Source organism: Saimiri boliviensis, chromosome 12 (genome assembly GCF_048565385.1).
Source record: "Saimiri boliviensis isolate mSaiBol1 chromosome 12, mSaiBol1.pri, whole genome shotgun sequence".
Lineage (NCBI taxonomy): Eukaryota > Metazoa > Chordata > Mammalia > Primates > Cebidae > Saimiri > Saimiri boliviensis.
The window spans coordinates 106,963,981-107,099,466 of NC_133460.1; the positions used below are offsets into that span (position 1 = coordinate 106,963,981).

General features: G+C 42.2%; 4 protein-coding genes across 17 annotated transcripts; 2 read left to right on the plus strand and 2 right to left on the minus strand.

Annotated features, from left to right (window-relative positions):
- Positions 1 to 30,738: 30,738 nt before the first annotated feature.
- On the plus strand, positions 30,739 to 87,961 carry DMBT1L1 (scavenger receptor cysteine-rich domain-containing protein DMBT1). 14 transcript variants are annotated; one of them, XM_074383029.1, is made up of 41 exons: positions 30,739 to 31,115; positions 31,264 to 31,293; positions 32,560 to 32,598; positions 33,871 to 34,018; positions 34,339 to 34,529; positions 35,720 to 35,749; positions 36,392 to 36,433; positions 37,309 to 37,626; positions 38,086 to 38,118; positions 40,191 to 40,223; positions 41,525 to 41,678; positions 43,182 to 43,399; positions 45,792 to 45,833; positions 48,634 to 48,663; positions 49,172 to 49,325; positions 52,124 to 52,341; positions 53,376 to 53,687; positions 55,255 to 55,287; positions 55,799 to 55,825; positions 56,359 to 56,512; positions 57,322 to 57,539; positions 60,144 to 60,248; positions 61,394 to 61,432; positions 62,281 to 62,592; positions 63,168 to 63,191; positions 63,922 to 63,966; positions 64,861 to 64,905; positions 67,397 to 67,426; positions 68,090 to 68,131; positions 71,217 to 71,255; positions 71,820 to 71,852; positions 73,400 to 73,432; positions 73,588 to 73,626; positions 73,805 to 73,843; positions 76,661 to 76,753; positions 76,970 to 77,008; positions 78,556 to 78,867; positions 80,315 to 80,347; positions 80,857 to 81,032; positions 84,057 to 84,439; positions 86,826 to 87,961. In XM_074383029.1, exons 4-41 carry the CDS (start codon positions 33,939 to 33,941, stop codon positions 87,115 to 87,117), a joined length of 4,440 nt encoding a protein of 1,479 aa, XP_074239130.1. In that variant the 5' UTR covers positions 30,739 to 31,115; positions 31,264 to 31,293; positions 32,560 to 32,598; positions 33,871 to 33,938; the 3' UTR covers positions 87,118 to 87,961. The 14 variants fall into 14 exon arrangements, with proteins under 14 accessions (XP_074239130.1, XP_074239139.1, XP_074239129.1 ...); XM_074383038.1 differs by lacking the exon at positions 33,871 to 34,018; XM_074383030.1 differs by lacking the exon at positions 31,264 to 31,293 and having other exon boundaries at positions 31,080 to 31,115.
- A 4,610-nt stretch (positions 87,962 to 92,571) lies between these two features.
- CUZD1 (CUB and zona pellucida like domains 1) lies at positions 92,572 to 104,350 on the minus strand. Its single transcript, XM_010332109.2, has 9 exons — positions 103,891 to 104,350; positions 102,038 to 102,188; positions 100,251 to 100,465; positions 98,644 to 98,794; positions 98,069 to 98,286; positions 97,412 to 97,584; positions 95,928 to 96,319; positions 94,876 to 95,144; positions 92,572 to 92,951 (listed from the first exon to the last, which is right to left on the minus strand). Exons 1-9 carry the CDS (start codon positions 103,970 to 103,972, stop codon positions 92,779 to 92,781), a joined length of 1,824 nt encoding a protein of 607 aa, XP_010330411.1. The 5' UTR covers positions 103,973 to 104,350; the 3' UTR covers positions 92,572 to 92,778.
- A 2,914-nt stretch (positions 104,351 to 107,264) lies between these two features.
- FAM24B (family with sequence similarity 24 member B) lies at positions 107,265 to 108,697 on the minus strand. The gene is made up of 2 exons (XM_010332093.3): positions 108,536 to 108,697; positions 107,265 to 107,589 (listed from the first exon to the last, which is right to left on the minus strand). The coding sequence occupies exons 1-2, from the start codon at positions 108,625 to 108,627 to the stop codon at positions 107,415 to 107,417; spliced, it is 267 nt and encodes an 88-aa protein (XP_010330395.1). The 5' UTR covers positions 108,628 to 108,697; the 3' UTR covers positions 107,265 to 107,414.
- A 1,500-nt stretch (positions 108,698 to 110,197) lies between these two features.
- On the plus strand, positions 110,198 to 110,989 carry LOC101029723 (coiled-coil domain-containing protein 43). The gene has a single exon (XM_010332088.3). It carries the CDS (start codon positions 110,207 to 110,209, stop codon positions 110,879 to 110,881), a length of 675 nt encoding a protein of 224 aa, XP_010330390.1. The 5' UTR covers positions 110,198 to 110,206; the 3' UTR covers positions 110,882 to 110,989.
- The last annotated feature ends 24,497 nt before the right edge of the window (positions 110,990 to 135,486 follow it).

Consider the following 135,486-nt stretch of genomic DNA (forward strand, 5'->3'; position numbering starts at 1 on the left):
TATCTTGCTTGACTTCTATGGAGAGCTGATGTTAAAAATAGATATATTTTTCCTGTTTGGTTTCTCAAATCAGAAAAAAAAATAGAGCAAATCTTATTCCTCCTCTCCCTGCTCACTTCACACAACCAATGCATCAGAAAATTCTGTGCCTACTTCTAAAATATATGCTAAACCCATTAGCATCTCCCAACTCTACTAATACAGCAATCATCCAAAGCCCCATCATCTTTCATGTCACTACAGCAACAATTTGCTAAATAGTCCTCTACCACTTCTCTTTCCTTCCCCAACATATACACAATCAATTCTCATCACGGAAACTAGAGCAGGCTGGTAATTATAAATTAGATCATTCCTTTTCACTCAAAACCCTCCAAAACTTTCCCTTGTATCTAGAATAACATCCAAATCTGGTACCATGGTCTTTCAGACCCTACATGACCTACACCTTGCTCATGTCTCTGATCCTGAGAACATATCTTCTCTTGCGCTGTGTTCCCCAAAACAGTTCTATCCCTTGAAACTGGCAAGGTAGTTCCCACCTTAAGGACTTTGTAGATGGCACTTTCCTCTGTCTGGAATGCCCTTCATCCAGACTCTTCTTCAGCTCATTCCTTGTAATCAGGTTTCAGGATTTTTCAATGTCAGTTCCTCAGAGAGGATTCCCCTAAATACACATTCTAAAAAGACTTTCTCTCAGTCACATTCTATTTGATCAGCCTATTGTTTTCTCTTCATGATACTCACACCATTCAAGATAGTCTTTTTTTTTCTGAGACAGAGTCTCATTCTGTTACCCAGGCTGGAGTGCAGTGGCATGGTCTCGGCTCACTGCAACCTCCGCCTCCCAGGTTCAAGCAATTCTCCTACCTCAGCCTCCCGAGTAACTGGAATTACAGGCATGCACCACCACACATGGCTATTTTTTTTTTTTTTTGTATTTTTAATAGAGATAGGGTTTCACCATGTAGGCCAGGCTGGTCTCGAACTCCTGACCTCAAGTGATCTGCCCACCTCAGCCTCCCAAAGTGCAGGGGTTACAAGCATGAGCCACAGTGCCTGGCCCAAGATAGTATTTGTAGTCCTTTTTCATTGTCCTGCTCATCTATGTCCTCCTGCCCCACTCCCTAGAGTGTGGGTTTTGTGAGAGTAGGAACTTTGGTGATCTTGTTTATCTCAGAGCCAAAGAGAGTTCCTGGTATATAATAGGTTTTAAATAAATATTTGAGTGAAAAAAATAGACGCATATGTAATATTCTGCCACTTCCATAAATTGCTGTTGAAAACATTATACTAGGTATTAAAATACTAATGAACAAAAGCAATGGCTTTTTTTTAGGAGGATACCACTTATCAGGCAGTGAGAATTCCATTATGCATCATGATTTCTGTCTGCCTTCAAATCCCAGGAAGTTCAGAGCTTAATTGAATGATCGATACTAGCAATAGCCAAGGGTTTTTGTGGTTGGTTGGTAATTTTTCTATTTGTTTTCCTTTCATTCATATGTGTGTTAATCTTATATTTCTATTTTTTTGGTCTTGCTATGCTGATATATATATATTTTACTGTCATTTAAAATTTGTAGCAGAACATATTCATATATGTTATAAGTATTTTATAATTGTTACATATTAAATTATATCAGATAAATTATAACAATATTAAATACAATAAAATAATCTGATATGATATATAATTGTGATATAGAATATAATTATATTATAATGTAGTATTATATATTGAATATTATATGTAATATATAATAGTATACATAATAATAACATATATAAGGTTAATAGAAATGTCTGCAGAGTGTTCAGGAGGAGACAGATGGTGGCCACTGGGCTCTGCAGGAGGCATAAGCTGAGAAGACAGTTCATATATGGACATACCATGGTCATCTTACTTTGCTGTGGGTTGGGAACCACTGCCCAGGATAGGCAGGTGGCCTAGAGCACCACAGGGGACTGGCTCGCTTTCCGTGTGTGGGCATTCTAAAGAGCCAATATTATATGTTAAGGCTCTTCTTTCTGCTCTGTGTTAAAAGCAATCAAATCAGCAAATACAGGACCTCTGAGAGCCTGTTAAGTCCCAGGGACTGTATTTCACCAGGAATCCACAATATTTTACATTTTGTATTTTAGACTTGTCACGTTAAAGATTTGTTGAAAACCAATAAGTAGGTCAAGCAAAAGTTATTAAATTTACTAGAATGAGAACTATTTCAATTTGTTCGTACCAATAGGTGATGGAAATTCGGCAATCATATTATCAGGTAAGAGAACTTGTTTGTGCTGTCTTCCCTGGAACATTTCTGTTTTTCCACCCAATACAGGAGGGAGCACATGGAAGAGTGGCTATTGAGTTATTTTACTCAGTGACTTATTACAACCTGCCCCGTATAACTGAGTTTGGGTGGAGATGATTTTCAGGACATCACTTTAAAAGATTCACTAACCCCTTAAAAAAAGAGAGCTAACAATACTATTTTTTAAAAATATTGGAAACCATTTGGAACATAGGGTTTTGTAATTATTTAATTTTCAGTTTGGCCAGCTTCTCCAGGAATATCCAAACTCTTTTAATTTTTATGAAGGAAATGTTTCTTTTCTTTTCTTTTCTTTTCTTTTTTTTTTGAGAAAGAATCATCTGATTGCATGTAATGTTTACTTATTGTATACTTTCTCCATGGCTGCTATAATGAAGTGCCATAACTTAGCGGCTTCAACAACACAAATTTATGACCTTGGGGATCAGATGTTCAAAATGGATCTTAGCTAAGAGCAGTGTCAGTCAGGCTGTGTTCGTGCTAGAAGCTCTGAAAAAAGAGGATCCATTTTCTGCCTTTTCCAGTTTTTAGAGGTGACCTGCATTCCTTGGCTGGTGGCCAGGCCTCCATCTTTAAAGCCAGCAGAGAGATTAGCATTTTCCAATCTCTCTTTGACTCTCTTCTGCCTTCTGCTTCCACTTTTAAGGACCCTTGGATGCCATTGGGCCCATCTGATGATGCAGGATAATCTCCTAATTTTAAGGTAGCTGATTAGCAGCTGTAGTTTCACCAGCAATCTTAATTAACCCCTTTGCTTTGTGATCTAACATACACTCAGGTTCCAGGGATTAGGACATGGATATCTTTGGGGAGGCCAATACTCAGCCTTCTGCACTTGTTTATAAAATAAATTTTGTAGTTACTTTTGCTTCGTGGAACAGAAATGGACATGTTATTCAGGACATACATTGAAATATGGTGACCAACAGTAAGTAGAGAGAAGAAAGGTGTGACAGAAGAGGGGGAGTGTCTACCCAAGCCAATCCAAAAAGAGAAGCACTTGTTCTCTATCACCTGCAGTTGCCTCTGTCAATGTTCCTTATGGACATTGTAGGTAATTCCCGTGGCCAGACATGGCATGAAGTTAGGTCTGTAGAGCAGGAGAGAATGTGGGACTGTGGAGCCATAGAGAGGTGTTTTGCTAGTACAACAGCAGCAGACATGTTGGGAACAAAACAGGCTTAGGAATAAAACAGCAGCATACGCAAATAAAAGTACCAGAGGGTCCTCATGATCTTGACCATCAGGCCAACTCTTAGGAAGAATGTTGAGACCCAAAACAGAACTCTGATCACAGAACACCAGATCCCTGCACATGGACATAGAATCTGGCAGAGAGACAGGCAAGGGATGATTGAGTCTCACAGCATTGACGATCAGGTGGCTAGGAGGTGATTTAGCATTTCTGTCACTGACTCAGAGGTCACTTCAGAACTGAGGCAAAACCGCATCTTCTTTATTACAGTTTTACCTGCTGCCATCTCAACTCAACTCCCTCCTACAACTGCTGCACATTCAGCATCGCCAGGTAGGACACTGCCACCACCACCACCATGGTAAATTCATCGTAGCTTCTAAGTTGCACTGAATGATAGTTGGCGGTTCTGCACTGTCTCTAGGTACTGCTGACAGACGACTTGAGATCAAACGATTTGAGAGGAAAGGGACAAGGGGACCCTGAGATGGTCTGAATTTCATGCTGTGTTTGATCACCTATAATTTTGCTATCAAAGAACATAACAGATGTCTTCTCGTTTCACATGCTTTCACAAATGCAGAGTAAGAGGAAAAGAGATGGGGGAACTGTGTGTTAGAGAAAAAGATTATTAGAGAGTCTCCTCATATCTTTTGATTTTAGGAAATAAACTAGAGCACCTGGCCTTATGTCTGAGAAGTATCCAACTTAGAGATGTCTAATTTACATCTCAGTGACCACCATGACAATCTATTTTCATTTGACTGTGCTAGTTGATTCTATTTCCACTTCTCCATCACCTGTAACTGCTGGCATTTCAATGACACCATCATGTAATTCATATTCTGACAATGCTAATAATCATCTTTAGTAAGTCCTGAAGTCTGCACTATCATTGTGGCTACTGAGATGTGCTGTGTCTGTTAAATACACACTAGATCTTTCAAAGACTCAGGAAAATGGGTAGTTGTTGTTCAATGGGTATAAACTTTCAGCTATGCAATGTAAAGAAGTTCTAGATGTCAGCTGTGCAACGTCGCATCCACAGTTAACAACACAGTTTTGTACATTTCAGATCTGCTGTGGGCAGATATCACGTCAAGTGTTCTTACCACACACACGAAAGAGACATCAAGAGACTTTTGGATGGGATGGATATGTTTATTATCTTGGTTGTGATGATAGGATCACAGGTGTGTGCTTGTATCCAAACACACAAAGCTATACCCATTAAACATGCACAGCTTTTTGCTCTATCAATTATACCTCAAAAATTGTTTTAAGAAAGACAATACTATAAAAAGAATGTAAAATTGCTCACTGACCTTTTTATATGGATTACATTTTGTGTTTGTATTTTATACTATTACATTGAAGTAATAATATTTTGGATACATGGGACTACATAAGATATATTACTAAAACTAATTCCATCTGTTTATTTTTACTTTTTAAAATGTGGCAACCAGAAAATCTAAAATTACATACATAGTTTGCACTTAATTTACAGTAAACAGATTGCCTTCCACTGAAACAATCACATCTGTCGAATGTCTTATGTGGATTTTCTTGTCTAATCCCCCAACAGCTGGATGAGAGGAACTCCATAACCTCAATTTTCAAAATGATGAAAGTTATGCTCAGATAGGTTAAATATTGTCCTCAAGGTTGGTGGAATGATAATACAATCTGATTTCAGAGCCCTAAAGCTTAATCTCCAAACTATTCTAAACTCTCTAAACCACATTAAAATCCTATTAACTTCCAAAAAAATATTGACAAGGCACATCACCTATTCAGAAACTAGGAGCATCTATTTGAGATGACAAAAGCTAAGACTGAAAAGAGTTCATCTCTGGGCTGGGTCTGCGTTTAATTTTCGTACTCTTACCCTTGCCTCTCCCAAACTCACATATCCATTGCCTGCTGGGTGGCCACTGCAACACCAGTGCCAGTTCCCTGCCCTCTCTGGCCTAATCCTCCCCGTCTCTACGCGAGCTGCCCTGGCAGGAGTGGCTCCTTCTTCTGGATTCTCACAGCTTTTCATCTGTCCTCACTTTAACTCTTATTCATTTCTCTCTCTTCCGGTTGCATATGTATCCACTTGCTTCCCTAATGACATGAGGGCAGAATCTATATCTTTCTCATTTTCAACATTGCACACAGCACACACGTGCGCATGTGCATGCACGTGCACACACACACACACACACACACACACACACAGAGAGAGAGATCTTGAGGACTATGTCATCATGTCTGCTCTCTGATGGGCACTCAGTGCTTGTTAAATGAATAAATGAGTAAATGTTTGAACAAACGAATGTCATTTAGCTGTTGCCAGTTTGCATATTTACATCCACTTCCAAACATGAACAGAAATGAGAAAAAACACATTGAATTCCTAGCTCTAGTGTCTACATGACTAAATAAGGACATTTTTGCACCTTAAGTGGCATATTCCATCTACTTGACAGTGAAGTGCTCACAGCTGTCTACTGGATCTACTCTCTTCTATCTGCCATGTATGAGACTCTCATGATGTTCCTTTACCCCTTTGTGCTTGTGTTACTTCATCTAAGAAATGGGAACAATAGCCACTGATTTCAAGGAGTTCTGAGGATTAAGTCACTGAGTCCGTGTAAAGCACTTAGCAGGCATCCTGGAGCATGGTAGCTGCACAGAGAGTGTGACCTCCTTCTGTGCCTGCAGGAATGTTCTGTGGGATGCTGCTTTTCACATAGAGGGGCTTCTGCCCTGTAGCGGCTAAGCCAGGTGAAGAGGGCATGGCATTTCTGCTCACTGCTATAGCTGGACCATTTTATCACAGTTCCTCCTCAAGCCCCTGGCAACCACCAGTCTTCTGTCCATCACTACAGGTTTACCTATTCTGGATATTTCATATAAATGGTGTCATATCACTCATGGCCTTTCCTGCCTAGCATAATGTTTTTGAGGCTTCTGGTTCCTTTTAAAATTCTCCATTTTGAATGAGCTTGTATAAAGGTAGTTGAAATAAAGGGTCCCTCTTTCTATTCAGCATTAAATATAGAAGGTCATTTTCTTTTTTTAAAAAAAGTTTATTTTTTAATTTTTATTTTCTTTTTTTGAGAAGGCTAGGCTTTTTTGTTGCCTAGGCTGAAGTGCAGTGCTGTGATCTCGGCTCACTGCAACCTCCACCTCCTGGGTTCAAGCAATTCTCCTGCTTCAGCCTCCTGAGTAGCTAGGATTACAGGTGCATGCCACCATGCCTAGGTAATTTTTGTATTTTTTTTTCTTTTAGTAGAAATGGTGTTTCACCATGTTGGCCAGGCTGGTGTCGAACACCTGACCTCAAGTGATCCGCCTGCCTTGGCCTCCTAAAGTGCTGGGATTGCAGGCATAAGCCACCAGGCTTGACCTGGTCATTTTTTTTTTTTTTTGTATTGTTTTTTCCAACAGTTATCTCAGCTTCCACTACCCCGGAAGATGTTGACCATCCAACCATATCACCAAGTAGGTCAATGAGCTGCTAGTTAAAATAAAAAAATGAGTATGATGCGTTATTTTTGCTACTTCCAGCATTTTAAGCAAGCTCATGGAAAGGTTGAGTTGTTGTTTAAGGCCAGGAGAAATGTACTACCAAGGAATCTAAGGACCACGTGTGATGCCCAATGTCACTTGCAGCACCAGATTTGAAGCTCCCTAAGGCTAGGGTTTTGTCTGTCTTGCTTGTCACTGTATCCCTAGCCCCTTTCCCAGTGCTTGAGACATGATAGACATACAATAAATGTTTATTGAAAGAATAAACAAATGTGCAGGTATTGCACGGTTGGCAGGCTGTTGGACCCCTCTTGACGCAGTTTTCGCCTTAGCCAAGAACAATCCTGGTACACAGTGTATAGTGGAGTCAAATCTCTCTACTCAAGAGAAACAGGTGTCACTCTAAAAAATGCCAGCAGCCGCTATTTGTACAAATATCCTGCCTCAAAGAGAAGTTAGTATTAGAGCAAACTAGTGAAGCCAGATCTAACATATATTTATGTTTTTCACTGTCAGCAGATAACGAAAAGTTACCAACTACCATAGCAGGTAAGCAATGATTTCTATCATTCAACCTATAGATGGGAGGCCTTACCATCCAGGAGAAATGTCCAGGCGGGTGGATGACTATGTTGTATGATGTCTTCCATGGGGTCATCTAAGATAATCAGCATCTTTATGAATGCAATGATTTTTACAACCTTTTCCCAATTCATCAATGACTTATTTTACTACTGCTGAGTACCTCCTGCAGAACCTGGGGCTGATGCATATTTAAAGGGGGAAGCCTATGGGCATTTGGGGACAGCACGGTCACACTGAGGAGCTTAACCTGAACTTGACTCCAGCCTCATCAGAAGAAATCTGGCAGCTCATTGGGAGTGGGTGGCCCGTCCAAACGCTTTCGTTAAGGTGTGGCGTGGCTGGGGACACTTCACCAGCTGCCAGTTGCATTCTTGTCTGATCTGTTCTGTATTGAGCGGTCCTAATCCCCATTTCCATGTAGTTCCAGTGCTACCTGTGGCCGACTCAGCATCTGCCAACCGCAGGGCCAATGTGCCTGGGCCTAGTTCTTCAGGTGAGCAACCTTCCTGAGGACACCCTTTTGCTCTCCAAACCACAGGGTAGAGGTGGGGACACCCCAACAAGGGAGGGGCCTGGGGGAGCAGCACCATTTGCAGCCCCTGTGGTGCAAAGGGGAAGCACCATCCTGAGAGGACCTCAGCCTCCAGGACTGGGGCCGATTCACTGGGCCTCCCAGACAGCATCCTCACTTGCTGCTCTTGCAGGGAAACATTTTAAAAATTCAACAAATACAGAGAATAAGAAAGTGAATAACCATGTCTGTCTTATCTAAATAGGACAAATTAAATTATATTGGTTTTCCTGTCCTATCAATCAAGAAATAAAACACAGTTAAATCTGAAGCTCCCAATAGTCCTCAATCTCAGGCTTTTCTTTCTCCTTCCTCATAAACACTGTTAAATTTCGTGTATATCCTAACCTATGTGTGTGTGCCCCCAAACAAGACTGAGCATCCATCTTACAAATTAGATATTATTTTGTTGTAACCTATTTTTGACCTGTTAAAGGTAGCTCTTTATCAATGTTGAGTGTGTTTCCTTTGACACCAGCTACTGAGTTAGTATTTTCAACATCCATATCCATATAATGATAATAAATCTAAAAGTAAACATTTATGAGACTTGTCTTTATATCTTACATATTTTTATGTTTAAATATACTAAAAATAAGAGCTAAAAGAGTGGTGTCTTTTCTCTGCCTCAGAGTATAATTTCCATACTTTTCTAGCATTCTTTCCTGTTCTGTTTTTAATAGCAGAGCTATCTGGGTGTTTCTACTAGTCCCCAACTTAATTACAGAAGAGATGATGAGACTTAATTACAGATGAAATGATGCAAACCTATTGTTTGCAAGGACTCTTATTTTAGTAACAAATTGTGTATTCTTTCTTATCAATTGCATTTTAGGTTTTGAGGTACATGTGAAGAACCTGACACTGCCATGTCGCATAGGTACACACATGGCAGTGTGATTTGCTGCCTTCCTCCCCATCATCTATATCGGGCATTTCTCCCCATGCTCTCTCTCCCCAACTCCCCACCCCTGCAGTCCCTCCCCTATTTTCCCCCAACAGACCCCAGTGTGTGGCGCTCCCCTCCATGTGTCCATGTGTTCTCATTGTTCAACACCCGCCTGTGAGTGAGAACATGCGGTGTTTCATTTTCTGTTCTTGTGTCAGTTTGCTGAGAATGATGGTTTCCAGGTTCATCCATGTCCCTACAAAGGACACAAACTCATCGTTTTTGATGGCTGCATAATATTCCATGGTGTATATGTGCCATATTTTCCCCATCCAGTCTATCATCGATGGGCATTTGGGTTGGTTCCAGGTCTTTGCTATTGTAAACAGTGCTGCAATGAACATTCATGTGCATGTGTCCTTATAATAGAATGATTTATAATCCTTTGGATATATACCCAGTAATTAAATTGCTGGGTCAAATGGAATTTCTATTTCTAGGTCCTTGAGGAATTGCCACACTGTCTTCCATAATGGCTGAACTAATTTACATTCTCACCAACAGTGTAAAAGTGTTCCTATTTCTCCACATCCTCTCCAGCATCTGTTGTCTACAGATTTTTTAATGATCGTCATTCTAACTGGCATGAGATGGTATCTCCATGTGGTTTTGATTTGCATTTCTCTAATGACCAGTGGTGATGTGCATTTTTTCATATGTTTGTTGCCCTCATAAATATCTTCTTTTGAAAAGTGTCTGTTCATATACTTTGCCCACTTTTGAATGTGCTTGTTTGTTTTTTCCTGGTAAATCTGTTTTCGTTATTTGTAGATTCTGGATATCAGCCCTTTGTCAGATGGGTAGACTGAAAAAATTTTTTCCCATTCTGTTGGTTGCTGATTTACTCTAATTAGTGTTTCTTTTGCTGTGCAGAAGCTGTGGAGTTTGGTTAGGTCCCATTTGTCTATTTTGGCTTTTGTTGCCAAAGCTTTTGGTGTTTGGCTCATGAAGTCCTTGCATACGCCTATGTCCTGAATGGTTTTGCCTAGATTTTCTTCTAGGGTTTTTATGGTATTAGGTCTTATGTTTAAGTCTTTAATCCATCTGGAGTTAATTTTAGTGTAAGGTGTCAGGAAGGGGTCCAGTTTCTGCTTTCTGAACATGGCTAGCCAGTTTTCCCAACACCATTTATTAAACAGGGAACCCTTTCCCCATTGCTTGTTTTTGTCAGGTTTGTCAAAGATTGGATGGTTGCAGATGTGTTGTGTTGCCTCCGAGGCCTCTGTTCTGTCCCATTGGTCTATATCTCTGTTTTGGTACCAGTACCATGCTGTTTTGATTACTGTAGCCTTGTAGTATAGTTTGAAGTCTGGTAGTGTGATGCCTCCCACTTTGTTTTTTTTGCTTAGAATTGACTTGGCTATGAGGGCTCTCTTTTGGTTCCATATGAAGTTTAAGGTGGTTTTTCCAGTTCTGTGGAGAAGGTCATTGGTAGCTTGATGGGGATAGCATTGAATCTGTAAATTACTTTGGGCAGTAGGGCCATTTTCACGATATTGATTCTTCCTAACCATGAACATGGAATGTTTCTCCATCTCTTTGTGTCCTCTCTTACTTCGTTGAGCAGTGGTTTGTAGTTCTCCTTGAAAAGTCCTTTACATTCTTTGTTACTTGTATTCCTAGGTATTTGATTCTCTTTGTAGCAATTGTGAATGGCAGTTCGTTCTTGATTTGGCTCTCTTTAAGTCTGTTATTGGTGTATAGGAATGCTTGTGATTTTTGCACATTGATTATGTATCCGGAGACTTTGCTGAAGTTGCTTATCAGTTTCTGGAGATTTTGGGCTGAGACAATGGAGTCTTCTAGATATACAATCATGTCATCTGCAAATACAGACAATTTGACTTCCTCCTTTCCTATTTGAATACCCTTTATTTCTTTTTCTTGCCTGATTGCTCTGGCTAGAACTTCCAATACTATATTGAATAGGAGTGGTGAGAGAGGAAATCCTTGTCTAGTGCCATATTTCAAAGGGAATGCTTCCAGTTTTTGTCCATTCAGTATGATATTGGCTGTTGGTTTGTTGTAAATAGTTTTTATTATTTTGAGATACATTCTGTTAATACAAAGCACTGTTGAATTTTGTCAAAGGCCTTCTCTGCATCAGTTGAGATAATCATATGGTTTTTGTCTTCGGTTCTGTTTATGTGGTGAATTATGTTTATAGACTTGCGTATGCTGATCCAGCCTTGCATCCCCGGGATGAAGCCTTCTTGATCATGGCAGATAAGCTTTTTGATGTGCTGTTGCAATCGGTTTGCCAGTATTTTATTGAAGATTTTTGCATCTATGTTCATCATGGATATTGGCCCGAAGTTTTCTTTTCTTGCTGAGTCTCTGCTGGGTTTTGGTATCAGGATGATGTTGGTCTCATAAAATGATTCGGAAGGATTCCCTCTTTTTGGATTGTTTGGAATAGTTTCAGAAGAAATGGTACCAGCTCCTCTTTGTATGTCTGGCAGAATTCGGCTGTGAACCCATCTGGACCTTGGCTTTTTTTGGTTGGTAGGCTATTAATTGCTGCCTCAACTTCAGCAAGGAAAGATCTAAAATTGACACTGTGTCATCAAAATTGAAAGAGCTAGAGGAGCAAGATCAAAAAAACTCAAAACCTAGCAGAAGACAAGAAATAACTAAGATCAGAGCAGAACTGAAGGCAATAGAGACACAAAAAACCCTTTTAAAAGTCAATAAATCCAGGAGTTGGTTTTTCGAAAAGTTGAACAAAATAGACCACTAGCCAGATTAATAAAAAAGAAAAGAGAGAATAATCAAAAAGATGCAATAAAAAATGATAAATGGGATATCACCACAGATTCCACAGAAATACAAACCAGCATCAGTGATTATTACAAATTGTGTATTCTGCAGGTACTATTTGACTAACTAAACATCCTTACTAATAGCACTGATGCAAAACATTATGAATGTTGGGTAGATAGCTTACTACACAGTCGTAGGTTTGAGAAACTTAACTTTGTTTTGTTTTTTAAAGTCTTAGTTTGATAACAATCCAACATAACATTAGCTGGTTGGTGCAAGCGTTCTTGACTCTGGCAGCTGAAAGAAGACTCAGCCCCCACAGCAGTCCCAGCTCTACCACTTGCATTCCTAGGCCTAGCACAATGAGACAGAGCACTTGCACAAGTCAACTAAGCAACTTGATTACTCATAGACAGGCAGCGAGGATCCCCAGAAACCTAGGATCATGGGGAGGTGGTCCCCCAAGGATAAGGATGTGACTTAAGCTTCCCAGGGTGGATGGAGTCTCATCTGCATGTGCTTCACTTCACAACACAGCTAAGGGACCCCAAAAGCACTCCACTCAGGGCATGGTACCACTGGGGGCCACTTGGCTCATGTTGTAGAGCACCCTGTTCTAGGAGGAACAGCCTGTTCCAGGATGAGGACAAAGCCCGAGCTATTCCAGACAGTTCCTTCTTATCTCAGAATATTGTATTCTCAGCACATTCTGCAGTTATTCTGAAAACTATAGCAGGAGGGGTGTAGACCTGGGCTGGCCAAGGCCATTAGGGACCTGCTCTTCTGCAGCTGGCCCTGGCCTGAAATCAGGACAGCTCTGTAAGATTGGTTTCTTTTATGGCAAGAAATGGCCTGAACACAGAATCCTCAGTGTAACTGGAATGATGCACACCTAGTTAGTTGAAAACTTAATCTTCCAAATAAGATGGCTATTAAGCTTTAGGTTGAATTCTTGAAGAAATTCTCATTAGTTTTTATTTCTATTTTTTTATGTTATATTCTTATTGATAATGACTTTATTGTTCCATACAGTTGAGATCACCTTGGAGACGTCACTGACCACAACCCCTGTGTCCTCCACACCTTCATCAACAGGTATGGAAAAACTGGCCTGAGAAACCAGGAGATATGGATGCTGAGGTCCCCAGCATCAGCCCAAGCTAGGTGGAAAGGCATAGGGTCACTTTGGGAGGTAGCCATGCATAATAGAAAGAGCTGTAAATTTTTTCACTTTCGAAGTATGTGATCTTGAGCAATTTAGGTGTTCTACTTGAGTCAGTTTTCTTTCCTAAATCTGGTGCAATATCCCTTTTCAGCATGGTGGTTGAATACCTTAAAAATGAGAGAACTAATTAATATACAAGAAGTGAATGGTTGAATTCTAGATACATGTTTATATTTAGCTTTCTCCAATATCATAAATTCACAAATTATAGTTGTGAGAGTCAATGTATCAGAAAATCTTAAGGCCAACATGGTTATGAACATTCTGGATATCAGGACATAACTATTATCTGTAAACATGCAGTTAAACCTCTTATGTGTTGCCATAAATCTATTGGTATTTTACGTATCTCCGTCCCTGAGTTTCATACAATAAAATTACTTTATGAGGCCAGGTGTGGTGGCTCAGGCCTGTAATCCCCCCACTTTGGGAGGCCAAGGCAGGCAGATCACAAGGTCAGAAGTTTGAAACCAGCCTGAGCAACATGGTGAAACTCTGTCTTTATTAAAATACAAAAAAATTTTACCCGGGCATCATGGCACACACCTGTAATCCCAGCAACTCAGGAGGCTGAGGCAGGAAAATTGCTTGAACCCAGGAGGCAGAGGTTGCAGTGAGCCAAGATCACGCCATTTCACTCCAGCCTGGACAACAGAGAGAAACTCCATGTCAAAAACAAAAAAACAAAAAAAACAAAAAAACAAAATTTTATGAATAATATGGCCTTGTATGGGATCTTTCCAGAAACTTCTAAGATAGAATGGATCTTTCTAAACACCATGGATCCTTTCAGAAACTTCTAATGTAGAATTCAAGAGAAAACCACCTTTTTCTGAGGGGAGGTTTAAAACAAAGATTGGTCATTTGAAACTGAAGGTGATTATGCTTGCTGTCCTGGCCACATGTGCAACACAAGTTTATGTGATAAACAGACCCAAATCCAAAGAGGATGAGAGAAATATCTCTGCTGCCAGAGGCCAGCCCCAGTACTTCTCTTTGTATCTCCCCAGGAGCCTGGATGGAGGTGAGGCTGCTGAATGGCACAGGAAGGTGCTCAGGCCGCGTGGAGGTTCTTGTCCAGGGCACATGGAGGACCGTGTGTGACGACCTCTGGGACCTGGCTGAGGCCACAGTTGTGTGCCGCCAGCTACAGTGTGGACAGGCTGTGGCAGCCCCAACAGGGTCTCACTTCGGGGCAGGCTCTGGGAAAACCCTGCTGGATGACGTGCAGTGTGTGGGCAGTGAGAGCCACCTGGGGCAGTGCATGCACAGGGGCCAGGCCGGGCACAAATGTGGGCACCTGGAGGATGCCAGTGTCATCTGTGCAGGTGAGGCCTGTTACCTCCCAGGACTTCACTCTTGTCACAGGCAGCCAACATTAATAGAAGCCACTGGACGATACCTTATAAATAACCTCATAGACTTTGATCTCTTGATTAGGTGCTGATGGTTCTCCAGCCCCCACCCCCACCACAGGGGCTGAAGTGGCTTCTGCATCGGACATGCTCCCAGGTGGTTCTAATCTTTGGGTAGTTTGCTTTGAGTATACTTTTCTTTCCACAAGTCATTTTGTTAAGTCATGGTAGAGCTCCTTCAGGGCTAGAGAAAAAGTCCTCTAGTCCTCTTCCATTTCACAGTCAGAGGGTTCTGTTCAGGACAAGTCTGGAGATAAGAATAAACAAAAAATGGAGATGTTTAGGCAATGAAATATTGGTTGCATCAAATAAATCCCATTGGAATGTCTCAATGTTTTTTTGCCAAGAGTTATTGTTAGAAAATACCAATTGTTTCCAAATGATTCATGAGCTGTAATCTAATTCATGAAACCCTAGGACTGTCTGCACTGGTGTGAGGCTGTTACCTCTCCTGGATGCCACTCCTTTTCTTTTCAGAAATACTCAACTTATATTCTCAGACATCATTGAGCATAATATTGTAATAGCACTGTAGACCACAGCATGTTGATTTCTTTGATCATCAGGTGCTGTCAATTCACCGGGTCCCACTCCAACCACAGAACCCGAAGCTGCCACCCCATCATACACACCATCAGGTTGGTCCAATCTTTTCTTGGTTCTTTTACATTGTTGCTTTTCCTCCATAGAATGCTTCTTTCTTAAGCCAAGATGGCAGGGCCTTTGCACCACATAACTTCCAGGGTTCCCCCTTGCTAGAATGTATTGTGCATTGCCTCCTCATGCTCATGAGGGAATGGTGGTCCCTGGAGTCATAGAGCTATGTGATCCTACATTGTTGAGTCACTCTAGGATTAAGAGAGTTAACAATCATTCCACATTACAGCACACCATACAGAGGGACACAGAGCAGAAGGGAAACAAGTTTCTCATTCATTCTATCATCTCAATTTCTTAAATAATTCCTGAACTTGCCCAAACTATGCCTGCACATTGAAAATTTTTGTTGTCTCCAAATGGTTTAGGAGCTCAGTCAATTGAAATAAAATCAGTTAGGATTGAATTGATATCCCCCAAGATATGTATATAGTGATCAGAATAGGTATTAAAAACTGTCTATAGATTCCCAAATTGGTAAATATTTGCATTGTTATTATGTAGCATCCTCTTAATTTTGAGAATCTGAAAAAAGCAGAAATAAGTAGTTGGAAGAGGATGTAGGAAACATAAAAAAAAAAAACCACTTTTCCTCCCTCTGTAGATATTTGATAGGAGAGCAAGGAAGCCCGTTTCCTTCAGTACATGATAACATGGTCAAGAGAACAGAACAAGGATTAGTGAAATTCCCATGGTGGGGGCCACACACTCACAGTAGCACCTTCTTTGCCCAGACTGGAGCTGACCGTCAGCTGCTTCACTTTCAGGAAAAAACTCTGTGTATTTTTTTCTTTTTTCTTTTTTGAGACCGAGTCTTACTCTGTCACCCAAGCTGGAGTGCAATGGTGTGGTCTTGGCTCACTGCAACCTCCACCTCCCAGGTTCAAGTGATTATCTTGCCTCAGCTTCTCAAGTAGCTGGGATTACAGGCACCTGCCACCATGCCTGGATAATTTTTATATTTTTAGTAGAGGCAAGGTTTCATCATGTTGGCCAGGCTGGTCTTGAACTCCTGACCTCAGGTGATCTGCCTGCCTCGGCCTCCCATAGTGCTGGGATTACAGGCATAACCCACCAGGCCCTGCCAACTCTGTACATTTCTGACATATTAAGATTGATTTTACATTGTATTATATGACCAATTGAAAAAAAGAAATTATATGATTATTTCTTTTTCTACTCCAATCCACTTTAAACAACCAGTTTGATGATTTAACTACTTTTGGAGGCCTGCTCCCAAACTATCTTAAATAATCACAGTAATGAAGAGAGTATTCAGTAGTTTTGATTTACATACATATATAAAGACTATTATGAAAAGTATCAAGCTCATTGACAAATGCTGAGAATAGTACAATGAGCCCCAGGATACCAACTATCAAGTTTTGTGAAATCCTAATATTTGCCCTATTGTTTGAGAGCCTTTTTAAAAGGAAACAACACAAAACTTGATTGCTATTTAGGAGTTAATATGATGAAAAGGGCTGCCTTAATGCCCCATGTGGCTTAGCTACTCAGAGCCCAGATACAGCCACCAAAGATCCAGATGGAAACCAGAACATTCAGTCATTTCATTGACTGCCATGTCCATGTATTGCTCCAAAAAGAAAAAAAAGAAACCATCCACAGATGGTTTCATGAGCACTTCACAAGCTAGAGTGTACAACCCAACAATGTGTCCTCAAAGTATTAGCACTTTTCACTTCACTGTGGCATCTGATATCTAATGTTGAATGAGGTGGCAGGGAAGGAGATATGGGAGCCACCAAAACCATGACAGACGCATTCGGAACCAGCAGTTCTCTTGGGCTTATAGTCAGAAGTTCACATTCCCCTGTGCAGCCAGGAGGTATCTAGTAGTGAAGGAGGCCTTTCTTTGTTTTGCATTCACAGGTCAAGCACTGTCATTAACTGTGCCTACCTCAGAGCCCACTGTGCTTCCCCCAACTCCTCCTCCAACAGGTCAGTTGGCATTTGTTTTACGGGGAAAGGGAACCATGCGCCCAGCACTGGGCCAGTGCCTTCCCAGACCTAAAGCCACGCTAAGTGCTAACCATACTCCTGCAAATTCTTGCCTCTGGAGTAGATGAGTCAGAAATCGATGCTGCATATTTGACTATGACCATCAGGTCATGTCTATTTTCAAACTTTGATCTTTCTCAGGTTGGGTTTAGGGGATGTCCTAACTATTAGGGCTGTGTCTCTTTGTCCCTGTGACAGGTGCTGGGTTATCTGCAACCAAAGCCATAACAGAGCCTGCGGCCCTGCCATCCACACCCATGCCTCTGGCAGGTAAGTGCTTGGGAGCCACCACTGGAAGGAGCTCACATTTATGAAACAACCATAATATGGTAAGCAGAGAATCAGATGCTGTCATTAATCTATGCTCACAACCACCTACGAGTGTTATCCACCCCTCCCCCAACCTCGCTGTTTCATAAAATGAGACACAGAAAATTTTTCTAGCATCACTCAACTAGAATGTCCCGGAGCCAAGATTTGGGGCACAAATGTCGGACTTCAAACCCATGTGACTCTGCTTAGCCAGCTGCCTTTGATAGTAGGACAGTATTCTCCAAAGCTACCTTTGGGCTATTGGGAAGAGAACGTGCTTACAAGCCTAATTGCTATGTCCCAGGTACATCAAGACTATAATCAAGAAATCAGGGAGTCAGCTGTGAGTGGTTACCTACTCTATAGATTTTAATATAAAATTCCTAATTTATATTTTTCCCTGTAAAAGTTAGGAAAGATTTATCCTTTTAGTTTGACTGATACTGTATATCAGGTATGAACCCAAATCCCAATATCTTTCTTTCTTACCCAGGTGGAACTGCCTGTACATCTGCTTTACAAAGAAAGAAAGCTCGTTGTAGCATTCTGACACTTTAATGCTGGTTCTGCAGTAACTCACATCAGTAGTAACACAATGTGTCTAGGTCAAGCCTAATGGTGTGCGTGCATGTCTGTGTTTTGAATAAATACTATGGTGGCAGTTTAAGGCTGTGTAGATGCGCTAAACTAGACTTACAGTCATTCTGTTCCCTCCTCATAAAAACACCACACAGCAGGCAGAGGTCTCTCATCTGTTTCAGGCCTCCACTTGGGCCACTTTTTGACATTCTGAGCCCCTAGAAACTTTTGCCTACAGGGACCCCTACCTCCATAAAAAAAAGTATATTTATATACACACAGATATGTATGTATATGTTCTATTTTATGGTTGTGTTTATATGAAGTCTATATTATAGTCATTTCTTCTGATTTTAAAACAAATGAAGACATGTTTGGGGGCCCTTAAAAGTCACATGGACCCCAGGCACTGTGCCTGCCATGTCTGATAGAGGTGTCTCTATCTTGCTCTTCTGAATTCTTCCAAGTAATGAACACATGCAGACCCACTGGACTTGCACCACCAGGACTTTTTGGGAGAAAGAACACAATGCATTTGCCCACCATGAGACTGCTTCAAATCAGGGCATAGGAGAGGATTCTGACTTACCTCATAACCACCTTGGGGGCAGAACTGATGGACTGTGGTGAGAGCCGTGCTAACCTTATGCCCTCCTAGGAGCTGAGGCATAGTAGGCAGTCTGCCCTATTGTCAGTAGTGCTGCACAGTCAGCTGACCCCATTTTTTGGACACAGGTTGTTTGCAGGAGCTTTGTTGAGAAAAGAGGTTCATCTGGGTTTTTTTATTTTTAACTGAGATGGAGTCTTGCTCTGTCACTGAGGCTAGAGTGCAGTAGTGCAATCTAGGCTCACTGCAACCTCTGTCTCCTGAGTTCAAGTGATCCTCCTGCCTCAGCCTCTTGAGTAGCTGGGATTACAGGTGTGCACCACCATGCCTGGCCAATTTTTGTATTTTCAGTAGAGACTAGGTTTCACCATCTTGGCCAGGCTGGTCTCAAACTACTGACCTCATGATCCACCTGCCTCAGCCTCCCAAAGTGCTGGAATTACAAGTGTGAGCCACCATGCCCAGCCAAGAGGTTCATCTTTTATGCATAGTTTCTGATGGGGTTGAGTTGAGAACTGTAGGTCATGGTCATGCTGAATAATGTGAGCAGGAGTGGATTGTTTATGAAATGGAGGCTGCCAGCCCAGGACAATCTGAGCCTTTAAAGGGGTGATTGACCTAGAATCTTCTCTTCTGAGCATAATCTACTTACAATTATCATCACAACTCACATTTCCACTACATTTTTCCTCACATACATTTTCTAACAACCCATATGTTAGATGTGAGAAATATTTCTGCATTGGATAATTGACATTAGGTGATAGTGTGCTGTATTTCACTGCTGCCCCTATTTTGTAAGCTAGAGCACTGTTAATATAATGAGACATAGACTCTCAAATTTTTTGTTGAAGAAATCTAATGGAGTAGTAGGTCTATATTTTACTCCTCCTGTTGGCTTAAGAAAGAAACCTCACCAGTGTTTCTAGAAAGTTCTAGAACACATAATGTCAATATAAGTATCATGATCAGGACAACAAATTACTAAATAAAACAACCATCTGAATTCCAGATTTTTTTAGAGGTTTAATGATTACTTTCACTAGACAGAGAAATAATTCTCTTTTGTTTTCTCTAACCTATCACTGATTAAAGCCCATAAGGTGTAATCTCTTTTTTATAGAGCCTTGCACATAATAGGCATTAAGTGAATATTCTGTGGTTTAAAGTATAACTGTGTTGGCAGCAAAGAAAAGATTGACTTTAATGCTAGAAAGAATGCTCTATAACCTCCAGTCTGTCATGGGACACTCCCCCATACCAAGGCAACTTCCACAGAAAGACTAGCCAGCATCCACTGGGACATGGCTGGGAGGACCCCCCAGGTCAGGGGTCCTCTGGAGTTCTTGTGCCACGTGTGGGCTGAAGGGACATGTGTAAGTTGGGAGCCCGAGGATCTGGCATTATCTCTCTGGAAGTCTGATGCAGCTGCTCACCAGGGTCTTCTGCCCTCCTTGAGGTACTTCCAGGAAGTAGGAGTTCTAACTCACATTTTCCAAGACCCATAGAACCTTCTATCTGCCTAACCCAGAGGAAATACCTTTTTAGTTACACATAAAGTTACAATAAGCACTTCTCTCCCTCAAACCTTCTCCTCTTCCTTGACCTCAGGTCTTTGAAAACCAAAGCCAGAGCATCCTACCGTCTCTATTAGCTCTCTACTCGGCATGTAACCTGACCCAGGCCAGAGGCACAGGGCTCAGCTTGAGAGAGGGAAGGAGAAGGGTCACTTCAGAGTGGAAAATACATATAACAAAGTTCACTGGCCTTAGAAAGTCACGTGGAATACTAACCAATCTACCCAGTTCCCATTCACATTGCCACTTTGACCCTGAAAAAGTTAACTTGGACTTTCTGAGTCTCACTTTCTTCATGTGCAAAACAGTGGTAATAATTGACCCAACAAGAGAGATGTAATGGTCAAATAAGATCAAGCTTGCAAAGTATTTAGGATGGGACCTGCTATTGGTAATGACCACGAAATGTGAGTGGTAGAATTTATTATTATTATTGCTACTATCACTCTTCCTATGAAATAATATCATATGGAAGATATAAGTATTATGACATCAGCAGTATATCAGCCCAACATAATAAGGCTAAGGCAATGTCCTGACACCAAAGGCCACTCCCCAGTGCCCCTCCTTCTTGTGCCTCCCTAGGAGCCTGGATGGAGGTGAGGCTGCTTAATGGCACAGGGAGATGCTCAGGCCGTGTGGAGGTTCTCATCCAGGGCACATGAGGGACTGTGTGTGATGACCTCTGGGACCTGGCCAAGGCTGCTGTTGTGTGCTGCCAGCTGCAGTGTGGCCAGACTGTGGCAGCCCCCATGGGGGCCCACTTTGGGGCAGGTTCTGGGAAGATGTTACTGGATGACACACAGTGTGTGGGCAGTGAGAGCCACGTGGGGCAGTGTATGCACAGGGACCAGGCCAGGCACAACTGTGGGCACCTGGAGGATGCCAGTGTCGTCTGCACAGGTAAGGGGCTGTTTCCTTAAAAAGAAGTAGTTTCTTGGTTTTCCCTTTGAATAATACTCAGTGATTGATTTTACTAAGTCTTATATTACAAACAGCACTGTAAATGTTAGCATGTTGATTTCTTTTGATCATCAGATGCTGGCAATTCACCAGGTCCCACTCCATCCACAGAACCTGAAACTGTCACTTCGTCATACATGCCATCAGGTTGGTTCAATCTTTGCTTGGTTCTTTTGCTTTGTAGCATTTCCTCCACAGAATGTCTCTTGCATAAGCCAAGATAGCACAGACTTTCCATTGCACAACTCCCAGGATCCTATCTTCCTAGAATGCATTGTGCATTGCATCCTCATGCAGGCGGTCACATGTCACATGCAGATGGTGGTCTCTAAGGTCTTGCAGCTTGGTGGTCCTACATGGTTGAGTCACTCCAGGGTTGGAAGATTTAACAATTATTTCACCTCACACTACACCATACAGAGGGGCAAACAGCAAAAGGGAAAGAAGACTTAAGGGGGAAGGGAAGTATGAGAAACTGATTCTCATCTGTCACCTAGACTTAAAAATTCCTGAACTTGCCTGATAATAGATACATTGGAAATGCTCTCTAAATGGTTCAAGGGCTTAGTCAGTTGAAATAATGTTAGTTAAACTTGAATCCATATCTCTCTAATGCAGGCGTCCCCAAACTTTTTACACAGGGGGCCAGTTCATTGTCCCTCAGACTGTTGGAGGGCCACCACATACTGTGCTCCTCTCACTGACCACCAATGAAAGAAGTGCCCCTTCCTCAAGTGCGGCGGGGTGCCAGATAAATGGCCTCAGGGGGCCGCATGCAGCCCGCGGGCTGTAGTTTGGGGACGCCTGCTCTAATGGCACACATACGGGTCCAAACAAGTTTGTTTCATAGATTTGCTAGTCAGTGGACACTCATATTCTCATTATGACTCATATTTTTAATTTTAAGAGTTTAAAAATGGAGTGATTCTCTAATATATTATTGGAAGAGAACACAGAGCTTGAAAGAACGGACTATTTCTCCTTCTGTATATGTTTGGTAGGAGAGTAGTAAGACCAGTCCTCATGCAAGATGGAAACAGAAAGAAGATGAGAGAAATCCCATTGATGAGGTGGCACACAGACTCACATATGAAACATAGATAAAGGAGTCAATTCATTAGCAGAAATTGTATCTAGGACATTGCAACCCTAAATGTTTATTCACCTTAAAACACAACTTCGAAATACATGAAGCAAAAACTAATAGAATGACAAGGGGGCATAAATAATTTTTTATTCTTGGCAATAGAATCCACTTTTTCTCGTATTAGCAGACACACCACATTTTGATTACTACTAGCATGGTGTTACTTTTAACCTATCTAAGTCCATTTGTTTATTTATTTATTATTTATTTATTTATTTATTGAGATGGAGTCTTGCTCTGTTGCCCAGACTAGAGTGCAGGGGTGCAATCTCAACTCACTGCAACCTCTGCCTCTTAGATTCAAGCAGTTCTTCTGCTTCAGCCTCCTGAGTAGCTAGGACTACAGGTGCACACCACCACACCTGATTAATTTTTTGTATTTTTAGTAGAGATGGGGTTTTGCCATGTTGGCCAGGCTGATCTCAAACTCCTGGCCTCAAGTGGTCTACCTACTTCAGCCTCCTAAAGTGCTGTGATTACAGGCATGAGCCACTGTGCCCAGCCATGTGTTTAAATTTAAAGTGGAGTTCTTTTAGGTAGCATATACTTGGGTTTTGCATTTTTAAAATCCTATTTCAAAATCTCTGCCTTTTATTTGAGGTGTTTAGACCATTTGTATTTAATATGATGACTGGCAAATACAGCTTACTAGTTATCCATTGCTGTATAACAAATTACCCCAAATTTTGCATTTTAAAGTGACAGATATTTATTAGCTCAGTTTCTGTAAGTCACATACCTTATAAGCTTAGCTGGGTGATCCTGACTCAGGGTCTTTCATGAGGTTATAGTTAAGCAGTCAATCAGGGGTACAGTCAAGAATCACACAGGGCTTTTTTCCAAGTTCACGTACATGATTTTTTGGTGTCTTTTATTCCTTATGTGCTCTTTTACTTAGGACTTGAGTTTTTTGATGGCTTCCAACTGTAGGCTTCCCTCAATTCCTTGCTGCTTCCACCATAGCAAGTGATGAGAGAGAGACAGAGAGAGTGGTCAAGACAGAACCCACAGTCTTTTATAATTCAATCTCAGAAGTGACATATCATTACTTTTGCTGTATACTATTGATCAAAAGTGAGTTTTTAAGTCCAATGCAAAACACAGGGAGGGAAATCAAACCCTACCTTTTCAAAGAAAGAAGTATCAAATAATTTGTGAGTATATTTTTAAAATCACCACTGTTAAGTTTAAATCTACCATTTTGATAATTATTTAAATTTACCATTTTGCTAATTGTTTTCTATTCATTCCACCTGTTCTTTTTTACCATGTTTTTGTCTTCTCTTTATCTGGAATTTATTGTTCCATTGTGTCTACCTTTTTTTGACTACTAGGTATAACTGTATTTTAAGTGGTTACTTTAGGATTTATAATAAACATCTTTTCTATGTGGCATCCTTTTTCTTCTGACTGAAAAACTACCTTTAACATATCCTATAGTGAAGGTCTATTGATGACAAATTATTTCACCTTTTCTGTGCCTGAAAGCATCTTTATGTCATCATCATTTTTAAAAGATAATTTTCCTGGGTATAGAAATCTAAGTTGACCTTTTTTGTTTCAATGTTTTAAAGATGTTATTTTGCTGCTGTCAGAATTTCATTCTTTCTGTCAAACAGTATATGGTCATTATCACCTTTCCCCTCTATATACAATGTTTCATTTCCAGCTGCTTTTAAGATATACTATTTATCATGAATTCTAATCTATTTGATTATATCATACCTTGGGATAGTTTTCTTTGTTTCTTCTGGTTGAAGTTCATTGAGTTTCATGAATCTGTGGTTCACATTTTTTACAAATTTAGGAGTTTATCTCTTCAAATATTTTGTTTCCATCTTTCCTCCTCTCCCTTATGGACTCCAATTAAATATAGGTTACTTGAAGTTGTCTCACAATTCACTGATGCTCTGCTCATTTTTTTAAGTCTTTTCCCCCATGGCATTTAGCTTTGGGTATGTCTTCAAGTTCACTTATTTTTTTCTTTGCAATATCTAATTTACTATTAATCATATCCAGTGTATTTTTCATCTCAGGTATTATTGTTTTCTTCTTGCGAAGTTTAATTTGGGTCTTTTTTATATCTTACATATCTCTACTTTTCATGTTCCATCTTTCCTCTACCTTCTTGACTATATGATATAATTATGGTTTTCATGCTCTAGTGTACAAATTATATTACTTTTACCATTTATTGTTCTCTTTCCACAAATTTATTTTTCCCATTACGGGCCATAGTTTCCTGCTTCTTTACATCCTTGGCAATTTTCTAGTGGATGCCAGATGTTGCCATTTACCATTTTGAGTATGAGTTATTGTTTATTCTCAGTCTTACTTTAAATCACTCAAGTTACTTGGAAACAGTTTGATCCTTTTAAGCCTTGTGATTAAATTTTGTTAGGCAGGAGTAGAAGGACGTTTAGTATGGAGCTAATTTTCCCCACTACTAGGTAATACTCTTCGGATTACCATACCTAATGCCTCATGGATTACCTGGTTTCACTTTGGCTAGCAGGAACAGGAACTATCCCCATCCCTGTGCAATCACCAAAGATTGTTCCCTCTACTCTTTTTAGGCAGTTCTTACCTTGGTCTTGGGCATTTTCTCCACATACATCTGCTGATTAGTACTCAGATAAAAACTTGAGAGAGACTGAAAATCTTTGGAGCTCTCTCTGTGGGCAACCTTCAGTACTTCCCAGTGAACTCCAGCCACTTTGTTGTCCCTTAATTTTCAGATCCATCTTTTGAAGGAGTCTGCCAGGATCCACCTGGGTTCCCTTTCCCTCTGTTGTACACCGGAACTCTAATTAATAACCTAGGGTAATTATAGGATTCCCCATGTTTATTTACTCTTTCTTAGTGATTACTCTCCTGTGCTACCTGTTGTCCAAGATCAGAAAGCCATAACTTAATGTATTTTGTCTAATTTCTCAGTTTTTCATGTAGGATGGTAAATCTGTACCCAGTTATGGTAGTTTTCTATTGCTGCCATAACAAACTTGCCACAAACTTAGCAGCTCTAAACACCATTGATGTGTCATTTTTATGGTTCTGTAAGTCATAAGTCCAGTGGGCTTAGCCGGTCTGTTTCAAGTCTTAAAAGGCAAAATCATGATGCCAGTAGAAATCTGAAGGAGATCTATTTCCAGGCTCATTGGGGTTGTTGGCATAATTCAGTTACAGGCAGTTGTACAACTGCCTGGTCCCTGATTCCCTGCTGACTGCTGGGTAGGAGTTGCTCTCAGATTTTAGAAGTCACTCAAGTTCTCTAGCTCATAACCCCTTCATCTTAAAGCTTGCACCAATGAGCCAAGTCATCCCCATGCTTTAAATGCCTCCTGCCTCTTCTCCTGCCTTCAGTGAGAAAAGATTCTCTGCTTTTAAGTGCTCATGTGATTAGATTGGATGCACCCATATAATCCAAGATAATCTCCCATTTTGTGATCTGTAACCTAATCACATCTGTAAAGTCTCTTCTGCCTTATCATGTAACCTATTTGCAGATTCCAGTGATTAAAACGTAGACATCTTAAGGAAGTCAATATTTAACCTTCCATACCAGTTACCACATCTGAGCTGGAAGTCAAAGTTAGATTATTTTATTATAAAATGTATTAAAAAAACAATGAGAAATGTCAAGAGTAGTATACTGAACACTTGAGTACTCACTAGTAGATTCTATCAAATATTAATATTTTGTTATAATTATTTCAGATTTTTAGTAAAACAATACAGTAATTGAATGATATTTTATGAGTTAATAGGATAGAAATGGAGACTATCTTATTTTGCTATGTGAGCCTCCCACAGTTTAAGTGACTAAGAGTCCAAATATATTCAGCCAAAACCTAGAAATAAGCCAAAAGCTTCAATCATTTAACTAAATATATCTGGTTTGTTCCTAAAAGAAACAGAAAATTCAGAATTTATTTTGTGGGTGTTTAAAGGGTTAGAATGTACGAATTGGAAGTTCTAAAAGCGCTGGATTTTTCATCCCATTATGCCCTAACTAGTGATAGATGAATGTGGTAGAGAAGGGAGAGTGGATTATCCTCCCTACTTGAATCTGCCTCTTGGGAAGCCAACCAAAACACTGACAGGACATATTTTAACCCAGACATTGCTTCTGTGTAGCTAGAAAGTATCTAGCAGTGAACAAGAACTCTCTTTGTTTTATACTTACAGGTCAAGCACTGTTGGTAGCTGTGCCCACCACAAAGCCTGCTGTGCTTCTCTCAACTCTCTCTCTAACAGGTCAGTTGGCACTTGTTCTATGGGGGATGGGGAAAGGGAACCATGTTCCAAGCCCTGGGCTTGTTCCTTCCCACACCTAAAGCCACACTGAATGCTGACCACGCTCTTGCTCTGAGAAGCTAAGTCAGGAGCTGATGCTGCATATTTGACTGTGACCTTTAGGCTGTGTCTGTTTTCAAAACTTTGTCTTTCCAAAGTTGGGTTTAGAGGATGTTCTAACTATTAGGGATGTCTCTGTTTGTCCCTATGACAGGTGAAGAATTATCTGCAACCATAGCCGCAACAGAGGCAGTGACCTTGACATCCACACCCATGCCCCCAGTAGGTAAGTCTTTTGGAAAATGGGGGAAGGAGCTAACATTTATGAAACAACCATGAGATCATAATCAGAGATGTAGATGCTTTCATGTAACCAATATCTCATTTTATGCTCACACAAATCTACAAGAAAAGTTACCTCTGCTCCACCCTCATTTTTTTACATAGAAAGATAGAGAAAATTAATTTACCTAGAATTAATTGACTAGAAAATGGCTGAGTAAGGATTTGAGCACATACTCTTAGGTCCCAATCCCATATACCTTTACTTGGCCAAATGCTTCTGAGGGAGAAAATATTAGAGGGAGAGAAACTTCTGGCAAACCTGATTGCTAAGACCCAGACACATTAAGGCCTAAATTTAGAAATTGTAAAGCCTGATGTCTTTCGGATTGTCTGTGTGTTGTCTTTTGTTTTCTCTGAAACCGTTTAGGACCTTTCTCTGTTCCTTGTGTTTTGCACTTCCATGATGTTTTACCTTGGTCTGAGTCTTTTTTCACACATTACTCTACACACTCCATTTAAGCTTTTAGTCTAGAGATGCATATTCTTCCATTCTTGTAAATTTTCTTGAATTATTTGTTTGATAACGATAGGAAGTTGGTAGGACCAACTTTCCTTTGTTAACCAGATGAAACACTTGTGGATATTTTCTGCTGATCTTAACCAAGAGCCAAAGATCACCTCTTACTCTATCTTACAAGTCTTCTTTCTAGTTCATCTTGCGAGATGTCCAGATGACCTCCCTGAGGAAAGCAATGTACTCTGTGATTGCCTCCACAGAGCCTTCTTAACCTGTAGGCTAACTGCAGGGATCAGCATGCACAGCTTCTTACCAGCAAAGAACAGCATCCAAGCTCCCTAAGTGATACAAGCCTGCAGGAACTGCTGTACACCAGGAAAGAAAATAAAACTCACCCTAAATATGTTAGTCCCCATCTGTATTAGGACTAGTTCCATTTTCTTGCCTTTTACTGCATATGTGGGTTGAAGGTATAGAAAAATGATCAGTGTCACCGTTGTATGGCAACTGTAACACCTGAATTGCTAGTTTCAAATCAGCATAACCACACACAATTGAACCTAGTCAATTTAACAAAATAATACTCTGTGATTCAGGACACTTGATATTTACAAATTGTCTCCATACGCATGATTTAATTGGATCCTAATAATATCCAGTGAAGTTGCCAACACAGAGACTATGTCCATTTCTCAGATGATGAAACTGAGGCTCAAAGAAGCAAAAGAGCTTCATTTTTCTTACATCTTGCCTGCTGCACTCCTTAGAAAACATGTTGACACATAGTAGGTGTTCAGTAAATGGTGCCAATGTTTACTCCAGTATTTCAAACATCCAGCTACCTGACATGGAATTGAAAAATGGGAAGTCAATACAAGCCATCCAACATTTATGCTTGGTAATAAATCATCAGGCTGATTGCTGCCAGATTCTAAACCACATGTTCAAATAAGCGTGATATCAGTCTTCTGAGAAATGTCACACTGATAATGAATTCAGTACTTCCTTTCATATTTTTTACCTGGGGACACTTTCTGTCCATAGTACTTCACTCCTGTGACAATTCAGCTAATAAACACCAATTGCAATAGTCCCTGATGTCTGTCTTTCTACAGAGTCAAAGACGTATAAAGTTTAAATTTAGATGAATACTTAAGAATGTAGAGCAAAGATTCTCAGTTGAATTTCCTCCTTATTCCCATATTTTTACATTGGAAAGAAGACAAAATGGGCAATAAAAATGTTAGACTTCATACAGTTACCTTATTTTACCGGAATCTTGTTTCAGTAAGAAATGAGCTTCCAGAGGAAGTTTGATAAACTAAAATTTAAAAAAAAAAAAAAGAAAGAAAGAAAGAAATGAGCTGATTAAGGGTTAGGGTCTTTGAAGACATGTAGACCTCACTTCAAATCCCAGTTCAGACACTTCCAAGCAGTGAGCTTCTGGGCAAGCAACCCACTCTCCCTGAGTCTTTGTTTCTGTATTTATAAAATAGGAGGAAATAGTCCATCCCTCACTTGGTGGTCATGAAGTCAAAACGAGGTCACTCAGGCAGAGCATTTGACCTGGCATCTGGCAAAGAGATAGCATATGATAAATGCCATCTTAGCTACTGTCTTATTTTGTCTCCATTACAGCTCCAGAGTCATTTGCTGCCCCTGGGGCAACAAAACCCACAATTCATGGTAAGCCCCTACTGCAAGACACAGAAACACCTGGCCTTAAAGTGCTAGAGCACTGGGCTGGAGAGGACTTTCATAAACATCTGGCCCACCTCCTCTGACCTCACCCCACCCCCATGTCCCCAACATCAGTCCTGGCCTGGACCCATCGAATGTCTGAGTTCTCTCTGCAATATCTGCCCAAGTCACAGACTGTGAGACATCTGTATCTTGCATTTGAATGTTACTACTTAGCTAATTGAAATATCTAAAAGGATAGTTCAGGATTACATAGGGTACTGTATGTCAAGTTCTTAGCAACCAGTCCTCTGACTATCCTGGCATGTGTGTGCATATTCACACACATGCACACACACACAGACACAATTATTACATTCACTGAAGTATTCAGGTTTTTACTGTGGCCATGTAGTAAGCACTTACACATGTGCCAGGCGTGGTGAGAGAACACAGAAAGAAGTCAGACGCAAGGGCAGCAGCAGCAGCAATGGCACCTAACATTAACTGAGTACTTACTATGCACCAGGCACTGTGTCAAGCTTAAAACATGCATTGTCTCATTTGTTCCTCTTGGTTATTATTCCCGCTTTACAAGCTAGGCAGCTGAGGCTTAGGGAGCTTATGTAACTTGTCCTGTTCTAACTCTACAAACAACACTCTTAACTACTCCATCTATTGGTCCCTGCCCCAAATGTGTCTATTATCCAGTAAAGATGTCAAACACACACTTAGGCCACCACCATCAATGTAGGTGATGCGAAGTGCCACGAAAGGTATACAGAACATAAAAGGACGCACACATGCTTATGCAGTCACTTGCACATGCTCATACACGCTCACACGCACACATGCTCACGTTCACGCACACATGCTCAGGCACATTTGCACACACGCACACACACATGCGCACGCATACACATATACATACATATATGCTCCTACGTGTGTGTGCACTCAGCCCGGGCATCTCCCCACACGCCTCTCCCCAACACACCTCCCCACAACCCCACCTCTCCTCCCGCTCCGCCAAGGCCACAGCCTCTGGCCGTCAGTCCTGGTGCCAGGGCTCTGCGTGAAGTTCGGGCTGCAGAATGGCCCGCTGGGACTCCTACGTGCTGCCATTTGATGTGCTCAGATGGGCCCATTTGTTTTTACTGTATATTTATAGTAATAGAATCATGCAGCAATAAAAAAAAAAATAGAATATGGCCGCTACCTCTGCCATATTCTATTGGCCAAAGCAAGTCAAAGCTCACGAGCCCAGAATTAAGGAGTGGGGAAATAAGTTCACGCTTTTCATAGGAGGGGCTGCAATGCCACATTGTTAAGAGCATAAGGAAGAGAAGAACTTGGGCTATTTTTGTAAACAATCTACCCGAGGCAAGCTGTCTTAAAATAGAGTGTGGATAAGGAAGACATTTATAGGCTTCTTGGAGCAGACAGGTCTGGGGAATGGCATGGTATCTCTTGTGGCAGCATAACCATATTTGTAGCAAAGTCATGGGAGATAAGGAGAGCTGGGCTGGGTAGATGACAGTCCAGTCATCCACTGGCAGAGGGGCAGCTATTACCCACTGCCTGCTTTGTTTTCCCCCAGGAGGCTGGGCTCCTGTGCGCCTGGTGAGCAGCCACGGAAGATGTGCAGGTCGTGTGGAACTTTTCTACCAGGGAGTCTGGGGGACCGTTTGTGACGACCTCTGGGACCTTCCAGAAGCAAACATCGTCTGCAGGCAACTGGAATGTGGCTGGGCCATTTCAGCCCCCGGTGAGGCCCACTTTGGGGAAGGTTCTGGGAGGATTCTCCTCGACAACGTGCACTGCAGAGGAGATGAGCAGCACCTTGAGGAATGCTCCCATGTCGGCTGGTTTTCCCACAACTGTGCTCACGGGGAAGATGCCAGCGTGATCTGCTCAGGTAAACCCCTGCTCCCTTCCCTGGTGGGGCCCTCACTTCAGCTCTTTTCAGGAGAATACTTCTCAAGGGACAGCGTAAAAATAACTATTGAAAATGAACCAGTGCGTGATTCACTCACAGCAGATGTCTTCATCTCTTGCACTTACAGATGCTGAATATTCAACTGTCACACCACCAGGTAGGGAAGGTGATGTTAATATATGCAGCTTATCAAAATCTCAGGGAAGAAACTCTGCTGGAAATGGGATGTGTCTTGTTCTCCAAGCCAGTGGAGTGGCTGTGAGTTGTGGAATCCCCGGATTGTCCTGCAGGAGAGATGGACAGTGCCTTAGAATCATCTAGTCCAGCCTCTCCTCCCACTCCACTGTGCATTTTGTATACCAGAAGTAGATTTTCATTTTCTCAGATTTCTACGCTTGATCTTATCCAAAAGGCCAAGAAGTGATTATTTCTCAGACTTCTAAGTAATACTTTTGGTTTGCCAGCTCCGAGATTTGCAGAGGGGATGTCAGTGAGAAATGGATAGATGGGAGGCAGTTAAGATATGAGAGATGGTAAAAAGTACTTCCTCCCCAGTAGTAAATGGCTAGTGGACGCTGTCTTGGCAAAGTGAGCTGATTCCATTTCCACTCCCTCTTTGCCTCGGCCTTCCTGGTGCAGCTCTGGTCTCACAGAGCTTCCATTGCTGTTGGCTTTACCATGCACTTCCAACCCCAGCACCCAGAGTTTTCCATGCCAGTGCCCTCTCCCTCATCAGACCCCCTGTTCCTTTGATGCCCTGGTCTCAGCCAGCTCTCAGTCATTGAGTTATGAACAGAGCTAATTTGACAAGGTCTGGTAAAGCTTCCTTCGCATTTCTCCCTAGGTTGTCAGCTCTAGCAGGTGAGATGGAATTGGTCCAGGGAGAGGATCTCCAATGGGGGGGTGGGTGCTGAGCTGAGTGCCACTTACAGGAGAGATGTTGGGCCATGGAGGAGAATCCACAGCATCTTTAGGTCCTGACTCAGAATCTCTGGGGAGCACCAGATCAGAAGAATCAGTGACTCAGTGCTTCTCCTTATTCTTACAGCACAACCTCGTAAGTCTCAATCCTTCAGTTGCCTGGGAAGAAGCTCCAGATGCCAGAATTTTATGTCTTCAGTTTTCTTAAACCTCAAATTAAAAAATCTCTTATTTGCATATAGGCAAGAGAATAATGCATCAAAGTCTTGGAACAACATAGATCAGTGCTTCTTCCTTCCTCCGCAATAAAATTGCCTCCACGTTTAGGCCTCTCCTCCAGAGACTCGGGTTCAGTAGATTTAGGTGTGGCCCAGATAGTATATTTTTTGGCAAGCTCCTCAGGGCTCTCATGTGCAGACAGGGGTGCAGAGTGATGGCCATATACTGCTGGCATTTTCATGTCTTAAGTAAGTCCTAAGCATGTCCTTTGTGTGTTTGACAGGTCACCCATTAGCTGCCCCGGCAAGGACAGTGGGCACAGGTGAGACTTTTGTGTCCTTTGCTACCTCGATCATCATCTCCTAGCTCTAGCCCTGATGTGATCCTTCAAGGAAATTGAGCCAAAGTACTACTGCCCTGTCTGGGTCACCCCTCTCAACCTGTGTTCTGGGAGACAAGCTGAGTAACAAATGCCAGTAAACTTATGGTTCTAATTCCATTTCTGTCTAGTAAAAGAAAAAAGTCCAGATAATCAAGTGATGCTAGCTGTCTGGCCTCCCAGCATGGACACCATGAGTGAAGGGCAGGCATGCAGCCATTAATAGAGCAATGTTTCCAGGATGGTACCCAAGGCCATGATTTGAGAGGGCTCCCTCCATGAGCACATTTTTCTTCTTCACCTTTTCCCCTTCTCTGACAATCTCCGTTCTTCTCTATTCTTTTTTTTTTTTTCATCTGCCATTTTTTCCTCTGATCTTGCCTATGCCTTGGCCCTTCAGAAGCTCCACTGAACTTTTTCTAGCACGACTTGGGGACAAAGGGCTAAAATACCACTGTTGCAAAGACAGCCTGGCTGGTCCTTTTAGACAACAGCTAGATGACCAGGGCCAATGGAGTTTAGGTCCAGTTCTTATACATCCCAATAATCTGATGGAGCCAGCTGTTTCCATTGCCACCAGCATCACCTTTAATTCGGGACTGAATGTTGGACAGATACATAGACAGAGAAGCAGAACAGAGACAGTGGGTGGATAAACAAATTGTCAAGTGGGCAGACAGGTAAATACAAAATCTTATTAGTATTAGGGGTATTCCAGGGGTGGATGACTAAAGGCAACTTCTTTGTACTTAATAGTGAGTTTTTAAGAATGCAATTTGAATAAATTATAACTGACAGTGGATGAACTCTGTCTTCCACAGAGGCTCCATGTTGGCTCAAGTTAATTGGGAAACTGAAGCAGTACTTTACTCATTACTACTAGTTACTGTACAAAAGTCAAAGCTACAGAGCCCACAACTAGGGGATAACCAGAGAAAAACATTCTGGCTGATATTGCATAATAGCTCTTTCCAGCAAGCCCATATAGATGGCAGAATTCTCAAAAGAGATGAGAGATGTTTTAAAATTCAGATGCACTTATCCTCTAATTTCTAAGTCTACAAGACTTTTTAGACTAGTTGATACTTCTGATGTATTCTAAGACATACTCACAAAGTAATACCAAAATCTTCTTTGGAAATAGTTGTTTTTTTTTTTTAAGAAAAGATGTGAATTAAGAAACAATTGAAATTTAAAAAATATTTCTGCATTTAGAAAAATCTCGGTGCGGTGGCATTATTACTAACTCATCTGGAGCGATTAGGAATCCCCCACAGAATGCAATGCATGACAACATCACTTGTGTGTGGGAAATTAAGGCGAATGCATCTAATCATATACTGCTGGCATTTCCACATCTTGAGTAAGTCCTAAGCTGTTAGGTATGTACTTAGCTACTTTGTGTAGCTTTTGGGCTCTGCTGTCTTGGGCTGCTTCCAGGGGCACATCTCGTGCCAGCCTCATCTTTCCTCTTCCATTTAAAATCCCGTTCCCTTAAAGCAATGGCTCTCAGAGGGGAAAAGCAGGGTCAAAGGAGCCCATGCTATGTTTAAATGACTGACAGGCTTTTACTCTTATCTCCAGCACCTTTATAGTAACAAAATGAAGCATCTGCCTCACAGCAGGCCTCTAAGGTCTTCTGATGAGGAAACTGAGAGGCATCCATGGTGTTTGCTTCCCCAGTCTTGACTGCACCAATGAGTATTTTGAAATCCTGGACGGCCCTCCATCCTCAACGAAGTCATTGGGAAAGACCTGCTCTGGCTTCCACCCCACCTACGTCTCCTCCTCCAGCTCAATGACCCTCGTGTATTTCCGAAGCTTCAACAACCTAGGAAAAAACTTCATTGCTTATTATTATTCTGCAACCAAAGGTGAGAATAATGGTAAAGAGCAACAATTCTAGAGCTGGACTCTCTGCCTGGGTGTGAGTCACCATCCTATCACTTACTCTGTGACTTTGGGCAAGCAGCTTGACCTCTCCCAGCCTCCATTCCTTTCCTGTGTAATGGGGACAACAAGGGACCCTGACTTTCTAGGTTTATTGTGAGGGTTGCATGCCATGAGGTAAGTGAAAAACTTCGCAAAGTGATGACACATCATAAATGCTTGATAATGGGCTGCTTTATCGTGGGCTTTTTCATTCTACGTAAACATCTTGTTACAGTCAGCCCATTAGAAGGTTATTTCTGAAGTTACTCTGAATTTAGTACTAGGTAGGTGTTTTAGGACCTACAGAAGAAGTTGTAGTCCCAGCCTGAGAGAGGCTCATGTGCAACCAAGAGGATGTTTAAGGCAAATACATGGATGTGAGTAGAGGACAAATAGAAACCCTAGATGAAGGCAAACAATGGAACAGATAAATATGCTAGAATACACTAAATTGACATATGCATGCACCTCTGCAAAAGACATTGGGAGAGACAGAAAGTGCAATGTAGGTTAAAAGTATTAAGGAAACATTGAGGGGAAACGGCCTCTATAGCTGGCTAAGTTAAAGGTAGAGAAGGTGAGATAACATATCAGGTGAGGGAACAGCATGACCTAGAAATAGGAAATATAAAATGTGTGGCAAGAAGGCAGCACCAAGCCAAGGTTCCCTGTTGAAGTGCAAGGTACTCAGGGTTAGGCAATAGTAACAACAACAGTGATCAAAATACTCAAAATAGCAGCTAACATTTACTGAATCCCTATTGTATGCCAGGCAGCATTTTAAGCACTTCATGTAAGTTATCCTCACACAGACCCATGGTTCTTCCCCTTTTACAGATGAGGAAACTGAGGCTTAGGAGGTTCAGTAATTATCTGAGGTCCTGCATTATTTACCACTAAGAGAAAACAGGCAGAGCTCATGAAACTGCAAATAGCTAGTATCCGCTTTTTCCAAAACATGGTTCAAAACGATCTCTTGTATTTTACCAAGTGCCAAGGTAACTCACTGAGCAAGCTCTGGAAACATGCTATAAAACACAAAGGAGATGCTCTGTGTACCAAAGCAGATAATGAACAATCACCGTAATTGACATTAAACGGCTATTGACGATGTATTTCCTTGTATTTGCAGAGGCAGTGTCGCAGACCCCACATCTAATCAGTGAGTCATGTTCATGCTATTACTCAAATTTCACCCCCTAATTTCTTCTTGTGCCCCCCTCCAAGTGCTTCTACCATCGTTATTTGCTCTGTGTCTCATAGATGATCCTAGTTCCCTGTATAAATCTTCTGTAGATGAGAGATTCCATCTGCACAGTTTGTGCACAAGTATGATGCCCACTTACACTCAAACCAAGTTATGCCTCCCAACAGTTGAGTCTCTGTATATTGATAATTGTTGGTTTTATTTCCTTTTTTGTTTCTATCAAAGCCAATGACTCACCTAATTAGATACTCCACTTTTAGAAAAAGTTAAAGCAGAAGCAAGCAGAAGAAACAGCTGTTTTCCCCAGAAGGACACTGATCCTGAAGTTTGCATGTTTGCATAGAATAGGACAATTTAAATACTTTTATATTTATGGTAACTAAGCAGAAAAAGAGAATATTATTTTTGTTGAATCACACACACCTGAGAAACAAAGAAACAAATGAAAACAGAGTTTGAGTTGGGAGGTCACGTTACCAAGACTGCAGGGAAAAAGAATCAGCCAGAATCTTGGCATTTACTGAAGACTGATCTCAGAATGCTGCCCTCTTGACTTGCCCAAGTCGTCCCTTCTTAATTAGTCTTCTTGTATCACAGCCATCCCAACAGCAACACCCAGGACAGTAACAGCAAGAGCAGGTAAGCTCTGAAATGCATTCATTCATTTACCAAGTGTCATTTTGTCTTGGCACCTGCATTTGTATCTGTGTCTGTATCTGCTTCATGCACAGAAACTGGACCAACTGCAAATAGTCCATCTATTTGCAAATGGGACACTTGATTCTGCCCAAAGTTTTAGAGCCATTTAAAACTTTTGGGATCTTTTGGCTCTAGCATCCCAGGATGAGTAAAGTTCATTTTTTGGTACCTTTCAGAGCCATCAAAGCCTGAGCAGCTTACAAATTCTCTCTAGTGGGGTTCTATCTTTCCTCCTTATGACCAGTACTGATCATAGTTAGCTCCTCATCTACATCACCAATAGACTTTTGCAAAGTAAGTGGAGTGTCAGAGTCATTTCACAGACAGTGATATAGAAAAGCAGAGAAAAAATTGTGAACTTTGGAATCAGGATACCTGACTTTAGATCTGCTGCTTACCAGATGTGGGGTTTGGGGTGAATCCCTTTGCTTCTCCAACTTACAGTTTCCTCAGAGATAAAATTGGTATACTCCTCTACTTACCTTCCTGAGTTATGATAAAGGTGGATGTGAACATACACACACATACACACACATACTTTGTAAAAATCATAAATCACTGTGCAAATCATTTGTTTTTCTGCATTTAGCCAAAACAAATCGGCACATACCTCTGGAAAAATAACTACTCCATTAGTGGACTTTTTAGTGCTACAGACAATCCTAACAACTTTGCAACTTCCAACTAAGAGGTTGACTAGTTGATCAACTACAAAGTTCTCCACTCGTAGAAGTAGTATGGGGTGGGGAGCTCAACACCCATGGGAAGGGTACAGTGCCCCCAGAGAACAACAGTCACCAGATCTCTCTCTGCAGGGGATTGGCCAGAGCTTCGGCTGATGGGTGGCTCTGGCCGGTGCTCAGGACGCGTGGAGATTCTCCACCAGGGCACCTGGGGCACCGTGTGCGATGACCTGTGGGACCTGAATGAAGCTGAGGTTGTGTGCCGGCAGCTTGGGTGTGGTCGAGCCATGTCTGCCCTTGGGAAGGCCCACTTTGGCCCCGGCTCAGGAGACATCTTCCTGGATAACCTCCAGTGTGCTGGTGTGGAGCGCTATCTGGGCCAGTGCGCCCACTCGGGCTGGACAGAGCACAACTGTGGCCACCATGAGGATGCCAGTGTCATCTGCTCAGGTATCCTCTCCCCTCTCAGCCAGTGATTCCTGATGCTGCAATTGTGGCATTTGGAAACTGCATCCTGGGTGGAATTTTCATCCATCCATTCATGTATCTCCTTTGGACACCACAGGAGTTGCACAGGAAAGGTCTCTAATTCGTTGGCATGAGCACCAAATGGACATTACAATGCAGATTCTAGGGTCCCACCCCCAGAGATTATGACCAAGTAGGAAAGGGACCCAAGAATATGCATCTTAACAAGTAGTCTAGGAATTCTGCATAGGAAGGGCCAAGGGCAATGCAGCCCCGGCTGCTATGGGGCAGAGTTGACCCAGCTGCTGTTCCCCAACCTTCTAGGCTAAGGGATCTGCCAGAGGAGGGTTGAAGTTGCCCAAGGGGTAGTTCTGGCATTCTGGGTTCCTATACCTTGTCACACTAAATAAAGTAACCTCTTACCTTTTTTTATGCATTCAGATGCAGAAGACCTATCTCCAGCCACAGCTCCAGGTATGTTCATATTTTTTTTCTAATTCAGGTATCTTTCCAATAATAATAATAATAAATTATAGCAGCAAATACTTATAAGTGCAAAGAACAAGGCACTGTTCTGAGCCCTTCATATATATAACTCTTACAATCCCCACAAGAACCTCTTGAAGCAGGTTCTTGGATTATTCATATATTCCAGATAACCTGAGACATAGAAAGTTAGCGAAGTGCTGAGGCCTAGCCAGGGTATCTGAACTTAAGCTGTCAATGCTCTTGGCCATCAATCTCATTTACCCATTCATTGACCCAGCTACACAAAAACCAGGGAAAACTAGAGTAAACATGGGGAGGTGTTTTGCTCAGGTCATTGCTAATCATCAGGTCAATCCTGAAAAAGGCATTATCTATTATATTTTACAGAAGGGAAAATTGAGACACAGAATGGATAAGTAACTTTCTCACAATCACTCAGCAAGTTAATGACCCAAATTTTGACATTGATCATTCTGGCCCCAAAGTACATGCTCTTAGGGATCTTAGGACTTTCACCCCTTTTCAAAGATCTTATCATTGAATTATTGACTAATATTCATCTGTAATAAAGACCAAAAATTAGAAAAACCAGACTAACCATAGGCACTGCGAATTCTGAAATGATGCTAAAGGTGATTTCACAGTTGAGGATTAGGGAGATCAAAAAACCAGCCGAAGATAAGTTGATTAGAAAGTGGCAGGACTGGAATTTACAAGATCATCTCTCCCCCTTTGAATGTACCTGGCTGATCCCTACACAGCCCTAGTGAACACAGATAAACTAACAGCCATTGGCAGAGGCATTTCTCTTGGGCACTTGCCTGGAGAAGACTTCGATATGTCCTGATGTTCTTGGGGGAAGGCCAGCTTTACCTATTGGGACCATGAGTGAGAAGTGAGGGACTGTCTAAAGTTAAAGGACCATGGTTGGAGTCAAGGGCAGTGGATAGTCCAGTGAAGACTCATCTGTAGTTTTCTCATTTTATGGATGGCAGGGAAATGAGAAAAATGAGATTGAGTGAAAGGAGCCATTCTGGTTATCTGTTGCTCCCCAATATTTAGCAATTTAAAGCAATCACCATTTAGATGTATGTCATGTCTTTGAGGGTCAGGAATTCAGGCAGGGCTCAGCTGGGAGACCCTTCTGCTCTATAGAGCATTGAGCAGTATTGCTCAGTGGAGTTCATCTGGTGACTGGTCTGGAGAATTCAACATAGCTTCACTGATACAGTTGGTGCCTTGGTTGGGTCAGCTGGAAAGATGAGCTCAGCCAGAAGTCTAACTACCCTGCTGAGAGACCATGCACACTTAGACTTCTTTTTGTTGTTGTTGTTAGTTGTTTTCCTGGTTTGTTGTATTTTGTTTGTTTGTTTGTTTGTTTGTTTAGACGGAGTTTTGCTCTTTTGCCCAGGCTGGAGTGAAGTGGTACAATCTCAGCTCACGGCAACCTCCACCCTCCCCACCCCAGGTTCAAGCAATTCTCATGCCTCAGCCTCCAGAGTAGCTGGGATTATAGGCACCTGCCACCATGCCTGGCTAATTTTTGTATTTTTAGTAGAGATGGGGTTTCACATTGTTGGTCAGGCTGGTCTCGAATTCCTGATCTCAGGTGATCCACTCGCCTTGGCTTCCCAAAGTGCTGTGATTACAGGTGTGAGCCACCACGTCTGGCCACACTCAGACTTCTTGTAAGGTGGCTGAGGACTGCATGAGCAAGCCAGTGTTCCCAGAGATGGGAGGTGGAAGCCACCAGTCTCTTAAGGTGCAGAGCCTCTCCTGCCATATTCTGTTGGCAAAGCAGTCACAGAACCCACCCAGGTTCAAGGAAGGAAACCTGGACCCCATCTTGTGACAGGAGGCATGTCTAGGATTTTATGGCCTTCTCTAACCTGCCACAGAACCATAGAAAATATTCACTCAGCACCTTCAGTGCAACCTCTCCTCTGTTTGCACCAAGTACATTGATGTTTCTGAGGAAACCCTTTATATTTCACTGACTTGTAGATAAGACGAAATATTTTCACCTGGGTATCATTATTTTCTCCATTCCCTTTCAGGTTCTTCTGCAGCTTCTCAGGATCACATAAAAGGTAGTCATTTATTTTAAATTGAAATGGTCATTCCATGCCAAGAGAACCATCATGGCAGACACCAGGCAGTGTGCCCAGGACATAGCACAACAGAGCCTGGCATGGTGTGGGCAAGGGTTCTGTTTCTCTGATGCCATTCTGTCTAATAAACTCTGCAAAAAAAATACTGACTTAACATACAACAAGAGGAGCAGGCTGGGAAGGGGGATGTGTATCTGCCCAGGTCAGACATCCGGCCCATACTCAGCCTGTCCTCTTTGGGTATAGTCCTGCAGAAGGCATCAGTTCATTATCCCCTGCCACGTGTAGAGATTTCAGAAGGTCCAACTCCCCGAGGTTCCAATGTCAGCCTGACCTGGCCTCATGACTGTAGCTTACGAATGTGGTCAGTGATAAAGCTACCAGATGACTAACATCATCATCAATTATTTCAGCCCATCTCGGGAAAGACAAGGAATTTGCAAGATTCTGGGAGAATCATAAGTTGGCCAAGGGGAACAGAAAGTAGAAAAATTAAGCAACTTCACAGTTTAGAGACAAGGTCAATAAAGCATATTGTGCTTTCAGATTTCCTCCAAAAATAATTTGATGATTCAAGGTTTTCTGCTTCTTCATGTGAAATCTTGTTTTAAATACATACATGTATGTGTATCTATCTATGCTAATATGACAATGTACATGAAACTATTATATTTCACTGTTATCTTGTTTAAGCCTTATAAATCCCAAATCCTGCAAGTTCCAATCTCATACTAAATATATGAGTTAAAGGAAACATAGTCTACCCAGCAAAAGTGATGAAGAGTAAGGAAGGTGCCAGTCATAACATCCCCTAACAGATCAATGTCCCTTTATCGAACCCAAAGTTGTTCTAGAAACTCTTGCTCCCCAAACCTCCTCAAACTTTCCCCTTTCCCAGGCACATATGGCCACCTCTGTTTCTTCATCTCTCCTTCCAGTCTCTTATTATTTAGATTTACTCTGTCCCTCCACAGCAAGCAAAACTCCTACTTTAGAGAAGGGGAGAAAAACTGTAAGCAGAAAGGACAAATAGGACATTTTCTTTATCAGATGCTGAGAGATAGGGAAAAGCAAGGAACTTGCACACATGAATACTTTTTGCTTCATTGGAATTAGACTGAATGGACTCTTCCTCCCTAAGCTAAAGGTCTGTGCATGCCCACCAAGGCCAACTAACTGCATCCCAACTCCACCGGACCACTGTATGAGCTGGTCTTTTTTAGGATTACACAGTAGTGCCAGATGGACACGTTCTAACACCATTTTTTCTGTTGTTTCAGAAGGAAATAACTCTTGTGGAGGGGTCATTTCTAGATTCTCTGGCTCATTTTCTAGTCCACAGTATCCAGAAAACTACCCAACAAACATCCAATGTGTTTGGAAGATCCACGTGGATACAAAATTTTGCATAGAACTCATAATTCCAAGTTTGAAGTAAGAAAACTTTTAAAGAGAAGATTTTATGTACATAAGAATATTGATTTGTAAAATCATATTAAAAATATTTATTTTAGTGGGAAAAATTTAAGAGTGAAAGCATAAGAACCCAACGTTCTGAGGTTTTTCAAGTCAGATTTTTGGTTAGTTTTGCAGCACTATCAAGTGAGTTACTTCTAAATTGAAAAATTCAATAAGTGGTTTATTAACATATTTTGATACTGTTTCTTTTTATTTTTTCTAAAAATACCACAAAAATTCTCAATAGCTTTGCCCTTATTGTACACTGGATACCAAATTTTGTCCTCTTAGACTTTCTTATTGGAATCCAAATTTTAAACAGTAAGAAAATTGTCATACGCACATTAGCCAACTACTCCAGCTTTGGGCCCTGTATCTTTTAAACATTCTGCAAAGCAAGAGGAGACATTAGCGTCATTGCCTCATCTCTGACATAAAGAGAATAAATATTCCAAAGTCACTGACATTTCTATCTCCATGACATAAAATAACAGCTGATATTTTACTGCTTCCCCAGACTTTGTGTGCTTTGTCATACTCCAGGATTATACAGCCCAAAGATAGATGTCTTTGTCATCTCCATTAGAGATGAGGAGCCTGAGGCTCAAAGAGGATAACTAATTTGCCCAAGGCCAACCCATCTAAATCCGTGTGATGTCAATGCCCCATCTTTTCACCAATATGTGGGTCTGCAAAAGAGTCTGCATGAAGCCTTTCTTCTTGTGTATGACACACATCATGTTACAAACACAGCCAGACTGTGGAATTCCATGATCATTAGCTCCAGGCATGCACTGAATCATGTTCCATCATGACTCTACCACAGCCATGGATTCAGACATGCACTAAGCCAGAAATGCCCCAGGACGTGTTACCTTTGTTGACTCAAACCCTAGGGACACAATTAGCCACAATGAGGTAAGGACCTTGAACCCATACCTCCAAATTCTATTATGTTACCCATTGTCTGTTCCTTCAAAATCACTTCTCCTTGCCTCCCTCATGAATAATTGCCGTACTACAAATACTCTTCTGTATCCTGCCTTGATTTTATTTTAAAATCAAGTTTGTTCCTGCCCAAGAATTTGAGTATGGCAAATATTGTGAAATATAGAAGTAGGAAAAATCTGACTGTGATGTCTGTTACATGCTGATCATTGGGATGATCTGACTGTTATGAATTTAGTTGTGGTGTAAATTAGTCATTCCTAATGTCCTATGTCGGTTGTGATTGGTCAAAACCATTATAATTTTAAAACTTCTATTAAGAGATTGTAGGTGAAATCCCCACACATTCCTTAGCCAGAGAAAATAGAGTTGTGATAAGTCATCTGAAAAAGTTAATTAATATTTTACATTTCAGTGTGCAATTTAAATATAATCCAAATATTTAATTTCTATGCTTGTCACACTTTTTTTAGCATTAATATCTAGGAAGTTTCTAATCTGCCATTACCCCTCCATGTCTATTCACCCCAGACTGGAAGATATCCTTGGATGTCCCTATGACTCTGTTGAAATCTTCGATGGTCCCAGGATTGCCTCACTCTCCATGGGGAAGTTCTGTGCCCCTGCAACTGTGATCTTCTTCTCCTCCTCACACATCATGACAGTGGTGTTCCAAAGTGATTCTATAATAACCAACACTGGCTTTTATGCTCTTTTTAACGCCATTCCTCAGGGTGAAAGGCAGTCAGGTAGGAAGCTTCAAGTAGTTTTTGGTAGTTAAAATACAGAACAGTTTCTAACTTCAGAGACTCCCTTACTAGTACAGGCCTGTGATTCAGTCTTTTAAAACCCTCACACTTGACTTCATTAACCCTGTTCCATCGCTGCTAGATTTTCCCACCATGAAAGCCACATGGGAAGTTACAATGAGTCAGTCATGTGCATTCTGTGTGTGAGTGGCCAGGCTCTTACTGCCTGCAGGGAAAACCTGGGTGCTATGAAGGGTCTTAGGGCTGCATCGGCTCTCTGCAGCCTCTTGGGAACTGTCCAGAGTGCTGAAATGTGGAAGTTCAACACTCCTGTGACAAGACTCCACTTCCTCCACCTGCTGGGCTGTTTTATACCTTGCATACGTTGAAACCTAGTCTCATCCAAATGAGAGGCTTCAGGATTCCTGTTAGCCATGACCCTGCAGGCAGTCATTCCAGAGCCAGGTCCAATTTTCACCCTGCAAGCACACTGCCTGCTAGCTATGAAACCTCTGATGCTGAGGAGCCCCTGCAGAAACCCCAGTAATTCTTTTAGGCCACCAGAAAACCAGGTAGTAAGTCCCTGGATGTGGTTTGGGGTTTGCTCATATCTGAGTAAGGGAATTCCTTGTATATTTCACCCTCGAAGCAATGTTTGAAACTCTGCTCTTGAGAAGCTAAGTAAGCTCCAACATTTGAAATCCAGACACTCATTAACTCAAAACCACCATTTATCCAATCAACAAGAGCTACAGAGGTCCTGCTATGTACCAGGTCAGGTTGTAAGTGTGGGAGCACAGTTACATGAGCTCCCTGCCCTCATGTTGTTTATGTTCTAGTGTGGACTTGGGTAAGTGAAAGAGGACCAAAACACAAGAAACAAGGAAATAAACAAACTGATTTTGGAGTAAGGATGATAAAGGATAGAGATGAGGGCTGGATATAAGAGCCAGGTGGGAGAGTAGAGGGTGCCTGGAGTGGAGAAGGTACTGCAATGGACCCGATGGAACAAATGGCATCTCTGAAGAGGTGGCATGTGATGAATGACAAAAAAGTCATTTCCAGAGGAAAGAGTGGGCATGCTGGAACAGCAGAAAGAAGACCAAAGTGACAGAGCCAGTGGACACAGTAAGGGGAGGCTGTCCTTACAGTGTCTCCACATCAGATAACTCTAACTAGCCACAGACCTTCAGTCCAGATAGAACATTGCCACTGTGTTCTGTGAAGTCACAGTCACCCTTGTGGTCCAGGAGCCTTTCGGTGAATTAAATCTACCCTTATCCAAGACACATATGAAAAGGCAGCTGTGAACCTGCCCTCCCATAACCCAACATTGTGACACAAAAACCATATGGCAAGATCTGCAGTAACCCTGATGTGCTGGATGCTGAGTATACTCTCATTGGTAGCATTCCCTCTAGATGCTGCTGGAGTCCCCATTTTACAGATGAGAAAACTCAGGCTCAGGGAGACAATGCCATTTATAAAAGTTTACACAACTAGGAAGCCATAGAACAAGGATTTAAATCCACTTCCTGTCTCACCCTGAAGCCCTTATGCCTATTATGAAATCAGTCGGCTTTAAGGTTTTGCTCTCGTGTTTGCCTTAGCCGCAAACACAGAAGCTAGAAATTACCTGCTACTTAAAACTTACCAAACTCAAAAATAAAATCTTGCTCTGTTTAGAAGACAGACAAGAGTGGCGACTGGTGAGTGGCTCCAGCCAGTGCTCAAGACACGTAGAGGTCCTACACAAGGGCTCCTAGGGCACTGTGTATGATGACCTGTGGGACCTGAATGAGGTTGAGGTTGTGTGTTGGCAGCCTGGGTGTAGTCGGGCCATTGCTGCTCCTGGAAAGGCCCACTTTGGCCCAGGCTCTGGAGACATCCTTCTAGACAACATTCAGTGTTCAGGAAGTGAGAACTACCTTGGCCAGTGCCCCAGCTCTGTCTGTCAGACCACAGTTGTGACCACGATGAGGATGCCAGTGTCATCTGCTCAGGTAACCTCCCCTTCCGTGATAGATTGTTTCTGATCTTTCACCCAAAGACATCCTAGTGATGGATGAAGGCCATGCACAGGGTGGGGCCAGGGAATTTTAGGATAGTAGCCCAATAGATGAATGTGCCTTCAGCCGGGTAGAGAGAGAATGCTGAGAGCCTGACTTCATTTTGAGGACAAACACAACAGGGCCACACAATTGGCTGCTCCTGTTCTCTGCTCCTCTCTCAGTTCTGGAGCTGCTTTTCCAGGGTCTAAGCATGGCCTTGTTTTTGCTTATGTGACATGGGACCTGCCTGCTTGAGACTGCTCCACACTAGAAAGCCACCATTTCTTTGTCTTCATAGAATGTAATTTAGATTTTTCTATTTTTTTCTTTTATGCATGCAGATGCTGGAGGCTGGGCTCCAGTTGTGACTCCTGCACCCCCAGGTAGGTCCAACACTGAATTTCCACTATCTTGGCAAAGTTCAAAAGAAATGTAACCTCTGTCCTGACCTAGACACTGGTAGACAATGACTAGGCTGGTGATTCCCAATTCTGGCTGCACACTAGAATCACTCAGAAAGCTTTTGAAATTTCTGGTTTCTAGGCTGCATCCTTGACCTGCCACATTACAGTCTCTGAGGTCACTCCCAGTCATCAGTGATATTTGAAGCTCCCCATGTGATTCCAATGTGTAGCCAACGTTGAGAACTAGTGCTCAGGCAAGGAGCTAAGGAGCCACATTTCCCAAATAGAATCACATCCAAAACTGTCTTCTGGTGGCAGAGCAAGGGATTGTAGGTGGAGAAAGACGGAGAAAGACTGAGTCACTATGGCTGAGAAAGTCAATAGGGAGAAGAGAGAAGGGGAAAGTTTTCCCTCTTAGGGACATGGTTAGAAAATGAAAGTATGCAGGAAAGAAAAAATATATTAAATTCCAGACTGTCTCCCAGTGGGTCAAGAGCAGACTGCTGATGAGAAGTAAACCATTTAGGGCTCTTCCTTGGGCCTCCTGGATTAGCCAGCACAGCATAGTGGACTGGTAACCTACTCAAAGTCAACGTGCAACAGTGACCTTCTCCCAAACTCAAGATCTTGAAGCATGGGTGGTCCTGCCTCCTGCAGCCTCTTGCTTCCCAGGGACAGGTTCTCACCTGCCCCTTTCTCTGCTCCCTGGGCCCCTGGGCCCTGCCCAGCCTCTTCCCTGACCCTGCTTAGTGACTGCTGCCACATTCTGCCCCCAGTAGGGGCCTGGACACCAGGCAGTTATTGGGATCAGGGGTGTATTTTGTGGTGTTTAAGAGCCCAGCAAGGTAGCTGGCATCCGTTCCTGCACTGGGCTGGCAGAAACATGTCACATTTGCTAGGACACTCTGTAGAGATCTCTTGCCCATTCCAATCCAGGTCCCAACTACATCCCAAGTTGGAGACCTCCATTCCTTGTGGGTTGCCCGGCTGCCATGGGTTGGGGCAGTAACCTGTAGGAAGGGGAAGTGATTTCCCCATCCCTGGCTGAGGCCCCACATTTCCATTTGGCACTGAGACCCACAAATTATGTAGCTGCTCTGGAGGGAAGGCAGAGCACACAGAACTCTTTCTTGGGTCTAACAAGCAGCCATATTCTCTTTGATTCCCTCTGGCTTTCCTCTTCTTCCCCAGTAAGGAGTCTGTTCTGGCCTGGGCCCCGGGGGGAGGAAAAGACTGCAGGAAGAGAGGGAATGGCTTTCAGTTCATCAACAGCTCTAGGCCCAAGTCCTCTTGGAGCCTGGAGCTTCAAACCTCAGAAAGCCTTTCTCTCTTCTCTGCTGTAATATTCATTTTCTGAGGCAGAGATGCTTAGCTGGCTGGAAAAGAGAATGGGTCATGGAATTAAGGAAACTATGAAGTAAAATGCTACCACTTATATCTAAATAGTATCCCATTGTAAGCACAAATCCAAAAAAGTGTTTGTTGATAGAACATTATATACCTACAAAGACATAAAAATATGAGGCTTTTGTCATTTAATACTCTGAGATAAATATTGCATACCAACCATGTTAACAAAAGAAAATTTCTTCTTAGCCACGTTAAGTTAGTGAAAAATGTATTTCCGTGATATGCTATACTTCTTCTGGCAAAGGACTAATGACAGGTAAGTTGACTGCATCCATCACCTTCACTGTTCTGCATCTTGCTGGGGTGTTGGCCCAGGAGCAAGACAATGGGGACAAAGAAGTTCTCAAAGACGTCTGACCTGTTTGCTTCAAATTCCTCCCCCACCAAACCCTTGGTGTAAAACCCAAACAATTACCAGCACTCCCATGAGCAGGCTTTCATAGCTGCCCTCCCCTCAGCACCTGCCGTGCAGGGGAGGATTGAGGACTTACGTGGAATATAGACATACAGCAGGCCTTCTGTCTCCATGATTCCACATCTGTGGATTCAACCAACTGTGGATCAAAAGTATTCAAGAAGAAAAATCAATAGTTATATCTGTATTGAACATGTACAGACTTTTTTCTTGTCTTTATTCCCTGGACAATACAGTGTAACAGCCATTTATGTAGTGTTGCAATACATTGCATTAGGTATTATAAGTAATCCAGAGATGATTTAAAGTATCCTGGATGATGAGCATAGGTTCTATGCAAATACTCCTATGTTTTATATGAGACGAGCATCTGCAGATTTTGATATTCTTAGGGAGTCTTGGAACCAATCCCCTCATGGATATTAAAGGAAAACTGTGTATGCCACATAGAAATCAAAGCCAAGAAGGCACGATAAAGGAAAAAGAAGGGACCTTACACACTCATTGGAGCTCCCCATTAAGGTCCATCTTTCTCTAGTTGAATACATATTCGACTGCCTTGCTCCACCCTGGCTCTCAGCTTTCTGATTTTCATTTTTCTGAATTTCAGTGCTTGGTAAATTTCTACAGGCTTAGTGGTATGGTCATAAGCCCAATGTGGTTACTGTAATTCCTAGTAACTGGTCAACTCAAGAATAACCCTTGGGTTGTGGAACCTAGCATATGAGAGAAAACAAGTCATGTTTTCACAAACCACTGTGTGTGGTTTGTGATCTCCTCATGAATCAGCTGAAAGAAGGACAGAGGCTTCATTCCAAATCAGGGAGAAATGAGTGTTTATACCATTTATTAAAACTCAAGTGTAATAACAGGCTCATTCATTTGTGGTTAAGCATAAGATGGTTTTAGAATGCTAAGCTCTCTCCTGATTTTCTTTGGTTTTGGTTTTTGCAGCTACCATTCCTCCAGCCCCTATACCACAAGGTAACTCTTTCACTGAAAGTATAACCTTTACAGTATTAAGGTGTAGAGAATCATTTTGATAATTCATAAAAGCAGAATGAATTTCTGTGTGCCCTTGTTACCACAGGGGCAATGGATGGGAGGAAGCCCTCAAAATGGGTGGGTTGTCCACATCTGAGCTGGGCTGGTTTGCATGGCAGGAGACTGGGGGGAGCATTAAAGAAGTACAGGCTGTCTCCACTACGCACATGCTACATGCATGTGTCCAATCCCATTTCCAATATCGCTCACAATCAATTGTAGGGTCCTGCCTGTGGATGACAGCATGCATGTTCCATCCTCCCTCATGCCCTCTCAGTGGCAAAATCACTCATACCAGCCAAGCCACAACTGTGTCTACACCAGCATGGTCCCTCCCCATTTAGTGACTTCACTGTTGAGCTTGATGGAATTCTGGATTCCACATCTGGAAAAATGCAACATTTGTGCCTAAAGAAAACAAACATGGATCTCTCATCTGTTTTTTCAGGAGGAAGTAACTCTTGTGGAGGAGTAATTTCAAGTCTATCAGGTTCCTTCTCCAGTCCTTGGTACCCTACAAACTACCCCACCAACGTGGAATGTGTCTGGGTGATACACGTGGCTGAGAAATTCCACATAGAACTGATGATCCCAAGCCTCAAGTAAGCAACTTTTTCTTTCTCTACTATTAAGGCCAGTTTAGATTTGAATCCATTCTTTCCTCAACGAGGTGGCCTTTTGTGGGATAAACCCTTTCACAATTTAGAAGAGAATTGCTCTGATCATCTGAGCTATGGGGAGTCTTTTAATCACTTAGCTCAACTTCCTGTGCATTGAGAGAACACCCCATGGGCCTCCCTGACACCAGGCCATTGAGCTGCAGCTTGGACAACCCACACATGAAGACCTCACCCCTTCACTCTTAACCAGTTCCATTTGAGACACAGCCTTCCTCCTCCATCTGAACTCAAATCTGTTCTTCCTAATTCGCATGATCTGATCTTCATTCTTCCCTCTGATGCTACACAAATCTGCTTCCTATTCTCTTCAAGAATTTCTATCATGTCCTTACCAAGGGTTTTCTTGTATAGATTAAACAGTTCATTCATTCCTCCCATCACGCACCTTGTGCCTCCTACTTCTTTGTCCAACCATCACTCATTTTTAAGGAATTTATCCTATTTTAATGTATTTTTATGTGCATGTAGTATACACACACATACACATTTTCATATATATATATATATATAAACATGAATAACATTTTGACAAAAATATTACTTTTCCTGATAATGTTTAACCCTGGTTTCATCTTGCTATCCTGGGTTGTACCTGGGTCATTCTCTCTTCCTGACTTTGTCCCACAGTATGACCCAGACCTCTGCCACTGCTTTCCATCTGTCGTCATTGGCCACAGCAGTTGAGGCTCTGAATGGTTAAATGCGGCTTTTTAAAATGTAAAATGGTACTCAGTGGAGGAGGGGCTTTTCTTGGTGGCTACATAATTTGTGATAGAAAGGACAGAAGCTAATACCAGGGGGCATTACGAGCAAAATGCATTTATCATTCATGCATTCAACATACATTTATTCCTTCATTCAATATACATTTATTTATTGAAAGCAATGTGAGAAGAGTTGGTACCATGTATTTCAAATCTATGAAATTCACAGTTCTAATGTTTTAGGGCACAGTTTCATTTGATCACTTCTGGGAAATGGTTATTCCAAAAAGTTGTAACAGCCCACATCCCCTGTAATGTCAAAGTTATTATTCTAACATAAGTTTCCTACTATAATTTTGGAGTACACAAATTAAAGAGCTGTTTAAAGTGTTGCCCAAAGCCAGACCATACTGGCTGATTTCTGAATTTTGACGTTAAAAGTCTAGATTTATTAAAATTCGCTTCTTTTTTGTTTCTCCCAACATAAAGTTATTATTTACACTAGTGGTTCTCAACTGGAAGTGATTATATACCCCTATGAGACATTTGGTTAGGTCTTGAGACATTTTTTATGGTTCCAATTGGGGGGCGCCACTGCCATAGAGTGGGTGGAGGCCAGGGATGCAGCTAAGTGTCCTGCAGTGCACAAGACAGTTCCCCCAACTCCCTGTCCAGAAAGGAGTTATCCAGGCCCAAATACCAATAGTGCCGAGACTGAGAAACCCTGATTTACACTGATGCTTTCTTTTTTATATACAGTTCAGCACCTATGGGACTTTGTTTCCCCCTCCATTTGTAAAAATTACATCTATATTTAAAGTATTAGGCAGGAGCAAAAGTCACTGCCGTTTTTGACATTACTGTTAATGCCGTTTCATGCTTACTAATTAAAGCATATTCTGTTTTCCGATAAAATGATTTATCAGGTTGCAGTGTCCCCTGTTATTACAACACTATTGTCACCTTACACACAAATTCGGTCACTTACTTTAAAAAATAAAAATAGGTTATTTTGAGGTACTTGGCTTTTTCTTCACTGGGACAGATGTGTTCTGCAATAAGCAGGTTTTCAAATCCCGTATTTAGTTTGTATACAATGGTAATTATGTCTATCTTGTATATATTATGCAATGAGAATTTATCACGTAGGCATCAAAGGCTACTTACTATTGTTTAAATGCAAATATGTATATCTCCTACTTTTATCATGTTAGATCAGTGTTGATGTTCTTTCACCATATAGTTATTGAGCCCCCACTCAATTTATTGAGCAGGCCCTAGACGAGAAATAGGCTCATAGTGCCAACCAAGACAGACAAGATCTCCAGCCTCACAGAGTTTATATTCTAGATGAGGAGACAAATGGTACTCAAATCAACCAATAACTCGATGGACAGTTTCAACTAGTGATTAGTTAAAAAATTCTGTGAGGAAAAAAAATACCATCATAATAATGGGATAGAAAATAAAAAAGAAGACAGCAGTAGGTGGGATGGCCAGGGTCAGCTTCTCTGATCGTCCGTGTTGAATGAAACATGTTATAAAACACTTGGTTTGAACAGGGCAGGGCAGGGTATTGGTGGGAGGAGTCAATAGACCCTTGCAGCTCTTACAGCTGTCACCATTTCTCCCTGCTCTGGGTCTTCTGGAGAGTTTTACCCAGTGAGACATTGTTAGACATTTGCCACCACCCTCAAAGTATGGCAATATTTGAATTAAAGAGTTGGGGGACATTCAGGAGACACTTGGTAGAGAGAAAGAGGGTAGGAGACACTGAAAGCCAGAATAGCAGGTGGGGAGCTACTGAAATAGACTGGGTGGAAGATGAGAGCCCAACAGGCCCAGGGAAGTCCCAGCAGGAAAGGACAGGAGGGTGGATTCAGTAGGTCAAATAATGAGTTGGGGGTATAACAGTGATGACTGCAGTTTCTGGCTGGATGCTATGCAAAAGATGACTCTATCTAAAACATTTTGCAAATTTCCTTGGAGATGTTAACTTTGCCTTCATATCCTCAGATTAGAGGACATCTATGGGTGTCCTTATGACTTTATTGAACTGTTCGATGGACCACAGGCTGCCTCACTCTCCATGGGCCGGTTTTGTGCTGGGGCAGAGCTCATGTTCCTCTCTTCTTCAAACATCATGACTGCAATGTTCAGAAGTGACGCCGTGATCACCAACACAGGGTTTTATGCTCTGTACAATACAGTTCAGCAAGATGAAAGGGAGAGCGGTAGGTAGCCTAACAACATACCTTGGGAGTTAGATCTGATTTATGCTATTGCCCTTTAAAAGAGAAGATGCTGCCGGGCACGGTGGCTCAAGCCTGTAATCCCAGCACTTTGGGAGGCCAAGGCAGGTGGATCACGAGGTCAAGAGATCGAGACCATCCTGGTCAACATGGTGAAACCCCGTCTCCACTAAAAAAAAAAAAATACAAAAAATTAGCTGGGCATGGCGGCACGTGCCTGTAATCCCAGCTACTCAGGAGGCTGAGGCAGGAGAATTGCCTGAATCCAGAAGGCGGAGGTTGCAGTGAGCCGAGATCATGCCATTGCACTCCAGCCTGGGTAATAAGAGGGAAACTCCGTCTCAAAAAAAAAAAAAGAGAGAAGATGCTTTCTAAATCTGACCTTCATTAATGACATCTGGAGTGACATCCATGTCGACACTAAAAGCGCCCGACCTCACTCTCACCCTGCTCTGCCACTCCCTGTCACTTTTCTCCAGCAAAGCATCATGGCTGAAAAAACAGATGGCCTGAAATCTCATAATTTGCATTGACTGTGTGCGTAGATGGATCCAAAAGAAAACCTCCTTCTTCTGCAAAGAAGTAAAGGAAAATGCAATAGAAAAATCATTCTGGCACAGAACTATCTCAACTAGCCACCTGCTTCAAGCTGAATTTAATATGAAAACCATCTAGAACACTTAGAGAGCTCTTAGGTTCTGCAGCAGGATCTGAGCAACACTTTAAAGTTCCCAATGGCTTATGCTTAGGGTGACCATGTAATTTCTCCTCCACCTCGAATACTTTTGACAGCTTAAGAAGAACTCTAAGATAATTAACAGGTATTAATTGATCTATGACATTCATAAACAAGGACCATTCCAGGCAAATCAGAACCCAGGGCCACCCTGCCTAGAGCCCAACAGCCTAATACAGGAATAGGTGTCTGGGTGCTAGATAACATTTTCTATTTGCAGAAGTCCTAGAGTCTGGAGACATTACCACAGTTCAGAGGGCCCCATTTGCTTTCCCCCCAGGTATGTCCCTGCGACTGGTGAATGGCAGCCACAGGTGTGAGGGCCGGGTGGAGGTCTCCTACAATGGCACCTGGGGCACGGTGTGCGATGACAGCTGGGACCTGATGGATGCCAGGGTGGTGTGCCAGCAACTCGGCTGTGGTGAGGCCCTGTCAGCCCTGTCTCAGAGCTACTTTGATGGTGGCACTGGCCACATCGTTCTGGATGACGTGCAGTGCACAGGAAGTGAAGCCAAGGTGTGGCGATGCATGCACAACGGGTGGTTCTCCCATAACTGTGGACACCACGAGGATGCCAGCGTCATCTGCTCAGGTGAGCACCTGGGGGTGCAAAGCACCCCTCATGGAGAGAGTCTCCCCACCAGCCACCTCTGGGAAGGGAGATGTCCACAGCAGCAGGCAGTAACTCAGAAATGAGCCCTGGGCTTCAATCCAACTGCGGAAGTAAATTTGCTTAAGAGTTAGTGTTCTTTCACTTAAAGTGTTGCACCTGATCGAGATCCCACCTGAAAAGTTGTGGTAATGAAATAGAGGGTTTGCCATCAGCCATCCTATTCCAGCAATGATAAGCCACGGTGCTGGTGACAACCAGCACCTGACTGCGAATAGTAGCTGATGTACAAGTGCTGAACCCATGCCAGGCTCTATGCTAAAACTGGCACATTCTTTTTTTTTTTTTATTGCATTTTAGGTTTTGGGGTACATGTGATGAACATGCAAGATTGTTGCATAGGTACACACATGGCAGTGTGCTTTGCTGCCTTCCGTCCCCTCACCTGTATCTGTCATTTCTCCCCATGCTATCTCTTCCCACCTCCCCACCCCCCGCCCCTCCCCCATTTCCCCCCAACGGACCCCAGTGTGTAGTGCTCCCCTCCCTGTGTCCATGTGTTCTCATTGTTCAACACCCGCCTATGAGCGAGAATATACGGTGTTTGATTTTCTGCTCTTGTGTCAGTTTGCTGAGAATGATGGTTTCCAGGTTCATCCATGTCCCTATAAAGGACGTGAACTCATCGTTTTTGATGGCTGCATAATATTCCATGGTGTATATGTACCACATTTTCCCTATCCAGTCTATCATCTTTGGGCATTTGGGTTGGTTCCAGGTCTTTGCTATTGTAAACAGTGCTGCAATGAACATTCGTGTGCACGTGTCCTTGTAGTAGAATGATTTATAATCCTTTGGATATATACCCAGTAATGGGATTGCTGGGTCAAATGGGATTTCTATTTTTAGGTCCTTGAGGAATCGCCACACTGTCTTCCACAATGGTTGAATTAATTTACATTCCCACCAACAGTGTAAAAGTGTTCCTATTTCTCCACATCCTCTCCCGCATCTGTTGTTTCCCGATTTTTTAATGATCGCCATTCTAACTGGTGTGAGATGGTATCTCAATGTGGTTTTGATTTGCATTTCTCTGATGAAAAACTGGCACATTCTTATTCTCACTTGATCTCTACCACTACTAATGGAGACTATTAGCATCCTTATTGTACTGATGCAGCCACAAAGGCATATCCAAGATCACGCACAGGTCCGGACTATGTAAGTATCACACCTCCCCGAGGTACTGTGTTAAAGACAACTCAGCTCTGTGTCTAAAGCTCAATCAGCCCAATAACTGACCAAAGCAAATAAATACCAGGTTTCACTTGCACCATCATGAGACTGAAGAGGAAAGTATTCTACCTTCCCCCGTGGGCACTGCTATAGCCTGCCAATCTTGTAACCAACACAGATGGGTTTCGATACTGCATTCCCAACTGCCCAGAAAAGAACATGTTTGATCCTGAAAAAAGAACCCAATATTTGTATGAGTTATGTAACCGCCTTACTCAATCCATCTCTCATTCTTTCTTCTGTCTTTGGATAGGTGTTGATGGCAAACCAAACGTAGAACCAACAGGTATGGCTTTTCTATACAGTTCTACCTGTTGCCAGGTCCCTGATGTGGTGAATCCTGGTGACATTTACATCCTAAGGTTGGGACCTGATCCAGTTAAATTCTCTGTTGCTAAATAAGAGCAATGCAGTCCAGTAGAGTTGACAAAATGGTGAGGCCATGGGATGGTAGAGGACAAAGGAATGGTAGGAGTGGGGGAGAGTTCAGACTCACCAGGAAGGCAATCCCTGGTGGTTCAGTATCTGCTGTAAGGAGGGGGTAACTGCTTGTAGGGATGTTTACACTATAGGATGCTGGAGGGGAAAAAGGACATCCCAGGTCAGCCCTCAACAAGTTTATCTAATGGCACTCATCCACGCATGTAGTGTGCAAGTGTCTGAACCCTGGAGGAGCCAGAGGCATCTCTGTCTCAGAGAAATCACAGCTTTATAGTGTCAGTGTTTCTGAGTATTTTCAAGGAAGATTCTGGATAAAAGTCCTTGCTCACAGTATCACTTTTTCTCTGTCTCCACAGATTCCACTGGTGACAATCACCCTACAGGTACCTCAGCTGTTAGAACCTCTTCACATGGTTTTTGTATTTACTTTGTTCTCCATTTGGCACACATTTCTCACCAAATCCAGTGTTTCAGCTGTAAATTGGATATCTTAAGCTATCTTGGTGTTGATTTCAGCTGAGATTTGCATACAATACAACCAGGAGTTTTCTAAAACCAGCTGTTTCATAACATGCGACGCTGAGAAAGGGTGCTGAGGTCTCATTGTCTTTGCTCCTTTATCATTGACACTACAAGCTTAGATCTATTGGGCACATAGGTTCACAGAGCCCTTTCAACCATATGTCGCATCACTTGCTCCTCACAAAAACACATTTGACCATCCTCATTGCCCACAAGACAGTACTGGGAGCTCGGGGTACTCTCCAAAGCCAACCGTTCCAGCTATCAGCCAAAGCAGCCCCTAAAACAAGTCTTTCTTACCTCTGTCCTCACTCTGTCCCCTCTTGAACCCCCTGAAAACACAGGCAGCAGTAAATGCCCACTTTTGATGGGGTTTCTTCACTGTTGGTTACAGATGAAAATTTCCACTGTGGCGGTTTGCTCACAAATAATTCAGGCTCCTTCTCCAGTCCTTGGTATCCTAAAAATTATCCCACAAATGTGGTGTGCACTTGGGACATACAAGCGGATGTTGGGGCTCATGTGAGACTTACATTTGAAGAGGTGAAGTGAGTAAATATTTCCTACCTTTGCTTTCTTCTTGATTCAGTTATGCACTCCAGTTTTACTACCTCCCTCCCGTTTCCTTCCAAAAAGAAATCCATATATAATTTTCAAAAGTGTGCTAGGCCTTGAGGGCCCATTGTAATATTGATTAAAATTTTAAATGCACAGATCTTTTCACCCAGCAATTCCAGTTCCAGGAATTTGGTCTGTAGATAAAGTCTCATGTGCACTGAGGATAATCATGGCACATTCTCATGCTAGCAATAGATTGGCAACAATCTAATTGTCCATCCATAGGGAATTAGTTAAACAGATTTTAGTACATCCACATATGGCTGTACACTCACAGTGTGTATTGCTATGGAATGAGCTGTCAGGAAGCCATAGACAATAGTACAGAGTGTTTCCATTTGTGCATAGACTATTTCTGGAAGGAATACACAGAAACTGTTCACTGAAGCTGCTTGTAGGAAGGGGAGTGAAGTAAGAGGGGACCAGTAGTTAAAGCTGGAAGAACATTTTACTTTTCACCATATGCCTATCAATACCACTTAAATTCTATCCCACATTTGTAATACATATTCAGAAAATATCATCGAAGTAAAACTTTAAAAATTAAAAGATTTTTAGAAATAGGAAATAGGATACTTACTGCCCATGTCAATAGGGTCATTATCTCCTACAACCTGTTTGTAGAGATGTAGGTTTCAGAAAGTTTTTCCCTGACCACTTCCTGAACCAATCTGGGCAGTACTTACTGGGAAGAAAGCCCCAATGGACCGAGTCTGAATGATACTGTTTTGCTTCACAGAATGGAAGATTCCTATGGTTGTCCATATGACTTCATTGAAATCTTTGATGGCCCACAGAGTGAACCTTTTTCGCTAGGGAGATTCTGTTCCAGGAAGATCCCAGTATTTACCTCCTCCTACAACCGCATGTCAGTGGTGTTCCGTAGCGACGCCATCATCACCAACATCGGCTTCTATGCATCTTATGAGTCTCTTGTGCAAGATGAGAATGATACCGGTAAGTCCTGCAATCGTTTCATCCCCCGGCCCTGTGTGGTGACGATGGCGAAGCTGAACAGCTGCCTTAGTCGGCTGGGCACTAGGGATTTGAAAGGGGTTTCCCAAGCTTCTTAGTTTATTTCCAGGATAAGGCTTGGAGAAGCTGGTAGAACCCACAGCACTGCCCTACAATAACACATCACGTGCATCTTTGGATGACAGAGGTACTTCACACTATGCTGAGAAACAGATTGGACCTACACTGTCATGGAGGCTGTTTTATTCAAAAACATGTACCACTTCCTTTCACCTGATCTAAAGAACATTATTCTACACTAAGAGCAGCAACAACATTTGCATGCTTGGTGATTTTCACTTTACACAAGACTTCAGGGGCTCTCTTTGACTTCTATGAAGTAGATAATCTGGTCAGGGGTAAAGACTTTTAAAAACACCCCACACACAGGCAAAAAAAAAAAAAAAAATCACCATGATGTGAGAGGACAAACCCGAAGCACCTTTGCAGCCAGCTTTAACCAGCAATGATTCCCTCCCCAAGAAGGAGGGGGAGCCCTCAAAGCTCGACAGCTCTAAGGAAATGCCCACATTCCTCTGCAACACAGCAGCAAAGGGGGAGCCCCTGGGTGGTGACCGGCCTGTCTGTCTTTCCCAGGTGTGGCTCTCAGGCTAACCAATGGCAGCCACCCATGCGAGGGCCGTGTGGAGCTGCACTACCATGGCAGCTGGGGCACAGTGTGTGACGACAGCTGGGATCTGCACGATGCCCAAGTAGTGTTCAGGCAGCTGGACTGCGGCGAGGCAGTGGCAGCCCTGGGGCAGGCACATTTCTCGAGAGGTCAGGGCCCCATTGCTCTGGATGATGTGGGGTGCCTGGGGACACAGGTGCCTGGGGTGCCAGGGCCCCATTGCTCTGGATGATGTGCAGTGCCTACACAGCGACTGGCTCACCCACAACTGTGGTCACCACGGGGATGCCAGTGTCATTTGCTCACGTGGCCCTGATTCTGAGCTAATGACATTCCCTCTGTCTCCATGACTCTCTACCCCACTGCACTCAGAAGCATGGAGAAATCCCAGACAGTCCCCCAAGCCACTATTCCCCAAGCAGCAGCCACTCAGGTCCCTTGCACTGTGGCTCTCACTATATTTTCTTAATACTTTCTGCTAAATTGACTCTTCATTTTTTACTTAAGTGAATTCACTTTAAAAGGGAACTTGGTATCACACCATAAATGGAGAACCAGGACCACTTCCCACACCTAGGAGGTTAACAAACAGTGAACATGAAACAATGTTTAAAATGTCAAAAAATTAAACGGTGAACATTCTAATCTAATCAATTCACACCCACACATCTCTGAAAATATCTTTAATCAGGATAAAATTAAATGTGAACTTTTAGATTGTAATGCAATAAATATGCATCTATTAAAATAGAAGATGCTGCACCTCAAACTAACTCATATCCCACCAATGATGAGTCACACCTTTGGGAACCATCTCTTTGATTTGATCCCTTCATTTTAAGGGCAACTTTGAGAACTTTCTTAATGGCTGGGAGCCCAGGTTCTAGCCCAGAGCTCTTATTCCTCAGTTTTATCTTGATCGACTTTTGGGAAATCAATTCAGTGGTTGGAGTCAAAAATTCCCACCTATCTCTGCATCCTTATGGGTTTGGCTGGGAAGAGGCAAACCGACTTATCGTCTAGACCTGGCAGCATCCACCTGAGATAGGATGAAGGAGCAAGGAGCAAGTGACGGTACTGGAACATTCTGAGCAGAAGAGGTCAAGGGACAGAATCAATGCTCTGAGCAAAACAGAAGCTGGTGCCGCATGCCAAGTGACATCAGAGGACAGGGCTGGGGCTATAGGTCCATGGGGTTTGGAACCAGGGCCTTGGGCAGAGCATGGGAGTGGATCATAGGTGCCTGGATGGACCACCAAGCAGAAGCTCTGAGCTTTTTTTCATCCTGGCCCTGAGCTCCTGGCCCAGCTCCACAGCCCATTAAGGGGCTTTTTAGCTCCCTCCCTGCACTGAGGTCACTGGCATATGTCCTTGAGATAAATGTGGTTCTGCCCTTTATGAGCTGACACTTACTGCCAGGCAAGACTCACACATACACCCAGGAAGAATTACAAAACCAAACCGACTAGCAAAACAAGTGCTCCACATCAGGGACCATCCCTGGAGCCACAGTTTGCTAAAAACGAAAAAGGTAGGAAGGAAGGGAGGGAAGAGGAGAGAAGGGAAGTGAAGAAAGGAGGAAGAGAGGGGAAGGGAGGGGAGGAGAGGAAAGGAAAGGGAGGAAGGGAAGGAGTGGGAGAGAGGAAGGGAAGGAAGGAAGGAGAGAGAGGGAGAGGAAGAGAGGAAAAAGGAGAAGAAAGAAAGGGAAGAAGAAAGAACAAGAAGGATGAAGGGAAGGAGATGACGTCGCAGTGTCTGGCAACGGGACAGGCACAAACTCGGTAATTCGGGACATCTGGTGGATGTAACCAAAGTAACTCAGGGCCATTTTTAGATGCCAGATTGTGTGCAGTTTCTCCCCAAAACAAGACGTGGTACCTCTCTGACTGAAGTCAGCAAGCCTACCTCTCTTTCAGGTTTAGGTAGACTGAAGGGAGATGAGCTACCCACGCTGTCTGTGCCTTCCACTGCCTCTCTGCCTTACCTAGAAGCATCTGCTGCTGTGAGTTACCCAACCTCAGGTAATTTTGGTTGTTTCGAATTGATGGCCTATAACTTGCCCTAGCAAAGCCCCCCTAAGCAGTAGGGAAGTTATTTAGGATCCAAACGCCCTGGGCTTATCTTTCCAACCTCTTCATTGACTGGCTGTGAGACCTCTAACAAATCTCTCAGTTGCTTCCTGCCTCCATTTTCTCCTCTGGATGAGGATGAGGAAATCCAAGGGATTTCACTGTGTGAATATCCAGGCCAGGGTTCGCCCTGCAGTGGGCGGGGCATATGACGTCAGACACTCTCTCTGACCCTCACCTGGTCCAAGGTCAGAGCCCGGCAGGGGTTTACCTCTGGGTACCGCCCTCTACTTGACAGAATTGTTAAGAATGGAAAAGCTGAAAGCATCACATTAGAGTTTGCTCCCAGCTCTATTTGGCCAGTGGTCTTTATAGTTCCAACTCAATTCAGCGAGCCGCTCTTCCAGGACAGGTCCTTAGAAGAGTAAAGTACAACATGCAGAGAGAAGCTGGTAAAGAGAGAAATTACACCAAGCATTTAGAAGCAGCACCAGGGTAGTTTATACTGAACTACAGAGGTCCCCAAAGGATGCTTTTTTGAATTTAAAATATATCTATTGGCTAGGCACGGTCATTCACACCTGTAATTCCAGCACTTTGGGAGGCCAAGGTTTGCAGATCACCTTAGGTCAGGAGTTTGAGACCAGCCTGGCCAACATGGAGAAACCCCATCTCTACTTAAAATACAAAAATTAGCTAGGCATGGTGGTGGGTGCCTGCAATCCCAGCTACTCCGGAGGCTGAGGCAGGAGAATGACTTGAACTTGAGAAGTGGAGGTTGCAGTGAGCTAAGCATTCCAGCCTGAGCAACAGAGTGAGACTTCATCTCCAAAAAAATAAAAATTAAAAATTAAATAAAATATATGTATTAAAAAATCAGCCACCAAGCCATGGTTTTCTCAAGCTTATATTTCCTAACACTCCAGTTGTGTAGTGGAAGGAGTACTGCCACAGAAAAAGGGCATGAGAAGGAAATCCCATCGAGAATCAGAAACTGTCTGCAGATAATCCACAGGGTGGACAGCCCACCCACAATGGGCTGAAAGTTCAATGTTTGATGCTCACCCAAGACGTTGTATAATTTTCTCCTTTTGCAGCATCTTTTCCAAAGCCAACGGAGGTGTCCACATTGACAGGTAATCCTTTCTTCTTACTTCACTGGGCCTCTGTCTATGGAGTTTTAGTTCACAAACATCCCAGCACCATGGGAGAAAGTGTCCAGACTTCCACCCTCCCCCATGGCCTCAGGCTGCCGAGGAAAGGGCTGCCAGTGTCCAGGTTCACCCTGAAAATCTGTGATTGGAAAGTGACAGAAAAGAAGAGGCTGTGAGATATAAGAATGGCTTTTGGGGTCTGATTTGGAAGAGGCCCCCAGGAAGGCCAGGTCGCCTGCTTACCCCACATCTCCACACACTCCCCACCTGTGGGATCACCTTGTCTGTGTTCCAGGCACAGCCAGCTTCTGCTCCCTTTTGTAACACTGTCCTTTGAACATAGGGAGCAGCCTGCAGTGATGTCTCTTTCCAATCCCTGGAATGTCTTCACATGTAGATAACTGCCTGATCCCAGGAATAACAGAGATGGGAGCTACTGTTACTGTCTTTTGATTAGTGTGTGCAAGAGCACACAGAAACTCACACACACACACACACATATGCACACACACAGCATATGCATGACAGCTTCTTGTGAAAAATCCAACACACCCTGTGAATGTTAGAAACCAAGACTTCACCACACACAGGGAAAGAACAGCTATGCCATGGGGCAGGCCAGTTCCAGCCAATGGCAAGGAATAACCATTTCTTAACCAACTGCAAAAACTACATGCAGTAGTACCAAGGCAAACTTGAACAAAATGAAATAAAGAAGGGAGTGAATTCATGATCCTCAATTGTCAGTGCACAATTCCCAGGAAAGAGTGGCTTCTCTGGTGGCCTTTGTGGATAAGATTTGTGAGGTTGTTCTTTGTGATGTCCACAAGGTCTGGAACTGCGGCTGGTGAACGGGTCCAGCAGATGTGAGGGCCGAGTCGAGCTCTACCACGTCAATGTCTGGGGCACTGTGTGTGATGACAGCTGGTCCATAGAGGATGCCCATGTGGTCTGCAAGCAGCTGGGCTGTGGCCTGGCTGTTTCTGCCCTCCCAGGAGCCAGCTTCAGCCCTGGGTCAGGGAGCATCCTCCTTGATGATGTCAACTGCACTGGAACAGAGTCCTCCCTGGGGCAGTGCCCTCACAGCGGTTGGTTCATCCACAACTGTGGACATCATGAAGATGCTGGTGTCATCTGCTCAGGTGAGTGACAGTCCCTCCTGGGCCAGTTTTGCAGCTGCCTGAACCAAGCCCAAGATCCTCAAATAGACTCTGGAAATGCCTCTGTGCCTTAAACCTTTCCCCAGGTGTAGGACAGTGGATTTCTGCTCAGACTCTGGAAAATACACCCAGCTGTTCAATACACAGGAGGTTCCCATTCAACTTGAGCACCTGCAAAGTTCAATCAATTGCAAAAGAAAGAAAATCATGGCATTTATTTCACGGAGTTATTGGGAGGATTAATTGAGGCAACCCACATAGAACATTTAGTCAAGCATCTGACAAACCATAAATAGACAAAAATATTACCATTTTGTTGTTATTTTAGTTACTAAGGCAAATTTTATCAGCATCACAGCCTCAAAGTTTGTAGCCAGGTTAGACAACCCACAACCCTCACCTGGCTGTATAAGCCCAGAGGGGACAGCCCTAGATGCTTAAGACTGATTTGTGCCCAGCTTCCCCGAGTCACATCTAAACAGAAACAATGATCTTTAAACCACTCTACCATTCCAGTTTCTATTATTAAACCACCCTCATTTCTTTTATCTCTGCAGATTCTGCAGCTGCTGGACATTCAGGTATCTGTGAATTTATGTCCATTTTACTTGCTGACTGGTAGCTAACTGTCACCTCTACTTGGTCTCCGGACCCCAGACTATGCTGGGTCTCCCTTCTGAGCTTTAACTTTCCTTGACGATGCTCTGAGCTTCGGACCCTTCCACCCTCCCAGAAGGTGAAGACCCAGGGCTGTTTCCCATTCCCTAGGCTAGTGTCAGTAGGTTGATATGTCATCTCTTCCACAGACAAGAGCATTTCAACAGGACACTAAGAAACTAGCTCTAGAACCAAAGGGTTGGTCCATGCAATGGGGGCCGTGGCAATCCAGAGAAGGCAGGAGGGCATAGGGGAAGGAGGCCTGGGATAGAAGGACCTAGGGGCAGGAGAGCCTGGGGGCAGGAAGGCCCAGGGACAGGAGCTGATCCTCTACCTGCAGCGCCACCTGGGTCCCAGCAGCTGCTGCTGAACTGTATGGTTCTGAAAAGGCGCCCCTGCCTACGGGGCCATATCTTCACAATCCCAACATGAATTTTGTTTCTTTTATTTTCATATTCTTAATCAGAATAATATACACCCATGGATGAGGTAGAATCACATTTTAAGTGGTAACTATTAGATTAGAGGCTGGATAGTGTTGATTAAAGGCAGACTCAAACATGTGATTTAGTTGGTAGTTGAAAAGAGTATGAAATATCATTGTGTGTGTTTGGAATGTAATTATGGTAACTATTTTTCTTTTTTACACCATAGTTTCTTCAACTTCTGGGGAGCATCCAAGAATTTTTAATCTAACAGGTACTTTCCCCATTCTTATATTTTGCAACTGTTTTTCTGAGGCTGAGATCTAACCATTTATGACTATTGGAAATGCAGCAAATGTTATTTCCCTGGCCCTTGTGCTGTGTGCAATCAGAGCTGTGCTCATGAGAGGCAAGCTGGTGACATGGAAGATTCTCGTGGAGTAGAAGTCTTTCCAAGGAGAGAGCCCGCTCAGCCACCACCCTTGGCAGCAGAAGCAGCAGGCCACTGCTCCTGCAGGTCCTTCTACAGGGGCCTCAGGAACCAGCCCCAGTCCCAGGGGATGCAGATCCTAAGAGTTAGCTTCATTTGCTTTGGGCACAGGGGTTGTTTTCACTTGGCCAATTTCTTACTTACTTGTCAGAATGATGTTCTGTCTTCTGCTGCTTGGTTTTCTAATCCCCACGACCTCCATCATTTCTCAATCAATATTTTACCATTTTCTAAATTCAGGTAGAGCAAAATTAATTTTGTACCAAGAATTTATAATGTTCTTGGAGAAACCTGAGTTAGAAATGCAAAATCTGAGCTCCAACCATTCAACCGCATTTCTTGGAATTTTTAGAAAAACCACCTGGAAAATGACACCCATTTTTTTTTAAATCTGAAGACTTAGTGTTCAGTGTTTCAAACAGTCATGGTGTGTCAGCATAAAAACTCTGAGTCCAAAGGGCATCAAATGTTCACCTTCCTTCTTTGTAGCCTCAAATTTCCCAAGTGACCATCAATGATACTACCCTGGCAAAGTTCAAATAGATGCTTCCAATTACTGTCAGACAGTGAGGACCACCCCCATGGGAGGGAAAAGTGATATACAGACATTGTCTAGTTTGAGCTTAATCTTTTAAAACGCTGATGCACTTGTGATGATGCCTTGGTTTTCCCTTTCAGCTGCTGAAGTTGCCCCAGCATTGACAGAAATGGTCCCCAGCATTGGTAATCCTTTGATTGTTTCCCTTAAAGCTTACTGATTATTGAATCTTCCTAGGGGATTCCCTGTAATGTAAGTGTCCACCCAGATTCATGTCACCCCAGGACTGAGAAAATACAGACCTGATATAGAAGGAGATGTTACAGAGCTGGCTGCCACTTGTCTCGTCTCTGGATCCTGAGAAATGTTTTTAACTGTGAACCTGGCCTACAGTAATAACGAAATAATGAAAGGTTGAGTTGGAAATATTCCCACACTATTGCCTATCAGTTTGATGGATCTTTTTCAAAACAGATATTTATTCTTATTCTTATAATTGCCATATTTCCAATCCAAAGATGAGGAGAATAAGGGAACAAAATATTGGAAATCACAAATGGCCTCAAAAAAGTCAGTCACTGAGTTTGCAAGCACAAGTTTGACTTAGTCCTGTGAGACCTAGAAGCAGGAAGCAAAAGTGTGTAGAGTTTTAGAACTTAGTGTGTGTATTATCTTAAGAACTAAAGAAAAGTCCCACTAGTGTCTGCCGGAAGAGCTGATCACATTCCAGTGGTAACCTCCGGGTCTCCCCAGACTTGCCCATTGTCAGGTTGGCAGATGGGAGGAGCCAGTGCAAAGGGCACATGAAGTCTACCACAGTGGCACTTGGGGGACTGTGTGCGACAACCTTTGGGGCATTGGCACTGCCCACATGGTGTGCCAGCAGCTGGGCTGTGGGGAGGGCATTGGCCGGCCCAGGGAATGGCCACTCTGCGGGGTGGGGGGCACGGGACACATCCTCCTGGACAACATGCAGTATCAAGGCATGTAGTCTTCACTAGGCTGGTGCCACCATCTGGGTCTGTCCATCTACTACTGTGGCCACCTTGAGGATGCCAGGCTTATCTGCACAGATACTCACTTCCAGCTTTCTCTTGGGGCTGCCTGAGCCATGACTTTCAGCGGGGGGCCTGAAAATCAACATGAGGAAGTTTGGGTCTCACTGGCATCCTCTCAACAAATGCCCAAGGTCCACTGTCAACACTGAGCTCCCTGGGGCAGCATGTATTATATAATGACATATAATACAACCCTGGGCCAGCCCCAAGTCCCTCAGCCCCACATCGTGCCCTGATGTTGGTTCTGGAGGTCTGTTGGCTATTCTCAGCCTCCCTTAATTTGTTGGTCCACCCAGTGTTTGACTCAAGGCCCAATGAGTTCACCTTAGGGCCCTCACTTTCTGCAGTCTTCAAGGAATTACCAGATCCCTCCTGTGAACCACCCATTGGGGTAATAGCACTTCCTAGACTTTGTCCCAAAATTGTCTGTTTTGAACTTTAAAGCTGACTTTGTAGTGCAGCTCCAGGAAATTCCATGAACAAAACCCAGATCCTCTCATCTACATCCTGAGTGAAATCCTTAGCACTATTTTCTTTTGGCCTCTGTGGTTTGAGATCGTTTACTCAAGAAGAAAAAAAAAAAAAAAAGAAGAAGAAGAAGCCCAGTTTGTGCTTCATCCATGCTTCTTTCTCTTGCCAATAAAGTAGAATAGAAAAGGAAATGCAATGCAATATTCATTGCTCAGCTTAATTTTATAGGACAAAGACTAGACTAAAAGGATTTAATTCATCTATTTAACAAATATTTATTGAACACTTTGTATATGCTAGGCACAACTCTAGGTGCTGAGGATGTAGCTGTGAACACAACAATCCTTCCTTCACGGAGCTTGCATTTCAGTGGGAGGGTTAGAGTCATTTGTGCATTTAAACACTAATGGATAATTAAGAAAAGTAAATGAGTACTGAATCAAGAGTCATAATATCTTTATCATGTTAAGGAATCACTTTCCTTTAGTGCTCAGACAACTTGGTATTGTGTTATAAAACTAGTTTGGTGAAAATGGGAAATCAACATTAGAAACCTAAAGTCACAATTAGGAAGGCTCCTAGTGCCATTCTAGAAATGATATCCTCTTCAGTGCCTCAGTGAAACAGCCTCTCTGACCCATCCTTGGGTTCTCACAACCAATGGGCATTTCTCACTTTCTGCCTTCTTGCATCCCTGTCTCTCTTTCAGTCTCAATTTAAAAACCTTTCTTATTTTTACTTTTACATCTCAGAAGTTGTTCTGGGGCCAGATGCTGTGGCTTACACCTGTAATCCCAGCATGTTGGGAGGCTGGGGTGGGGGAATACAAGGTCAGGAGATTGAGACCATCCTGGCCAGCATGGTGAAACCCTGTCTCTACTAAAATGCAAAAAGTTAGCAGGGCATGGTGGCACATGTCTGTAATCCCAGCTGCTCTGGAGGCTAGGGCAGGGGATTCACTTGAACCTGGGCGGCGAAGGTGCAGTGAGCCAAGATCGCGCCACTGCACTCCAGCCTGGCAACAGAGTAAGACTCCATCTCAAAAATTTTAAAAAAAAAAAGTTGTTCTGTATCTAATTGTAATGTATCTGAGATATAAGTTTTTAAAATTAAAAAAAATAAATTCCTGTTTGTTTTACAATTTCAGCATCAGCTACGGAAGTGACCTCTTCACCTGGTAATTTTAGTTTCTTTCTTGCTTTCTATAAATTAGATATGTGTAGATTACTTTGCATGTGGTTAGGGTTGGAGTTTGTATCGCATATAAAATTAAACATCAAGCTCATATCAATGTATAAGGTGATTACATATTCATTAAATGAAGAAGTACATTGAACAGAGATTGTGCGCCTTCCATACAATGCACACAGTATGTCCAGTTTGTTTCCTTCCTCTTTGGTGCAACAGCTGGTCTTTGAAATCAAGTTTTAGTGACGTGGCTTCACTTACATCCTCATCAGTGTCCACAAATTTGGGTGTTCAGTGAATCTGTTTGTTTTTTTTTTTAACTCCCAAAAAACTTTGGATAGCTCAGGAAAAACTGCTTCAATCTGCATTTGCAGAAAATAATGGACTAGCACATCTCTCAAGTGTGTTTCCAGTACAGTACATTAATCTATTGATATGTAAATCTTAAAGAAGGATTTGCACTGCTAAGTAAGTTAGGGAAATGCCGTATCCCTCTCTTGAAGATTTACAGCCTATTAACACATTAAAGTCACCGACAAGTCCTATAGTAAGGGATCTTTTTAAAAAAAAAACTTGGTTTAATCCAATGATTCTCAAACTTCTTTTACCACTGAAATCTTTTTTTTTAACATATATGTTTTTTGGACTTTAGGTTCTGGGGTACATCTGCAGAACATGCAGGATTGTTGCATAGGTACATACATGGCAATGTGATTTGCTGCCTCCATCCCCCCTGTCACCTATATCTGGCATTTCTCCCCATATTATCCCTCCCCAACCTCTCTACCCCTGCTGCCCTTCTCTATTCCCCCCCAAACAGACCCCAGTGTATGATACTCCCCTCCCTGTGTCCATGTGTTCTCATTGTTCAATGCCCACCTGTGAGTGAGAACATGCAGTGTTTGATTTTCTGTTCTTGTGTCAGTTTGCTGAGAATGATGGTTTCCAGATTCATCCATGTCCCTACAAAGGACACAAACTCATCATTTTTTATGGCTGCCTAGTATTCCATGGTGTATATGTGCTACATTTTCCTTGTCCAGTTTATCACTGATGGGCATTTGGGTTGATTCCAGGTCTTTGCTATTGTAAACAGTGCTGCTTTGAACATACATGTGCATGTGTCTTTATAATAGAACTATTTATAATCCTTTGGATATATACCCAGTAATGGGATTGCTGGGTCAAATGGAATTTCTATTTCTAGGTCCTTGAGGTATCGCCACACTGTCTTCCATAATGGTTGAACTAATTTACACCCCCAACAAACAGTGTAAAAGTATTCCTTTTTCTCCACATCCTCTCCAGTATCTGTTGTCTCCAGATTTTTTAATGATTGCCATTCTAACTGGTATGAGATGGTATCTCCATATGGTTTTGATTTGCATTTCTCTAATGACCAGTGATGATGAGCATTTGTTCATATGTTTGTTGGCCTCATAAATGTCTTCTTTTGAAAAGTGTCTGTTCATGTCCTTCACCCACTTTCGAGTGGGTTTGTTTGTTTGTTTCTTGTAAATCTGTTTTAGTTCTTTGTAGATTCTGGATATTAGCCATTTGTCAGATAGGTAGATTGCAAAAAAATTTTTCCCATTCTATTGGTTGCCAGTTCACTCTAATGATTGTTTCCTCTGCTGTACAGAAGCTCTGGAGTTTAATTAGATCCCATTTGTCTATTTTGGCTTTTGTTGCCAATGCTTTTGGTGTTTTGGTCATGAAGTCCTTGCCTACACCTATGTCCTGAATGGTTTTGTCGATGTTTTCTTCTGGAGTTTTTATGGTGTTAGGTCTTACGTTTAAGTCTTAATTTATCTGGAGTTAATTTTAGTGTAAGGTGTCAGAAATTGGTTCAGTTTCTGCTTTCTGCACATGGCTAGCCAGTTTTCCCAACACCATTTATTAAACAGGGAATCCTTTCCCCATTGCTTGTTTTTGTGAGGTTTGTCAGAGATCAGATGGTTGTAGATGTGTGGCATTGCCTCCAAGGCCTCTGTTCTGTTCCATATCTCTGTTTTGGAACCAGTACCATGCTGTTTTTATTACTGTAGCCTTGTAGCATAGTTTGAAGTCAGGTAGCTTGATGTCTCCAGCTCGGTTCCTTTTTTTGCTTAGAATTGACTTGGCTATACAGGCTCGCTTTTGGTTCCATATAAAGTTTAAGGTGGAGTTCACAGAAGTTCACAGTTCTGTGAAGAGGGTCATAGGTAGCTTGATGGGGATAGCATTGAATCTATAAACTACTTTGGACAGTATGGCAATTTTCACAATATTGTTTCTTCCCAACCACGAGCATGGAATGTTTTTCCATCTGTTTGTGTCCTCTCTTATTTCCTTAAGCAGTGGTTTGTAGTTTTCTTTGAAGAGGTCCTTTATATCCTTTGTGAGTTTTATTCCTAGGTATTTCATTCTCTTTATAGCAATTGTGAATGGCAGTTTGTTCTTGATTTGGCTCTCTTTTAGTCTGTTATTGGTGTATAGGAATGCTTGTAATTTCTGCACTTTGATTTTATATCCTGAGACTTTGCTGAAGTTGCTTATCAGTTTTGGTAGACTTTGGGCTGAGATGATGGGATCTTCTAAATATACAATTATGTCATCTGCAAATAGAGACAATTTGACTTCCTCCTTTCCTAATTGGATACCCTTTGTTACTTCTTCTTGCCTGATAGCTCTGGCTAGAACTTTCAATACTATATTAAATAGGAGTGGTGAGAGAGGGAATCCTTGTCTAGTGCTAGATTTCAAAGGGAATGCTTTCATTTTTTGCCCATTCAGTATGATATTGGCTCTGGGTCTGTCGTAAATAGCTTTTATTATTTTGAGATACATTCCGTCGATACCTAGTTTGTTGAGAGTTTTTAGCATAAAGCACTGTTGAATTTTGTCAGAGGCCTTCTCTGCATCTGTTGAGATAAACGTGGTTTTTGTCTTTGGTTCTGTTTATGTGGTGAATTATGTTTATAGACTTGCATATGTTGAACCAGTCTTGCCTCCCTGGGATGTTACCTACTTGATTGTGATGGATAAGCTTTTTGACGTGCTGTTGCAATCTGTTTGCCAGTATTTTATTGAAGATTTTTGCATCTATGTTTACCATGGATATTGACCTGAAGTTTTCTTTTTTTGTTGAGTCTCTGCCAGGTTTTGGTATCAGGATGATGTTGGTCTCATAAAATGATTTGGAAAAGATTCCCTTTTTTTTAGGATTGTTTGGAATAGTTTCAGAAGGAGTGGTACCAGCTCCTCTTTGTACGTCTGGTAGAATTCAGCTGTGAATGCATCTGGACCTGGGCTTTTTTTTTTTTTTTTTTTTTTTTTGGTTGGTAGGCTATTAATTGCTGCCTCAACTTCAGCCCTTGTTATTGGTCTAGTCAGGGTTTCAGCTTCTTCCTGGTTTAGGCTTGGGAGGGTGCAAGTGTCCAGGAATTTATCCATTTCTTCCAGCTTTACTGGTTTATGTGCATAGAGTTGTTTGTAGTAATCTCTGATGATAGGACAGGGAAACATGTTTCAGTTCAGAAAGGATTTAATTTATACCAGTGCATATGTTTTTAATTTGGGAAGATGGGAATTTGAAAGAGTAGAAAGCAGCTAGTCATCATAGGTGGATTTTTGCAACAGCAAAGCCTCCTACTAAATAAGACCATAGTAAAGGCAGAATTGTGTATAATCAGAAAATGAATAAAAATTTTCTGATCAAAATCGAAGAAAAAGAAAAAAAAGATGAAAAAAAATTTCTGATCAATTGACTAACATTTTTGGTTGTGTTTCATATTCAGGCATAACTTCCACTTCAGAAGAAGTAGCTCCTTCATCTGGTAATGCCCTCTGCCCACTGCACTGCAAATGTATGCAAATGGGACACCAGGATCACTCTGTCTGCCACTGGGGTCGAGACTAGGCAGGCTTGGGGGCAGTGTGGTATCAAGTTGTCATTGTCTTTGAGCAAGGTGTCTCTTCCAGGCCAGACCCTCTGCCTGGCATGAGGTGGAGGTTGGAGGATGGTAAGATGGAGAGAGGACCTTCCTAGCTAGGTCCTGTCACCTGCCATGGGTTCTGGTACCCTCATACATCTCTCCTTCATAGCGCTTGCTACAATTACAATTCACATGTCTATGTATGATCATTTGACCTCATCTGAATTTCCCATGACATAGTCCTCTCTTTGAGGACAGAAAGAACCATACATGATTTTGTTGGCTGTTTTACTCCAGCCCTGGCACAGTCCCTGGCACAAAGGAGTGGGGAGTCAATATTTGTCAAATAAATGAAGGTCATGTTTTCTGTATTCTAGGGACAGAGAAAAGAAAATGAATTAACTATGAAACAAAATTTGTTTGCCATTCGGTAGGTTTTGACCAATTACCTTTTCTCATTTCCAGAATCTTTGAATACTGCTCTAACCACCTCAACAGGTAATCTAAGTGTTATTTTGGGTTCCATCTTGCTTGCTATGATTTATTTTATTTGGTTTCCCAGTGAATTTATTAAACAATTTTTTATATCCTGGTTAAATTCTTTAATTTTTAGTAATCTTTTGTGTTTTAAAATATGTCTATATTGACCTTACTCTTAAAGGCCATCTCTGATCCCCTGATGGTCAGTGAATTCTGGGCAACTCAACTAAATGCATAAGCCAAGGGAAAAACTTGTTCAATCCATTAGGCCAAGTTGAATCCATGAACACATTCAGTGACTGACAGGAGTCCTAAACCCCCAGGCCACAGACCAGTAGGGCTCCATAGCTGTTAGGAACTGGGCCACACAGCAAGAGGTGAATGGTGGGCGAGTGGGCATCACCACCTGAGCTCTGCCTCCTGTCAGATCAGTGGGGTATTAGATTCTCATGGGAGCGCAAACCCCATGTGAGCTGCAAACATGAAGGATCTAGGTTGTGTGCTCCTTATGAGAATCTGACTAATGCCTGATGATCTGAGGTAGACAAGTTTCATCCTAAAACTATCCCTCATCCTCCCTGCCATCCATGGAAAAATTTGTCTTCCACAAAAACAGACCCTTGGTGCCAAAAAGGTTAAGGACCACTGGTGTAAGTTAATCACCTACTTGAGTTTGTGGAGAAAGCTTCTCCTGGAGACCAGCCGCCAACCAGTGTTGCCAGAATGGAAAGAAGTCAAGCTGTGGTTTTTCCTGATCCTCTTTGACATTCACCAGTATTCAGTGAGGAGGACCAAGGCAGAGAGGGGTGCAGAGTTGACCAAGACAGCAAGTAACTCACCTCTTACACTACAGATTTTGAGTGATGCTGGTTGGAATTATCCAAGGAGTTTCTAATGTGACTCTGGGTTCAAGAACTTCACAAATAGAGTGTAGAGAAGTTTGTGGGGTGTTTTTCATGAAGGAAGGGGGATAATAAGGATGGTGGTCTTCCCTGTTCTACGTGCCAAAGCAAATGAGGTATAAAACATCAGATTCAGCACCAAACTGAGGCCTTTATTACTGATAAAGCTGGATTGGCGGGAAACAGTACAAAAGACAAATGGACCTGCCACCCCTCCCCATCCTCAGCTAGATCTTGGGACAGCCCAGCTAGGGAAAGTTCCAGTCTGCAAAGCTGATCTTTCCTGGGTCACTGCCTCCAGCCATTTGAAAGGAGGAGAAAGGCTGGGAAAGCAAGTCCCCACTCACAGAATCTTTGTTAGATTAGCTCCATACCACTGAGAAACCTGGCTGTGGCTCCCCAGATGGTCACCTCTACCTCCATGGGAAGAAGTAGCATTTTGGCAAGAGGAATGGAGACCCACGGGAAGGAACGGAGGGGTGACTCAGAGGCAGTGGGGGCTCTGGAGATGCCTTGCCACGGCTCCTGACTGCAGAGCAGAAGGACAAGCCTGGCAGTCATTCTAATCCAGGACACCACCTTCCCATCTCCCGCACCTTGTAGAGATGCGTGTGCCTGATGAGACTGTCTTACTGCTGCCTTGTCCTTTGTGTTCACTTCCAGCTTCCATCTCCGCTGCCGAGACCTCCACACCAGGTAGAACACTGTCTGCTGTTCTGTCAGTGCCTCTTCTTGGAGTTCTGTTTATCAACATGGAATTCAAAACTTTTGTCCCCAACATAGCCTCTGTAAAAACAGAAACCCAGCAGTCGCCTCCACTAGTATATGTCTCTTCTTCCTTTTATCTCTAGAGATCTCTTCAACCTCAGCAGAAGGGACCTCTCCATCTGGTAAGGTCTCTCTCATGGTACTGTTTAAGTTAGTGAAACTAGCTTCTTGTATGTCATGTTCTATTCCGAAAATGAGCCTCAGTAATGATCATTTTTACTGCAAAGTTAACCTCATTGAAAAGACACAGGTGGCCTTTTCCACTCGTGTTTGTTTCCTGCTCTCTTTGTTAATGCACAGATGCATCTTCAACTTCAGCAGAAGTGGACACACCCTCTGGTAATGTTTTCTGCCTGCCCCATTTCTAAAGTTCAATTATGATCAACTTTTTTTCTCTTTCTCTGTGGCAAATGAGCATATATAGGTACTGACTATTCTGTCTATGGTATGAGCCTCAGTGTAAACAGAAACACCAGCATCCTTTTCACAGAAACTGAGGGTCATGTTCTCTTCATTCATCCATAGACACAGAAGGGGCCCCTCCACCAGGGCACACCTTCTGCTTGCTGCACTGGTCTTGATCAGATGTGCCCATGGGAGGCCAGGGCTGGGGGTCTACCCTCTCCTGCTTGGCCATGTGTGTCAGGTTTCAGGTGATGCTCTGACCCAGCCAGCACACCTGAACACACAGGTGAAAACACTGGGTTGTGATAGGGTTAGTTCTATCCATCTGCTCTTCTGTTTTCCACTGTGTAGTTTGTCAAACAAAAACATTCCTCTGCATTTGCGGGTGTGACTTCCACTGCAGCTGAAGTATCTTCTTCACCCGGTATGCTCCCTGCTCCTCGCAGCAGCCCTGATGAGTGACTTTCTGAGAATGCTCAGCCCAGCAAGAGTTTGCACACCCAGAATAAACACTTCTGTTTCCCCAGGTGAGGTCAGGGGAGAAGACAAGAGAGGTCGGGGGAGAAGAGAACAGAAATCAGAGGAGAAGAGAGGAGAAGTCAGGGGAGAAGCGAGGAGAAGTCAGCAGAGTCCACTCAACTCCCCAGAGGATTCCAGGACACTCCTCTATTGCTAGTCATGAAACTGAATGCAGTGTAGGTGGATGCTGGGGAGAGGATAAATAGGATAAAATAGCTTAAAATGTCAAGACTTTAGAGATGGTCTGGAGTAGAGATTCCCAAATGTGCATACGTGTGTGAGCCTTATATGGAACTTGTGAAATGCAAATTCAGTGGCTCCAGGTGGAGATTTTCTAAGGCTCCCAGGCGATGCCACTGCTGCTGGTCATGGACCTGGTTGAGGGAGTAAGATGTTGAACCACCACCCTCATTTTGGAGGAAAATGAGGCCTAAAGAAGGAAGAGATCTGCCTAAAGTCACAGAGCTAGGGCAAGGCGGAGCCAGGTGTCCTGACTCCTGTCCAAAGTCCTTTCTGCTCTTATGCTCTGCTGATGAATCCATCTCTGTGATTCTCCCAAATCCCTATGATATTGACATCTTCAGTAACAAGGCTCTGCTGCTTTCTTCTATTTTATTTATTTTCTTCTTCTTCTTCTTCTTTTTTTTTTTTTTACTTCAAGTCCTGGGTACTTTGAAGACATGGGGGTAAAATTCAGTGAAACCAAAGTTCAGCACTTTCTTTTCACTTACGTTTAAGTATAGCCAGTCGGCTGGCCGGCCTTCCTGCCTTCCTGCCTTCCTGCCTTCCTTTCTCCCTCCCTCCTTCCCTCCCTTTCTCCTAGTTCTTCTTTCCTTCTTCCCTCCCTCCCTTCCTTCTTTTCTTCCTTCCTTCTGTCCTTCCTTCCTCCCTCTCTCCTTCCCTTTCTTCCTACCTCCATTCCTCATTTCCTCGCTCCCTTCCTTCCCACCCACACCATAACTCTACTTTCGCCAGAAGATTCCATTGCCTGTAATTCTCACTGACTCTTGACATCACATGAGGCAGCCTTTTCTTTGTGGATCTGGTTGATGATAACTGGGTTGGTTTCGTGACAGTTTAGGTGACACTTGCAGGTTTTACATCCTTTGTGAAGGCATGCCAGTGAAATCACTTCCTGTTTGTGAACGGCCACTTGGAGTGGAAGAAAAGGCGTGGTGACCATTAAACCCTTCCCTTCCTTCCCCTTCACCCCTGTTAGCCATAAGGAGCCCGGGTGAAGGCAACATCCACAGCTATGCTCCCCAAAGGCGAAGTGCTTAGAATATGTGCTTTGGGGCCTCATGGGCTTGAGTTGTAGATAACCTGAGCACGCTATACAACCCCTGAGTCTCCATTTCCTCATCTCCAAAATAATGACAATACTTACCTAAAACATTTGTGGTGAGGATTAGAGATGCAAATATCTGATACATGGTAGATGTTCAAAATGAGAGCTGTCAGTCTCCCTCGCAAGATGCCAACTTCTCATACTCAAGTTCATGCCCAAAAGTGTAAATCCACAAGATAAATGCACTGGGTGGATTTGTATTGCATATCACTTATGAAATAGGCTATTTTCATATACTTGTAGTCTACAGTGTACAATTTTAATGAAGCCAAATTTTAATGCTTTCTTTTCAAGAGAATTTTTTTTTTGGCAGCTGCAGATTTAATTTCAACTAAAGTGACACCATCACACCAATGATCATATGCCTGTTGCTAGATTAATGCTTCATTTTATTATTTACACTACCATATTCTTTTGTAAACTCCATTGTTAATTTTTCTACTGGAATTTCCTCTGTATATGTTACTGTGGAATTACATCTCTCAGATAATGGTTTTTCTCTTATCTAAAAATATTTCTGAGGAAACTCACTCGATTTTCTTGGCTTCATTTTCAACCGCTATAAAACTGTTTTCTACAAAATATAATTTTTTAATTCTTTCTTGCAAAATTCAGTATATTTATAAAGCTTCTTTTCTGACCATTTAATGCATTATTTTATATCTGGAAGATAAACAGGAGACAGCACCGCTCAGTACTTTTTTTTTTTTTTTTTTCCTGAGACAGGGCCTTGCTCTGTTCCCACGGCTGGAGTGCAGTGGTGCAATCACAGCTCACTGCAGCCTTGACCGCTGTGCTCAAGTGATCCTCCCACCATCGCCTCCCGCGTAGCTAAGACTGCAGGTGTGCACCACCATGCAGCTAATTTAAAAAACTTTTTATAGATGCCAGATCTCACCATGTCACCCAGGCTGATCTTGAACTCCTGGGCTCAAGTGATTCTCCCACCTCAGCCTCCCAAAGTGCTGGGATTACAGGTGAGCAAGCTGTAATTTAGTACATTTTGGTGGCAAGAAATACATTTTGATGGCAAGAAAATAAAACTTAATGGATAATATTTCTGCATCCAAACCAGAGTAGGAACTTAAACAATGTATTAGTATCTGAAATTAGAGTAAATGTTTGGTTCTTTTTCAGCTTTGTATATAAATATGAATTCACAGTTTTAAAGTTTTTTTTTTTCTTATTTACAGTGAAAATCTCAGTGGATGAAAAGATGGCCCCTGTACTTGGTAATTTATGTTTGTTTCTGAACACTAAAATGATCATAACTCTATTAATACTGTTAGGATTACATTTCTTTTTCATTTAACTTCCTTATTCTTTACAGGAAAATTTTATGAGCTTGTAAGTGTATGTGTGCAGACACAGGTGTGTGTGTGGATACACATGCACTCTGTGGGTTGGGATCCCAAAATTCACTTTCTAAAACCTTACCCAGAAGATATTTACTCTTATTCATAGTTCAAAGAAAGATGGTTATCTTGCTTCCAATATTACAGCAATAAATAAGATGAGGTGAGGGCAACCAGCCTAGACAAGCATGCTGCAGTCACAGAGAAACAGAAGCCCGTGGTGTTTAACATTCACTAAGCATCTTCTATGTGCCAAAGAAAGCAGGAAATTGAAAGATGCAGTCACAACATACCAATATAAAAAACAAATCATTCTACACATGTCTGTGGGCATGACACCATCAACATAATATAGATTTTATTTTTTATTGTTTTTATTTTTAAAATCAACCTTTTTGAAGTATAATTTGTATATATAGTGCATGCATCTATGAGTTTTGTCTAACCATCACAACTGTTCACCACCACCATCAAGATGGACAGCATTTCCATCACCCCAGAAAGTTCCCTCATGCCCTTTCTCAGTAAATCTCTCCCACCTTCCCCAGGCCACCACTGCTGTGCCTTTCATCACTGTAGAATAGGTTTGCTTTTTTTAGAATGTCATATAAGTGGAATCAAATAACATGTGATCTCTTGTTTCTAACTTTCTAACTTAAAATGTTTTTGAGATTAATAAAGGAACAAATGTATTGGTCATTTGTTACTTTTTACTGCTTAGTACTATTCCACTGTGTGCCTTTACCGCGGATGGGCACCTGCATTGTTTCTGGATTTGGGCTACTGTGGATGCTTCTGCTACCTCCAGATCTTTCTGTGGGCATGGACATTTGTTCATCTTGAGTAAATGCCAAGTGGAAGAGCTAGGTTGTATAATATGGTTTTTAGAGTGAATATTTGAGCTCTTCTTCATCCAGAGTAAACGTAATTTCACTGGATACATGTTTGATGAGTCAATGCAGTGCCTGATTTTAGAACAACTGTCTCCTAAAGATTTGAAAGTGTTTTCTGGTTTTCGTTTTGCCTGTTTGCTTTGTTTTTTGGGGTGTTTTAATTTTTGTTTACAGATGAAGTTCTTAAGTACCTGGAAAACTAGGCCTGCCCACAGGGCCATTCCTGAGGGCTTCAGATAATGAAGGCTTTACCGTATGAGAGAAAGTGTGTGTGTGTGGTGTGCGTGTGCGTGTGTGTGCGCACTCGCGTGCACGCGCACACGTGTGTGCACATGTGTGTGTGCAACAAAACCAGAAACAGTTCGTATTGCAAATAGCAGTGGCACCCTGAGGGGTGTGTGTGTGTGTGTGTGTGTGTGTGTTAGAGAACAACAAAAGCGGAAACAGTTTGTACTGCATATAGCAAGTGGCACCCTGCGACTACATCCAGGATGGAAACCTGACCACCTGACCGTTTCTCTCGCCACGCAGAGCCGCCCCTGCGCCTGGTGGGCACGCGGAGCCGCTGCGAGGGCCGGGTGGAGCTGCAGCACCAGGGCGTGTGGGGCACGGTGTGCGACGACCACTGGAACATCAGGAACGCCCGCGTGGTGTGCCGCCTCCTGGGCTGCGGCCGCGCTCTGGGTGCCCCGGGCCGCGGTCGCTTCGGCCGGGGCACCGGGCCCATCCTGCTGGACGACGTGCGCTGCGCCGGCAACGAGGATGCGCTGGAGCGCTGCGCCCACTCGGGCTGGGGCCGGCACAACTGCCAGCACCGCGAGGACGCGGGCGTGGTGTGCGCAGGTACCACGACCCCTGCCCACCCTGCCTTTTGTCTCCTCACATTCCTAGAGTCAAAGTTCACCATCCTGGGGAAGTCAAGTGTGGCCGGGGTCCCAGCTCCTAGGCTACTGATGGCATGGTGGTTGTGTACCCTGGGTGGTAAACATTTTAATCATCCAGGCTTAGGGACGAGCGCGCTCATCACTTTTGTGATGCCTGTTCAACGTAGTATTGGTTCTGAAATACAGCTAAACGATGATGGGTCAAAGGAAGGAGTGGCGGCCCGTGTAACAAAATGACTAAGGCCGTCGAACTGGCTGCTGTTTGGCTACAGTTTGTCCAGTCCCTCTTTCCATCTCAGAGGAGGGCTTCAAGAGCACAGTTCTGGGCGGACACTCCTCCCCTGGACCCAACCCTCAGAAGTCAGAGACACCGCGTGGGCGTCCCGAGCTCCTCTCATGTCCCTTTCGTCCAAGATTTGGCCTATACCTTTCCTGGAATGCGTTTTATCACCCACCTTCTGCCTGGCCATTCTGACTTTCAGAGGTTGACTTTCCTCTGTATGGAGCAGTGCTTCCTTCCATGTGTCCTAAACTTACTCTAAATTTCAAGGAGTTATAGAATTCTAAGATTTGAAACACAAGTATGAGCTCACCTGGTCTATTCCGTTCTTAGTTTTTTACAGGTAAATCAAAGGAAGTGTAACCATTGCTTTTGGCTTTGCAGGTGTTGCCTTGTTTTGCATAGACAGAGGACCCAAATAGAAAAGCTGTCAGAGCGCCCTGAAGGCAGACACGAATCACACCAAGCCAAGGAGTATGAGTGTGTGCTAGGGTCATGGGGCCCTCACCTTCCAGATCCTTGTTCTGATCATGTCAGTTCCTAGTTCCAGTTATTCCTGATGCTGTCAGGGGGCTGATTCTAAATGACAATCCATTTTCCATTCTTGGATTGTATGCCAAATGGGTCCTTTGGACATTCACTGAGGAGTTCAGTGAACCTGGCTGGCCGTGCTTCCGGGGCTGGGTGTTGGCCCTGGGTACTGTCCAGGCTTGCTTCAGAGCTATAGAAGCATTTGATATCTGCGAATTACATTTTTTCCCAGCTTGAGGCCCCAAGCATGTCGTGTGCTTGGGAAAGGACACCAATCAGTGTTCATACACAGGATAGCGTTATGACCTTAGAAACCATGTGTCTACTATTCTCTCACTCCAATAAATCTTGGAATTGACGATACGTGTATTCTCAACTCTACTTCATAAACGCTGGGCTCCAGCTCCATCAGGAAGCTCTAGGTCCTCCTTTCCTTTGCATGACCTGGAATATTCTCCTGCCACTGTACCCCAGCTTTAGTAGTGAAATCAAATGAGCCCATTCCCCTACACTTCATGTCTACTACCAGCTACATCCTCCTCTTGCAGTGTTCCAACACCGTTGACATTTGTTTTTATCCTTCTTCTCTTACCAGGTCCAGCTGACTCTCTTGTGCCTAAGGACAATGGTAAAGTCTTCTCCTCTCTAGGATCTGAGGCTAAGGATGCTGATGGGGGAGCTAAGAGAGAAGCCTAGTAAGGGAGAAAGAACAGGCTGTGAGGGAGACCCGCTTCTGTGTTCCCACTGAGGTCTCTGGATTTCCACCCACTCTCTGGGTTTTAGGAGGTTGGGAAGAAGCCCCTTTGCACCCAGGCTTCTTTTCTCCAACTTACCTCTATATGAGGACCCAGATGGTGTTCAGGCACAGAGTTCTCAACATGAGAAATGAGCCATGCATGGAACATGGGCTATGGTTAGGATTCCCCATGGGTGTGGCATGACCTCAAAGCCTTCTTGGAAAAAGATAGGTATAAGTAAAGTTAATGAAAGTTAAGTCAAGGGTTGGGTGTGAGGAGAGCTGAGCCAGCCCCAGCTTATGGTAGTTTTATAAAGTAAAGGTATACCCACACCCATGAACTACATGGTCAGTGTACCAGTTTCTCTTTGTGAGGGTTTCTCCATCTTCCCCTCCTGCAGCCCAGCTATCCTGCTTGCCGCACCTCTTCCAAGCTGTCATTGACCGAGGCTACCTCCGGAGGCTGGGCTACTCCTCCTGGGACATCCACTTAAACGATGAGCTATGTCGTCCCCAAGTCACTGGGCGTTACCTGATCTTCAATATTCCCTATGGCCACTGTGGCACCATCCAGCAGGTAGGACACTTCCCAGGTGGTACTACCCTTCTGTGGATTATGACAGGGTGAAAAGTTTGGGAAATTCAACCACCTATTTAAAAACTATGTAAGGACAGAAGGAAAGTGCAAGCCATAACTTCATGTCTGAGTTTGGTAAGATAGAGAGTAGCACATTAGTTTGTGTGAAGCTTTTTCCCCTTTGGGGAATCTGGGATACACAATAACAAGTGTTGAGTGCTAATGGGTGGATGGATGTGTGGATGGATGGATGGATGGATGGATGGATGGATGGATGGATGGATGATATATTCTTTTCACTCTAGAGGCAATGTATTTTCCACACATGGCTCTTGATTGAGCATTAGTGCACACCTACTATGTGCAAACTATGGTGCCAGGCATGTGAGAAGACAGATTGTCCACTTGCCCATCTGACTGCTAGGTTTCTAAGTAGTTAAGTACATTCCATGATCAAGAAAGCAAACCTTTAGGACATTTATGAATAATGACATATATATGTTTATTTAATTTTCCTTGACCACTGGTTTATTTCACAAAACAATGGCATTGAAGTTAAGGAAACAAGTACACGAGAGACAGGGAGAGTGTATAACCACAGATTTTTTTTTTTTTTTTTTTTTAGACAGAGTTTCGCTCTTGTTACCCAGGCTGGAGTGCAATGGCACGATCTCGGCTCACTGCAACCTCCGCCTCCTGGATTCAAGCAATTCTCCTGCCTCAGCCTTCTGGGTAGCTGGGAGTACAGGCATGTGCCACCACGCCCAGCTAATTTTTGTATTTTTAGTAGAGTCAGGGTTTCACCACGTTGACCAGGATGGTCTCAATCTCTTGACCTCGTGATCCACCAGCCTCAGCCTCCCAAAGTGCTGGGATTACAGGTGTAAGCCACCGCACCCAGCCAACCATGGAATTTTTTTTTTCCCTCAGTATTTAAGCAGGGTAACCTGTTCCCAAGCAAGATCTCCATATGGTTCCTCTATTCTTTTACATCCCCTGATTAGACACAAACATGAGTCCAGGAAACCCTTGACATTGTTAGAGTTTGAATTCATTCACATTTTGTCTATTTCATTGTGCAGATCATAGTCATTCTTATTCTTTTTGCTTTGAAAATTCTACTTTTTACCTCAGAGGTTTCTGCCCCGGGATCTATACCCTCTGTGTCTGTGAAGTGGGCACCCCCAGGGAAGCTTCTGGGCCATCAGGGAAGACCCTGCACATGTTTTCTCTGTCCTTGCTGGCCCAGCTTCCCCTGAAAACCCCATGAGCTGACCAGGGTGCTGGGGCCAGAGGTCAGTAGGGCCAGGGAGCACTGAGAAGAAAAACACTGCTGCAGAGAGGTCCTGTGTTTGATTTTACAGTCAGTGGATGAGTTGCCTTCTAGGTGCTGGGACACAGCAGCCACAAGACTGAGAGGGTTCCTGCTCTACGGCTCTAATGTTCACAACACGGGGAACAGGATCAGACCAAACACACAACCAGAGTTCTTTTTATACCAAAAGAAGTTAAGAAGACAGGAAAGGCTGGGCGCGGTGGCTCAAGGCCTGTAATCCCAGGACTTTGGGAGGCCGAGGCAGGTGGATCACGAGGTCAAGAGATCGAGACCATCCTGGTCAACATGATGAAACCCCGTCTCCACTAAAAATACAAAAAAATTAGCTGGGCATGGTGGTGCGTGCCTGTAATCCCAGCTACACAGGAGGCTGAGGCAGGAGAATTGCCTGAACCCAGGAGGCGGAGGTTGCGGTGAGCTGAGATCGCGCCATTGCACTCCAGCCTGGGTAACAAGAGCGAAACTCCGTCTAAAAAAAAAAAAAGAAGAAGAAGAAGAAAGGAAAACAAGGGAGGATAAAAAAGTCATTTGGAGTGGAAGAGAAGCTGCGTTGAATAGGCTGGTGGCTGAGAAGCCGAGCCTGCCCTGGGCTGGGGCAGCCAGGCAGAGGATGATCAGCCAGGGCTGAGGTCCCAAGGCAGCTGCAACCTTGAGGCTTAGAGGAAGAGACTAGAGACAAGGAAGCCCAACATCAGAGTGGAAGTGGGGGCAGGAGCATGTGGGTGAGGAATCTGCCTTTTATTATAAGTTGGGCATTCTCAAGGAGGGTAATATCACCCTTATGGGTAGTGGGAAGATAGATATTCACTCTTAGAGGAGTTAGATAGATAGATAGATAGATAGATAGATAGATAGACAGATAGATAGATAGAGATATCTTTCTGGCTCAAGCCAAGATAAACAGCCAGTATATAAACTGTATCTTGTATTACAATTCATAGTCAGGGTTTGAGAGAGGGCAGGATGAGTAAGATGTCTACAGAAGCTCCTCAATGGGGCCGTGGTGGAAAAAAGGTTGAGAAATGTTGGCCTAAGCTGACAAGGCAGTTCTCGGAGATTCCAAGCAGAAGGTCACAAGATCTGAGTCCCACAGGCTGCGGCTTCCTTGAGCAAATGTTCCCAGGCAGGCTGAGCCTCTAGGCATCTACACAGGGCATGAGAGGCAGCGACCCCGGCCTGTCGGCCACAGCACAACCCTACCTCCTGCAAGTCATGTTGAAGTTAGTTCAAGGCTGGGAGTGAAGTTCAGCAGCACCAGACCCACAGCTCACATAGAGCCAGTGCTGGTCTGGATTCAAGGGCAGGGGGGAGATGAAAGAGAGGACAAGAGTCCCAGGGATGGAGGTGGGGGTGGCTTTCGGGAGCCTGCAGGAATGGAGCTTGTGGAGGAGCTCAGCAGACAGCTGGACCTGCCACCCCAGCTCACAGCTAGCACAACAGCTTGGTCCTTACAGGATGGAAGGGGCAGTCCAGACTTGCCCACTGGGGGCTCCCTGCATGCACCTCATATGGCATGTCACCCCTTTGTGGTGTTAAGTACCACAGAGGTCTGGCCCTAAGAGATCCTCCCTCCAGCAAGTCAGCAAGCTGGCGCCAAGTGGGGTGGGAATGAGAGGTCGCAGCTCGCAGAGGCAGGTGCTTGTCAGGAGCCGAGAGTGCTGCCCACGACTCTTCTCTCATCCTCCCAGGAGCACCTCGGCTCCCTCAGCTACTCCAACTCCATCAGAGGCCGGACGTGGGGCCACCCTGGCCGAGTCACTGTGCGGCACAAGGTGCCTGAGCTGAAGTTCACCTGCAGGGTGGATGGCCCAGCTACAGTCGAAATCATTCGTGGGGATGACACCCTGATGGAGGGTGCTGGCTACACTGTGTCCATATCCTTTCTCCAGTCCCCCGAGTCCCAGCATGTGGGAGGCATGGTGCCCTACTATGCCAGCCAGAGGAAAGAGGTCTTCCTCCAAGCCACGCTCCACAGCCCCGATCCCAGCCTGAGGCTCTTCGTGGATACTTGTGTGGCTTCTCCAGATCCCCATGATTTTACAACCATCAAGTATGATTTGATCCGGCAGGGGTAAGGAAGATGAATGGCCTTCTGGGGTGGACTATTATATTCACCTGGCATGCCTTTAGGGAATCTGTGGCTTCTCAACTGATATTCCTACATTAGAAATTTGTGCAGAGTCCTCACTGTGTCTCAGAGGCAGAGTCGGAGCCCTCACCATCCTCTGATCCCAGTTGAGGACAAATGGTAATAGGCAGGCAGTTATAGACAGCTTTCCTTAATTCTTCACAGTCCTGGGGAGGGCCCTGGTGGCCCTGGGTGGGGTCTGCTGCATCACCCCACCCTTTCATGTCCATGCCTCCTTCCCTTCTAGTCGTATGACTTCAATGAACTCCCCATTCATGGTGCAAGCCCACGACATTGGCCTACACTGATGAACTAATGGGTTATCCCAAACTAAGATCTTAGTTATACTTGTGAGACTTATTCTGGCCCCTTTGGTTAACCAAAAGATTTGCTAAGTTAGAACTTTGGCCAAGCACTTGCCATTATAGCTCTCTTGTCCCCTAACAGGGGCAAAGTACAGTTGGCAACAAATCTGAAAACAACAAAAATCCATCACTTACTACTCAATGGCAGCTTTAGAGTGGTGAGAACCACAACAGCCTGAAGTCTGTGGAGAGCACTGTGGTGCTCATCTCCAAAAGCCAGGGGAGGGACAGGACACGGCACCTTCCACGGGCAGTGTGAGCCATGGTGTGAGAGGTGCACAGAGGTGGCACTAAACTGCATTGAGCCACAGAATGAGAAAGCTCTACCCTTTCAACCCCCCTTATAAATCTATCACCCAAGAGGCTCAGTTTGGTGCCAGAATTTAACAACTGACACTTTTTTTCTCCTGCTTGCTTCAGTCTTAATTTGTTCCTCTTTCTCTAGTTTTCAAAGCTTAGACTACAGATTTTAGATATTTCTTCCTTTCTAACATGTATTTTATACATTTCCCTCTAAGCCCTGCTTTAACTGCATCCCACAAATTTTTGATAACTTGTATATCCATTTTCACTTAGTCCAAATGTTTTTTAATTTCTCTTGAGATTTCTTTGACCCATCGTTACTTAGAAGTGTGTTGTTTAATTTCCAAGCATTTGGGAATTTTCTTAGAATTGTCTGTCATTAATTTTGAGTTTAATTCCACTGTGATCTGATAATGTATTTTGTGTTATTTCTGTTCTTTTAAATATGTTAAGGTGTCTTTTATAGCCCAGAATGTGGCCTGTTCTCATGAATACTCCATGTGGACTTGAGGAGAGTGTGTATCCTGCTGTTGCTGGATGGAGGGCTCTATAAATGTCAATTGGATGTGGTGGATTCAGTGTTGCTTAGGTCATCTGTATCCTCACTGAGTTTCTTCCTGCTTGATCTTTCAGCTACTATTGAAGGGGTTTTGAAGTATCCCAACTATCATGGTGGATTTGTTGATTTTCTTTGCAGTTCTATTGGTTTTTGTTTCATGTATTTTTGGCTCATGTATTTTGTCTCAATGTATTTTGTCCCAAAATACATTGAGACAAAACTGTGTTACGTGCTTACACATGAAAAACTACTGTGTCTTCTTGGAGGACCAGCCACTTTCTTGTTAGATAATACCCGTCTTGCTACCTGATAATTACTGTGCTCTGAAGTTTGTTTTTTTCTGAAATTAATGTAGCTACTCTGCCTTTCTTTTGATTGGTATTTGCATGGTGTATCTTTCTTCATCCCTTTACTTTTAACTTGTCTGTGTCTTTATATTTAAAGTGGGTTTCTCATAGGCAATAGATAGTTGGGACTTGTTTTTTAATCTACTCTGTCTCTAAATTGGTATGTTTAGACCATTCATATTTAAAGTGAATCTTGACATCGTTGGATTAAAATCTATCATCTCGGTAACTGTTTTCTAATTAGTTGCATTTGTTCTTTGTTTCTCTCCTCACACTCCTTTTGCTGCCTTCTCTGCTTTTAATTGAACATTTTATGTAACTCATTTTATCTCATCTTGTTGCATCAGTTCTTTTCATCATTTTTTGGGGGCTGGTGGTGGTTTCCCTAGGGTTTACAGATTTACATTTTTAAATTATCTAAGTTTGCCTTCAAATAAAACCACTAACACTTTTAATCTCTCTTTGCACAAAATAGAATAGACCTTTTGAAGGCAAGAGTTTTACCTGGAATTTAATTACTTTGTTTTGTTTTTATTGTGTTTATTTTCTAGTTCCTTTCCATTTATGGCCAGGAATAGTGGTTTTTCCACTCATAGTACTGTTAAAAAGTTTATTTATGAAACAAAGAGTGGGTAGTGGGAAGAACTCCATTTGCAATTCAGAGGTCTGGGTCCATGCCTGATTATCTGGGTTACAGTGAACTCATATCATGCTTTAAGTTAATCGTTTTGTCCTGGGGTTTTTCTCCCCATCAGGTGCATCAAAGACAATACCTACGTCAACCTCCACCCCCGCCAGAAGAACATGGCTCAGTTCAAGTTCAATGCCTTCAGCTTTCTTGACAGCTATGATGTCGTATATTTACAGTGTAAGGTTGCAGTGTGCAAAGTGGGGGATTATGCCTCTCGCTGCTCCCAGGGCTGTGCAGGGCAGAGTAGGAGAGGTGCAGGCCCTGTGGAGTCCAAGGAAGAGCAGACTGAGCATTTCCAAATGGTGGGGCCACTGGAGATCCGCAAAGCCACTGCTCAGAAGGAGACTCTTGAGTGATTCATGTGAATCTGTAGAAAGCAAAGTCTATTCCTTTTCAATAATGTTTGAAAAATCAGAAGTTATCCGTGTAGAGACAGGTCAAAGAAAGAGCCAGACAGGATTGCTTCTCTAAGCTTTGTTACTAAATAAATCTACTCTGATTACTAAACTTCTAAGGCAATTACTCTTTGCTGGCTACAAATATTGCATTTTCTAATTCTTTACTCTTAAGAACTTGATCATTGTCTTAAATTGTAAAAAATGTTACAAAGAGCAGGGTTATCTCTCTATACCCCATTTCCAATTTAAAGATTGTTTTTTGAAGTTGACTGTTTAATCATCAGATGCTATTACGTGGATCTCTGTTTTTGTCCTCTGATGGTATGAGAATTTATTTTCAGCTCTTGGCAAGAGTCTTATGAAAAATAAACTGTCAGGAAACCACTACTCATTTTTTAAAACTCTAACTGGTCAGTTGAATCAAACATGTCATTTACTTATCACAACAAGCTTTAATGATTTTGTTTCAATGGGAATAAATCGGGCCTAGGCTTTGTTGTGTTTTGGTTGTAGCTTGCAAATGAAAGGCTAAAATAAAATCACAGGAGCCACATGTCTGCTGTCTGAGCTGCTAATGCAGGGCAGGTGAGCTCCAAAGTGGAGCTTAGCCTGCAAGAGTTCTTTGCTTTGCCCAGGAAAGAATTCAAGGGCAGACTAGAGGTAGAAGAAAACAGTTTTATCAAAGAGGCAACATTATAGCTCCAGCAGTGTTATAGTTCCATTACTGCTCCTGCAGAGCAGGGCTACCCCATAGGTGAAGAGTAGCAGCTTGGGGCAGTTTTGCAGTTATATTAATATTTATACTCACTTTTTTTTTTTTTTTTTTTTTTTTTTTTGAGACGGAGTTTCGCTCTTGTTACCCAGGCTGGAGTGCAATGGCGCGATCTCGGCTCACCGCAACCTCCGCCTCCTGGGTTCAGGCAATTCTCCTGTCTCAGCCTCCTGAGTAGCTCGGATTACTGGCATGTGCCACCATGCCCAGCTACTTTTTTTTTTTTTTTTTTTTGTATTTTTAATAGAGACGGGGTTTCACCATGTTGACCAGGATGGTCTCGATCTCTTGACCTCGTGATTCACCCGCCTCGGCCTCCCAAAGTGCTGGGATTACAGGCTTGAGCCACCGCGCCCGGCCCTATACTCACTTTTGATAGCATGCAGATTAAGGATTAGTTTATGGAGAAATTTCTAGGGAAGGAGTAGTAACTTTTGAGTCATTGGGTCATTGCCATGGAAAAAGGCAGTAACTCCCAGGTGCTGCCATGGCAAAAGTAAATTAACATGGCACACTGGTGAGCATGTTTGATTGAAAGCTGCTTCCACCCCAGCCCTGTTTTAGTTAGTCCTCAGTTTGGCCCAGTGCCTGAGCTCCACCTCTGGAGTTGAATGCTGCCTCCTACTTCACCACTAGGTGTTTGTTTGGCCGTGTTCTGAATCCATTTCCCAAATCCTAACAGCATTTGGGAAACCTGAGAAGTACACACAAAACCTGGAAGGCACACAAGCAAAGATTAGCTTATTCCAGCATCCTCTCAGAGAAGGAGAGCAGTATCCACTCTCATCTCTCTTTTTACCCTAACAGAAAGAGACCTGTGCTAGACTCACTATCCCTGAAGGTGTCTTTACAGAAACAGACTTGAACGTAGTCAGATTTGTATTTTTGCTTGTCAAGAAATACTCAGTAACAATATTTAAAAGATGGTCCTCATCTCCAAAGACCAGTTCCCCTCTTTGTCAGTAAATGGCGTGCACAGGATGGGACTACAGTACTGTCCAGTCCCCAGGGAGGAGGAAGGCAGTTTTTGGTAGAGCCTGGGAGCTAACCCTGAGATCCTCAGGGTTAAAAATCTGACAAATGACCCAAGGCAGGGGGTAGCCTATGAGCAGAACATCTATTTCATTACAAATTTTCCCTTCACCAACAACTGTCTTGGTAAAATATACTGTTATATATTTTAATGACGTTCCCTGCTTATACGTAGAAATTAATGAAATATAATTACTGGCCAATTTGGTGAAAAGGGTATCTTTAAATCAGAGTTAATTATTTGTCTGAGTAGCTTTAACTTTAGTCACATGAAACAATGATTTTAGTATCTGATGTGTATTTCATTCAAGTACTTCGAATGAATAAAGGAGCTTTTCCAAGTAATTGTAGGCTGCTAGAGTTTCTGCTTTCAAAATCGCCTGCCCATTAACTGTATTTACTTATAGCCCATAACATGTTGAGGAAGTAGAAGCTAACAGCTACCAAAAGCTAGGATTTTATGATTTTTAACAAATCCCTAATGTGAAAAGTGTTCACAATGAAAGAACTAACATTTTAATAAACAAGGGTCCAAATGAACTTCCAGATCAGTTCCTCTTGGTGTGTGGTTCAAAGAATGGGATCCAGAAAGCAACCTTCTCTGAAAGCATCCCAGGTGACTCTGGGGAAGGCTGAAGTTTGAAAGCCATGGTTACTGTTCAGTGTTCCACGTCTCATGGATCAAATGCACTTAACAGGGAAAAAACACCAAGGGTACAGACCAAAAAGAGCCAAGGAAAGCCTGCCCCCTCTAGCCAAGGGAGCAGCAAAGGAGCAACCTAGCAAGACAGAAAATACTTAAATGAAAACTGTCCTGCTCTAGCTAACTGCCATGGGAAACGCTGTGGCCCCACCTTCATCCCGGCCAGCAAAGACTGAGTGGAGAGCCTGGTCTTCTGCCCTCCCGTAACACTCCTCTTCCCCTCCCTCTTCCAGGGTGATGTAAGAGAAGGCAAAGCAGGGACTGGGATGCTCAGCACACCAGGCAGTAATGAGACCCTTACCTGCAGCCCTCAGGTCAGGCTCAGACCAGGTGGGGAGCCTAGACTTCCATTTTTACCCCTACTTGGAAGGGATGAAGCACCCTTTTATTCATTCTATCCTGGTTAAAGGAGGCCCAGTGGAGAGCCAGGACTTTCACCCCAGCCCAGCAGTAATGAGGTGACCCCATGCACCTCAGGAAAGCAGAGGTAGCCTGGATTCCTCCCTGTCCCACCCCTCTGATTTGCATGTGCCTGATATTCCATTGCCAATCTCTTCGTTTTTAGCCTCTCTGAAACACTTTGTTAAGCAAGTCTCTTGAATAGAACGTAGAGTTAGATTTTGCTTTGTAAAATATTCCGAAAATCCATCCTTTTTAGGTGAGTAGAATGACTGCTCTAGAGTGACACTCAGACTTCCCCTCAGAGAAAGTCACTCATTCTCTAGGCTGCTGGGAGCGTTGGCAGCTGGTGGCTCTCAGTGCCACTGCTCACCAGGAATTTCCCTCAGTTCAAGATAGTTTTCTAATCTGAGTTCACAGCCCCACCACTGTCAATGACCGATTCACAGAGGCACAGAAAGGTCTGAGCATCGTGCCTCAGTGTGGCATCTCTGAAGGGCAGAGCAGCCCTAGGACACCCTGGGAGAGTGGCTGGGCCCTGCTACTGCAGCTGCTTCATCCTGCACCGCCTGGTCTTGCTTCCCTCCCAAGACACAGAAGCTGATCCTGAGCACACCCCCGAGGAAGCCTCCTGTACACCAGCCTCTGTATCAGAGTCTGTTTCCCAGGAACCTGACCTATGCCAGGTGAGGCCCAAGCATATTAGAAGCAGATTCTAGAATGGAATTTTGGAGCTGGCAGTGAGACTTTCTCACTGGTGGTAACTGGAACATGGATGGCTCCCGACTGGAAACACATTATCTTTTTTTAATCCTCACCACATCCCCGGGACAAGTGGGTGGGGGGTGGTAGCTGCTACCAACCCATTTTAAATTGCGGAGGCCAAGGCTGAAGGTGACCTGGCTCATATAACCCACCAGATAAGTGCGAAGAACTAGAACCAGGCTACTCACTCAGATCTAGGAACTTTTATCACTTTTCTGGAGTCCTTCCTAAAGAAAGAAAATGTAAATAGTAGCACACATATTGATAATGCATACACACTGATATTGGAGATATACCTCAACAGCTCCACTACAAATGATTTTATGATTCATGGTAATATGATTTTACACCATCTAGTGAGTCACAGTATTTGATCATTTTCTTAGTATTACACTTCTGTGCCTGATATGCCTCTGAATCCCTACCATGCTGGCCAGCAGAGAAGGTCCAGTCAGTTCCTGAGAGAGAGATGGCTGAGGGTGTAGCCAGATCAGACTGTTTTTAAGCACTTGCCCTAATTTACTCATTCTAATTAAATGTTTAGGGGTTTTCTTGTTAGGTTAAAAAATAACTTTGCAGTCATTCAACTTAGACTACCTGGACGAACATAGAAGAGAGTCACCACATGGCTGTCTGAGAAAGTATTAATATTTAGGAGATCAACATGGAGATATTGAAAAGAATATGGGTAAGATCTGTTGTGATTTGGAACTGGAAAATCAATCAATGTCCTAAAGGCTTGTTCTGTGAGGGTAGAGAGTCTATCACATCATTGCTCATTCTCTTTAGCATCCTGTAGATGCAATGCCTGTTTAGAAGAAAGGAGAATGCCTTTGGGCGTTCAGGAATAATATGCTGTTTGGATGCATATTAGAACCTGAGACTATGTGTGTTGTTAGATGATGAGAGAAAGTTGTGTTGATCATCTACAGTGATTAGATTCTGTTTTCATGAGTAAAATCAGTGCACACTGGGGTCTTTAATCGTGTTTGTTCAGCCACAGTAGGTGGAAAAGTGTTAACTCAAACTGGCTACTCTTTGAGGACAATGAAATTCGGGCTTTGGTGCTTGATGGTGAAAAGGAAGAAAAATGTTATCACATTAACCAAGAAATGGTATGAAGTCTCCCATTTTATAGTCACGTTTGTCTATCCGAAGCCCTTTCCTGAAATGCTTACAGTGAGAAACGCCGAGGCTCTGCATGAAAGCAGGACGGCATGTGAAGCCGGGAGTCTGCGGCTCTCCTCATGCTTTAGTTTCAGAAATTCTAACTTTTGATGTTTCAAAGAGGAGCATATTTGTATCTAAAAAATAAACACATCTACCTTTGAAGGCTATTTTTCTTAAGTAAAAATAGCCTTTACCTTTCCACCTAATATTTGGTTAAAATGTTTTGTATTTATAAAAAGAGGTGTTGATTTGTAATTTTTTTTTTTTTTTTTCGAGATGAAGTTTTGCTCTTGTTGCCCAGGTTGGTGTCTAATGGCACAATCTTGGCTCAATGTCACCTCCGCCTCCCAGGTTCAAGTGATTATGTGCTTCAGTTTCCCGAGTAGCTGGGATTATAGGCATGTGTCACCACACCTGGCTAATTTTTGTAGTTTTAGTAGAGATAGGGTTTCACCACGTTGGTCAGGCTGTTCTGGAACTCCTGACCTCAGGTAATCCACCCACCTTGGCCTCCTGAAGTGCTGGGATTATAGACATGAACCACCACACCTGGCCTCCTGTAACATTTTTTTATCTTTAGTTCCTAAAATGAGAGCCAACTGACATGGTATTTATTTATTTCCATTGTCCTGTAACGAAACATGCTGCCACAGTGACATGCAGGCCTGTGTGTCATTTTCAGGCCCTTCCTAATTTATTCATAATATATGTAGCCAAGAGGTAGCATTTCCTTTGGCATCCTGGAGAAATGTATCTCACTTAGGGCTGGACCTGTAAGTTAATAGTTCTGCAGCTTCTGATATTTGTAGTCTGCCTGTTGATTTACAAAATGCCTCACTGTGATTGTGGCTACAATCACTACATTCAGAGCTAGAACCATGAATGAAAATAGATGCAGACTGTTGAAAGGTTGGTTTGGAGTTTCTTCCACATGTGCTTCATGCTGAAATCCTGTAGTTGGAAAGAAGATGAAAATCAGGTTTTAAGAAGTAGTAACATTATAAATATTACTTTTATAGTAACTTTTTATAGTTACTATAGTATATAGTAATATGGTAACTTTTATAATATCTCTACATATCCTATGTATCTTTTTCTTGACTCTTTTATTTATTTATTTATTTATTTTATTATTATATTTTAAGTCCTGGGGTACATGTGCAGATCATACAGGTTTGTTACACAGGTATACACTTGCCATGGTGGTGGTTTGCTGCATCCATCGCCCCGTCATCTACATTAGGTATTTCTTCTCATGCGATCCCTCCCCAATCCCCCCATCCCCTGCTATTCTTCCCTTAGCGCCCCCACCCCCCAGGCCCCAGTGTGTGATGGTCCCTTCCCTGTGTCCATGTGTTCTCATTGTTCAACACCCACTTATGAGTCTTATATATGAATTAATGTATAATGCATAATGCCAACACAATATAGAGGAACCATTATCAAATATTTGAATTCATTTATATTTATATTCATATTTAAATAATTTGAAACAAGTTTAAAATTAAATATAAATATAAATGAATTAGTTTCTTTTCTTGATATCACATGAAAAATGTGTAAAACTCAAGCATAATAGTTAAACGGAAATGCAGGTTCACTTATTGATGGTCACTGTTGCCCATTGTTGCCAAAATACATTTTGCCAACAGAAAAAAAAACTTTGTTCATTCATTTGATATAGGAAAAACATATTGATGTTATTTCCATAACAACTTCTCATATTGATGGTATTTCCATAACAACTTCCATTTATACATTTTTTGTTTTGTTTTATTTTGAGATGGAGTTTTGCTTGTTACCCAGGCTGGAGTGCAATGGCGCAATATTGGCTCACCGCAACCTCTGCCTCCTGTGTTCAGGCAATTCTCCTGCCTCAGCCTCCTGAGTAGCTGGGATTACAGGCATGTGCCACCATGCCCAGCTAATTTTTTTTTTTTGTATTTTTAGTAGAGATGAGGTTTCACCATATTGACCAGGATGGTCTTGATCTCTTGACCTCATGATCCAACTGCCTCGGCCTCCCAAAGTGCTGGGATTACAGGCTTGAGCCACCATGGCCGGCCCCATTTATACATTTTTAACTAATTTCAAACCAGTGTCTATAGATACACTCTGTAAGCCATTTAGTGAATGCATTTATAAAATTACTAAATTTAACTTTTGTTGTGTTTTTTTTTTTGCCATAGAAATATTTTGCTACAAACCAGAATCATACTCCTTTATAGTGCTCATAATAATGAATAAATACAGAGATCATAAAGGTACTTTAATGCCATTTACAACTAAGATAACTTCTTATAGTTTTTCTTTCATTATGGCTTATCTTAAGCCATTTAATTGCAAACTATCCTTTAGTATTTACCATCATTCCTTTCATGCATCTGGGTAGATCTCAGGTTTCAAGCCTTTCGAAAGAAGCAGGGCTGCCCTGTGTTATTATAATAGATTCTTTGTTTTTAAAAGAAAAAATAACTTTTGTTTTCAAATAGGCTATTATCTGGAATGCTGGTTCATTTTGTTTTACTCATTTAGGAGTTAAAATACATTGCTTTCCGATTAATTATCTGCTATGGTATCTATAATAAGGAGTTGGGAAACTAAAGGAAACTTGTTTTTAGAGATGAGGACATTACACTTAAAAGCCAAATGAATAATGACAAACTATCAGTGTATCATATGCTTACACTGTACTTGGTATGCATATTATCAACTGATGGCAATAAATATTAATCCTGTATACTTAAAATCAGCCTATTTGCTAAAGCTCCTATTATGTATCTCTAAACTGTACATGCTTAAGAGTTATTGGATTTGAGCAGCATTTTTATGAGCCATGATGTGCTCTTTGATCATGAAATAGCTTTTTTCTTACCTGAATTGCCACTTGCCCTTTGATCCCTTTTCAGACGAATGGGTCCTATGATGGAATCTGTTTTCCACTTATATGAAGAAATATCTCTTTTGCTTCTGGAGATACAACCTTGATTGCAGCGAGACTGGTGGTCACTGCTATCACATATCAAAACTTTACACTGCAGATACACAGAGCCCATACTTCTCAAGAATTTAAAGGCATTAAACTGGAATCTCCCATAGTGTTCAAATAAGGGATACACCTTACATGTCTCATCTTGACTACATCTGAAATGGAATTTATGAACATGTTTAGAAGATACAGACAAATTTAGTCTTTTCCATACTAAAAAGAGATGATACAAAGTTTTCTCTGAACTAAGTTATGAATCCAAAAATCTCTCCAGAAAGACAGTGTCTCTAGTTCATACTACAGTGAGTTAAGACTATAGATCTGATTCCTAGGTGAGATAGCAAGGTACCTTCTACTCTAAAACTCCTGGTCCATATGACTTAATCAGAAAAACAATATTTATATATTGGAAGTCAAACTCATTTCCTTACATGCTTATCATTAATGTATCAGTACAAATAACATAGCTAAAAACCAACAACTTGTAAGGAAAAAATGAATTTTTTTTTCAAATAAGAACTTTATACTTTTTCTCTTAAGAATGCTACATATATTTTATTGACGGTATTATATTTTAAAGATGACACACATGAAATAATCTTCTAGGTTTTTGTTGAAAATAACCAAAATGTACAAAACCCAAAAATACTAATAGAGCTTTTATAACAAAAAATAAATTTGTTTCCACACACAAATATTTTGTAAATACGCTTAAAATTCTAGAAGATAAAAGCTGTGTCTGTATAAATGTTTAAATTTAAATTATTTGTAATTAGTATATAGTAACTATATTTTATAAAATGATTAAAATGAATTTAATGAAATTTCATATATTACTAGGAAAAATGTATATATACACAACACAAAAAATTACTTTATTAAAAATGTTTTTCCACAGAAAGGGATGTCATATATACATCAGTTACATTAATACATACCCACTCTTGATTATGTCATAGGTTGGAGATGCAAAATCAGAGGTAGGAGAGGCTCTACAGGTATCAAGAAACACCATCAAATTTGGATCTGAGGTGTGCAGACCAACTTGAACAAAAAGAGTTTGGTTCAAATCCACATAATATGGTGACTCAAGTATAGTCTTTTCAAATGAATTGGATTCAAAAAGAGCCATGCTTATGTTATATTTGCCCACTGCAACTTGATTTTGTATTACATCATCTTTTGTTATGTACATTATCTCCACAGTAGAATTATGTTCCATTTCACACTTCACAATAATCTGGAGATCTTTCTGACGGGTGATCACTTCAGAAGTTGAGGATGCAGGAGAGGTGATTATATTGGTGTAGGTAATTGACTCATCTTCTACCTGCAGAACGAGAAAGAATTCAATTTTTATATTTTAAGTCTAGTAATATTTTAGAGCATAGATGTGAATAACATTTGCAGGTACAGACATAATTTTCTTAAATCATGAGATAACAGCTTTCCTGTCCAAATATCATAAATGTTAAATGTATTTCATTGAAAAAATATTCTAGGAAAGGAAGAAAGTATGAGATAAGAAATACAGCTTGCATTAGAAAGACCTGAAGATAGAATCAGACAGAAATTTTTTCAGTTACAGTAAAATCAATTTTGAATGCAGATTTCCAGCCTTAAAAAGACACTAAAGCTTACCATATGTTGCCTTCCTTAAGGAGCTCTAAGTTAATGTGGCTAACTGGGCAGTTTCTAAAATACATGTAGACCAAGGGTCTGCAAGAGGGACTGCCTTAACTGCCTTCCCTAGGGGTTCACAGTGTAATAAAGCCTGTGTGTTCATTTTTGGTAAGAAATGATGATTTACTTCTGTCCTTGTCAATTCCTCTGGATTAGCCTCCATTATTTTCAATTAGGTTATTGTTTAATGTCTGAGTGAACATTTTATGGTATGAATCCTGAAGAGACCAAAGGTTGAAAATGTTTGGAATTTTGAATGGAACTTCTAGAAAATGTAGAACAAATCTCAAATTTCCAGTAATATCCTTCATGTTTAAAATAAGGATAATAGTTTGTTTGTTTGTTTTTTTCTGTCTTTAAAAGGAAAAGAAGAAGATCCTAAAAATTCAGCTAGATTTTTACTAAATATGAGGTATAAACATTTTCTGCATGTGTGTTACTGGTAGGCTATTAAGCTCACTGAACATAGAAGTTCAAACTCTCTCTAGTGAGTTTTCAGAGTTCTTTACCTTCTGGGAAAGATAACCATCCTCCAGTTAACCTGAAAATGAATGCAGCAATTTGGCAGCTATGTATGAGTGGATCTGTGCACTTACATGCCTTCACAGGCTTAACATGCGGTTAAGCCACTAAAACTTGTGAGTTGTCTGTTACAGCAGCTAGCAAACATTACCCTGACTGCACTGGCCAACATGCATTCAGCATTTGACAAAACCCAGCTATCAGTATTTCACTTTACCTTTTTAATTGTGCCACATCCATTAAGAGGGAAAGAAAATTCCACAACATTTGATAATTTTGGTCTGCAAGTTGGGTCATTTAGTTGTAAGTTATTCTCATCAGAGTGAAAAGTCTCTAGGAAGAGTTTACTTATAATAACTCTCATCTTGTCAGAAGAGCAAATTAAAGATGCTGTCAGGGGAAAGAATAAAATAAAAATTAAAAAAAGATGGTCATGTTTATGCCAGCTAGGAATGCTGGGTCTCGAAGAGCTATGCATATGAGTAAATATATAAAAAGTCAAAACCATTTTGTCCTAAACGGTAACCAGAATTTTGAGATAGCCAAGCTGTTCACTTTTTACTGTGTTCATTGTGACCTTGCTTAGGAGCTAGAATCTGCAAACCTGATGTTTTTATTGTATCTTTGCAGAAGAAATTAAGGAAAACAGTTTATATTATCTGCAGAAATCCTTTTCAGGTTAATAAAATCATTAATTTCCTCTTGCATAAGCAATGCACAGAAAGGACTGTCAAGCGTAAGATTATGAATATGTCCCCAACTATATGTGACATGCTTGCAACGAGGAATAACCACAAGGCTAAAAATTAACAGTTTCTATGTATGGAAACTTCAGAGAGCTCAAAATAGCTAAGGAACATAAAACGTGACTTACTAGTATTGATGTTTTCTGCATAAATTGAGGTGTAGGAAGCAGAAAAGCCCCGGTAAGAGTTGGCATAATCTGTAGATAACACGACAGTCAGAGAGTTTGATGACGATTCATAGGTGGGAGTCATGTAGCCACAGACTTGTCCAATCAGGCCAGAGTTGGTGGAGGGGCCATCATAGACGGCAATAAAATCAAACTTGCACTGTTTGTCTATTTCTAGTCTAGAGAATGAGGGCTTCTGGTGAAAAAGAGTTTCAAACCAATTCAATTCTATGTTCTAACATCCCAACAATCTTACTCTTAAGTGATTATGGATTTTTTTTTTTTCCTTCAGTGGTATCTCAGGTTTACGATGACACTTCTCGGGATTTGATGGTTCCTGCCAAGGACCTCAGAATTTTCAGGAAAATTGTCAACTTAGTTGAGTGGAATAGTATCACTGTTTTCCTTTGTACATAAATTCTTTGAAAAGTGCCCATATATGGGAATTACATGGGATAATTTCTCCTCCCCAAATCCCCCAGTTGCCAGATGGGGTTACTGCATTTGTTCCATCAGAATTGGGCAACAGTACTTACAAAATATCTTTGAAGTTTAGTTTTATCTTGTAACCTTTCTCCACTTGTATGTGCCACACACAATAAGCAAGTTCAGGATGAGGCTTTGGGTAATTGGGGCTGGTGAAGGATCCTTCCAAGGTATCCAGGTAACCACCACAGTTTGGAATAGCTGAAATGGATGTGAAGTTGGTCAAGAATGTACATCAAAATAGAGACTTCTTTTCATTTCTGTGTTGTGTATTGAGCGTAACATGTCTCTCCAGAGTATGATTCCATCTCTGTCTTTCCCATGGGTCACATCCTTGAGGTTTTCATCCTTCTTTATCATTGAAATTGCTGCCCACTGGTGCAGGGCGGAGAGTGAATCTTTATACTTTTGCCAAACAAATCACATTAAAGTTGTGCTGTAAGATGTGCTGCATCTGGAGAGACCCCCATTACCTGAACTGAGCCATAGGAAATAACGTCACACTCTCCCTTGAAGGCTTTTCCTCACTCTCACCAGCTCAGCTTTCCAGTCTCATCAGCCACTACTACGTGGCCTTCTGTTCTGTCCTCCCTTTCTTCCCATGACTCCTCAGCTGTCAGCTCCAGCAGAGGTGAGTCCTCCTTCCCTGAGTGCCACCCCCACCCACTCTCATCATGCTATTGTGCAAAGCTCAGCTCAGATACAGCCTTCATGAAGCAGCCCTTGGTCTCACCTTTCCTTAGTAAGTACATAAGGAAGCAGCTGGACAGACGAAATGTGGAGAAACAATGCAGAGAGCTCTTTTTGGAGATATAAAGCCCTTTAGACTGGTTGAAGCATAGGGTGCAAGCCGGGCAGAGGCTAGAGGCAAGGCTTGAAAAGGTGGCCTGGGTCCAACTTGGGAAAACCTTGACTGCTGCGCTCTGGAGATTTGCTGGTACCAATAAGTCAGTGTTTTCAGCAGGAGGATGACATGGTCATCACTGGGCCTTGGAAAGAAATCCAGAGCGGACCTCTCCCCTTGAGCCCACTTGCAGATGTTCTTGGCATTCTGCTTTGGGTCACAGTGGAGTGTAGGTGCTGTGAATGCAGAACCCTGTAAGTGTAGCCTCCAACCACCTGACAATCTTAAATTTCAAAGGTAAGACCAAAGATTCCCAGCATGCACTCTCCAGACAATCTTCTTTGTCAGAATCATCTGGGGGCTTGTTAAACATGAAGCTTCAACCACCCCAACCAAGATCTCAGGAATCAGAGAATAGGGAGGTGCGGTCCCTGAAGAGGCATTGCAGAAGATACCAGGATTACTATTAAATGGGCTGGATGTAGAGTCTCTGCTTTGGGCTCTGACACTGTACCCCTCAACATGGAGCCATCTGATCAGCCCCTTGTCTCTGCCTTATCTGGGAGCTGGTTAGAGAGGCAAGATCATGTGCTCCGTTCAGAACCAGTAAATCACAGTATCTGCGATGGGCCCAGAATCTGTGATTTAACATGTTCTCCAGATGATTCTTATGCACATAAGTTAGAGAACTACTGCTGTCCCACATAGAGAAGACTCTGAGGGAATATACTCAGGACTGAATATTACACGAGGAGAGTGTGTAACCTATGCTTGCAGGAGACGTGGATGAAGGTTGTGTAAATGAGGACTTACAGGTGTTAGGAGAGAAGAAGTAGTAGAAGACAAAAACAGTTCTTTGAATTCTTGCTGAGTCAGTAACTATTTGAAACGTCATTGTATTGGATGATGATTCAAATACAGGAACATAGTTATTTTTACTGCAGACTTGCCCCAGCAGAGGCCCATTGCTGGAGGTTCCGTCAAAGACTTTAATGCTTTCACTTTCACAGCTTCCATCCGGATCAAGCCTGTGGACAAAACACAACTGTGGCTGGAGAAGTGCCTCAAGCAAAGGGGGGTTGCAGAGCAGAGTCAATTGCTCACCTAGGCATGCCAATTTACAAAGTGGTGGCACATCTGTTTTCATGTAAACCTCTCCAAGACCAATCACCAACCCCACCATCCTCAGCATCAAACCGCAAACCGCCAACCTGAATGGGCTCAGGGAAGCGAACTGCTTTGCCCATGTCTTTTATCAAGAGAAATCTGGGTTCTCCTTCTACTTTAGTCACTTATCTGCTATATAACTTTACAGAAGTGATTTAACCTTTCTTGCTTCAGTTTCTTCATCTGTAAAATGGGGATATCACAGCCTACTTCTCATTATTGTGTGAGGTTTATAATATTCTGAACATGAAGCAACTGCCACAGGCCTGGCACACAGGTGTGCAATAGACGTTAAACATTAATTTCTCCCCTCCCTTGCTCTTCCCACACTTTCTCTTCCCCTCTTTCCTTACACAGCAAGAATAGCACATATGTTTCTCAGCAAACTTTCCAGGAAATTTGAGGCCTCTTTTGCTTCTTTGAAGCATAAAGTCAAGTCCAGCTTCAGTGGTACAGGGCTGTGGTTCTCAAAAGTGTGGTACTCGGACCAGCTGCATTGACGTCACCTGGATATTTGTTAGCTATGCAGTCTCAGGTCCCACACACTCCATCTGAGAAAGATAATAGACACTCTGGTGGTGGGACCCAGCAGCTGTGCTTTAACAAGCCTGCCACATGCTTCTGATGTATGATCAAGTATAAGAACCACTGGGACAGGTGTAAGATTCGGGGCTCAGGAGCAAGGCTGCTTGGATTCAGTTCCTATCCCACTTTTATTATTTTTTAGTCTTGGACCTGGTAAGTGACTTTTCTTGGCTTTCTTATCTGTAGAATGGGGATTAGATTGCATCTGCCCAGAAGGTTGTTGAGAGGATTAGCTAGAGGCAGATCTCAGGAAACACTGAGCAACACTGCAGGGCAGACAGGTTCTCAGCTTGGCTTCACCCTGGGGTCACCTGTGCACTTATAAAAAGCATTTATAAACATATACTTATTTCAAAATAAAAACTATAAAATAAAAAATATTGATGCCTAGAATCTACCCCCAGAGATTATAATTGAATTATATAGTGTACACTACAGCCTGGGAGTCTGGATGTGTGAACGCTCCCCCGCTGATTCAAATGCATAGCAAAATTCGGAAACAGAGTTTAGTATTTTAGGGTCAAGAAACTGGAACTAGACCAGCTAGCTTCTAACTCTGGTCATACTACTCACTATCTGTGTGACCTCAGACAAGTTCTCAACCTTGCTGTGTTTGTAGTACTATTATAGTGCTGCCCTCAAAGGACCTCTGTGAGCCAGTGCCAGGCACAGAGCCATCATCAGTGACTATCAGCCATCATCCTCATCACCATCATCATCATGATGGCTGTCAGTGTCACTACCACCTCTAGCAGCAGCCGAATTATTTCTACAGAGAGTCCCCCTACCCACCCCAATGTGGTCAGTGTTCATTACCCCCTTATTAGGAAACTAAAGCTTCTACTTACTGGACATAGGAAAAGATAATTCTGATTCTTTTGTTTTCTGGTTTTTCTATTGTCCAGGTGCAGTTCTCACTGGGGTTGAGTTGCAGGATCATGGCTTTGTGGGTCTCTGTCAGATTGGCACCCCCCAGACTGACTCTGCAGCTTGAATTTCCTGTTAGAGACCACAAATGGCATTGAGGAAAGCCAACAACAGCCTCTTTCCCCTCCCTGAGAGATTAGGAAGCTGCCTCCCACATGTAATATACATACAAGCAGGCAGCTAATTGTGGATAGCACTTAGCTTACTCCAAAGGAAGTCACAAGCAGTTGATTTCTCCATCTTGAACCCTTAAGAAGTATTTGTAACTTCTCTACATATGGTCCATAAAAGAGAATATATTAGGACATGGAGTAGGATAATTTGTATTTTTAATAGGTTTTCATATGTATGCATATATATATATATATATATATATATAGAGAGAGAGAGAGAGAGAGAGAGAGAGAGAGAGAGAGAGTCTCACTCTGTTACCTATACTGGATTGCGATGGCACAGTCATAGCTTACTGCAGCCTGAAACTCTTGGGCTCAAGTGATCCTCCCACCTCAGCCTCCAGAGTAGCTGGGACTATAGTCATGTACCACCACACCTGGCTAAAATATGTTTAAAAATTTCTTAGCATTGGGATCTCACTATGTTTTTCAGGGTGGTCTCAAACTCCCGGCCTCAAGCAATGCTTCCATGTTAGCCTCCCAGAGGGCTTAGATTGTAGGCTTGAGCCGCTGTGCTGGGCTTGAGATGGTTTCTTTTGGGGGTGAAGAATATGTTCTGGAATTAGATAGTTCTAATGTTTGCACAATTTTGCGTATATACTAACAAACACTAAATTGTGTACTTTAAAATGGTGGATTTTATGGTATGTGAATCATATGTTAATAAACCTTAAAAAAGAGGAAAAAGGAAAAAAAGAGAAAAGGGGAAGAGGAAAAATCACTGGATCCTGTTAGCAGTGAAATTACCCAGTAAGGGGCTGGTCGTGGTGGCTCACACTTGTAATCTCAGCACTTTGGGAGGCCAAAGTGGGTGGATCACTTGAGCTCAGGAATTCGAGACTAGCCTGGGCAATGTAGTGAAACCCCATCTATAAAATATTTTTAATTATTTGATAAATTCTTATATTTTTATGTGCATTGTCAGATGGGCCCAAATAAAATTAGTACTAATTCAAAATCCCACCAAGATTCTGACTAATCATCAAAAACTCCACCTACATAGGAACAAAGCTTTATTTTTATTTATACTCCCATAACCCCATCCACCCAGAAACAATCATCATTGAAACCTTGGTGTAAACACTTCTACACCTGTTCCTTTTCTCTTCTATTTCTACATGTTTAAAATGCTCGAATGTATATATTTCAAACATAAGAACCATCATATTGTAGAAACTTCAGATCTTTTTTTCTCTCTTAATGTAGACTATGGACACACTACTGACCAGAGTTATTTTAATTTGCAAAAAAGAGTGTTCCATTATATGGATTTACCATAACAATGAAAATTTGTGTCACTGTTTACAATTATGTAAGTGCACATATTTATACCTATATCTTTGGACATTTTTATGTTTATTTACAAAATATAAGCTGTTAGCAGTGAAATTACTCAGTAAAATTCTATACACTTTTGATATTTTTATGGATGTTGTCAGATGAGCCCAAAATTAGAACTAATTTAAAATTGCCCCCCAAGAGTATTAGAGTACATTTTTCTCTGAACTGAGGCCAACAGACATAAACACTTTAAAAATTATGAAAGAGGCCTCTTAAGAGATCTTCTCTGTTTTAGTGAATAAATCTGGTTGTTTTCTTACCTTCAGCCTCTGCCAATGTCAACTCCACCAAACAAGAGAGAATTAAGAGGGTCAAAGGCATGAGCCTCCTTACAAGCTCCATCTTGGTGAGGGGCTTGTCAGCCTTAAGGACTGGCAGCTTTTATAGGCTCTGTGTTACATCAGCTTTCTGGACACCTCCAGGGAAATGTCAGTTCCAGCCACACAAGGGGTAGATTTGTATGAGAAGAGAGCAGCTGTGCAACTAGTTTCTTATCAGCAGTCCCCACAGTGAGGGCTCTCTCTCCCCAACTCCTTCCTGGAAAGGTTGCCCCCAGTAGAGGCTCTTTGTGGGGATCTCTAGCGGCTGGTTCCCAGCAGGCACTGCGTCATTTTCCCTGAAACTGACGGGGAGCTGTGCCTTTCTTCTATGCCTGTACATCACAAACAGGTGGCCTCATTGACATCTGAAGTCTTCAGGGCTCTGCTTTGAGAAGGGAACCTATGGGAGAACAATGAGCCAGTGGGGCAAGGCAGGGGGTGCAGCACCTGGGCAAAATTTGGGTCCAGCTGGCACATTCAGATGCCCTGCCTGGTGGCTGACCCTGTCAGGGAGGGGAAGAGGGTAGAGGTTAAAGACAAAAGAGTGCAGATCCAGATTTCCCTATAGGGATTTCTAGCCAGTTATGTCTGGAGAGGCTGAAGCAAGTGAATTAGTCACTCTGGTATGGTGTTTTGCAGCCAAGAGAAAGAAATCCCAGTGTCCACAGTGAGACTGGGAGGAGCAGGTGGTGGTGGGTGGCAGCTGCCCTCTTTTCATTGATTCATTTGTTCATTCACTCAATCAGTAAAATATTACTTATTGGTCTAGGGCCTAAGCAATATAGAATTGAAAGTGAGAGACAGTCTTGCCCTCATGAAACTTGGATTCTAAGTGGAGAGTTAGACAACAAAAATAAATGAAGAATTCAAACAGTGACAGGAGCTATGGCTACAATAAACAGGATGACTGCATAGATGGTGGTTGCTTGGGGTGAGGAGTATCTGACAGTGAGAAGGAGGGCATGTTGAGAGATGAAATCTGAACAAAGGCAGAAAGATAAGAGGGAGGCATTCATGTGTGATCCTGGCTTAGGGGCTTGCATCTTAGGCCTAAGAGAGGCCAAGTGCAAAGGCCCTGAGGCAGGGACTAGATGGGCACACCTACAATAGTACGGAAGAAAGAACAGCCTGGCTGGATGTGAGTGGGAGGAGCCAGCTGGGAGGGGAGGTTGGAGAGGAGCAGGTGAAGGTCAGATAGGGAAGGACTCGCAGGGCAAATGAGGAGCCTGGGTTTGACTCTCTAAGTTCAGGTGGAACATTTTGAGTGAGTAATGCCAGGACTGGCTACTTTTTGAAGAACCTTCGTGCAGCTCTGTGGCGTTCTGACGCCGATGTAGGCTGTGTCTCTAGGGTGAAACCCTCCGGCTACCGTCAGCCCCTCTGTTGTTCTGACTGTGCTGCAGCCCAGGACACCTCCCTAGAGAGAGTGCAGTCCTATGCTGTGACTCAGGAGATCCATTCCTTTTTGGGCCCACACCTGATGCTGCAGGGGAAAGGCAGCACCTGAGATGCTGGAATGTGATGCTCTGGAGGAGCCTTGACCCTCCCCAAGGCTCTGCTCCATTCCTGTCTGCCTGGACTGGCTGTGAATGAGGTGGGACTGGGTGTCCTGGGATGAGTTAGCAGGGCACAGGTGTTTGAGGTGGGGCACCCTTCTGGTTACTAAGTGTTTGCAGCTGTGTCCATGAATCTCACCCCCACCCTGGGCTTTCCCTCTGATCCCTCTTCCTCTCCCATGGCTGGGATCTTCAATATCCCTGATCCCTCTTCACTGTGTGTGAGAGTTTCATGACCACACTCTGTCAGTGACCCTGGTAAAGGACCCAGGCTTCCAGGTCCAGTCAGGAGAGAAGCCACCTTCAGGCCTCTGGTAACTTCTTGGGAACCATGGGGTGTTGTGGGGTCACCCTGCCTCATCTCACTGCTTCTTCCCTGTCACCTGTGCAAGTCTCCCACTTCACATCAAGGACGCAGAGGCTCAGAGGAGTCAAGGGACTTTCCCTGGTAAAGGCTGAGTTGGGATGGGAACCGAGTCCATAGGGCTCTAAAGCCCATGTGTGGTGTTCTGCCCTCCTGCAAATGGGAGCATCCTGAAGACCCTTGTCCCACCTGCCTCCCTCATGGCCCCTGCAATACCTGCACCAGGTGTAGCTGCCCATGCAGAGAGGCCCTGGCACAGGCCTCTTGGGTCCAGGCACTGGGCCATCCAGTGGGTGGGTTAGGAGGGGATCTGCACGTGTTCCATCTGCTCAGAGCTTGCTGGTGACAGAAATTCAAAGGCGGGGGATGGAGACAGTGTCCAGAAACTTGAGGGGGACAGGTGACCTCCAGCTGAAGGCTGCCCTGACTTGGCCTCTTCCCAAGTATGTGAGGGCTCGAGGCTCAGCCTCCAGGAGGTGGTTGGCCTCTACCCACATCTGCAGCTCCTCCACCCACATCGGGCCTATTTCTGTGCCTACATGTATGTCACAGGTGTTTCCTTCATTTGCGACTTCTGTTTCCTTTTTACCCCGTTTTAGTAGGTTACCACCTGTTACTACCTAATAATTCTTTACATTCAGTATACACGTGATGGTCACAAGCAAGGGTTTAGCTCCTGAGGAGTGCACATGGTGGTTACAGATGGGGAATCATGCTTAGAAAGGGGTTCCAGGAGGCTCAGGGGAAGGAGCGGAACAGAAGTCAGTCGAGAGTAGAAGTGGGGAGGGGTGCTTCCTGCTGCCTCTTGTGGTCAGGGAGTCTAGGCTTTGGCCTTGGGCTGGTGGTTCCTGTTACAGTTGAAGATGTTGATGGCTGGATCAAGACACATCACTGTCACCATGATCCACAAAGGAGCCACCTGCTCTGAAGATCTGGGGGTTGCAGCAGGAGGAATCTGGTTTTCAAAATGTCCTTTTGAGGCCACTGAGCCCAGGCCTATCTTACACAGGTCAGACAACTTTAACACAGGGAGGTCCCGCCTGGCTCCTCTCACTGTCTTGCACAAATGGACAGGACAACAGGACAGGTGTCAGGACAACATGACACCATTTTCTGCGGTGGATGCCAACCCACCCAAGCCCTCAGGACAGCTAAATGAGCAACTCCAGCTGGACAAGATCACCTGGGGCTGAAACTGGACATGTCCTAAGATCAGTGTGCATTTTCCTCCTAGGGTGGGAGATGTGCTGGACACTTCTTTTCTACTCTAACTCTCTTTCTTCTATTGCAGTGCTATGAGCTAGTTCCCCCACATTCCAAATTGAGTAATAAATATATTTAAACAAAAGACGTTTATAATTAACCATAGAAAATACCAGAGGCAAAGAGGATTCTTTTTAATATTGTACATTGATTCAAAAGTATATAAAACAACGCTGTAAATTATACAGTATCACATTAAAAACCCTAGAACTTGAATAACAAAATATTCTATTAAGAAAGAAATACTGCTCATGAAGATTTTTGGGCCCACCTTTCCCAGGTCAGAGGCCCTCATTTATGTCACAACAGCAAGGTGGCAGGGAATCAAAATCGGCATACATTCTACATCCTTCACAGCACTGCCGGGCGGGACAAGACTCCGTGGCCATGGTTTTGGCCTGGCTGTTCTTGGCGTACAACAGCTTGTCTGGGTTGTGACCAGATTCCTTTGCAGCTCTTGAGAAAAGACACACACAAAGCACAGGCTTAGAATTTTTTCTTCTCAGTCCCTTTGTTAGAACTGTTGGGGATATCTGGGAAGTTTAGTGCTGAAGCCAATTAAACATGAACACCAGTCCTAAATTAAAGCTCTCACCCCTGTCCCAAGTTCCTCTCAAATTTTTTCCTATCCTATGATTGCTATAAATGTAAACTGAGGTTACAAAAGTAAGGGTGAGTGAATTTGCAAGCGAAGTCACCCAGCTGGTCACTGCAGGCCCTCAAGATGTAGAAATGATGAGAAGGTGCTGCATTCAGCTGTGCCCAGGGCTCCCGGATGTGCCATTGTGAACTCCTTTGAATGGGGACACAATTGCATCTGACAACTAATCTCTACTGTACTTAAAGGGTCTTCTCCCCAGACTGCAATCTTCTCTTATCTGACCTACCCTCCCTTGTCCGCTGTATCCCAGGTTTTTCACACAATGCCGCTGTCCCTGAGATCTAGAGGCCCAGTTATTTTCCCCAAGGCCACCAGAAACAAATGGAGAGCTCCCAACACAGGCAAGAAGAAATCAATCCAGCCTGTCCTCCACGTGAGCACAAGGCAGAGCTCATTCACACAGCCTCCCCTACAGAATCTTCAGCCTACAGTGCCCAGGGCAGAGGGAGGGTTGGCCAAGGTACTGAACTAAACACCAGAGGGTAAACTTAGTGAGGTCCTGTGACAGCCAAGCAGCACTGACACTCACAGCTCCAAGCTGAGAACATTCTACAAAACGCAGCCAGGAAGGAAAACAAATAAGATTCTACACTCAGCTGCCTTTTTGCCTTTTCAAAGCTGCCCGTTCTTCTTGACCTCACCTAGGAATATGGCTGCAGTAGCAAGGAATGACCTTGCTCCAACAGGGAGCCCAGGTATCCCATTGAGGGAGTATTATTCCCTTTTCCCCAGGTGACTCACTTTAGTGCGTTGCCTATTTTGAAGTAAAGACAGAGCACAACAACTATCAGCAGGAGCAAGGCCATCAGGATACCACCAGCAATGACAAGCATAAGTATTGTACGGAGGTCAAAAGACGTTGATGTACCTAGGCAGAGAAGTGCAAGCGAAGCAGTGAGCCCATGTGGCCTCCCCACACCCCCACACCCCCACCCACCCCACCCACCCCCTGGCCACGCGCCAACACAACCACTAAGCAATGTTCAGTGGAGGAAGAAGGAACCCCAAACACAGATGTTTGTGTGTGTAAAACACCAATGTCTTCTCAGGGTGGCCTAGGATCCTAAGCTGGCCCAGAGATGGCGGGACGGGGGGGGGGGGGGGGGGGGGCGGGGGGGCCAGGAAGCCCATTTGTCAATGAAAAGGAATTGAAATGCAAAGTCCAGAGAAAAGGATATCAGAAAGACAGACCCTGGGAAGAATCTTTCCCTTTCACAGGGAAAGACTGTGATAGGCAACGGGAAATAAAAAGCAAGCCTGCACTGGAGTTGATGGCATCACTCCCCAACACCCGGGCCTCCTGAGCTATGCTCACTTTCAGAGTCAGAAATGACCCTTTACTGGATATCGGGCTCAAAGATCTTCTGTGGGAATGTTACTGTCCAACAATACTGAGACTATGCAAATCCATTTAGTAAACGATGCACGTTTTAGGAAAAGGACTTTACAATTCTTCCTCTGACCACTGACATTTTTCCTCCTAAATCTTAAATTCTCACAAGAAATCCAATTTGGGATAATTAATTAGTTTAACTTTCTGAAACTGGAAAAAAGTGAGCCAGGGGAGAACAAACAATCTGACTGCCAAAGCATACTTACCACCTCCTAACACTTCATGGCTGGATGAAAGCCAACAGTAAAAAAAACATACAGTCAAAGTAAACTTCAGGGAACAGGACATCTTATCAGGAATTTCTCAAACCTTTAACTTGAGAAAGAAAATTCTAATGATTAACATTCAAAGTGGAAGAGCTTGCTTTTAGAAACAGTCTTCCACCAGAGCTAGCAGAATGGATACCCATAATCTAGCTCCAACTTCTGTGCCAGTCAGGACATAGGCTGTGTGACATCAATCCTCTGGACATCAGCTCTCTTTCATGGAGTTCTGAATTCCATTCCATTTCCAGGTATATGTTAGCACAAATGGAAGTAGATATGCCTAAATACTCTCTTAGGCTATGTAATACTCAATCTCCCCTTTTCAAGTTTTGTTTCTCTCAGAGAAAAGTTTTAGTTAAGAATCTGATTCCCAGTGATGCCATGTTATATTATTTTAAACGTCCAGTTTTCAAAAAAGCCTATAAGACAAAAAAGTCTATAAAAAGAGTATGGCCCATAAAGGAGTGGGAGAGCAATAAATAAAAACTTTTCTGGAAGAAGCCCAGACATTGACCCTATTAGAAAATACTTTTAAAGTCTTTAAATTTGTTTAAAGGAATCCATGTCCAAAAACTAAATATGAGAATAATAGAAAATAATTTCATCACAGAAAATATAAAGATAAAAATTATTAAAAAGAACCCAAAAGAAATTATGGCATTGGAAAGTATAATAACTGAAATGAAAAATTCACTATAAGGGCTTAATAGCAGATTTGAACTGACAGAAGAAAAGAATTGGTGGGACCCCAAGATGGCGGCACCCAGCGAAGTGGCCGCAGTAGTCCCTGGCGAAGGCGATGGCGGAGGCGGCGGCTTTGGCTCCTGGCTGGACGGACGGTTGGAGGCACTGGGAGTGGACCGAGCCGTTTACGGAGCCTACATCTTGGGTGTCCTGCAAGAGGAGGAGGAAGAAGAGAAGCTGGACGCTCTGCAGGGGATCCTCTCTGCTTTCCTGGAAGAAGATTCCCTCCTTAATATCTGCAAGGAGATTGTGGAACGATGGTCAGAAACTCAAAATGTTGTCACCAAAGTGAAAAAAGAAGATGAAGTACAGGCCATCGCCACCCTAATTGAAAAGCAGGCACAAATTGTGGTAAAGCCAAGGATGGTGTCAGAAGAGGAGAAGCAGAGAAAAGCTGCCCTCCTGGCCCAGTATGCTGATGTGACAGATGAAGAGGATGAAGCAGATGAGAAGGATGATTCAGGAGCTACCACAATGAACATTGGTTCTGACAAATTTCTGTTCCGAAACACCAATGTGGAAGATGTCCTTAATGCCCGAAAACTGGAGCGAGACTCGCTTCGGGATGAGTCCCAAAGGAAGAAGGAACAGGACAAACTGCAGAGGGAGAGAGATAAACTAGCCAAGCAGGAGCGCAAGGAAAAAGAAAAGAAAAGGACACAGAGAGGGGAGCGAAAGCGATAACCTTGGCTTACTCTGTTCTTTCCCCCCATGAACTTGATCAAAGGGAGAACTGGCTGTATATTTAAGAGAATTGAGAGTGCATTGCAAAGTAGTTTCCCAAGGCATTTCCCTTATTGTTTACATGGTCAAAAGGAAAATCACAATCACTTCTAAGTACAAAATTTGCTATGTTTTGGTGGTGTGGGAAATCAGATTATAGTTGATGACTGTACCAAAGATCTGGAATAGGGGCCACCTTTATATTTTAATACTTAAGTCCTGTGCTCCTTTTGGCCACTTTAAAAAGGCTTCCCTCACTTTGGATAAATAGCAGGAGGATTCAGAAAGGTAACAGTTTTCATCCAGGAGCAGAAACATCATCAATCCCTCCCTGAGATGAAATGTGGGCATGCACATTGCTTTGGAGGCAGTATTCAGCTGTAAATGTAGTATTGTTTTATGGCTGAAATAGAGAGCTAATGAAGAGCCCTATCTGGATCCAGATTTTATGTTAACATGGCAGTAAAGCTAGGAAAATGGGAAGAAATGATTTGGGGGATGTTCTAGACCTTTTTTTTTTTTTTTTTTTTTTTAAAGTTTCAGCCTATGGGAGGAAAAGAGGTATCTTTTAAAATAGAGATAGTTACATATTTTTCCTCATCTAGGCTGTGATATTTTAAGAATGTGTCACCATTGGGTACAAGGATATCATTGTTGGCTAGATTCATTTTTTATAATCATGTATCCCCTCTTGAGTCTTAGTAGGGATTTTAATACTGATTTTTCCCTAAGACATGAGTATTAAGAAATGTTAATTCCTGGTTTAGAGAAACTGGAGAAATCCCCCTTTTAAGGAAGAAACACTGGAAATCTCTGGTAACACCACGATATTTAAGAGTATACATATTAGATACTCAACACATTTATTGAATGAATGAGTGAATGGAAAAACTGGGAAAGTCAAAAGTTGAGTAGAAGCTCTCCATTTCTACTTTTGTCACAAACCACATTAAATTGTAAATAAGTCCCTTCCCTACTTGACTTCAGGCAGCAGACTGTCTAGAAGCCTAAGGACATCAATTTCTCTGACAAAGTAGATATATCATACCAGAGGTTGGCAAACTACTGCCCACAGGCCAAGTTTGGCCCAGTCTGTTTTTGTATGGTGCAAACTAAAAATGATTTTTACATTTTTAAAGAGTTATAAAAGAAAAAATAAGTGGTCTGCAAAACCTAAAATATTTACTACCTGGCCTGGCCCATTGGAGGAAATGTTTGCCGACCTCTGTTTTATACCATTAACTATGAGATTAACAAAAACTTTTACCTTTGTGCAGAAGGTTAAAAAAAAAAAAAGCATGGTTAAGGAAAAGGGGATGTGTTACCTCTTCATATACTCCTATAACCGTGGCATTGCAAAAAATGAAAATAACCACCTTTAAAAAAAAATAAACCTTATTTAAATTGCAAAAAAAAAAAAAAAAAAAAGAATTGGTGAACTTGAAGAAAGTTGAGATTATCCAAACTGCAATATAGAAAGAAAAAAAAAGAGTAAAAAATGAACACAAAATTTCTGGTTTCTGCACCAACATGTGAAGAGCTTGGGAGTAGTTATTCCCATCCTCACAACAAGTAAAAAAGCTGAATACACTGCCTGAATAAAAGCTGAATCAGCAACTCTTACATCAACCCGAAAACTGAAGTCACAGGGCAAAGAACCAGCCCCAAAACTAAAGAGAGAGGTGAATACAGAGAATACCAGCTTGGGAGCAGAGGCCACTGCCAAAGCCAGCAACTGGTAAGAACAATTAAATGGTAACGGGTATCTTCCTGGATGGTGAATATGGACTAGCATGTTTTAAAACTCCTGAGGGCCCAATTTTGTTTTGTTTTGTTGTGTGGGGGCACACTTTCATGAGTCATATCTCCTGAAGTTCCCCAGGCTCTTACAATGAAGACTACAGGAAAACCCCTTATGTTTTAGTCTCCACTGACACTGCAGTGAAGGTAGCCTCATTACCACTGTGAGGTAAGAAAAGTCAGGAAATTTCCCCAGGCCTCCTCTGGTGCCAACCCAGCAGTTAGGTGGTGAGACATTGATCACCACCTGGTAAGAACAATTAAATGGTAACTGGTCTGTCCTGCAGACCCTGACTCAATGACGGATGAATAAATGCACTCTCACAACTGGTTCAGTGATCCAAGTGGGCTAGGGAATGGTAGTTGGCTGCTTTCCGAGGGTGACTGCTGCCAACAGACCAAGACCCCCTGTCCTTCCACAAATTTATTCAGTAAAAATTTTATAACAGAGGTTCTAAGTTAACATGCTTGTGGATAATTAACATGGTTAAAAGAGTGATTTTAAGAATGATAAAAGCTTTAGGTTCCAGGGCCCAGAGTAAACCTCCTTAATGGGTAATTCCCCTTTGATCTCCCCGTGAGAGGATCATCCATCACAAAGTTTACGTGAGTCAACCGTTAGAATAGAAACAAAGGGATGTGGGGTAAACAGATTTAAACTGGGAAAGTCTCTTTTCATCCCTATCTTTTTCCTAACATAATGGACCAGCCGCTTTCTGCCTGCCCCAATAAAATCTTTAAGCCTTCCAAAAGGTTTGAGACTATAATCTATAACTTTCCCTAATATTTTGCCAGCCACCCCAAGTGAATCCCAACAAGGTGGAAAGTTGCCCCATTACCACTGGGTCAGAGAGGAAATCCAGACTCCCCAAGGTGTCTCCACTAATACCACAGGGGTCAGGTTATCACCCAGAGTTGAGTCTCACCTCTCTGTCAGCCTTCTCTGACACCACCCTGGTGGAGGGGTGCTTTGGGACACTTCTTTACAGCTTGGAAAGGGTCGACATCTAGGCTCTCTACTCAGCCTTCACTGGTGGAGTTGGGATAGGGCTATAGTTTTTTCTACTTTGTTTGCCTAGAATGCAGAAGCTATTATCTAAAAGTTTTCTGTCTCATTGAGCTGCCCATTTCCTGATCTTTTGGCCAGAAAAAATAGTCTCTTATTGGGGCTCTTTTGTCTGAACCCATTGGTGTTTCCAAGTTACTCGCTTCTTCAGCTCCAAGTTTAGAAATCTGAGACAAAAAACAAAACTTAGGGAAGTCACTACCGTGTTATGACTTGGATCCCAAGGTCCCTAGCTAGCCTTCCTTCTTCTCTCCACCTATTCAAGTCTTATGTTTCGTATATAATGTCCACAGATTTTAGTTGTACTTCAGAAGAATAAGAAAAAGTATCTTTTCCCGTAAGTGGAAGTCCCCTATACAGGAAAATTTTAAATCAATCCTCTGCTTACAAGCCACAACCTCTGCACCAACCCTACACTTGCCCAATCCTGAAAAGGCAGTTACATGCCTCCTTAAATTTTGTACCCTGGGTCCTTTGCATGTGTTATCCAGTCCATATCTCAATGTAACATCTTTCCTGCCTCATCTCCCTCTGCATTACCTCACACTCCATGCATTTTGATGCCTCAGAGCCTGGCTAGATGGCCCTCCCTGTTCCTCCTCTCCTCTATCTGCTGAAATACCAATCTTGCAAGACTTCAATAAAATGCCATGTCCTCTATAAAACCTTACTGATTTCTACCTCTCTTCCTCCAGTGTTCATTATTCCTCTCCCTACGTATCCATGCCCTTTGTTTGTACCTATATGGAAATTTGAATTGTTGGCTAAGTGTAGTGGCTCATATCAGTAATGCCAGCACTTCACAAGGGTGAGACAAATGGATTGGCTTGAGCCCAGGAATTTGAAACCAGCCTTGGTAATATGGTGAGACCCTATTTCTACAAAAAAAACCTTAAAAATAAAAATGAAAATAAGTTACCCAGGTGTGGTAGCGGATGTCTGTGGTCCCTACTTGGGTTCAGAGGGATATAACCCTAAATAAGTTTGGTCATCATTAAGGAGCTAGGCCCTGTGGACCATCCCACGGAAGTCATCTCTTGGTTTTCCTCTATTTCTGTGGTGCTTGACTGCTGTTTGACAGTCTGTTGTCTTGTGCATTGAACGTTTGCTTTTTCAAGGTATTTGTGAACTCCATGGGAGCAGGAGCTCTGCAACCTTAGGTATCAGAAGACCTAGAACCCTTTAGGTGCTGGCATATGTTATGATCAATGACCAAAATTTGAATTTTGTCAATCTGGTATTCACTTTCTCTGACGAAGCTTCAAAATTTAGACAGTGCAGTAACTCAGACACAGCAGTAAAACCCTGACAAATATTATTTCATTCATTAAAGAATGCATACTTTCTACATTGCTTATAAACCACCAACATTTAACAACTTCCAATATGTTTTAGTAATATCTTTCTGAGTTGCAATGAAGATAACCAGGAGGCAATAACTAAAACCTCTGTTTGAAAGATGAGGAAACTGAAGCTCAGAGAGTAGAAGTGACTCCCTTGGGTCACACAGCAAGTCACCAGCAGCAAAGAAACAAGGACCTGGTTCTACAGCCCTTTCCTGCATCTCCTGATTCTCAAGTCCAATGCTCTTCCACCCTCAACCTTCCTGAACCCTCTGAAATGATGTGTTGTTCCCCATTCCTTTTGGCTCTCAACTGAAAGATCTGATAAGAAATCCAGTTGCATTTCATTTAAGGAAGGGGCTGATTTTTATGTTAATGTTTTCATTCTAAGCAATATCTCACTGATGATTCACATGTGGTGACAACTCAAGGGTAGTGAAAGGGTTGTGTGTTCCAGATGGTAAAAGGTAGGCAGCAACTGTGCTCGAATCAGTGAGTTAAACTTTGCAATGCAATTCCTGTTACAGGGGCTGGCCTTATCTCTATGGAAATTCTCTGTTATTCATATCCACAAGGACTTTCGCCTAATCAGTTATTTGAAACTGCCCATCTTGTGACTGACATCTGAGTCAAATGGTCGCAAACACCCTGATGCCTGCTAAATTGCATCTCTGGTGACAGAAGCATCCTGGATCCAAAACCACATAAGCCTGTGAGGCCCCTACTTGGCCCAGTTCCCATCTCTGTGCCTCCTCCACAGCTCCTTCTACTCTGCTCCTGGAAATCTCACCTTTGCCTTCAGACTCTTGGTGCCAATCAGGACCTTGCTATGGCCCTGGCAACTGTCATGAGAAGAGCTGGGTTTTGCCCCAGAGAAAGGATCTCCTTAACTGAATCCTTTATTCTCAGAGGAATAAAGATTGTGGTATACAACACGCAATCAGATTTTATGAACTGCCAACATTTGAAGACAGTTTCTGAGTCTTTGTAAAATCCAAATGGCACATTTTACTAATGTGTCCCAGAACCAGATTACACCCCTCTTCCCATCTCCCAAATTCCCATCCAATCTTTCCCTCACCCAACTTTATGGCTGTAAAGTCAGTTTTAAAAGAACCAAAGAGAAAAAATTTGCAAACTTAGTAATGGATTACCATGTTCTACCTTATCAGTACCTGTCTAGGTAGGTGATCCATGCAGACCCCCCAGAGGTGCCGGCATGACGAGGAAGGTCACAGTCTGCCACACACTGGGCTCTGGGAATTGCCCTCTAACTCACAGGCTTAACTTCCACAAAATGTGACAGAGCTGAGCCTGTCAAACCAATCTCTCATTTTTTTGGAGGCATTCTTCTCCATACTCACGTGAGCCAAGAGAAGTAAGTTCTTTATCTTATTTCACCTGCATAAATAAAATGGCTCCTCTGCTCCAGGAAGGCAAAGAAACATTTCAAAAAGAGCTCCTACTTCATCATGTGTTGGACACCCCCTTGTCAGGCATCCTCCAGGATCTTCTAAGTGCAGCTTCCCATCTCACTATTTCTAAGGCAACTGGAGAGGAGAATAGAGACCAGTTCAAGAATTCTCTAGCTCAGGAAAAGGGAGCTCATTCAGCTGTCAGTTTCTTCAGTCTACAGCGCCTCAGACAGAGGAAGAGCTCAGCTAACATGCTGAGCTAAATAACCAATGTTAAACTCAATTATTTAAAGTGACAAGGCAGCACTGACACACACAGCCACCAAGCTGAGAACATTCTGTTTATGAGCTCACAGCCCAAAGCCAGAAGGAAGAAAAAGCCAAGACTGTACACAAACATGCCTTCGCGTTTCAACCTCTCCTGCTGCTCCTGACCTGAACCATATGTGGCTGCCACAGCAAGGAATGCCCCTGCTGAAGCAGAGTGTCCAGGTATCCCATTTGAAGGGATATGCCTCATTAAGTGACTCACATGTTTGTGAGTGACCCACAACTTTGCCGTGGCACATTAGAAGGAGACACAATCAGCATGAGCATCGACCAGGAAGAGACCAAGACCAACTATAATCTCTGTCCCAAGACCAGCAGTCTCAGGCTTATATGGATAGACACCCAACTTGTGGTGGCTTACTTTGTGAAAAGCCAAATATCTTCTATGAGGAGCTAAGTAGCCAGTGGCAATTATGTTCTCTATGAAACAAACAGGCAATCTCTCCTGCTGTTCTGGACCTGAACACTATGTGGTTGCCACATCAAGGAAAAAACCTGCTGAAGCAGGGAGTGTCAGCATGGTGAGTCAGCAGTGCCTGCCTTCAAGGGGCCAGCCTTAGGGGAGGTCCATAAAGCCCTGATTCTGCAGCTCAATCCCAATGAGAACGGCCTTTGACACTGGAAAGACCAGAGAGCAAAAGCATCTGAACATCTTTCCTACTTTCAGTAGGTTAAGGCCTCAGTCTCAGTTTAGCCATGCTGGGGAGTCTATAGGGGTCTCTCCCTTCTTTCCATGGGCCTAAATCAGGACTACAGAAGCATCCTCACGGGCCCCAATGGTTCATTCTTCAACCCCCTCTCCCCTGGACAGATCCACTGCATGTTGCAAAGAGATGTAGACAGTGATTACAGATAGATCTTCATTTCACCTGGACTAAGATCAACCTGGGTTGCTGCTGCTTCCCTCAGCCACTATATCTCCCCCTCCACCTCCCACCTTTAAACACCAGTGGCCTCATGATGTCCCTGAGCTGCCAGCCCCAAAAGCCAGGCCCAGCTCTGCATTTACATTTCAATGGATGGAGACAGACAGAATTAGGTTGCTTGTGATTGCAGGAATGAGGTTCCTATTTCTTGCTGACTGATGGCCTGAAGCCGCTCTCAGCTCCTACAGGCCACCCACTCACAGGCCGTCTCTCACTACAAGGCAGTTTACTTCTCCTTTCAGGCTAGCAGGAAAGCCTCCCTCTGATGCTCCACCCACCTTCTTTAAAAGGGCTCACCTAATAAGGTCAGATCTACTCAGATAATCTATATTGATTAGCTCAAAGTCAGCTGATTAGTAACCTAGACACAGGGTGACATTCCATCATATTCACTGGTCCAGCCCACCCTCTAGGGGATGAGAATACACAGGATATCTGCATGGGGGAGCTGGACTCTTGGGGGTCATCAGAGAACTTTGCATACCATTAGGTTACTATGCTGCCACTTATAAAAGGTAACCATTTTTGTCCAAACCACGAAGCCAACAAGCTTTGCTGCAATTGAATTTTCACTATTCATTACTGCTATTACTTAAGTCAGTCTTTAAAGCAATAAATATTGAATTGCTATCTAATCCATTTACCCTTCACCACTGGTCATTTCTCTTACTACATTTAAATAAGTTTATAAGACTTAAATTATCAATATAACCCTGGGAACATTTACCTCTGCTCCACAAAGGCAGTTTTGGTATACTTGCGTATTTATGACACTTATGTATCTGTTTCCTTGTATTTCTCTAGTTCTGTCATTTTCACCAAAGCACTCATCATTCAGACTTGCCTCCAAGTGTTGAAGCCTTCATGACAAGAAAGATGTTATAAACTCTTTTAAGTACAGATCCTTCAAACTCACACTTCTAGGCCTTAAACTGTCAAATTGAAGCTTTAAAAAAGAAGAAAATAAAACATTATCAGTTTACTTTCATGTCCCCCACATGGGCTGGAAATGCGTGTCAGTGCCTGCTGACCACCTGACAACTAATCAGGCACCAGCAAGGCCAGCTCCGAATGCTCAGGATGGTTCCACTGTGACCCTGTGCATCCCTCCCCATGCACACCCGTGCCCCCAGCAGGAGATCACTCCTCCTGTGTTCTTTAATGTGCACCTTCGCGTCCTGAAGCCGAAAAGTTCTAGGAACAGGGAGAAGACCACACAGAGTGGTTACCCAGGTATCCCTTAGTATCTGTGGACCACACAGAATCTCTGAATCCTTCTAAACATGGTGTCCCCAGTACCAGTGAGAAGTACCCCTTTGGCTGGTGCTCCCCAGAGACTACAGAGGGAGTGCACTAAGGCTTCTGGGTACCCCACCGTCCCTGGCAGTTATGCAACAGACTTCTGTGACCGAAATCTGAACATGGTTCCTCTAGGGATCTGGCAATATATTAAATTTCCTTAGGAAAGATGCTTTTTTCTTCTTGCAAACTTTTGGTTTCCATATGAGGTTCCTCTTCCAGGACTCAGGAAACTAGGCTCCTGCAGAGCTGGCCATCCTTGGTCTCCCTGAATCTTTTGGATGAAAGTGGATGGCACACAGAAGACAAGGCAAGGCCTGACTGATTCTACCATTAAAGATACAGTAATCCACTTCTCTATTCAGATGGTTTACTACTCAGACACTGAAAGACAGATTAGCCAAAGGTGCCCCAATCCCAGTTTGAACCAACTAGACTCAGGAGTGGTGTTCAAACTGCGGGGAAGCGCGAAAGAGCGGAGCATGTGCACTGGCCGCCCGTGGCTCTGGCTGATGCACGCCGTGCAGTCAGGGAGCATCAGCTGAGACGGCACCTGGGAAGGCCTGTGTGGCCCAACACCCGCCACTAACGCTGTTCAATATCCATTTCAAGTCCCCTCGAACGCGAGAATGCGTGGGAGGGAGGCAGGGTGAGTTCGGAGTAAAACGGACCCAAATCGACAGGAGTCCGCAGCCTCGTTGCCACAAATGCCGCAGACCCGATGGAGTGAAGGCAGAAAAGGCCCAGGTGCCCACTCGGGAGAGAACGGGGTCAGGAGTTGGTCCTGCACGTCGCGCAGAGCGAACAGACCACACCTACCTGATCACAGGCGCTCCCCATCCTGCCCAGCAACCGCGGTCCATGCTGCCTGCTGTTTGTTCACTGCCAGCGTCGAAAAACCACCCTCGTGTCCGCGCGCAGTACACCGCGCCTGCGCGGAGTCTCGAGCGCCAGAGCGAGGGGCTGCCAGTGCGCATGCTCCGCTCTTTTGTGCTTCCCGGCACAGTTTGAAGGCCGCTGGCGAGTCCAGTAGCTACATGCGCATGCGTGTCTCCGGTACCTGCGCTCCCTACCAAAGCCACAAGCGGCGGGTGTTTGAAATGAAGAGAGCCGGAAGTCGCTCTGCCTGCCCGTTTCCACGCAGTCCTGGCCGACACTCAAGCACTGGAAGAGAGGTTCCGGGGCTGGGCTGGCCCGGCCGGAGGCGGCGGAATGGAGACGCGGACCGAGGACGGGGGCCTCACCCGCCGCCCCACGCTGGCCTGGTTCTGCGATGCCACGGGCAGGGCCCTGACCCACAACCTTCTTCTCACCCGGGCGGGTCTCAGCGCCCACGACTTCTGGGAGGAGCTGCAGGCGCCCCCTGCTCCGGGGTGCGCCGGGCCGACGGGAACGGGGTCGCTATGCTCTAATTCATGGGTAAATTAGAGAACTAAAGAAAATAAAGCATTGTATTCTTCTTATCTCCACATGACTTTATACAGGGTTGTAAGATTTACTTTAAGGAAGAAGTTGGCTGGGCATGGTGGCTCACACCTGTAATCCTAGCACTTTGGGAGGCCGAGGCAGGGCAATCCCTCCTCGAGCCCAGGAGTTTGAGACCAGCCTGGGCAGCATAGGGAGAACGTGTCTCAAAAAAGTAAAAAATAATAAAAAGGATTAGGAAAAAGTTAATGATTTTTATAGCAGGCAAGTAACAGACTTACAGATCAGATTGTTCCAAGACATTGTTTTGGGTAGTATGTATTAATAGCTTCCAAAGTCATTTAAATAAAGTGGTTTATTCAACAAATATTTGAGTGCCTACTGATACCAGATACAGACTGTAGTAGGCATTTAGGAAACAGCAGTAATAAAATAAATTGGAGTGACTGCTGTTTTCCTCAGCTAGGTCATGTTGCTTATATTCTAATAGGATGAGACAGGTAATGAACACACTCTGAATAAAATTGTGTTGTATTTGGTGGTGAGAAAGGCTATAAGGATTAAGAAGCAGAATGTGGATAACAGGGAAGATGAGACGTGAGTGTTTAAATTTAATGGGGTGTTTCCTTAATTGCGAAGGATGGTCACATATTTTTTGCCATAGGTCTGGATTGATTTGTGTCTTTGGCTTACATATGGTTCTGTGTGTCTCTGAAGATGAGTATTTTTTGTAACTATTCTATGGAAGTATATGTGAGTGCAGAGGGTCATTTCATTTAGGAAAATCCCAAGCCTACTAAAGCTTATTCTGAGGCAACAGAATATGAAAGTTAAAAAAATGGTTACTGATGCATATTTTCAAATACTCAATAGTAGGTACTAAAAATTTTCACACATAATCACAACCACCACGTGAAATCATTGATATTATCTTCCCTCATCTTAATTCTGACTCGGGTTTTGGCATTTGCCCAGAATCACACAGGCTGTAAAGAGCAGACTCATAATTGAACTCTGGTCTTTCTCATTCTAAATCCTGTTTCCTTTCCACGTTGATGCTGTTTTCAGTGCCGCACATGAAATGTCTTTTGGCTCATAAACATGGATGAAGAGAGGCAGCATAAAGCATTGGAGAGGGCACTGTTACAACAACTAGGAGAGCTAGGTTCTAAGCTTGACTTTCACTAATTGATTAATCCTTTGATAAGTTAGAAAATTACCTCCGACTTAATCTTTTTAAATGTATAAACCAGTGGGTTGCATTAGACCTTCTTGACTCTGCCTTATATTTCTGAATGGCTCACTTATATTTACTAATTCAGTAAACACTTTGGATGGGCTTCTGAACACCCTTATTTTGTATTAAATAATATTATAGTAAACTGCAGTGTGTTAAAGTCTCAGATTGGCATAGTTTGAGTTGGTTAAATAAAGGAAACTTTAATTTTACCTTCTTTCGTATATTTAGTATTTTTTTTAGTTTGAAAATGACATTGTCTTATATAAATTGTTCTTCTGAGTTTCATAATAAATTGGAACCTCTGACCATTACTGTATTGGGGAAAACTTGAAAATAGATTTAAAATTTATATTTGTTTTCCTGAATACTTTACTCTTGCTGATAATACGAAGAAATGATCTTAAATAGTGAATATTGTTTAATATTATTATTTATTTTCCTGAACTTTGTATTGTAATAGTTGCTGTCCTTTGGTGAAAGGCAGTGTGTGTTCATCAGTAAAGCTGTGATATACATGAGAGCAGTTTCAAATTCTTCAACAAGCTCTCCTGCTCTAAAATCAAGAATAGACCTAGACAGGGTCCAAACCATAATGGAGTCCATGGGGTCCAAGTTATCTCCTGGAGCTCAGCATTTGATGAATATGATTAGGTTTCACCAGCAGGTAGGTAGAAATGGATGACTTTTTAGAAACCATTAAAATTGTCAAAGTGATGGCTTTTTATAAATACATGTAGTGATGTAAATTTTTTCTTTGAAATTTTGTAATTGATTTAATTTATCCTTATTTGCTTGTGTAAAAGATAACATTTCATAGACTTACCCTGTTATAAAATGTTTTGATTACAAATCTTCATACTTTTTCATGCATTCATTCACACATTCATTCAGCAAGTATTTATTAAGCACCTTAGTGAACAAGGCACTAGTCTGAGTACATTTCAGGGGCAAAGATTATCAGTTAGTTTATAATTTGTCTTTAAGGATTTACATTCTAGGACATATAAGTGGGGAAGGATGAAGAAGATTAGGAAAGGCCCACTAAAGGAAGTGGTATTTTATCTAGGCCTTTAACAGAGAGGATTACGCAAGTGAATCTGGAAAAAGGACAATTCAGACAAAAAAATAGGGTGACTAAAATTGGATGTGACTGAGAAATGAGTAGTAGTTCATTTCTCTGAAGCAGAAAGGTAGTAGGGGAAGTGTAGAGTAGATTTCAACTAGGTCATATTGAGAGCTTTGAATGCTACTTTATTTTTTGAGATGGAATCTTGTTCTGTCACTCAGGCTGGAGTGCAGTTGCACAATCGCAGCTCACTGTAACCTCTGCCTCCCAAGTTCAAGTGATTCTCCTACCTCAGCCTCCCAAGTAGCTGGGATTACAGGTGCCTGCCACCATACCCAGCGAATTTTTTTTTTTTTTTGTATTTTTAGTAGAGGCAGGGTTTTACCATGTTGGCCAGGCTGGTCTCAAACTCCTTACCTCAAATGATCCACCCACCTCAGCCTCCCCAAGTGCTGGGATTACAGTGGTGAGCCACCACACCCTGCCTGAATGCTACTTTAAATTTGTAAATATTTCCACTGTCACGCGTAAGGTGAATCAAAAGAAAATGAGACGACAAGGAGAAGACCAGCTACATGTTATTCCCCTCATCCAGATGAGTATGAAGGAGGGTCTAAGATTGGACATAGTGACGAGCTGGATGGTGAAATGCTAAAACAATGGGACTTTACAACTAACTTAATATTGGTGTTGTGGGATAAAAATAGAATCAGATGTGAAATTGAGGCTTTAAGGATGGCAGTACCAATAAGATGAATTCAACCCAAAGGAGGAGGATGCTTGGAGGAAAAAGGAATTTAATTTTGGGTTTTAGCTGTGAATAAGACATTAAGAATATGAAATAGAATATTTTATATAGAATAAAATAGAATATAAAATAGAATATTTTATAAGACATAAGAATATAAAAGGGAATTTAATATTGAGTTTTAGCTGTGAATAAGACATTCCCTGAAAGAATGTTGCAAATATCTGGAAACAGAGGATTAGGAGAAATGGAATGAACCTTCAGTGGCTGGAAGGGAAGTTTAGGGGTATACTCACAGTAGCTAACAGGGAGTATGGTGAAGGGAGGACTGAAGCAAGGAAGAAAGACCCTTGGAGAGTAGCTGCATTTGTAAAGATGTAGAGAGAGGAAAAAGGAACCAGAAATGTAGATGGAAGCAGTGTGATAGAGCAGCAAGAGAAAGGATTCGCTGTCAGGCGAGGTGACTTCAAGCTCTTGTCCCACCTCTTCTTAGTTCTGCATCCTTTGGGCAAGTTGATTCATATATTTTTTTTACTATGAATTCTTCATGTACAAAATCTAAATCTAAGTGATAACACTGTAACAATCACAGGATTGATGTGAAAATTTAAAATAAATAATGCAAGTAAAGAACTTGTAAATGTGTGGCCTACAGATACTAATGTAGTACCAGTATTACAATATGGGCTGAGTTAAGAGAACCAGGAGAGATGATTATAGAAACGACAGAAGGAAGAGTTTCAAACAAGAGGGAAACATATACTTTCCTTCCACACCATGATCAATCTCACCTGGAAACCTCAGGAGGTTCCTAATTAGTCCTCGAGCACTGCTAAAATCCATTCTCCACGTTGCACTCAGAATGGCCTCAAAGTTCTCACCTTTCTTCTGTGTAAAGCCTTCTCACTGCTTCCCATCACACCTAGAATTAACCTTGAATCCTTTGATCTGTAAGATGTGGGCCCTGCTTGCCTTCTCAACGTCATCTCCTGCCATGTTTCCTTGGGCAGCTTATTCCAGACATTCTGACTATGTGTATTCCATAAATATCCAAATGTGTTTCTACCTTAGGACCTTTATGCTTGTAACTGTTTTCTTTCCCTAGATCTTGGCATAACTCACTTTTTCGCGCCAGATTTTGGCTTAAATGTTACAGCCTCAACGAGATCTTCAGATCTTCGCTAACTACCCAGTTTTAAGTAACCTTTCCCTCCAAATCTATATCACATTTTCTTCAGAGCCCTCTTGACTATGTTTACTGTTGTTTATGTATTGGTCTGTTTATGTCATTAAAATGTAAGCTTGGTGCAATAGATACCTAGTCTTGCTTGTTTATAGCATGGAATATATATACAATAAGTGTGCTCTTTGGATGATCAACTAAGGACTCCTTTGAGATTGTGAGGGGGGTTAGTTTGAATAGTGATGAGGTGAAAATCAGATTTTCAGGGATTTGATAGTAAATAGGTTTTTGGAATGTGGAGGTACCCAGGGTAGCAAGGGTTTGTTTCAAGAAAAGTAGAGATAAGGAACTTCAAGAATCCCTTCAAATGTTTATAAAATGCAGATTCCTGACTCTCACCAATGCCCTGAATCCTCGGGGGTGCGATTCAGGAATTACTATTTTAAACAGGCATCTCCAGATGAGTCTTATGCATAGTACATTATGAATATAAACTCTGTCTAGGGTTTTCTCTGCATGTAGAAGCATATACCTTTCAGTAAGTAAAATGTGTTGTAACAGATTCCCACTCCCCAATGACCCCCACCTCCCACACAAACACACCAAATCATTACATCTGGAGACATTTGGGGAACACTGGGGAAAGAAAGAATGTTAAATCTTCCTTTTAAACTTGCTAATAAAAGACTTACTTCTTAATAAGAAAGTTCTTATTTATGGAGTTAAAAAACCAGACATCTATATATTGTCTCCCTGGAAAATGTCATACAAGCTTTGCGACTACTCTGAGTATAAAATGGGGATGTTTCATAACCAAAACAACTCTTGTGTAATGGTGTAACTATACACATTGTCTAGGCAGGATCTGTCCTGTGTTAGAAGTATCAGCCTCCCTCAGCTTTACCTCTGCATTGACATTACTTGCTTTCTTGAAAGTTTTACTAAAGTTTGGTATTCTGAGTCATGTGAATCTGAAATGGTCATCTAAACTTTTGTGATATCTTGATAAATATAAAGGTTTTTTCCCTTGTATTTGAAGTTCAGATTGCTAGCTTTGTTTATGCTTCACAATTTAGAATATTGAGTAGGAATTCTATATCAAAGTGTGTAGTATACTATTGTCATTTAATGTTATCTGAATGAAAGGATGGTATACCTCATTTTCTCAAAGAATATATTCCATTATTCATGATTTATACTGTTTACTTTTTCCCTTCCAAATAAAAGTAGCTTTATTGTTTTTCTTGTTTTTTCAAAATGATATGATTTTTTATAATAAATAAGTAAAAATCATTTCAGAAATCCTGTAAGATATTCAGAGATAAAACACTTGACTTTTCAGAAATTTCACAGGGTGTGTTCACATACATGAAATTATATATATACACATACATTTATATAGTTATTTACATATTCATATATAAGTATATTGACACAATTCTGCATAAATACTTTTCATGTTCCTTTATGCTGCTCTATAGTCATTTTCCTCTAACATAGGAGGTGGGCCACATTCTAAGCAAGAAATATATTCCTATGTCATTTTTAATAACTGTATACTATGTCACTTTATGAATATATTGTACTTATTTCATCACTACTAGATTAGTGAGTAGATTCCTCAAATTTTTTGGTATTATGGTTAGCACTGCAAAGCACAAACTTTTAAGAAAATTGTCATTTCTTGTGACTCAGTTGAGACTACTGCATTTTATTACTGTAAATTAAAGAGGCCTTTGCAGTGGAAACATTAAAATATGCCAGTGCCATTTTACTAAGCATTCTAGTATTTATTTTAATATATTTTTAGAAAAAACTACCATTAAATGACTAAAAGCCCCAACTGTGGAGTTAAGTGTTCTCAGTTCATGTTGCAGTTCTACCACTTACTTTGGCCAGGCCACCTTTTTAGCATTGGTCTCTTCAATTTAATTTAATATGAAGTGACAGTAATATCAGCCTACTTCATAAGGATGTTTTATTGATCAGATAAAATAGTGCACAGTGCCTGACTCATACTCTAAAAGTTAACTGTCAAGATTACTAATATTAACATTTACTTATCTTGTTTTAAATTGTATTCCTATCAAAGATCAACTTCAGTCAGTGTTGGCCAATACTGGATACAAGCATATGCTTGGACTACAATCCTCATCTACCTTAGGAGCCTTAGACAAGTCATCCTCCACTCTTTTTCCTTTTAGAACTGGATTGACATCTGAAGATGTGATGGAAAACTTACAATCTTACATTGATAAAAGTACACAGGCATCTGGTGGAGAGAATTCTACAAAACTTGATGAGTATAAAAGTGTGCTAAAAAACCATTCCCTTTTTGAAAATGATCTTAAAAATGCAATGTCCTCTTTCTTACCAAAGAAAGCAAGGAACAACTTAAATGTACCTAACTCTGAGTTGCTGCCTTTTCTCCAGAATTTATGTAGTCAAGTTAACCGTCTCTGTCTGGGACATAAGGCTTAGTGGCAGGAAAACCTCACCAAGACTGATGAAGGCAATTTTGGTGTTGGGTAAGTATTGTTTTAATACGAATGTAGTTTTGATTTAGTAGGTGGGAGAATTAGATGAGGAAAAAGAGAAACACATTTGTCTCAATGAGTGCTGCCTAACATCTATTTCAATAGAAAATTTTAGAAACTTTTAAAAATTTTATTTATTTATTTTGAGATGGAGTCTCGCACTGTCACCCAGGCTGGAGTGCAATAGCAAAATCTCGGCTCACTATAACCTCTGCCTTCTGGGTTCAAGTGATTCTCCTGCCTCAACCTCCTGAGTAGCTGGGATTAAAGTGCCCACCACCACACCTGGCTAATATTTTTTTGTATTTTTAGTGGAGATGGGGTTCCACTATGTTGACCAGGCTGGTCTTAAACTCCTGACCTTGTGATCCACCCGCCTCGGCTTCCCAAAGTGCTGGGATTACATGCGTGAGCCACTGTGCCCAGCCCAGTTTACTCCTAATATACTTGTAAGGAATAACTATTCTATAGAAGATAATAGATTGTTTTGAAGGAAGTGCCTATAACTGGAGGTGTTACAAACTTGTCAGGCATTTTGTCAGTTACAAGCATTAGCTAATGGTTGAAGTTGAAAGTGGTCCACAAGAATGAAGAGCAGCTATGGAAACCATAATATGTATATTATTTTCCTGATTGTACCAAATGAGCCATCATAACAGATATTCTTTGTAGGTCATATTTAACCTAGGCTAATTTTGAAGTCATCAAAAAATGTGTTAACGCTGTAATTGTTTATAGCATGTAGGCCCTCATACCCTGGTCTCATAAGTCTAAGTTTGTGGCAGTCCTGATTTGATTGAGGACTACCCAACTATATGCTGAGTATTTAGTACATTCCCCATTCTTTACATAGACATAACGTGCTGAAATATTGCACTAGGCTAGAATTCAGGACTCCAGTCAGAGACCTAGCTTAACTATTTTGCCTTACTAGTTAAATCTTTTGATGTAGTTTTTTTTTTTTTTTTCCAGTATGTAAAGTTAGATATTTGTATTTGTTGAAATTTGTTTAAGGTTTCCCACAGTGTTAAAATTTGGGGAATTTAATTTATTGAAATGAAAGTGGTTCTTAGGATATAGAAAGATATCATTAGTGTTCAATAATTGGTGGTGTACATGAATGATAATTACTTGTTGTATGAGATGGCATAGTCTTCAATTGTTGATAGTCTATCAGTGATAACTACTTGTTGTATAATGGCAAAAAAAGAAAATTCAAAAGACTATACAGTATACAGGGATTCAAAAACTGCTTGGGACACTTCTAGGTCCAGCTGAGATAGCACATTGCCATTCCTCACAGATTCTAATTTTACAAATAAAAATCCTTGGACATAACACAACAAATAAACATACAACGACTGTGAAAGGTAAAAAGAAGTCAGATGGCTTAGGGACTGTGGGATTTGAGGAGCAATGCAATGCTGAGGTTTTTTGCGTTTTGTTTTTGTTTTTTGTTTTTTGTTTTGCCTTCCATATATCTTGGATGGGGTGCCAGAGAAGCCTGCAACCTGGAATAACCAATGGTGACAAAAATTAAGAGCTTCAAGAAAGCCTATTTCTTCTAACCAAAGAACAAGAAAAAGAGAGTTCTAACAAAATAAAACCTTTCAGTAATACTTGTCCTACTCCAGTCAAACACCAGTGGATATACTGCTCTCCTGCCTGCCCTGTTGAAAGAGGCAGTTATACTCTGGTTTCTCCACTGGGGGGATATCACCAAGCTAAATGGTGAGCTGTTCTTCCATCTCTCACTCAGAGGAAGTGGGCAGCATTCCAATTCTGCTACTGAGGTGGTATCAATAGAGCCGAGTAGAAGCTGAACTTCCAGCCCTTGCTCAGCTGAAACAAGCAGTACTTCAGTTCTACCAGGGTGATGTCACCACCATCCTGCAAAGTCAAGTGATACTTTAGTGTCCTAGCTGGGGTGATATAAAGAGAGGAAGGGAGAGGAAGGGAGAGTTTGGATCTGAAAATATCTAAAGAAATAATGGTTGAAATTTCCTGAAAGCCAAAATGGTGAAAGGCATGAACTTACTTATTCAAGAAGCTGAGAAAGTTCTACACAGGATAAATCCAAATAAACCTATGCCAAGTCATATCATAATTTTTTGAAAAATAAAAAATTCTAAAAGAAAGCTGGAGAGAAACAACATATTCTCATAGGGAAATACCAAGATTGTTGACACCTGATTTCTTGTCTGAAATTATGGTGGCCAGTAAGAAAAGGCACATTTTTTTTAAGTGCTGTAAAAGAACTGTGAGTCACAAATTTTATATCCAGGAAAAAATCCTTTAGGAACAAACATCAAATAAAGACATTCTCAAATAAATAAAAACAAATTATTTGACACTGGCAGGTCTACCCTTAGAGAATGGGTAAAGCAAGTTCTCTAAGGAAATGATGACAAAAGAATGCTTAGAACCTCAGAAAGGAAGAAGGATCAATGGAATGGATAAAAATAGAGGTAAATATAAGAGGCTATCCTTCTCATAAATCTCTTAAATCATGGATGGTTGAAGTAAAAATAACACCATATGATGTAGTACTTAATATCTGTAGAGGAAGTATCTAAGATAATTATGTTTTAATAATTACTTTAAATATAAATGGCTAGATTCACCAATTAAAAGAGATTTATAGGATGGATTATAAAACACAGCCCAACGATATGCAGTTGACAAAACACACTTCAAATATAATGACACAGGTAAGTCAAAAGTAGAAAGATATGTCATGCAAACATTAATGTTTAAAAAGCAGAAGTCATATATTAATATCAGGTAAAGCAGGCTTCAGAGCAAAGAAATTCACTAGATAAAAAGAGGGGCATTACATAGTAATAAAAAGACAATGACATTGTGAACCTAAATGGGTATGCACTAAATAACAGAGGTTCGAATTACATGAAGCAAAAAACTGATAGATAATAAAGAAGCTATGGACATATCCATAATTATAGTTGAAGACCTAACACCCCATGCTCAACTCTTGACAGAACTATTTGACAGAACTATAGGAAAGATATAGAACTGAATAGCACACTATCAGCAGGATCTAGCTGACATTTGTAGAACACGCCATTTCAACCACGGCAGAATATACACTCTATTTAAACACCTATGAAACATTTGCTGAGACCATATCCTGGTCATAAAGCAAACTCTCACAAATTAAAAAGAATCAAAATCATGCACAGCATATTTTCTGATGACAAAATCAAACTAGAAGTCAATAACCAAAAGACAGCACAAAAAAAAACAAAAAAAAACAAAAAAAAAAAAAAAAAAAAAAAAAAAACAAGCCCTTAGAAATTAAATGGCATGCTTCTAAACAATCTACGAGTTAAGAGGAAGTCTCAAAAGCAATGAAAAAAAGAATAGCATAGAACTGGGAGAAAATAAAATTCCAACATATCGGAATTTGGGAGCTCCACCTAAGCAGCATTGAGAAGGAAATTTTTACATTAAGTGTATATGTTAGAAATAAGAAAGATCTCAAATTAGCAATGTAAATTTCTATGTGAGGGAAAGAAAACAAGAAAAAGAAGAGCAAAGTAAACCCAGAGCAAGTAGAAGGAAGGAAATGGGGACAGCCAAAATGAAAACAGAAAAACAACAGAGAAAAATCAATGAAACAAAAAGCGGATTCTTTGGAAAAAAAAAAAAAAAAATAGATAAACCTGTACTAAGACTAACAAAGATAAAAAGAGAGAAGACAAAATCAGGAATGTAACGGCATATAACTATAGATTTTGTGACAATTAAGAGAGATTATGAACCACTTTACACTCATAAAATTGACAGCTTTGATGATATGAACCAATTTTTAGAAAAACCCTGTAATACAACCAAGATGAAATAATCTGAATAATTTTGTGGCTATTCATGCTTTTTAGAAACTGAATTTGTAAAAGTCCCCAAAAGAGAAATATCTAAGCCCAGATGGTTTTATCAGAGAAGACTACCACATATTTTAAGAAAAGATTATACCAATTTTACACAATCTCTTCCAAAAAGTAGAACTCATTTTATGAGGCCAGTGTTACCCTTATAGCAAAACCAGACAAAGACAGTAGAAGATAAAGGAAAACTGCAGACCAGTATCTCATAAGTTGGTTGCAAGAATATGCAACAAAATATTAGCAAGTCATATCTAGCAATATACTATATAAAAAACTGTATATATGGCCAGGTGCAGTGGCTTACACCTGTAATCCCAGCACTTTGGGAGGCTGAGCCAGGCGAATCACAAGGTCAAGAGTTTGAGACCAGCCTGGCCAACATGGTGAAACCCCATCTCTACTAAAAATACAAAAACTAGCTGGGCATGGTGGCATGTGCCTGTAATCCCAGCTACTTGGGAGGCTGAGGCAGGAGAATTGCTTGAACCAAGACCGGGGAGGCAGAGGTTGCTGTGAGCCAAGATCATGCCACTGCACTCCAGCCTGGGCTACAGAATGAGACTCTGTCTCAAAAAACAAAACACACACATACACACACACACACACACACACACACACACACACACACACAAATAAACCAAACAAACAAAACTATATTTATCTGACAACCAAGTGGGATTTAGTCTAGGTATGCAAGACTGATTCAGTTTTAGAGAGTTAACGTAATCTACCATTTCAGCAGACTAGAAGAAAATTCATATGACCATATAAATTAACACAGAAAAGTATTTTTTAAATTTTAACACCCATCTATAAGGAAGGGAACTCAGAAAACTAGACATTGAGAGGAACTTCCTCAACTTCATAAAAGATGACTACAAGAAACCTATAGCTAACATAATACTTTCACACATGGTAAAAGACTGAATGCTTCCCTCCTAAGTCAGAAACAAGGCAAGGATGTCTTTTCTCACCACTCTTGCTCAACCTAGTACTGGAAGTTACAGCCACAGCAGTAAGGCGAGAAAAAGAAATTAAATACAATTGCAATGGAAGAAAACTGTCCTTATTTGCAGATGACAAGATGGTCTATGTAGAACATCCCAAGGAGTTAAAAAAAAAAAAAAGATTTAGAACTAATAAATGAGTTCAGCAAAGGTCACAGGATGAAAGAGAAAAATATGCTTATCTATATTCATAAAGATAAGCACTAAGCTATATTTTTTATAAATATAGATTTTGCACCATGGATTCAACTCACTGTGGATCAAAAATAGACAACAACAAAAAAAAAAAAAACTGCAATTTTTTTCTTGTCCTTGTTGTATAAGTAATACAGTATAACAACTATTTACATAGAATTTACTTTTATTAAGTATTGCCATTTTATATAAGGGACTTAAGCATCTGCAGATTTTGGTATCGACAGGGGTCGGTTTGGGGAGGGAGGTCCTAGAACCAGTCTCCCACAAATACTGAGGTTTAACTGTACAAACAATGACGTGAGGAAACCAAAATTTAAAACACAATTTCTTTTTATAACTCAGCTGTCAACAATGAATTATTAAATTAAATGTTGGTTTTCTGGTATAAAATTGTAAGAATAAAAGTAAGCTTTTCAACTTAAAACAGACACACTCACTATACTATTTATAGTTGCTCCAAAGAAAACTGAATACTTAGGTATGAATCTAACAAAACTTGTACAGGGTACATATATATACATATATATATATATATATATATATATATATATATATGCTGAAAATTGTAAAATGCTGATGAAACAAATCATAGGAGATCTAAATAAATTGAGGGACATACCCTGTTTATGGATTGGTGACTCAACATAGCAAAATTGTTAGTTCTTCCTATTGATATGCAGACTTAATGAAATTTGTATCAAAATCCCAGCAAGATTTTTTTGTAGACAAAGGCAAGACTTTTTAAAATTATATGAGAGGCAAAAGTAGTAGAATGGCTAAAACAACTTGTTTCTCTTTTTTCTTTCTTTCTTTTTTTTTTGAGACAAGAGTCGCACTCTGTCACCCAGACTGGAATGGAGTGGTGCCATCTTGGCTCCCTGTAATGTTCACCTCCTGGGTTCAAGCAATTCTCATGCCTCAGCCTCCCAAGTAGCTGGGACTATGGGCACCTGTCACAACACCAAACTGTTTTTTGCATTTTTAGTAGAGATGGGGTTTCACCATGTTGAAACCTGATCTTGAACTCCTGGCCTCAAGTAATCCACCTGCCTTGGCCTCCCAAAGTGCTGGGATTACAGGTGTGAGGCACCAGGCCCAGCCTAAAACAACTTTCAAAAAAAAGAATTAAATGATTGGGAATCACTCTTCCCAGTGTAGAATATGCAATACTGTGTAGTATTGGTGTGGGGGTAGAAATATAGATCAATGGAACATAATAGAGGGTCAGAAATAGACTCTCACAAATATGTTCAATGGATTTTTGATAAAGGTGCAAAACTAGCCAGATGCGATGGCTCACACCCATAATCCCAGCACTTTGGGAGGCTGAGAAAGGCAGATCACTTGAGCCCAGGAGTTCAAGACTAGCCTAGGCAACATGGCAAAACCCTGTCTCTACAAAAAACACAAAAGTTAGCCAGTCATGGTGGTACATGCCTGTAGTCCCAGCTACTTGGGAAGCTGAAGTGGGAGGATCATTTGAACCCAGGAAGTCAAGGCTGTGATGAGCTGCGATTGTACCCACTGCCCTTCAGCCTCAGCAACAGAGTGGGATCTTGTCTCCAAAAAATGGTGTTAGTGTAGTGGGAAATCAGAGAACTGGAGAGACAGATGGGGTTGCAGGAGGATTTTATTTAATGTGATTACGAGCTCAGCAGAATCGCTTCCTAATTCTGAGCAAAGGACAAAAAAAAATGGGATATTTTTTGTGCATGTAGGATGATGTAGCAGGTGCAGAAGCCAGAACAAAGAACAGTTAATCAACTTGTGACATGTTTTGTGATGTACTTTACATTTGAAAAGTAACATTTTGAGAAATGCATTCTGCAGTTTTTATTTGCACTGTGACCTTGCAGCTGGTCAGCAAGAAAAACAGGAATTTCTAGATGTCTGGGAACTTTGCTAAGAATGTAGGGAGGTAGATAAGGGTTAAATGGTTTGCAGGAAGGCAGTTAAATATTTTGCCTTAAACAGAGCTGGGGTGGTATTATATTAAACAGCATACAACACAGCAAAATTTACTTTATTATATAGCAACTACAAATTATAAGGCTTTGTTTTACTATTATTGCTATTATTTAATTTCTTCACTAGAGCAATTGAGTATCCAAATCCTTTCACCTAAACTTCACATCCAACACAAAAATTAACTCAAAATGGGTCATAGATTTAAATGATCTTTTAGATGGAAACTGGAGAAAATCTTTAGCACTAAGAATTGCAGAAAAGTACTTAAACATGACACCAAAAGTAAAGTCCATAAAATAAAATTAATAAATTAGACTTCATTAAAGATAAACTTTTGCCCTCTGACCCAATTAAGAGGATGAAAATACAAGCCACAGATGGGAGAATATATTATTTGCAAACCAAATAATCTGACAGATGACTCATAGATGACTCATACCTAGAATATATTAAGAACTTTCAGAACTCAACAGAAAAAAAAAAAGCCCATTTAGACAGGAGATATTTCACCAAAGAGAATATACAAACAGCATATGAACATGAAAAGATACTCAACATTACTAGCCATTAGGAAATTCAAACTAAGACCATAATGAGATATCACAACACACCGATTTGAACAGCTAAACTAAATGCTCAGGTGGCAGGACAAGTGGCAATGTGCAGGTAGCCCTGCAGCCCAGCTTCACGAAGGCTCATGATGCACCTCAGCCCTCAGGCACCAGAGGAAACAGCCCCGCTGAAAGGGTGGGGAAGGAAGAGCCCAAGAGGAGGCCCATGAGATGGTCAGATAAACCTGCTTCTGCAAAAGTGCAAACAAAACCAAAAGAGGCAGCAAGGAAGAATCATCCTCAGACAAAAAACTGCAAACAAAAGGGAAAGCGGGAGCAAAGGGAAAGCAGGTCAAAGTGGCTAAACAAGAAACTAAAGATTTAAAGATTTACCTGCAGAAAATGGAGAGACTGAAAATGAGAAGAGCACAGCATCTGATAAAGCAGGAAAGAAAGAGCCACATGTGATTCGTGTCAAGTATCACGTCTTATCGGTGGTCCCTGTCTCCCTTCTTGTGTAATCCAGGGGAGTATTTTTATCAACTAGTTTGTAACTATA

Coding starts and splice junctions, on each gene's coding strand:
- DMBT1L1 (XM_074383028.1), top strand. CDS start 31,048: ATGCTCCCATGTCGGCTGGTTTTCCCACAACTGTGCTCACGGGGAAGA. Junction 62,593..63,167: donor TGCTGGTGTCATCTGCTCAG/GTGAGTGACAGT, acceptor TTATCTCTGCAG/ATTCTGCAGCTGCTGGACAT. Junction 80,348..80,856: donor TCTTGTGCCTAAGGACAATG/GTAAAGTCTTCT, acceptor CCCCTCCTGCAG/CCCAGCTATCCTGCTTGCCG.
- FAM24B (XM_010332093.3), bottom strand. CDS start 108,627: ATGCTTGTCATTGCTGGTGGTATCCTGATGGCCTTGCTCCTGCTGATA. Junction 107,590..108,535: donor AAAATAGGCAACGCACTAAA/GTGAGTCACCTG, acceptor TCTTTTCTCAAG/AGCTGCAAAGGAATCTGGTC.
- LOC101029723 (XM_010332088.3), top strand. CDS start 110,207: ATGGCGGCACCCAGCGAAGTGGCCGCAGTAGTCCCTGGCGAAGGCGAT.
- CUZD1 (XM_010332109.2), bottom strand. CDS start 103,972: ATGGAGCTTGTAAGGAGGCTCATGCCTTTGACCCTCTTAATTCTCTCT. Junction 96,320..97,411: donor GATGTGGCACAATTAAAAAG/GTAAAGTGAAAT, acceptor CTCGTTCTGCAG/GTAGAAGATGAGTCAATTAC. Junction 92,952..94,875: donor AAGGGCAAGTGGCAATTCAG/GTAAGAAAAAAG, acceptor TTCCAACTACAG/GATTTCAGCATGAAGCACAT.